Source organism: Dasypus novemcinctus, chromosome 26 (genome assembly GCF_030445035.2).
Source record: "Dasypus novemcinctus isolate mDasNov1 chromosome 26, mDasNov1.1.hap2, whole genome shotgun sequence".
NCBI lineage: Eukaryota > Metazoa > Chordata > Mammalia > Cingulata > Dasypodidae > Dasypus > Dasypus novemcinctus.
This window is the reverse complement of record NC_080698.1, coordinates 62637003-62759752: the sequence shown is the minus strand read 5'-3', so window position 1 is coordinate 62759752 and position 122750 is coordinate 62637003. Positions and strand designations below refer to the sequence as shown.

Sequence of the window (122750 nt, the reverse complement as noted above, 5' to 3'; positions counted from 1 at the left end):
ATTTAGTCTAAAATATAAACCATTATGTAAACCCAAATGAAACCATGTTTGAAAGCTCTCATTTCAATATCTGTACATTAGCTGCAGCAAATATAATATGAACATGTAAAAAGATCACTGTTGAGGAAGGACAAAGGGTTTGACGTTGGATGTGTGGGTGTACCATATATTGTATATGTGAATTACTGTGACCTAAAACTTACATCAAGAGAAAATTAATAATCAGGAAAAAAAAAGGAGGTAGATACTGAGGAAGAAGTGGAGGAAATTGCCTTGCTTCTGTACATACAAGGCAACAGCTATAGCAGTGATGAAAGGCAAAATGTCAAAAACAAAGCTTTTTCATTTTTTTGATGCCCCAATTTATTTTTCCTTTATTTAATTTTTCTAAATTTCTATATATTCTATACCTAACCTTTAAACCCATCACTATATTCCATTTTCTTATTAATGGAGCCTGAAAATATATTGGGCTTCCTTTTTGAATAAGTTTTGGACTACAGAGAGGTTCAACTATGGTGGGAGAGGAGCACTCATGTGGGGTGTCATTGGAAGGCTGCACACGGTTGGGAGTTCTCCAGGGCATGTATACAGGGTACATAGAAAAGTTTGGATATTTTCATAGTGGTTTCAGTTGGAAACTACAGATGACAGAGTGCTGAATTCCTGACCAGGGGAGCTCTACCACACTCCCCAGTGGGAAAAAAAACAATCCCCTAAGTGCAATGGCAAAGACCAATAAAGATGGAAGGTCCAACGATGAGCACTTGATACTAATGGCTCTGATTATGAGCCTGTGTGCCTGAAATATGAACTAGGACTATAGCTGTGGGGTACCTAAGAGTTACCTCCTGAGAGCCTCCATGTTGCTCAGATGTGGCCACTCTCTAAGCCAAACTCAGCATGTAGATGCATTGCCTTCCCCCCAGCATGGGACATGAATCCTGGGGATGAGGCTCCCTGGCACTGAGGGATTACTACCAAGCACCAGCTGATGATGTAACTACCAAAAGACCTTGAACAAAGAGGTCAACTCAGACCGGCAGAATGTCTCAGCCTACATGTAATATCAGGTGTTAAAAACTGCTTTTTTACTTTAGATAAAAAGGGGGGAATGGAAAGGACAAGTGAGTTTATATGGCTAAGAGTCTCCAAAAAAGAGTCAGGAGGTCATCAGGGGGTGATGGTTATGCATGCCTCAGCAGGGTACCAGAGACAGCCAAGGTAGATGAAAACCCAGGTGCTGGTTCTCCTGAGGGCTGCAGCAACTCACAGTTATATGGTCAAGGCAGATGGCTCTGGAGTTCAGGACCATGTTAGTTGGCCTGACTTTGGAGTTTGTGTTCCTGAGTGTGACGGAGTTGGACTCAGATATAACCTTTCTACACATGGCTCTTCTGTTACTTTTACCAGACCTGTGGTTGGCACTTGGGTTGGTGTATACTCAGGAGACCTAAAACTTTGAACTGTCCATGTGGTCCACGTGGTCCATGTGGTGGCCAGGCCCTGGGCCTCAGCAGACTTGCAGCTCCTACCCTAGCCAGCTGACAGGGAGGTGAAGAGGGTGAACCACCACACCAGGGAGCCAAGAGTGCCTACAGCTGCAAGTAGGAGAATTGCATCCATCATCTACGTGGAATCTAAACCCCCTCTTGAGGTAGAGGGGACTGGACATACCCATCCCAGGTCCACAAGACACAGGAACAGAGTATGGATTAGAGTGGACTTAATGGTGTTCTGCTGAGGAACTATTGTGATAAGTAAGGGAAAAAACTGTAGTAGTGATGTGGAGAGGGTGGCCACGGTGGCTGCTGATGGTTGGGAGAGGGAAGAAGAAATATGATGTGGAGGCATTTTCAGGATTTGGAGTTGTCCTAGGTGGTGCTGCAGGGATGAATGTTGGACATTGTGTGTCCTGTCGTGCCCCACTGGGTGGACTGGGGAAGAGTGTGGACTACAATGCAGACCACTGTCCATGTACTGCAGCGGTTCTCCAGAATGTATTCGCCAAGTGCAGTGGATGTGCCACAGTGAGTTCATTGATATGGGAGGGGTGGATTGGGTGGGGTGGTGGGTATATGGGGACCTCATATTTTTTTAATGCAAAATTTAAAAGAAAATAAGAAAAAAAATTTTTTAAGTGCAAAAATTCACTTTCAATTGAGGCTATGGCTCCTATGCCTTGGGGTTTTTTGACTTCACAACTGAAAAATACTACTAACATTTCACTTCCTTAAGACAAAATTTCATTGCTTGTTCAATAAGTTGCTCAGTCAAAAAATGGCTATATGGAAGTAAAAAACCAAGCCCAACCAAAACATACAAACAAACAAACCAGCCAATTCAGTACAATTTCTCTCTACAATTTGAACAGGAAATTTGTAGAAGTCATTGCTAACTAGATTAGAAAATCTGTGGTGCTTTCCAATTTTTCTCTCCTACCTTACTGTCCATGTTTATATTTCAAACTGTACCAACAGAGTCCACATTTCAGGGGTCGGCCACTTGGCAGTCTTAGCTGCCTTTGTGACAGGCTTGTGACACAGGCCCTTTCTCTTACTAAAGTGTTACTGGAAGCTTTCTATAAAGGGGGAGGGTTGCAAGAGAGCAAGGAAAGATGTTGGAGACTCAAACCATGAAATATGGGTCTCCGGTTGGATTGAAAGGCCATTATAAATTTCTGTCCCACAGTTATGATATGAATAATGGCCAATGGAAGCTGAAAATCTGGATGCAAACAATGTTCCCTACACATATGATCCTCCCATCTGGTGTGAAAGATTCAGAGATGTTTTTGGAAAGGCTTTCATTATCAAGGAATTCCTGAGCTTTTCCTCTCCCTTTGAAGAGGAGGAAGTAGTGGAGGCAGAAGATGCATGCATGCTTCCTGGAGGAAAATCAAAGTTTTCAGAAGAACTAGGGTCTGCATGGGTTGATTTCAAATCAATGCTACAACTGATGCACTGGAAGAGTCAGGCCTCAATTTGTTTCTTTTGTGCCTTTTCTTTGGCAATTTTCAGTACATCCTGAGTTTTTTATGATCCAGTTCTTAACTCTGAAGCACATTTTTTGTACTTAACTGAGTGTTTGATGTACTTACTTGAGCAACTTGGCACTACTCTGTCTCTGTCATGAGCAAAATTTGAAACCTTAACCACAGAATAATCCATGACTGTGCTTGGAGAGATGAGGGTGGACTTGGACTGACTGGGGGGCTTGTTGTCCTGGGCAGGAGCATGTGGCATTGGAGATGAGCTGGGCAGTCAAATGTCTACAACTGTTGTGCCAGCTTCCAGGGATGCTGAAGGTCTCTCCTCCTGAGTTCCATGCAAGGCCTGCCAGGGCCATCAGGCAGCACCCAAGCTCATGCCCCGTTTGGGAACAGGCCTGTGCTGTCAGGCGAGTGATGTGAGGGCCCAGACTCCTCATGGTTTGGGGTGGCTGCTGACCTCCAGCAAGCTTCACATTCACCTGTGCCCTTCTGGTTAGACAGGGGCTGTGTGCCACTTGCAGGTTCAGAGCTTCTCCTGGTGGCTAGAGCTCACCCTCAGGTGTTGTGGGGTCAGTTTGTTATCAGGGAATGAGAATGATGCAGCTGAGGCTGACAAGAGATTGGGCTTTGAGGCTCCTATGTGGCCAAGTATTGGCCAGGTGGGGCTGTGGCAGCCACTCTGTGGTTAGAGGTTAATGTGCAGCCAGGGCCGGGAGTCAGGTGGAGAAAGGGCCATCATGTGGTCAGAGGTAGGGAGCTGGTGAACCATGTGTCCTAGTTTCAGGGTGTCCAGGATTCATAATTCTGGTTGTTGGTTAAGACTGAAGAGAGACCAAGCAGTAAAGGACAGTGGACTGAAGCAGTGGCAATGCCCTTTTCCAACCAGCGGATGCTCTTCCCTGCTCAGATGACCTAACTCTGCCAGGGAAAAGAGGCAGGGCCGTGGAGCTTCTAGTCTCCTCTCCTGACTCTGCCCCGCTTTCAGCAGGAAGTCAAGGAACTGACCCTCTGCGGTCCCCAAAGGCCACTCAAGGACTGTGGGAACCACTGGCCCTAATCCTGGAATTTCCTGGAGATGAGCACCTTTCAAAGCCACTGGAGCCCAGGTCCTGTCATCTCCATGGCTAATGTGACCAATCAGCAGTTTAGCCCCAGCTCTGCTCTCAGGGCAAAAGAGTGGGGCTTGGAGAGGGTGGTCCTTGGAGGCTGAGAGCAGAGACAGCTGTCCCGGGATGGAAGGAGCCCCCGTGGTCGCAGGTGGGGGCAGCTTCCTTCTGGCAGCAGGAGAGGCAGACTTAGAAGTATAATGTGCTGCTGTCACCTTCATCTCTTTGTAGTATTTTGAGTTTTCAAATGTCATTGGGTTGCTTAAACCAACCCCTTCTGAGTCCCTTCTCTGCCCCAGGTGCTGTTCTAAGCACTGCCCCTGCCTCTCTGCTCCTCCTCTCAAGAGTTCACAGCCCCTGGAGCTGTAAAGACGCTGCTGGTGCCCATGTGGCTGGCTGGGGCAGGGCTGGGGCCCAAGCCAGGGCTGAGGCCCATCCTGGCCTGCCCTTGACCCTGAGCGCATCTGTCCCTCCTTGTCCTTTAAATGATCAGACATCTAATCTCTCATGGCTCCCAGCTGTTCACTTCCAGGCCTGGCCCCACCTTGCTGTGTGACCCTGAGCAGGTTCTCCTGACCTCTCTGTGCCTCAGTTTTCCCATCTGTGAAGTGGGGCTAGTGATAGGATAGTGTTGAGTTGCTGCAGAGATTATCTGGGGTTAACCAAAGGCTTGGAGCTCAGTCTGAGAGACACTGAAAGTATGATGAATATTAATTTGTAAATTACTAGTTACTGCTGCCTGGTGTTCCTTTAATGCACCATTATTTGATATGGGAAGCCATGATCCACTCTGAGGCCCTTGCTCAGCCTTTTCAGTTTTCAGTCTTATACCCGTGCTCCATTGCAGCCACTGTAAACACAACTGCTAATGAGTTGCAATTAGGTGTCCCTGGGGCCAGCCCCTCAGGCCCAGCCTCTAGCCCCCTCATCTCACATGTGCAGGAGGACAGGGGAGTCCAGTGTGACTCGTGTGTGGGTCCCACAGGTGGTCAGGGATGAGCCCAGATGGGAACCCAGATTCCCAAAGTCACTGGAGTCCTTTCCCAGGCCCCTGCCTGCAGGAGCCTCTGCCCACTGAGGGGTGGTGTTTGCTTGTCCTTCAAGTCTCTTCAGGGCACCAATATGTTGGTGGAGGGTTCTGGCCTCCATGCTGCCTCCTGGACCCCCGACTGGCCTGGGCCTGGCAGTTGGCAGTAATCTGGTGGACCCACACTGGCCACATCAGGATCATGGCTTATGTCCTGGTGTCATCCATGAAAGTGGGCAGCTGGTCCCCACTCAGGAGCTGGAATTCATGATGTCCCATCTGGATCCATCTGGATGCCAAAGCAGCTGTGTCCATCATTGCCTTGGACAATCCCAGCCCTACAGGTGGGTCTCATCTTGACAGGATGATTAGTTCTGTACCAGATGCCATGACCTCCTCACCTCTTTGTTGAGGGGGCAGAAGGATGGAAGGGCCAGGATGTTTACTTTCCCCCATTGTCATCTGATTAGACCCAGAACCTGTGCCACTGAAACAGACACTCTTCCCACAGTTATTACCAATAGATTTTAGTTTATTTTGGACAGAAAATATGCACATTGCTAAAGAGTAAGGCAGTGTAGAAAGAACTAAAATGAAAGGAAAGAGCTGCTGCCTCTCTACTTCCCCCTCCAGGGCCATCTGGCCTCACCTGTTACCACCTGCCAGGGACCAGCAAATGTGAGGAGGGATTTCCCTGGTAAACCACTAGCTTTCTTGTTCTTCCAATATTATTTTTTCCAGGTTTATAGAATTCCCTGCCCAGGCATTCCTGCTGACTGCCCAAGCACTGGGATAAATAAGGACCCTTGGGCAACGGCTGTTTCCTGGCTGCCAAACTGGCTTGAACAGTGGGAATTTATTTACTCATATTTGTTTTCAAGGAGAATACCAAAATCAAGAGTGTCATGAGAGTGACACTTTCTCCCAGAAGCTGAAGCACCCTGGAGCTGGCAGCCAAGGACCCTTGGTCCTAGCTCTTCTGTCATATCCCAGTGCACATGGTGACCTCTGATGGATTCTATTATTCCAGGTTTTGTTGACTTTCACCTTTGGCTGCTCCTTCTGGCTTTCTCTTTCCATGTGATCTCCCCTATAAGACCTTCAGCAACAGGATTGAGACCCATCCTGCTTTAGTTGGGCCAGACCTCGGCTGGTGTAACCTCGTCAGTAGACCCACATGATGGATTAGGTTTAAGAACATGCTTTTCTGGTGAATGTATCTCCAAACCACAAAAGCCAGTAACCCCGCTCTTGTCCCACCCTATCCCCTGCCCTGTCCTGAAGCTCTATCTCAGATGTCCATTGGCAATGGCCCTTACACTTGCTTCCTGAGTCTACAGAACTGCGGACATCTCCCACCTGCTGCTCACCTCACACCTCACCTCTCAGTTGTGGGTTCATGGCTGTGTGCTTGCCTTTCTCTTGGAAGGAATAGATACAATACATTTTCCTATGTTTGAACCAGAATTGGGAACTAAGCTCAAGAGTCTTCTCTTCCCTGCAATCACCCTGAACCCCCCAAGCCTCTATCTGGCATTTTCTTTACACCAGATAAATTGCTCCCAGGGTTCCTAAGCAGCATGACCTCCTTATTTTACATTCCCATTTGTAGTTTGAGAGGCTCTGAAGGGTCTTGCACATTCCAAGTGACAGTTTGTTGTTGATGGTGTAGGAAATGGAGAGGAGATAACCAAAGATCCCAGGGCTGGGGTTCATGGCAGGAGGCAGGAGAGACAGAGGAGAGGGCACCGAGGGCTGAGAGTGCCAAGGGGCTCTGCTGGGGACCTTGCCCCATCTCCCAAACCACAGTGGATACCACATCCTATGGTCACATCAGGTGCCAGCAGGACCAGGTCCCCCAGGAGCAGGGTCTCCCTAATGTGGAGCCAAAGACCCCTCTGCTGGGCACTGCCCTGGGAGGGCAGGATGATGGGACATGAGAGGGAGAGGGTGGGCCCCAAATCACAAGCTCTTGATAAGAGCAACCATTTGTGGGATCAGCAGGACCCTGTGGCCTGCACTCCCCTCACTTGTCCCCATCAGCCTCTCTGGGCCCCATGTCCTGTGGACAATTCCTGCGTTTGCTCTGTACCCACTCTTACCTTCTCTTGCTCCTCAGAGCCTCTAGCTTCCTCCCCCCACTCTGACCTGATGACCTTGTTTCTTTCTGTTAAAAACTCCTCCTTTGAACACTGGTATGGGATGTTATTGACAGGGGACACATGGTTGGCAGGGAGTTCTACAGGGCATATATCCAGGGTACATAAAAATGTTTGGATATTTTCATAGTGGCTACAATTAAAAACAACTGAGGGAGTGCTGAGTTCCTAGACAGAGGAGCTCTATCACAGTCCCTAAAGGAACAGCAACAATCCCCCAAGTGAAGAGCAAAGACCAAAAAGGAAGGAAGGTCCAACAATGAGCCCTTGATACTAATGACTATGCTTGTGAGCCTGTGCACCTGAAATAAGAACAAGGCGTAGAGCTGCAGGGTGCCTAAGAGTTACCTCCTAAGAGCCAGTCTCAAAGCCAAATTCAGCGTGTATATGTGTTGCCTTCCCCCCAGCATGGGACATGACTCCCAGGAATGAGCCTTCCTGGTGCCAAGGGATTACTACCAAGTACCAGCTGATGATGTAACTAGAAAATAACCTTGAATAAAAGGGTCAACTTGGACCAGCAGAATATCTCAGTCTACATATAATACCAGGAGTTAAAAATGCTTTTTGACCTGAATAAAAGGGGAAAATGGAAAGGTCAAATGAGTTTATATGGGCTATGAGTCTCCAAAAAGAGACAGGAGGTTATCAGAGGGGTTGCCCTTATGCACACCTCAGCAGAGTCCCAGAGACAGATAAAGTAGATACAACCCCAGGTATAGGTTCTTCTGAGGGCTACAGAGACCCACAGGTTCTATGGTCATGGCAGATGGAATTCAGTGCCATGTCAGTTGGCCCTGCTTTGGAGTTTGTGTTTCTGTGTGATGGAGCTGGACTCAGATCTGATCTTTGTCCACAAGCCTCTCCTGTTACTTTTACCGGAACTGTAGTTGGTGCTGGGGCTTAATGTATACCCAGGGGACCCGAATCTCTGGACTGACCATGTGATAGCCAGGCCCTGAGCCTCAACAGACTTGCAACTTATACACTCTGGTTTATTGGACTTACCCCATTCAGCTAACATGGAAGTGAAGAAGGTCAACCACCACACCAGGGAACCAAGTGTGCCTACAACTGAAAGCAGGAGCATTGCATCCAGCATCCATGTGGAATCTAAACCCCCTCTTGATATAGATGTGGAGTGGACACAACCATTCCAAGGTCCACAGGATGGAGGAATAGAGTATGGATTAGAGTGGACTTACTGATATTCTATTTATGAACTATTGTGATTAGTAATCGAAGAAAATGTGGCATTGGTGTGGAGAAAGTGGCCATGGTGGCTGCTGGGGGTAGGGAGTGGGAGGAAAAGATGTGAGGTGGGGGCATTTTTGGGACTTGGAGTTGTCCTGAGTAGTGCTGCAGGGACAGTTACTGGATATTGTATGTCCTCCCATGGCCCGCTGGGTGGACTGTGGGAGGGTGTGGGCTATGATGTGGACCATTGACCATGAGGTGCGGCGGTGCTCAGAGATGTATTTGCCAAATGCAATGAATGTCTCATGATGATGGAGAAGGTTGTTGTTATGGGGGGAGGAGTGGGGAAAGGGGGGTGGGGGGATATGGGACCTCATTTTTTTAATGTAACATTAAAAAAAAAGACAAAAAAACTCTCCTCCTTTGGGGGCATATTGACCTACTTAAACTGCAAGTCTAGAGGCCACAGCTGTTATGGTTTGTGTTGACACATGTCCACCTATGAAGCCAAGACTAACATAATGAACATGTCCACCCCTGGAGTCCCCACTTGCCCGTTCTCCACCCTCATTCCCTGCCCCCTATCCAGGGATCACTGCTGTGCTTCCTTTCACAATGGAGTCCCCTGCACCTTCTAGAATCACATGGGAGGGATTTGCACAGCACTGCTCTCTCTCTCTTCTCTCCCTGCCCCCTTGGTCTGCCTTCATTAACCCAGCATAATTATTTGGAGATCCATCATGGGGTGTGTATCCTTATTGCTAAGTAGGATTCCACAGTGTGGATAGGCCACATGTGGCTCATGCTATACCCTGTCAGGCCTCTGAGTTGGCTCCAACTTTGGGCTTTTGCAAATAAAGCTGCTATGACCCAGGGACACATTAGTGGTGGCAGCACATTTGATCTCATTTCTCTCAGGTAAAAACCTTGGGGTGGAATGCAGGGGTTATGTGTCAGCCATTGGACCTGGACACGTGGCTGCACCTGGTTCCTCCCTTCCCTCCCAACAAGCCCCCTGAATTGGTCCTCAGGGCCTCTTCTCTCCTGTTGCACCCCAAAGAGGCTGCTATGCAGAACCCCCACCTCTTTTCCACTTCTGTACACAGGACCCCTTCCCCATTAGACCTCTCTGACATCCTATTTAAAACTGCTCTGTGCACCCCAATGTGTCAGATCCCCCCATTCTGTGGTGTGACACTTAGAAGGTCTGACATCCTTGTTGTCATCATCACTCTCCCTCCAGCACCTCTCAGGGTACAGAGCTCTGCTCCTGATCCACACCAGCCATCCTGAGGCTCACTGATGGTAGGAAGCACTCCCTGGGGCTGTTGATTTCTAGGGTTCCTTTTGCAGCTCTCCAGACCTGGTACATGCCTCCACCTCCTTCCCAGCCCCCTGTCTGCTGTGGGTTGAGGCAGCACCTGCCTCTGGTCAGGGAGCCCTTCCTACAGGGCCCCATTTGTGTCCCTTCTCCTGCCTGTGTGCTCTGGGGAGGACGGAGGAAGAGAGTCTTAACTTTCCTGAGCTGGCAGCAGTAGCTTTTGGGTGTGTTAATTCAGAGAGAGCAGAGTGGAGGAGCTTCCTGTCCTGGGTGGGGTTGGCAGCTCCCTCTGCTGCTCCTGCTGCTCGCTGGGTGCCTGAAAGGCCACTGCTGTTCCCTCCAGGCTTGGGGCCTCCCTCCCACTTTGCCCCACCTGGTGAGACCAGGTCAGCTCCTCCTCTGGCTCATCAGGCTTTTGTGACAGTGCTGCCAGCTCCCCTCAGGCAGGAGCATCCCTGGAGGCTCCCCCAGAGGCCCTTGGGGTTCAGAGGGCAGAGGTGCCTCCTGGGGGGCAGGTTGCAGCTCTCCTCCTGCTCCACAGAGTTTCTTTCTCCTCTAGGGAAGCATCTTCAAGAGCAGATGCTCTTTCCATCCTTATTAAAAATCACTCCCTGCTGAGATTGACAATTCAAGACATGTTTCACTAGCAGATTTTTAAAAAAAGAGACAACCTTGTGACTTTGAGCCCATTATGGGTTTTCAACCAGGTTTTATCAAGGAGAAAATGTGGGCTCCTTCCCTTGCTCTTTTGTTTTTACTGTATATGGAGGGGAGGAGACCTGTGAAATGTCAGGTGAATGCCCCTCTGGTGCATCCTGCCAGCTGTGGACCAGAATGTTTCACTTTATTAAAGAGTGTGTGTAGAGTTGCTGGTTTACTCACAGTATTGTCTCCGGGGGGTGTTAGTTTATTTCATTGCTTTTTTTGTGATTTCCTTCATTTCAGGCTTTTTCTCTTCCTTTCCATCCTGCCTCCCATCTTTGCCCCCCTCTGCTGAATGCCACTGTGCATGCATTTGCCTGCATGTGCATGTATGCAAAGTGCCACTGTGCACACAGGGCCCTAGCTTTGTGCAAACTAAGTTTCTCTGTTTCTGAGAAGCCCTAAGTGTCTTCCTCTGTAGCACAGGCAAATACTAATGCTGCCTTTAACTTCCAAAAGATAGCCCGCTCGCACATGTTCAGCAGGCAGGTTCACATCTGTCATCAGGTCTGTCCACAGGTCACCATCAGCCATAAGCTGGAGGGAGCAGTGGGGGAGGCTGCAGACCTTTCCTTAGTTCAGGACAGCCCATGTGCCCACCCACAGAGCACCAGGGCACCTGGCCTGCTGGGCCCCCCATCCCAGGAGCTTGTGGTGGTCTGAGCAGAAGTGCCCAGTGCCAGCAGAGCAGTCCCCAGATGGGGCAGGAGGCCAGCTCTTGTGGTGACTCGCTGCAGGAGGATGGTGAGTGAGGAGCAGTGTCTATTCTTTAACTGATGGCTGAGGAGATTACCCACCTGTGGTTCTTTAAAAGACACCTCTTGGCTCTAGGAGTTGCCACATTCCATGGCTCAGTGCTGCAGCCCTGGCTGTGGTTTGATTCTTGGGTGCCTGGGATGGGGAGATCATGAAAATCACCCTCTACAGACAGGCACTATCAAGATGATTTGTTTCCCTTTACACAGTCAGCCCTTACCTGGCAGGTGTGGGTGAAGCCAGGGAAGGGGCAGGCATGGGCCATGTCTGAACTGAACCCCAGTTTTGGGAAGCATCTTCCTCTCCAGCTGCACATCCTCCCTGATCTTATTTTGTAATACATATTCACCAACGAATCCATCCAATAGTGGGACCCGCCTGCAGACATTTCAAACATGCAACTTTTACATGAAAGAAAAATTTCATTGCTTTTAATTGCCTCAACCAAGATCCCAGGTCTTTGGTGTTCACTAGTGTAAGCCCTAGCCACATTTGGCTATTAAATTTCAATTAATTAAATTTTTTTTTCTTTCAGAGAAGAAGCTGTAAATGTTTTGTAGCTGCCAGCAACTGTTTCCTGTGGAAACCTGGGGTGCCGGCTTGCACAGATCCTGTTCTTTGGGGCTGCATAGCTCCCTTGCTTTGTGTTATTGGGGGCTTCCTCTTTGTGCCCTGCATGCACCCCTCTCCAGTTTAGGGCTCTCTAGGTGCAGTGGCCATGATCTCCCCCTGGGGGTCCCTGTGCCCCCAGGTCCTGGGGACTCCGTGATAGGGAATGCTGTTATATCTTTCAAATTTTTGCAGTTTCTCTCCATCTTATTTTATGAATCATTTGTATGCAGGCCCATTAGCCCCTTATAGATAAATTTTCATTTTTTAGGATGTTGTGCTTTCATTTATACATTTGTTGAAAATTTGTGAAATTCATTCTACTCTTTTTGAGAAAGTATAAGAACTGCCCTTGTCAAAATAACTAGGAGATACAAGCACAACAGATGATAAGTAAGTTTACTAGGCCTGATACGGAGACTTTCATGCTAAGTCCATATCAGAAACCAAAGCCTAATTAAGTTCCTGTCTCTTGTAAAGGGTCCTTCTCCCTGAACCTGAAATTGGGGCGCAACCAATCATAACTCACCAGCTTCCTTTTTTGTTCTGTAGCCTAGTTCCTCTAAGTCAAGGCTAAGCCAAGTAAGGCACTCTGTAAGACTGTATTTTTTTTAAGATATATTTATTTATTTCTCTCCCTCCCCCCCACCCCAGTTGTCTGCTCTCTGTGTCTATTTGCTGCATCTTTGTCCACTTCTGTCATTGTCAGCAGCAAGGGAATCTGTGTTTCTTTTTGTTGCATCATCTTGTGTCAGTTCTCCATGTGTGTGGCAGCATTCCTGGGCAGGCTGCACTTTCTTTCACGCTGGGCGGCTCTCCTCATGGGGTGCACTCCTTGCGCATGGGGCTTCCCTATGCGGGGGACACCCCTGTGTGGCACGGCACTCCTTGTGCAGATCAACACTGTGTGTGAGCCAGCTCCACATGGGTCAAGGAGGCCTGGGGTTTGAACCATAGACCTCCCATGTGGTAGACAGATGCCCTAACCACTGGGCCAAGTCCACTTCCTGACTGTATTTTCTTTAAGACTACCTTGTTCTGCCTATATGAGCCTTGCTCTTGGGTTGAATGCTGCCTAATTCATGAATCATTTAATAAAGGTGTGAAATCCAAAATGTTAATTACCTGGGTATTTTTTTTTGCACAGGTTCAGTGATGAGAACAGAATCTGAATGCCACTGTTAAGGGCTCTGGAGATAAGACAGAAGAAGGTTCCTGCTGAAACCTTTGAGCATGCTCTCCTCTCCACCATCTCTAAGGTTCATGAGTGAGTTCCTCTTGGATCCGAGCTCCACTCATTTGTGTCTGTGCTCTCCAGTCTCACTAGCTTTCAGTCCAAAGGTCAGTGGGTCAATCTTTTTAATGAGAAAATTTAAGTTTTGATCCTGAGTCTCTAGCCTTATGGTTCAGTCCACAGTTTCATGTTTGCTATGGCTGGTTTCTTTGACCTGTGCACAAGTTAAGAAGCAAAATGATAAAGATGGATCCTCATTCTCTTAAAATTTTAATTCTCTATTCTATGGAACACTGGCATATTATACATATTAAAATATTATGGAGTTGGAAGCTGTACATATCGAACAAATTGGCAATATCTAACAAAGGCAACCTAGAATTTTAATGTTAATTATGAGAAACATTCCAAGTAGACAAAATTATTCATCTCAGAGATGTACTCCCAAATGTGATATCCCAGCCAGTCAAATGAAGATGCCTATTTCAACGGATGCTTAGAGTATGTTAGCAATATTTTTAAAGTTTCATTAAATGATTCTTTGAAAAAGGCAAATGAGAAATTAAAAGCTCATGAGATGTCTATGTTTTCTGTATTTCTGTTTTTTATGTTTGATTAGTAGCTTAAATTGAAAGTATAAACTCTGTAAGTGTGTCTGTCTTTATGTTTGATGCATGATATTTTCCTACATCTGAATATTATTTCCAAATTAACTTATAAAACTCCTGCAAAGAGCTCTATTCAAATTGACTTAGAGATAAGTAAGCATTTACATATAAATTAACACTATAATGTTACAGGGAGCCCCATGTGCAAGAGTGTACCTGCTAAGGAGAGCCACCCAGTGCAAAAGAAAGTGTAGCCTGCCCAGAAATGGCACCACACACATGGAGAGCTGACACAGCAAGATGACTCAACAAAGAGACACAGATTCCCGGTGCTGCTGATAAGGATAGAAGCAGTCACAGAAGAACACACAGCAAATGGACACAGACAGCAGATAACGGGGAAGGAGGGGAGAGAAATAAATAAATCTTAAAAAAAATAAGTACAACCCGGGGATGAGCCTCCCTGGCAACGAGGGACCACTATCAACTACCAACTGATGATGCAACTGGAAAATGACCTTATACGGAAGGTTCAATGCGGATCAGCAGAATATCCATGTCTACATAAAATACCATGACTTTAAAATGCTGTTTGACCTAAAGTAAGGGGGAAATGGAAAGGAGAAATGAGTTTATACGGCTACGAGTTTCTAAAAAAGAGTCTGGAGGCTGGCAGAAGGTTTGCCCTCATGCACAACTGAGCAGAGTCAGAGAGACAGATAAAGCAGATACAACCCCCAGATATTGGTTCCTTTGAGGGCTAAAGAGACCCATGGGAGTTATGGTCATGGCCGATGGGGTTAACTACCAGGGCAGATGGCCCCTCTTTGGAAATGGTGTTTATGTGTGATGAATCTGGACTCAGATGGGATGTCCCTTCATAAGACTTTCATGCTAATGTGCTGGAGGTGCAGTTAATGTTGGGGTTTAAGATATATTTAGGGGATTTGAATCTCTGGACTGACAATGTGATAGCCAGGTCCTGAGCCTCAACAGACTCCAGCACCTACAATCTGATATATTGGACTTACCACACTCAGCTAAGATGGAGTTGAAGAAGGACAACCACCACACCATGGAGCCTAGAGTGATTACAACTGAAAATGGGAGGATTGCATCCAGCATCCAGGTGGAATCTGAGCCTACTCTTGACATAGAGGTGCAATGGACACAACCAATCCAATGTCCACATAGAAGAGGTGGCATTGGATTGGGAAAAGTGGACATAATGGACAAAGGGTATGGGGAAAGGCAGGAAGAGATGAGAGGTGGAGGTGTCTTCGGGACATGGAGCTGCCCTGGATGGTGCTTCAGAGGTAATCACCGGACATTGTAAATCCTCACAGGGCCCACTTGATGGAATAGAGGAGAGTATGGGCCATGATGTGAACCAATGTATATGAGGTGCAGAGGTGCCCAAAGATGTACTTACCAAATCCAATGGATGTGTCATGATGATGGGAACGAGTGTTGTTGGGGGGGGAGAGGGAGGGTGGGGGGGTGGGGTTGAATGGGACCTCACATATATATTTTTAATGTAATATTATTACTAAGTCAATAAAAAATAAAAAAATTAAAAAAAATAAGTACAATATAAGCATATAATTTCATTCTACATGGGTGTGTTCTTCCCAACTCTATGTAACTACTGATCAAATAAACTAGAACTATATCTATTAGAGCTTAAGTTGATTTTATTATTTTTATTAATTTTTGTCTTTATTTTTTGTCTATCATTTTTAAAATATTACATTAAAAAATATGAGGTCCCCATATTCCCCCCATCCCCCTCATCCCACTCCACCCCCATAACAACAATCTCCTCCATCATCACGAGACATTCATTGCATTTGGCAAATACATCTCTGAGCACCGCTGCACCTCATAGTCAATGGTCCACATCATAGCCCACACTCTCCCACAGTCCACCCAGCAGCCATGGGAGGACATACAATGTCCAGTAACTGTCCCTGCAGCACCACCCAGGACAACTCCAAGTCCCAAAAACACCCCCACATCTCATCTCTTCCTCCCACTCCCTACTCCCATCAGCCACCATGGCCACTTTCTCCACACCTATGCCACATTTTCTTCAATTACTAATCACAATAGTTCATGAATAGAATATCAGTAAATCCACTCTAATCCATACTCTATTCCTCCATCCTGTGGACCTTGGAATGGTTGTGTCCACTCCACATTTATATCAAGAGGGGGCTTAGATTCCACATGGATGCTGGATGCAATGCTTCTGCTTTCAGTTGTAGGCACTCTTGGCTCCCTGGCATAGTGGTTGACCTTCTTCACCTCCATGATTATATTGAAAAAAAATTATGTTTTCAAGATTGTTACCTTAAAGAGAGTTTCCAAGATCTTTTTGATCATTTAAATATGTTTGCAAGATATGTTTTGTTAAAGGAAAATAAAGTTTTGTCTTAAATTTTAAAGTAAAAAAACTGGTTGTTGTAGAAAGAAATGGGAATATGTAGGACAATCATGAGTTGATATAGAAAGTTGAAGGTTTGCAGAAAATGGATTTTATTTGTCATGGCACAGGTTGGCTATGATTTTATAGGTTTATAAGATTTTTAAGAGTTTTCCCATCAGACAATATCTTCATACAGTGCTTCATACAAAATCACTTCATACCGTAGTTTTCTGTCTGTTCAGTTAAAGTTTTCTTGCATTATTTGCCTGTTCTTAATAAGAAGTTATAAAAGGTTTTCCTTAACTGAATGTCTTGTTTAGAAGGCAAACTTTCTGTATCACCTGTGCTGTATATTTACTTTATCATCCTTTCTTGTTGTAGAGAATGAGCCTCACTTTTGAAATAATTATTTTTATTTTACAATCGTGCTACCTCCTATCTTTACTTTTACAACCTTTTATTTTGTTTTTTAAGTTTTTACTGAAGATTATCATTCATATGTGAATATCCATAAATAATAAGTGTATAGTGTAAGTTGTGAACTTACAAAACAAACATGAATATCATCATACAGGGCTCCTATATATTACCCCAACAGCAGTACCTTGCACTGTTATGGAACAATGGTTACAAACTATGAAAAAGCATTGTAAACATATTATTACTAAATAGAGCCAATATCTTACATTTGGTGTACTTTTCCCCCAACTCACCCAGTTAATGACACCCTGAATTAGTATTATGTACTTATTATAGTTCATGAGAGAACATTTTCATATTCTGTTAGCCACAGTCCATCTTCTACCACAGGATTCATTGTGTTATACAGTCTCCTGTTTTGTACAATCCACTCAAAGTGTTTACTCAGTGGCTCTCACGTCCATCACAAAGTTGTGCTATCATCACCTCAGTCAACTTTAGAACATTTTCATTACTTGAGAAGGAAAAATCCCCCTTATACCCCCTATTATTGTCCCTTAGAATTGATATAATATCTTTGCCATTGCTACAAATATTACAATATTATTGTTAACTCTACTCTGTTATATGCAGATGGTCTCTTCTTGCACATGGCACTTTTTATAATACTTTTTGCACAGGGAGCCCATTTGCCATCTTTGGCAGCCCTAGGTGGGCTGCTCTTGTGGTTACTGGCAACCTACCCTTAGTTCTTGAAAATAAGCATAGCTCAAACAAAAGGACAGGTGAAATTTTCCATGTGTAATCATCCAGGGGGCATGCCATCCTTGTAGCAGTTCCCCCTCTGTTTATATCCTCTCCTTACTCCTGAGGAGGTTTAGCTTCTGGAGCTGCTTCCTGCTGACTGTGGATGTTGTGACAGTTCCAGTGAAGGAGCAGAATCTTGCCCTAGCTATGTTAAGGTATAGACTGTCAGCATACTGACAACAGAATCGTTCATAGCTCTGGGCTATGATCACTTGCAGTTTAATAGCTTCTAAACTTTTACTCATGAAGTACACCAAGCAGTTAAGAAGGCAGGTTAAGAGCATGATACCAATTATTAGGGGGCATATTATGGGTAAGAACCATGATAATTTAGGCATAGAATTTTTTATGGATTCTCATATCGATTATGCAGGAGGATTGGTAATGTTATGAAACTAAATGGCTTGGGTGTTTAACCCTAGCTTCATTGATGTATTTACCCATGTGCAGCAGGAGATATTGGCTACTGCACATACCCCTCTTTGTTCTGCCTGAAGATGATCTAAGGCCATCTCATTATGCATGACATTTGCTGTGTCTATAGAAACTCAAATTGTTTTGAGAATTGCATCAGTGATATTGACACGTTCTACTGTGGCTGTTAGGTTGCCTCATGATGGGCAAATCTTCCATAGGGAGCTGATAGTCTTATGGTTAACCCTAGCCCGGCTACTTCATATCTAGGGCATGTTTATTTCTGGTATGGCTAGTGGGCTGGTAAATAGAGATACCATGACTCAGATATCCTATTGTATATTGGTTCCTTATCCAAACATTGTTTACACATTCAGACTTGGGGATCAAGCAGTCCTCCTTCTAAGCCTTCAAAAGGCAGTTGAAAATATATCTTTTTGGTGCACACAGGACTTTCTAATTGGTTCTTTATAAAATTTGGATTTTTAAAAAACACTCTGCAGCTGCCTATTTTAATTAGGTCACAGCAGACATTAGATAGGGGACCCAGTTTGTAGGGTAACATGATTCACAAGGCAAGTGGGAGCAAGAATTTTTCTAAGCAGGCCACATCCTTGAGTTTTTATATATTAGCTCCCACCTTGGATTTAAATAAGTATAGGATAGGTAAATAAAGGCTCCAACTTTTTTGTTCCCCTTTTAGATATTGACTGTAGCAGTTTGATATTATTGATGAATTCCAATTCTAGGCATATTAGATGATACTGGATTCATAGTTTTACTTAATTAAGGAATTACATAAACCTCTTGTGCCAGTAGGGCATTGAGTCCCCACCCACCAAAGAATGATATTTAATCAATTACCTAACTTCATATCTTGAGGAAAGAGAAAACTAAACCTAACATTAGTAGGAGGAAGGAAATAATAAAGATCAGAAAGGAGACAAGGGAGATAAAGCACAGAAAAACAACTGAGAGGATCAATGAAACCAAAATTTGGTTCCTTAAAAAGATTAATAAAATTGACAAACTTTTATCCAGACAAACAAAGAGAAATGAGAGAAGATGCAAATAATTATTTAAGGAATGAAAGTGGGAACACTAACACTCATTTGGCAGAAATTAAAAGGATTATAAGAGAATACTATGAACATTCATATGTCAATAAACTAGATAATCGAGAAGACATGAACAAATTCCTAAAACATAAAAATAACCTGCTCTGACTCAAGAAGATATAAAAGATCTTAACAGATCTATAAAAGAAAAGAGATTGAATAATAATCAAAAACGTCCCATCAAGGAAGGGTCAAAGTCCAGATGGCTTCAGGGAGAAGTGTACCAAACATTCAAACAAGAATTAACACCAATCCTTCCCAAACTCTTCCAAAAAACTAAAGTGGTAGGAATTCTTCCTAACTCATTATTCCATAAGGCTACTATTGTTCTTATACCCAAACCAGATAGACACATCAAAAGAAAACAAAGAACAACTTTCTATATGAATATAGAAGCAAAAACTCCCAACAAAACACTGACAAATCAAATCAAGCTACATATATTATAAGGATTATACCCCATGATGAAGGGTGACATCCCCAGAATGCAGTGGTGGGCCAACCTAAGAAAATCACTCACTGTAGTAACACCACATTAAAACAATGGAGGGAACAATCTATGATCACTTCAATAGCACTGAGAAGGCTTCTGATGAAATCTACCATGATTTCATAATAAAATTGCTCAGAAAAATAGGAATGGAAGGTAACAACCACAAGTAAATACAAAAAACTCACAGCTAACATCATAGTCAATGTGAGAAACAATGAAAGTTTGCAATGAAAGAATGAAACCTAAGGTCAGGAACAAGACAAGGATGCCCACTGTTACCACTTCTATTCAAAATTAAAGTGGAAGTTCTAGCCAGGGTTATTAGGCAAAAAAAGAGAAAGGCATTCAAATCAGAAATCAAAAACTACCACTATTCACAGATGGTATGATTGTTCATATTGAAAATCCCAAAAAATCCACAAGAAATCTACTAGAAGAAATAAATTCAGAAAAGTTGCAGGGTATAAGATAAACACTAAAAAAAATCAGTTTTGTTTTTCCATACCAGGAAAAAACACTGTTATATGGGCATTAAACATCAATTGCAGTAGCTGCAACACCTACTCTGCAGTTCATTGGCATCACCCAGGATAGCTAACAAGGAGGTGGGGAAGGACAACCACCATACCAAGGAACAGAGAGAGTCTACAACTGCAAGCAAGAGAGTCCCATCCATCAGCCATAAGGGATTGAAGCCTCCTCTCAATTAGAGGTGGAGTATGTATCCCCATCCCAGAATCCTCAGGATTGGGGAATAAAATATGGATGAGAGTGGACTTACTAATATTCTACTATGAACTTACTGGTATTCCAGCAATGGAAGAAATTATATCATTGATGTGGAGACAGTGGCTGCTGGAGGTGCTGAAGGCACAGAAAGGGGAAAAGAGGCATAATATGGGGGCATTTTTGAAACATGGAATTGTCTTTACTGACACTGCAAAAACAGATACAGGCCACTATATATCCTAAAGAATTGAGTGAGAGTGAGTAGGAAGAATGTAAACTATAATCCATGCTTCCTGGCAATGTTCCAAATGTGTTCATGTTGCAATGAATGCACCACATTAATGAAAGAAGTTGTTAATGTGGGGAAGGGTGGGAGGTGTGTGGAATGGGGCATTTGGGAATCCCTTATACTTTTTGTGTAACATTTTCTGTAACCTAAGTTCATTTGAAAAAATAAAAAAATCTTTAAAACATTCCATTCACTATAGCCTCTAAAAGAACAAAATACCTGATAATGAATTTAAATAAAGAGATGAATGACCTGTACACTGAAAACTGCAAGGCACTTAATTAAATTTGACCTAAATTATGACCTAATTAATTTTAATTAATTAAAGATGATCTAAATAAATGGCGAGACATTGTGTCCTTGTTTCAGATTTAATATTGTTACATATCAGTACTATCTGAAGCAATCTGCAGATTAAATGCAATACCCAAAATGGGGAGAAGGCAATACATTTACATGCTAAATTTGGCTTTGAGACTGGCCACATTTGAGCAACACAGAGGCTCTCAGGAGGTAACTCTTAGGCACCCTGCAGCTCTAGGCCTTGTTCTTATTTCAGGTGCACAGGCTCACAAGCATAGTCATTAGTATCAAGGGCTCATTGTTGGATCTTCCTTCTTTTTTGGTCTTTGCTGTTGCACTTGGGGGGATTGCTGTTCCTTTAGGGACTGTGATAGAGCCCCCCTGGCTAGGAACTCAGCACTCCCTCAGTTGTTTTTAATTGTAACAACTATGAAAATATCCAAACATCTTTATGTACCCTGGATATATGGATATATGCCCTGTAGAACTCCCTGCCAACCATGTCTCCCCCGTCAATAACATCCCATACCAGTGTTCCACCCGACATTGTTGAACCTCTCTGTGATCCAAAACTTCTTCAAAAATGAAGCCTTATATTGCCAGGTTCCATTAGTAGTAAAATGAAATATAGTGATGAGTTTAAAGGTTAGATATAGAATACATATTAATTTAGAAAAATTAAGGTAAAAATAAATTGGGGTACCAAACAATTTTAAAATGCAAAAGCTTTATTTTTGATGTTTTGCCTTCCATCACTGCAATAAGTGTTGCCCTGTATGCAAACTGGCAAGGCAACTTCTTCCGCCAAGGGATTACTACCAAGTACCAGCTGATGATGTAACTAGAAAATGACCTTGAATAAAAGGGTCAACTCAGACCAGCAGAATATCTGTCCACATATAATACCAGGAGTTAAAAATGCTTTTTGACCTTGAATAAAAGGAGGAAAGGAAAGGACAATTGAGTTTATGTGGCTATGAGTCTCCAAAAAGAGCCGGGAGGTCATCAGAGTGGTAGCCCTTATGCACACCTCAGCAGAGTCCCAGAGACAGATAAAGAAGATACAATCCCAGGTACTGGTTTTTCTGAGGGCTACAGGGACCAACAGTTTCTATGGTCATGGCAGATGGAGTTCAGTGCCATGTCAGTTGGCCCTACTTTGGAGTTTGTGTTTCTGTGCAATGGAGCTGGACTCAGATCTGATCTTTGTCCACAGGCCTCCCCTGTTACTTTTACTGGATCTGTAGTTGGTGCTTGGGTTTAGTGTATAGCCTGGGGACCTGAATCTCTGGACTGACCATGTGATAGCCAGGCCCTGAGCCTCAACAGACTTGCAACTTCTACACTCTGGTTTATTGGACTTACCCCACTCAGCTAACATGGAGGTGAAGAAGGTCAACCACCACACCAGGGAGCCAAGAGTGCCTACAATTGAAAGCAGAATTGCATCCAGCATCCATGTGGAATCTAGGCCCCCTCTTGATATAGATGTGGACTGGGCACAACCATTCTAAGGTCCACAGGATGGAGGAATAGAGTATGGATTAGAGTGGACTTACTGATTCATGAACGATTGTGATTAGTAATTGAAGAAAATGTGACATTGGTGTGGAGAAAGTGGTCATGATGGCTGCTGGGGGCAGGGAGTGGGAGGAAGAGATGTGATGTGGGGGCATTTTCAGGGGTTGGGGTTGTCCTGGGTGGTGCTGCAGGGACAGTTACCAGTCATTGTATGTCCTCCCATGGCCCACTGGGTGGACTGTGGGAGAGTGTAGGCTATGGTGTGGGCTATTGACCATGAGGTGCAATGGTGCTCAGAGATGTAGTCACCAAGTGCAATGAATGTCTCATGATGATGGAGGAGGTTGTTATGGGGGGAAAAGTGGGGTGAGGGGGATGGGGGTTTATAGGGACCTTGTATTTTTTTAATGTAACATTAAAAAAATGTAAAAAGACCAAAAAAAAAAAAAAAAGAAAAAAATAATAAATGCAATACCTACCAAAACCTCTGCAACCTTTTTTTAGGAATGGAAAAAGGTGATCCTCAAATTCATATGGAATAGCAAGGCACCAACTAGCCAAAACAATCTTTCAGAAATCTGACTATATAATAAACACACACAATCAAGATATCATCCCAAATTATACAACATAACATAAAAAGAACTGGAAAAATCTCATCTATTCTCCAGGGGGAAAAGTCAGCCAATACAGTCCCAAATAAACCAGAAAAGAAATTAGGTGTCAAAGCAGACTCTGCTCAATAGGAAAGGTAAATCCTCTTGGAATGAAAGAAAAAATAGTTCTCAGCAAAGAAACATAAACAACAACAAAAATGTAAAAGGAAACTTTAGACCTATATATAAAATATCCAAAATTCAAGGACAACTAACAAGATGTGGCAAAGTAAGGAGCTCCTAGAGTCAGCTCCTGCTACAGGGCAGTTAGTAATCACAAGGTGCTATCTAAAGCATCCGTTTGGGTGCTCCAGGAAGCCAGAAGAGCATCCTGTAACATCCTTGAAAGAATGGAAGGAAGGAGACTGCCCATCTGCAGAGAAGATTCAGAAGTAGAGCACCCCATGCCCTGGAAGCTGGTGCCCATCATCCAATGGAGGCACAAGCCACCTTGGGAGCTATTCTGCAGCAGGAATAGGAAGCTCCACTTCCCAAAAATGGGGAAGGAAAAGGTAGTTGGGCACTAACTTCAGCTACTGATGAGTAAATTGAGAGGGCAACAGTATATAATCCTAAGAACAGCTAAAGTTTGAACCTGACCAAGTCAGAAAGAGGCTGGGAGTTGCCATCTTAACTCCATGCCAGGCACAAGGGGAAGTAGGACAGAATAAAAATCCCAGTGCTGCTAGGGACCAGTACCTTTCCATCCAGATCAGATTGCAGCTCTAGCATAGGACCCAGCCTCACCTCCAGCAGGGAGGAAGCTGAGGGACCTGAATTAGCCTCTTTGGGAAATCACCAGCCAAGTTGAGATGCCAGTGAATATCCTACTATAGCAGCACAAGCTTCCCCAAGAGCTATCCTCTAGCTAGAAATGGAAGCTCCTTTTTCACAAAAACAGGGGAGGAAGAGAGTTGGCCACTGATTTCAGCTACTGATTAATAAATTCAGTTTGCTAGAGTCTAACCCTAAGAACAGCTAAAGGATGAACCTGTCCAAGTCAGAAAGAGGTTGGTGGCTACCATTTTAACTCCACCCCCAGCAGAAGGGGAAGCCAAGTTGACCAAAAATCATGATGAACATAGGGACCAGTTTCTTTCACCCAGATCAGCCTGCAGTCCTATCCTAGACTTCAGCCCCACCTCTGGCAGGGAGGAACCTAGTGGGCCCTGCACCAGCCTATCCAGGTAACTGCAGGAACCTTTAGCTGACATGGACTGAATAATCGGAAGTCTACCAGGACAACTGCAGTCATCTTGGACCTGCAATGTGTAGATAGCTGCCCACACCTGCAGCTCTATCCCTGCCCCAGGCAGGGATGAAAGGGGCATGAAGCTTCACCAGTCTCACTGGGCAGCCAGTCTAGGCCTGCATGACTTGAATTATTCCACACAGCTGTGATTCTGTCCCTACCCCTGGCAAAGGAGAAAGTTGAGAGAAGCTTCATAGGTCCCTGGGTAATGAGGGCAGCTTAAGCCTCCACAGCTTAGAGTGCCAACTACATCCTTGGCTCCTACTGCACAACCAGCAAAGGAGAAAGGGCAGAAAGCCATAAACTAAAGACAAAAAACTACACCCAGAATAAATACTCTACTAAACCAGATGCCAAGACAACAAAAAACTATAATCCACACCAAGGAACAGGAAGATATGGTCCAGTTAAAGGAACAAGATAATGTTCCAAGTAACAGAATGGACTTGAGACAACTAATCATAGAAGTTCAAACAAATCTCCTTAATAAAATCAATGAGATGGCTAAAGAGATTAAGGATATTAAGAAGACACTGGAGGAGCACAAAGAACTTGAAAGCATACATAGCAAATTAGCAGATCTCAGAATGAAAGGTGCAATAAATGAAATTTAAAAATATTGAAATCATATTAAGCAGATTTGAGAAGGCAGCAAAAAGGATTGGTAAGCTGAAAGAAATGGCCTCTGAAAGTGAACATACAAAAGAACAAATGAGGACTGGAAAAAATTGAACAAGGAAACAGGGAAATAAATGACAGCAAAAGATGTACAAACATACATGTCATGGGTGACCCAGAGAATAAGAAAAGGGAAAAGGGGCAGAAGGAATATTTGAAGAAACAATGGTAGAAAATTTCCCAACCCTATTGAAGGACATAGATATCCATGTCCAAGAAGCACAATGTACTCCCATCCAAAAAAATCCAAATCAACCAACTCTGAGACACATACTAACCAGAATATCTGATGCCAAAGACAAAGAGAACTCTGAGACCAACAAGAGAAAAGCAAAGCATGACATAAGGGATACCCAATAAGATTAAGTGCTGATTTCTCTTCAGAAACCAGGGAGGCAATAAAACAGTGGCCTGATATATTTAAGATGCTACAAGAGAAAAACTTCCAGCTAAGGATCTTATATCCAGCAAGACTGTCTTTCAAAACTGAGGGTGAGATTAGAATATTCACAGATAAACAGAAACTGAGAGAATTTCTAACCAAGAGGCAAGACATACAAAGGTTATGCTAGACCCTGACAAGAAAAGACAGGAGAGAGAGAGCTGGAAGAGAGTCTAGAAATGAAGATTATATCAATAAAATTAAAAGAGGAAAAGAAGGGTGAAAATAAAATAATGGCAGATAAAACTCAAAAAGTCAAGAAAAAAACTTAACCAATGATGTAAGGCAGTTGTATTCATAAAACTGCAACTCAATGTTTAAAAAAATCAAAAAAGTTCTAAATAACTGGAAGAATATTCCATGCTCATGAATTGGAAGACTAAATATCATTAAGATGTCAATTCTACTCAAATTGATATACAGATTCAATATAAGCCTGATGAAAATTCCACCAGAATTTTTTAAAATTGAAAACACAATTATCAAACATATTTGGAAGGGTAAGGGATCCTGAATAGCCAGAAACATCTTTAAAAGGAAAAGTGAACTCTCACCTCCAGACTTTAAATCATATTTCCTGGCTATAGTGGTTTAAAAAAAGCATGGTACTGCCATAAAGACAGACACATAGACCAATGGAATCAATTTGATGGTCCAGAAACAGACCCTCACATGTATGGTCAAGCCATTTTTGACTAGCCTGTCAATCCCACACAGCTTAGGTAGGATAGTCCATTCAACAAATGGTGCTGAAAGAACTTGATATCCATAGCCAAAAGAAGGAGATAGGACCCCTATCTCACACCTTATCCAAAAAATAACTCAAAATGGACCAAAAACCTAAAAATAAAAGCAAGAACCATAAAACTTCTAGAAAAAATGGTAGGAAAGTGTCTTCAAGACGTGGTGGTACATGGTGGATTCTTAAAGGAGATAAGAGGAGGACTGAGATGGATTACTAATGGTTAATGCACATAAGTTTTAATTAGCTTTGCTGTGAAAGTGTGGAAATGTATAGAGTGGATGGTAACACATAGTGAGTAAAAGTTAGTTTATAAATGGGGATGTGGCTGAAAATGGTAATCTAGATATGAAATGCCAATTGACAGAATGCTAAAGAATAATCTAGGAACTGAAAAGGACAGTAAACCAAGAAGTAGATGAGAATTGTGTTTAATGGTACAGATGCAAGAGTGTCCTTTGTTAACTAAAGCAAATGTATATCACTACTGTAAGGTGGTGGGAATGTGGAGAAGTATGGGAAAAATACAACTGGAGTGACCTATGAACTCTGGTTAGCAGTAATAATATAATATTTTTGCATCTATGCCAAAGATGTACTGTGTTGAGAATGGGGCAGTATGGAAAATGTGTACCAAATGTACACTATGGTCATGGTAACAATCAGATGATATTATCTTATCTGTAACAAATGTTCAGATAGAGGGGTGTTGTTTGGGACTTCTGTACATGTGCATGATTGTTTTATAAGTTTACAACTTCTGCCATAAAAATATACTTAAAAAATAATAATAGGGTAGGTTGGGGGGAAAATACACCAAATGTAAGATAAGGACAATAAGATTTTGACAAAAATCTTTCATAATTTGTAAGAAACATCTCACAAAAATGCAAGGTGTCGGTGGAGGGTTGATGTATGGGACCCCTGAATCATGTTACACATGTTTGCTTTCTAACTTCACAATTTTTATCATACTTATTATTTATGAATGATCATATATAAATGATATAAAGATAATAATAGGGTGGGTTGGGGGAAAATACTTTGGTTAGTAGTAATATTGTGACAATGCTCTTTAATCATTAGTTTAAAATGTTTAACAATTCAAGGTATTGGTGATAGGGTGAGGTATGAGAGTCCTGTATGATGTTATATATATTTGTTTCATAAATTCACAACTATTATTATACACTTAATGTTTATATATGCTTATGTATGAGTGGTATACTTTAATAATTTTTTTTTTTAATTTAAAAAGCATGGGACCCACTGAGTCCATCACTCTCCTTTCTGGGGAACAGGATTGGAAGGAGACTATCTGGAGAGTCAGGCAAGCTAAAATTAGATTCAATTATAAAACAAAGTTGAAAAATTAGGTATTTTTTTAATCACCATTTTACAGATGAGGAATAGGTACAAAGATCTCAAAGTACTTTTCCTGAAGTGACCCACCAAGTACATGTCAGGATCTAAGTACAGGGAAGTCTGACTTAAGGTAAACCACTGTGGAAATGACTTCACAAGAGTCACAATTCCATCCAAGTTGGGCCACCCTCAAAGCCCACGGTGAGCCTCAACTACATTCAAGGGCTGAAATATGATGGTCTGAAACCACCTACCCAACAAGGAGGGTCATCATAGAGATGGTGGAAAGAGCCACCGTCTCCACTCTTTACACTCTATTAAATAAAGTGAGTGCATGGTGACTGTTTAGGTGAACCTGTGCTAGGCACAGGGCAGGTAGAGATGAATGTAAACCTTATGGGAGTGATTTACAATCCAGTGAGAAAGAGATAAAGAATCGGCAAATACAACTTGAAGAAGAGGGGTCAATGGTAGGATAATAGAGCAGGTAAGAAAGATGCTGTGAGTGGATGAGTTCAACCTGCTGCCCACATACGATGTCCCAGGTTTGGTTCCTGGTGCTAAAAACAAACAAGCAAACAAATGAATAAACCAACTCAAGGGAGCCTATGTGGCTCAGTGGTTCAGTGCCAGCTTCCCACATACAAGGTCCCAGGTTCAGGTTCAATGCCCAGTCCTGGTACCTCAAAAAAAAAAGGTTACCTAAGTCAGAGAAGACAAGACTGGAGCTGGGGATCAAAGGAGGAGGAGGAAGCAGGCAAGTGGCGAGGGGCTATTTCCACATCAAGGATATAGCCAGTGACAAGTGGAGAAGGAAGACAGAGCTTGATCACTCAATTACCTCCAAGGGAGTTGGGCATGACAAAAAAAAAAAAACAAACATTAAAAATGTGCAAAGTATTTAAATAGACATTTCTACAAAGAAGATATACAAATGGTAAATAAGCATATGAAAAGATGCTCAAGTCCATTAGCCATTAGGGAAAGGCACATCAAAGCATGATGAGCTATCCTTCACACCCACTCAAAAGGCTATTATTTTTTAAATTGGAAAATAGCAAGTGCTGGTAAGGATGCATATAAATAGGAAACCTTGTACACTGTTGGTAGGAATATAAAATAGTGCATTGGCTGTGGAAAACAGCTTGGCAGTAACTCAAAAATTTAAACTAAAATTACCAAATGAACTGGCAATCCCACTTCTCATATATATCCAAAAGAATTGAAAGCAAGGATTCAGACAGGTATTTGTAAGTCAATGTTCAGAGCACAATAAAGAAAAGGTAGAAGCCAAATAACTACCAGCAGATGAATGGATAAACAAAATGTGGTGAATACATACAATGGAATATTATTCAGCTCTAAGAAAGAATGAAGTCCTGATGGATTCGTCAACATGGATGAACCATCAGGACATTACATTTGGTAAAATAAGCCAGACACAAAAAGACAAATATTGTATGATCTCACTGATATGAACTTAGGACAAGAACCGAACTCACAGATTTAGAATCTAGAATATAAGTTATCAAGGGATACAATGGGTTAGAGAATGGAAAACTGATACTTAAATTGTGCAGAATCTCTATTTAGGTTGATTATAAATATTTGGGAATGGATAGTGGTGATGGCAGGACCTTACTGTGAATTATATGTTTGTGAATGCGGTTGAGAGAATTTAAGGTCATGTACGTTACTAGAAGGAAAGCTAGAAGCCTAAAGATGGGATTGTTTAACTAAGTGAATCTGTTATGGATGATGGACTGAGGTGAACAAATATAAGATTGCTCTTTCACAAATTATAACAAATGGATGACACTATTACACATTGTTAATAATAGGAAGGTAGATGGAAAAAATACACCTAATGTAAACTAAGGATTATAGTTATCAGTAATATCTTATATTCTTTCAGCAATCCCCACAAAGCTGACACACTAATGCAAAGAGTCAACAATAGAGGGATACATGGGAACATTGTATTTTTTACATGAATTTTCTGTAAACATACAACTTCCCTCATTTAAAAAAACTGTAGTAATTTAAGAAAGCATTATGCTAAGTGAAAGAAACTAGATGCAAAGTACCATATATTCTATGATTTCATTAATATAAAATGGAAAGATAAATTTATAGAGATGAAATTTATAGTCGTTATTTAGGGCTGGGGAATGACAGAGGGATTGAGAGGTGACTTCTAAGGAGTATAGGGCTTTCCTTCTAGGAGTAATCAAAATGTCCTGAACTTGATCATGGTGAGGAATGCACACATCTGTAATTATACTAAAGTACACTTAGGATAGCTTATATGGTATGTAACTATATCTCAATAAAACTGCTTTTAAAACTTGGAGCACACATTGTGGAGGTTCTTGTAGTCCAGTGTAATAGCCTTGCATTTTACTGTAAGCTGGGAAGGCATGGGGGTTTCAGTAAAGAAAAACAAGGGCCAAGACTCGCCTGAGGTCTTAACAGGATTGTTCTGGCTGCTAGGTAAGAATGGACCACAGTGGCAAGCAGGTCAAAGGCAGACCAGTTAGGGAGCTACCACAGTAGTCCAGGCAAGTGATATGGTGGATTAGACAGAGCAGCAGCAGTTAGGGAAACCAGGTGGTTGGGTTCCACACTTATTTAAAGTAGCTGTTGCTGGATTACTGTGGTGTAAGAAAGAGACACAATCCCAACTCCAAAAGACAGAGGAATGAACAAACAGGAGGAATGCACCTATGGATTAAATAGACTATTATTATTCTAATAATGGAAGAACATAGCATTGATATAAAGACAGTGGACATGAAGTTCTGAGGGGAGGGAGAGGGAAGAATAGGCATTACATGGGGCATTTTTCAAACACTGGAATAATTTTGCATGATACTACAATAACAGATACATGTCATTATACATTTTCTCAAAATGTATAAAAATGTGCTGTGCAAAGTGTGAAACAATGCAAACTATAGACCATGCTTAACAGCAATGATTCAATATGTGCTCATCCCATGAAACAAATGGACCACACTAATGAAGGATAATGTTCATGAGGAAAAGTGTGTTAGGGGGAGGGAGAAGGGTATATGGGAACCCCCTATATTTTTGATGGAACATCTATGGCTACTAAAGCTTCTTTAAAAATAATGAAAATAAAATTTTTTAAAATTGTGACATTGAAGCAGAAGTATCAATGGAGTTGTGATGTTAGGCAAGAGAAAGACTGGGGTATCATCAAAACTAGTTGATATTTGAAAACATGGAAACAGATTTTGAAGAGAGAGTGCATTGAATGAGATCCATAAAAAATAAAAATGATACACGGCTCTTCACCAAATTTTAAAACTACAGATCTGAAAAAAAGAAACTATAAAGGGAAACTACAGACAGAGAATAATATTTGCAAACTTAACTATGACAAAGAAAGAACACATACCTAGACTATCTGAAACTGCTATCTGGAACAGCTATCTACAATATTGGGAGTGGATGTGGCTCAAACAGTTGAGCGCCTGCTTCCCACAAGAGGTTCTGGGTTCAGATCCAAGTACTTGCTAAAATAAACAAAAACAAAAAACAAGCAAACAAAAAAATTTCAGGGGAGCCCATGTGGCTTGGAGGTAGAGGGGTGGCTTCCCACTAACGAGGTGCTGGGTTCAACCCCTGGGCCAAATACCAAAAAAAAAAAAAAAAAAAAACCGACAAAAACACAGATATCTAGAATAAATCAAAAGAATTTCCAAAATTCTCAAAATTCAACCATGAAAAAACAATCCTGGGAAGCAGCTGTGGCTCAATCACTTGGGCTCCTCTCTACCATATGGGAGGCCCTGGGTTCTCATCCCAGGGCCTCCTTGTGAAGGCAGGCTCACCCACAGGCTGAGGATCGCTGCCCAGCCAACAGGCACTGTGGAGAGCCAACTCAGCCAGGTCATGCAACAAAGGAGGGAGACAAGCAAAAAAACCCACAGAAGAGTGTGCAGAGAATGGACAAAGCAAGCAAGCTGCAAGGGTGGAGGGGAAATTTAAAAATTAAAAAAAAAACCAATCCAATTAGAAAATGGGCACTGTATATGTGCAAACATTTCACCGTAGTAGATGAATCGATGGGAAATAAGTACAGGAAGAGATGGTGGATATAATTAGCCATTAGGGAAATGCAAACTATACCATTATGATATGTAACTACACACAATTAAAACAACTAAAACATAAGGTGACAATACCAAATGCTGGTGAGAATAAAGAAAAACTGAATTACATTGCATAAGGGAATATAAAATGGTACAGTCACTCTGAAAACTAGTTAGCAGTTTCTTATAAAACTAAACATAGGGAAACGGACTTGGCCCAGTGGTTAGGGCGTCCGTCTACCACATGGGAAGTCCGCGGTTCAAACCCCGGGCCTCCTTGACCCGTGTGGAGCTGGCCCATGTGCAGTGCTGATGTGTGCAAGGAGTGCCACCCCAAGCAGGGGTGTCCCCCGCATAGGGGAGCCCCATGCGCAAGGAGTGCACCCGTAAGGAGAGCCGCCCAGTGCGAAAGAAAGTGCAGCCTGCCCAGGAATGGCGCCGCCCACACTTCCCATGCCGCTGACGACAACAGAAGCGGACAAAGAAACAAGACGCAGCAAATAGACACAGAGAACAGACAACCGGGGGCAGGGGGAATTAAATAAAAAAATAAAATAAATCTTTAAAAAAAAAAACTAAACATAAACTTACCATAGAGCCCAGCAAGTGCACTTCTGCACATTAATCACATAGAAATCAAAACATATGCCCAAACTAAAGCCTTAGTTTGTTGTTTGAAACGATCTAATCAAATGGATAAATTTCTAGCTAGGCTAACCAAACATAAAATAGAGAAGATAAAAATTACCAATACCAGGAATGGAAGAGGGGTCATCACTACTGCTTCCACAGACATTAAAAGGATAATCAAACAAGACTATGAACATCCTTAGGTCCAATAATTTTATAACTTAGATGTAATGACTCAAAAGTTCTTGAGAGATGCAAATTATCAAAACTCACACAAGAATAGATCATCAGAATAGCCCTATAGCCATTAAAATTTTGAATCAATAATTAATAACATTCCAAAAAAACAAAGGATCTGGTTCAGACAGTTCAAAAGCAAATTCTACCAAACATTTAAGGAAAAATGAATCCAATTCCCCACAATCTCTTTCAGAAACAATGCAAAGAGAACATTTCCTAACTCATGAGATGAGGCCAACATTACCCCAATGGCAAAACCAGAAAAAGATATTAAAAGAATGGAAAAGCACATACCAATATTTCTCATGAATATAAAAACAAAATTTTGTCCCATTGCCTAGGATTGTCCAGCTGACTAGGGGTCTCCTAGAAGGAAAATTCACATAACAGGACATATTACAAATGCCTATAATGATCCCTTCCCAGAATCTTATTACTGTGTATTTTGTAGGAAAAACACTCATTTTAATAAAAATCAAATGTTGAAAAAGGTACACAATGAAAGGTAAGCCTCCCTCTCATCCAGCCCATTCCCTCTATTCTACCTCTGCCCAGACACCCACTTTCACACCCAATTTCACACACCTCCTTGCTGGATAGGCTATCCAGACACAAGTATAAATGCCTGTGTCTCATTGCACACCCTATGTTTTACAAGTTTTTTTAACTTAAATCATTCAGTCATTAAGTCAAACTTTCTTAAAGAAATGCCCAAAATAGACCTAATAGCTTGACCATGTAACATAAAGTCACATCAGAATACTCTTAGTAAGAGGGGGTGACATGTAAAGGAAGGACAATGGACATAAACCAGAACTGCCCTCAACAAGGGGGAGCACACAGTCATCCTGGAGCTCATCCATCTGTTTAATGACTCTGTGGAAACCCAGTTCATGGACTTTCTTTAATTGACAAATCAGTGATCTGGAGTTCCCCAGGTCCACCCAGATGAAAGCACCACCTCCTGCTCCAGCAGCAGGAGGTCCAGTATTAAAGGATGAGACTCAGCACAGGTCTACACCCTCCCCAGTGCACAGGACTAACACCTCCTGCAAACACTCCCAGGGTACAGAGCTCAAGGATGCCTAGCACCTGAGCAGCCACAGCCATCACCGAAGGCTGGGCTGAAGGAGCCTGGACACCACCTGCCAAGGCCTGCAGCCTGGAGCTGAGCATCATGGGAGGGAGGGCCGGGGCAGCTTTCAGCACTGCCCATGTGCAGGCCCCACCCAGACCTCAGGGCCCACCCAAGGCCTCCAGACTGGGGATGGCCCCACCCACTTCCTGCTTCAGGCACCCAGGGTTCAGCTAGTGGATCATCAGAACCATTCCTCAACTTCTGAGTGTTTTTCTTTAATCTTGAACATTCTCCATTTAATATTTCAGCCCTTTCAGCTTTTCATTTTATCTACTTAAGCATTATCTTGTCACCCTATTTCTTAGAGATTATACTTCAATTTTGAGCTGTATTTCCATTTTTCTTATTTCTTCTCATTCACTTTTTGAGTTTTTTTAAATTTATGATATCTTATCATGTATTATTTCATTTTCTTAATGCCTGTTCTCTACTTTTCAGAAAGTATACTTCAGCACATAATATAGATCACAACAAAGAGCTTTCATTCATTTGTTGTGGATTACTCTGCACCTACTCCTTTTCTCCCTATATTACTCTGATACTTGAAAATAACAATGTTTTTTCTCTTGGTTTTCATATGATTAAAAAAATTTTATAGACAGAAGTGAAAGTGAAAATAGTTATCTAATAATACAGCTCTGTTTCTCTTTCTACATATTTTATGAACTATTTAAAAATATGGAAGCTTTCTTCCTGATATTTTCAGATTCTATACTTCCACCACTCTTCCAAGAAGGGTCTTCACTCAGTTCACTACCTCTAATGCACCTTTTCTTGTCTATTTTCTTTCTCCACCTGACTACTGAATGTTCCTTTTACATGTACTCCTCTCTTGAGAAACATTACCACGTTGCCAAAATCTAGTCATTCTCTATACATCTATAGATTTTCAAAATCAATGATCTATAAAAATCTATATATATTCAAAAGCAATATGTATATGTTATTTCAATAAGTTATACTATATTTCACTTCTGAATTAGTCTTGTTTTTATATATTTAATGTATTGTATTCCTACAATCATTAGATTTTAGTTTCTTATACTTTATGACTACAGTTATTTTCTATTTAGTTTTAAATGAATCTATTTTCATACACATTTGGTGTTAGCAATCATGGTTCATATTCAGCAAATTCTGAAAATTATTGATTGCTTTAGATTCATAATCAAATAGGTTCAGCATCATTTCTATCTGGACTACAATATTACCACTATATGGCTGGATACCTATCATTAGACACACACATGGTCCTCAAGGATTCTGGCTAATACTTGTTCTTACTCCAATTAAAATACTATTTTATACATAACCTGAGGAAAGAAAAATTCATTTAATAGGGTTTATTGAATTTTTAAAATTTAAGAACACATCAAAATATTTCAGGCATAGTCTATCATGATCTTCTTATTAAACCTTGAACATATGGACATTAGCGAGAATTAAGTTCTTCAAAACCACAAAAATGTAGGTATCCTACAACTAATTCACATTCCAGGATTTCAGAAATGCACTCACAGGATGCCTATAATCTTGGGACTTTCTACTGCTCACTACGTGGATGGTCATTTGTGGAAGTCATTCTACTCTGTTCACAGCTGCATTTAAAAAATCCATGGCTAACATTACACTCAATAGTGAAATACTGAAGATCTTTCTCAAGAGTTCATGAACAAGACAAGTTAACACACTTTCATCACTGCTTTTCAACATTGTACTAGCCAGAGCAATTGGGTAAGAAAAAGAAATAAAGTCATCCATATTGGAATGGAAGAAGGAAAGCTATCCCTATAGACGACATACTCCTTTAAATACATAATTCCAAAGAAGCCAAAACAATACTAATGCAACAATAAAGGCATTAAGCAAACTTGCATAGTAGGAGATAAAGGCACAAAAGTCAGTTTCATTTAAATAGCACAGCAAAAAAAAAGTCCATTCAATTAGCTGCTAACAAATAAAATAGCTAAAATGAATTTAATGAAAGGATAAAACACATGAACACTAGCAAACAACTGAATGAAACTAAAGAAGACCTAAACATATGGCAAGACATCCATTGTTCAACGATGATAAGACTGTATTGTTCTAATATCAATACTACCCACAGGGAACTACAGATTCAATATAATAGTTATAAAAATCCCAGCTGCCATTTTTGTTTACAGAAATGGAAAAACGAATTCTCCAATTTAAATGGCTTCAATAAGTATCTTTAATAGAGAAAACAACCACCTTTCTCCCTTGTGAGACTGGGATAGACTAATTTATATAATATGAGGAGGACTTTCATTGAGAGCTGGTTGACTTGGATAGGAATATGTGGGATTTCTCTGAGGGATATTGGGGTTCACAGATATTTGAGTCCTAATTCTCCCTGTTAATGGAGGGAAAAATTTTCCTGTAAATTTCATGGGGACTCACAGGCCAGGATGTGGAATATCTCTGAGTACAGAGCTGTGTCTCCACTGGCATATTTTCATTCATGCTGGGTGCAGTTTTTGGTTCTCAGAAGGAAGTAGAGGTCTCTGAAAACACAATAATTGACCAAGTCCCCTCCTCTTTGTACCCTAAATCACAGGATCTGCAGTGAGTTAAGCATGAGGAAGGGTATGAAAATTCACTCAACATCAGTAGTGACCAGTAAAATTAATAAGAAAACTAGAAGGTCTCACTGCTACATCTTCTGGAGTGCACATGATCTGGGAGAGGAAGGACTGAAATAGGAAGGTGCACACTCCAGGCTGCTGAGGGAATTGTTTAGCTCTTTAGTCAGGGAAACACCTGTTGTTGACCACCTCTAGAGAAGTTCTCACATCATTCTACTTTTCAACTCCAGAATTTCTATTTCCACTACATTTATACTTTCTAGCCCTTTATTGATATTCTCTACTGGGGGAGACATAATTCTCATGTTTTCCTTTCATTCACTGAGCAGATTAAAAATTTGTAGATGCACTAATCTGGAAAATGGTGTCAATGGAAGTGGGTACTGCTCATCTCTTTTGAAAAAAAAATGGCAGAGAGGGGGCAGGAGCCTAACTTGAGTGAGCTGTTTTGGGAATCCAAGGAGCAGGAGGCAGCAGGCATCATTCAGCAGGGAGGTGGACAAAGAGATAAAGAGCTCAAGGGAAAACCGTGAGGTGCTCACCCCTGTGGTTGGAAAAGGTGGTGGGCAAGCCCCACCCTCAAGGCAAATAGCCTCCATGGACCCCCTGGCCCTCAAAGGCCAGCTGAGGGGGAGGGAGCATTCCCTGCGAAGAAGCGGGTCTGCTGCAGGGTGGGGAGTGCTTTCCCTTCTGTGGGTTTGGAAACCCCACCCCCTTTAAATCTCAGAGAGGACATCAGCCAGCATTGAGGTGACCCTGGGGAGAGCGGAGGGGGGAATCTGCTCAGGCAGGCTGTCACACCCAGCCACCCTGGGAGAGAGGAACTTGATCAAGGAGGGGCAGGGATGGGCACCCAACTAGCCCAGCCCCTGAAAGCTGTTAGAAAGTCCAACTCTTAAGGGAAACAGGGCCAAGAAGAGCCAGACAGGTTTCCAAAGCCTGTTTAGCTAGTAGAGCTGCTGCAGCACAAGAGGGAAGCCCCTGCCTTGCATGCAGGTGCCTGGTTGGAGCCCTGGTACCTCCTGAGTGAAGGGATCCAGAGAGAGTAAGCACACAGTGAGCACCTCATGATAGGGGCATAAGGCTGAGATTCTATTGTTTTTTTTAATGGTTTCTTGGATTTTTTTCTTTTTCCCTTATTTTACTTGGTAAAACTAGATGCCTCACCTGTGGAAAGCAGGCTGTAGGTGACTGACTGATGAACACCAGCAGCCTGTGAGGTCTCTGGGGGCCTAAGAAGGAAGGCTGCTCTTCCAGGGTGGCTTCTTTGTTACTCTTTTGTTTTCTTTGCTCTTTGTTCCTTTTTCTAAACTTATTTTTCAACCTATTTTATTTCTCTTCCTTTGTTTTTCTGCCTTCTGACTTCTGTTGCTTTTCTTTCATTCTACCAGTTCTTCTTTGGTCTTCATTTTTTCATTTTCTCTCTTTCCTTCTATGGTCTTCTGATGTGCTTGGCATTTTAATTCATTCTATCTTTTTTCTATTTTCATTTTTGTTTAATTTTTTCTATTCCAACTCTTTTTATTCTTATTCCTTTTTATTTTTAATGGTTTTTTACTTATATTCCTTAGTTTCCTAGCTCTTGTGCAGCTCCTCTTTACATTTTTTGCATTATTATTACTATTATTCTTATCTCTTTCCTTTCCTATGGGTCTAGCATTTTTTCCTCAAGGGAATAGAGACAACTGGGAGGATATTCTAGAGGATGAAACATCAAAAAACAACCTTTTAAAAAAAGATTTATTTTTTTCTCTCCCCTCCCCACCCCCCATTTGTCTGCTGTGTCCATTCACTGTGTGTTCTTCTGTGACCTCTTCTATTCTTAGCAGCAGCACCAGAAATCTCTATCTTTTTATTGCATCATCTTCTTGTGTCAGCTCTCTGTGTGTGCAGGCTGCACTTTCTTTCACACTGGGTGGCTCTCCTTATGGGGTACACTCCCTCCACGTGGGGCTCCCCTACTTAGGGAACACCCCTGCATTGCACAGCACTCCCTACATGCATCAGCACTGTGCATGGGCCAGATCCACATGGGGCAAGGAGGCCTGGGTTTGAACAGTGGACCTCCCATGTGGTAGGTGGATGCCCTATTCATTGGGCCAAGCCCACTTCCCCCAAAAAAACAACCTTGAGGACTGCCAGGAAAAGGGATGAAGAAGGTAGGTAGAGCCTACAAAAAAAAGCACCCAGAAGGCAGGTACCTATCTAAAGACGGGGCTCTGGATATTTATAGAACAGGAAGGTGCTCTGAGTCATCTGGAAGGTACTGGAAAGATAAAGAAGAAAACCAGGAGTTGCTCACCCTTGTGGCTAGAAATCGCACATGTACCCCACAATCCTGGCAAATAGCCACATGGCCCCTGGCTTGCTGCTGCCAAGGGACTGGGAAGAGGTGTTCCCTGGGAGGAAGAGGGGTCTGGCAGATACTGCACGGTGGTTTCTTTCTGGTGAGTTTGGCCAGCTCAGGCCCCTTTGAATCTTGGAAGTGACCCAGACCTGCCTGGGAGAGGGGAGGTGGAATCCCCTCAGACAGGTTGTCACACCCAGATGCCCTCCTGATGATAGAAAGCCATTAGACTAGAGAGGGGCTGGGCACAACCACCTCATCAGCAGGCCTCTAGCAAGTACAGAAGTCTACAAACACCTGGGGAAGGTGGCACCTAGCTCTCTAAAGACCCATTAACCTAAGGAGACAATTTAGCTCAGTGGAGGGAGTCCTGCCTTGCATGTATGAGGCCCCTGGTCTAAGGTATAACCCAAATGGTTATCAGGCATCAGCTAGTAGTTTATAACAAGGAATATTGCGGCGGCTTGCTCGGTCGGTAGAGGTGGGGTCTGGCTGCGGACGAGGGGTCGGTCCAGCTCTGGACGAGGGGTCGGTCCCGCTTGGGACGAGGGGTCGGTCCCACTTGGGACGAGGGGTCGGTCCGGCAGCAGACGAGGGATCGGTCTCACAAGGGGTTGCGCGGTTCGGCTGACGGGGTCGCCCGGCAAAGCCGGCGACGAAGGGGTCGCCCGGAGAAGCAGGCGACGAAGGGGTCGCCCGGAGAAGCAGGCGACGAACTGGGGACAAGGGAGGCCAGGCCCTTGTCGGGGGCTCTCAGGACTGGAGGGCGCACGGCAGAAGAACTACCACGGAGACAAGGTAAACACGCAAGTCCACTTTACTGAGGGAGAGGCAACAGTTTTATAGGGGCTGGGGAAGGCTGATTGGTCGAAGCCACGCCCTGTTCTGATTGGTTGCCGGCGAAAGGTCAGTGGGCGGTACTGGACGGGGGAGGGGTGGTGGTTAGAGATTGGCTGTCGCTGTTGCTGGGGGAAGGGGCAGGGTTTAGGGATTGGTGGCTGCTGTCGCTGGGGTGGAGGGCAGACTTGAGTTTCCCGCCCACGCCTGGCTGTTGCTGCTGTCGGGGGAAGGGAAAAGGGTGGGCTGGATTTTTCTGCCCACACCTGGCTGTTGCTGCTGTCGGGGGAGGGGAAAAGGGCAGACTGGATTTTTCCGCCTATGCCTGGCTGTTGCTGCTGTCGGGGGAGGGGAAAAGGGCAGACTGGAATCTTCCGCCCTGGGCCTGCGCAGGGAGAAAGAAGAAGAAGGGTGCTGCCCCACAAGGCATTGTGTGGCGCTATCCGGGAGGAGGGGCAGCCACGGAAGCATGGCTGCCGAGAAGGGGAGACCCGAGGGCACTCTGCGCCCATGCCGAGCTTCCTTCAGGGGTGGCGGTGAGTCCGACCAGCCACCCTATTATGGGGGCAGCGGCTTGGCCTGCCGCGGCCGCTCCCCTGCCAGGCCAGCAAACCACACTTCAGCCTGAGGGGTGACCGCATTTCCCCCTTCTTTTCAAATAAGCACCAGGATGGCAGCAGCAACAAGTAGCTGAGGCCCAAGAGGCAGTAAGCAATGAGGGAAGCGGGGCTGAAGAGGGAGGTGAGTATGACGGGGATACAAATGTACAATTTGGGGGGCGGTATCTTGCCGTTGCAAGCAAGGGTGGCCAATGTCCAATTCCCGTTGACCTCGGTGGCGATAAGGTCTATCTGTTGTTAAAAGTCCAGGATGATAGCGCATTACAGGTGGTTGATCTCTTCTTGGTGGCGAAGAGCGGCAGAGGCAGACTGTGTGATGGTCTGGAGGATCGCAGTGGTGAGGACAAGTTGCGTCAGGGCACCAGCGACGGTGGTGGCAGCAGCGTCGGGAGTGGTGGAGACGTAGGCGAGGACAAGAAGGCCAAGGTCTCCACAGGCCGAGAGAGGCCGATGTTAATGGGGCGGGCCGACATGGGGCGGCCCAATCTGCAACGCAGTAGGGGTTCAAGCGAAAAAAGGAGGGGGGCGGGGGATGAGAAAGGACGCTTTGGATGGCTGAGAAGAGGAGTGAGGTCGAGACAGGAGGAAGCTCCGCAGAAGTATGGGGAGCTGTTAAAAGCAGAAACGTTATTAGATGCTAGAAAGCAGGCCGCAGGCCGGGGAAAGCAGGTTGCGGGCCGTTTCGCGGGGCTGGAGCTGCTTGAGAGCGATGGCGGCATGGGGGGCCGTGGCCACAATCCTCTGGGGTGGTAGTGGCTAGACAGATGGCGGAAAATATTATCAAGAAGCAAAGGTTATGAGAAAGAAATAGAGTATTAAAGGCTGTGGGGGAAGTGAGAAGATCATTTAGAGGATAGGGTTGAGAATGGTATGTTTAAGACAGAAGCTTTGTGGTTTGTAGGAGACTGCTTTATAAACGAAGGAGAATGAGGGCAGTAAGTATAGTAACGATAGATAGGAAGATGACAGTGAGGAGGAGTCTTTGTTTAAGGTTCCAATCGTCCGGCGCAACAGTGGCTAGGCCGATAGCGAGGGGTGTTGCTAAATAGACAATGGCTGCAAAGACAAAATCATCCTCTGTTTCCTTAAGAATAACTTTTCTTTAAATACTTAGTAGCATGCAATATTAGAAACTGTTTCCTAAAAGCAAGTTGGCAGGGGAGCTTGGTTGCTGTTAATCTTTCCTGTTATAAAATTACCTTTTATTATTATTATCATCAATTTAGTTTTATATATATATATTTAAGAATGACCTTTTGGAATTAGCCATTTAATACCTTAATGTAAACTATTGAAGATAAATTTTATCTTTACAGAACACATTCCCTTACGTAAAGTTATCACAATACCTTTTACACTTGCCGCATGCAAATTAAATTTCAAGAGTTTATGAAAAATTAGCCATCCTACTTTAGGACAAAATACGTCTTTTTGCAAAACTTATTACATTTCCGTTAGCATTTTTACAAACTTTTAACCTTTTTAATATTCATATAAGTTTTACATTCTTTATATTATCCTGTGAAGAAAAATAAGTTATTCATTTTAATCTAGGCAAGAACAACTTTTTATGAAGACGTACAGTTAATTTTGTTAATTAAGACTTACAATTTTTTTTTAAATTGTAGATATCTTATTAACATTTAAACTTATGTATTAATATAATAAACTTAAGTATTAATATAAGCGCTTATTTAATTTTTGGCCATTTGAATAGAGCTCTTTTAAAGATTTCTAGTAATTTATATTTACCATCCGGAGGTATCACAATATACGTTGACATTGAACGAACAGACAGACAAACACAGAACAATTACAACACATTAACAGAAATATATAATTTATTTACAGTTGACTCATAATTCTTACTTTCTTGGTATAGCTGCTTTTAAATCTTTTTTTATATAGCATATCATAGATTATACCCTTCAAGATTTCTTGTGGACTTCATGTTGCCTGTAATAAGCCAGGAGGGAATCTTTTACCTTCCTGCTCCACAGCAAAAGTGACCCTATCTATAAGGCGAGTATAGGTGTCCGGGTCCCAGAGCTGACACGTGGTAAGCCACGGATTAAAGGGGAGAAAAAGGTCCCAATATACTTGAAGCTGTTTGAAAGAGATCTTACACCGGTGAGTGTCTAGGAGACCGGCGAGAGCCCGAACTTGTGGGGCTCACTTAGCAGATAGGATGTTACCCATTGCTAATGGACTTTTGGAGCCGATAAGAAAAGGGGCCCTTACCTTGAGAGCGCGGCGATGGGAGCCGAGGTGCGCGGTGAGACGAGGGGTCGGAGCCGGTGGGGCTCCGACGGTGGTCGCGGGCCAAGAGAAGGCCCTGACGAGGGGAGGGCGGGACGACGAGCAGTGGAGCAAGGCAAAGGGGAGCAAGCGCAGAGGGGAGGAGGCAGAGGTGAAGGCAGGGGTGGAGGTGCTCAGGCACGTGCTCCTGAGAGTTTTATTGGCGCCTCTTAATCATAGCGGGTCGGTATAAGCCCCCGACATGGAAGGAGAAAGCCATCCAGCGATTCTCCCAGACCGCCGTGGATCATATGAGGTCACCAAGGTTCAGGAGCAGCAATGCAGAGCGAAAAGATAGGGGTGAGAAGAGAGGAGAGCGTAGGGCTATGGTAGGATTACTTCAGACATGCAAGCGCGCGCTCCCGAGAAATCCAAGGCTCCTCTTAATCATAGCGGGTCGGTATAAGCCCCCGACATGGAAGGAGAAAGCCATCCAGCGATTATCCCAGACCGCCGTGGATCATATGAGGTAGCCAAGGCTCAGGTAGCAGCAATGTTGCACGAGAGAAGTCCCAAGGTGAGAAGAGAGGAGGGGGTAGGGCTGTGGTAGGATTACTTCAGACGTGCAAGCGCACGCTCCCGAGAAATCCAAGGCTCCTCTTAATCATAGCGGGTCGGTATAAGCCCCCGACATGGAAGGAGAAAGCCATCCAGCGATTCTCCCAGACCGCCGTGGATTGTATGAGGTAGCCAAGGCTCAGGTAGCAGCAATGTTGCACGAGAGAAGTCCCAAGGTGAGAAGAGAGGAGGGCGTAGGGCTGTGGTAGGATTACTTCAGACGTGCAAGCGCGTGCTCCCGAGAAATCCAAGGCTCCTCTTAATCATAGCGGGTCGGTATAAGCCCCCGACATGGAAGGAGAAAGCCATCCAGCGATTCTCCCAGACCGCCGTGGATCGTATGAGGTAGCCAAGGCTCAGGTAGCAGCAATGTTGCACGAGAGAAGTCCCAAGGTGAGAAGAGAGGAGGGGGGGAGGGGCCGCCAGGTTATGGAGTGAGGCTGTGGTGGAGTTGCCTTGCCCCACGTTGGGCGCCAACTGCGGCGGCTTGCTCGGTCGGTAGAGGTGGGGTCTGGCTGCGGACGAGGGGTCGGTCCAGCTCTGGACGAGGGGTCGGTCCCGCTTGGGACGAGGGGTCGGTCCCACTTGGGACGAGGGGTCGGTCCGGCAGCAGACGAGGGATCGGTCTCACAAGGGGTTGCGCGGTTCGGCTGACGGGGTCGCCCGGCGAAGCCGGCGACGAAGGGGTCGCCCGGAGAAGCAGGTGACGAAGGGGTCGCCCGGAGAAGCAGGCGACGAACTGGGGACAAGGGAGGCCAGGCCCTTGTCGGGGGCTCTCAGGACTGGAGGGCGCATGGCAGAAGAACTACCACGGAGACAAGGTAAACACGCAAGTCCACTTTACTGAGGGAGAGGCAACAGTTTTATAGGGGCTGGGGAAGGCTGATTGGTCGAAGCCACGCCCTGTTCTGATTGGTTGCCGGCGAAAGGTCAGTGGGCGGTACTGGACGGGGGAGGGGTGGTGGTTAGAGATTGGCTGTCGCTGTTGCTGGGGGAAGGGGCAGGGTTTAGGGATTGGTGGCTGCTGTCGCTGGGGTGGAGGGCAGACTTGAGTTTCCTGCCCACGCCTGGCTGTTGCTGCTGTCGGGGGAAGGGAAAAGGGTGGGCTGGATTTTTCCGCCCACACCTGGCTGTTGCTGCTGTCGGGGGAGGGGAAAAGGGCAGACTGGATTTTTCCGCCTACGCCTGGCTGTTGCTGCTGTCGGGGGAGGGGAAAAGGGCAGACTGGAATCTTCCGCCCTGGGCCTGCGCAGGGAGAAAGAAGAAGAAGGGTGCTGCCCCACAAGGCATTGTGTGGTGCTATCCGGGAGGAGGGGCGGCCGCGGAAGCATGGCTGCCGAGAAGGGGAGACCCGAGGGCACTCTGCGCCCATGCCGAGCTTCCTTCAGGGGTGGCGGTGAGTCCGACCAGCCACCCTATTATGGGGGCAGCGGCTTGGCCTGCCGCGGCCGCTCCCCTGCCAGGCCAGCAAACCACACTTCAGCCTGAGGGGTGACCGCAGAATATGCTGGCACTCTTTCTGAATTAAGTGCTCTTGGACCTGTTATTTCTTTGCTTTAAAAAAGTCCCCCTTCTTTATTTTAACTTTTTAAATTTTAATCACTAAAACTGGGTACATCACCTGCCTGCAGAAGTAGGCTGCAGGGTGAATGATGAACACCAGCAGCCTGAGAAGCTCCTTAGGGGCGTAAAGAGAAGGCTGTCTTTCCTCAGGTGTTTTGTTGTTGTTGTTGCTGCTGTTTCATTTCTTTTGTGGTGTTCCCCTCTCTTTGTCCCCCCAATTTTACTTTTACTGATTTTTTTCTACCTACATAATTTCTTTTCTTTCCTTCATTTATCTATCTTCCGTTTTTCTGTTCTTTTTCATGCACCTTGCCTATTTTGCTTGGTCTTCAATTTTTAAAAAAATTTTATTTATTTTTCACACTGTTTTTCCGTTTTCTTTCCTTATTTTTTTTTTTAAATTTTGCTTTCCTTTTCACCTCTCTACTCATCATTCCAGGCTTTTAGTTCATTATTTTTCTCTAGTTTTTCTCATTTCATTTTTTTATTCCACTTTTTAAAACTTATTCCACTGCCCTTAAGATTTTTTACTCATGTGGAGTATTTATTTTCCTAGGTCTTGTATGACCCCTATTCTACCTTTTATTATTATTACTGCTATTATTATTATTTTCCTCTTCTTACCTCTTTCCTTTCCTCTGGTCACATTTTTTTCAAGACAACACAGACAAGGAAATACAATAAGAGGAATGAAGTGTCAAAGTGAAAACATACAACATGCAAAAACAATAACAAAATAAAACACTAGAGCAGAAAGAGAAGCTAACCAACTGAATAAACCCATCAAGATAAACAGATGCCTAGACACCAACAAAAAATTATGGCCCATACTAAGAAATAGGAAGACATGGCCCAGTCTAATGAACAAATTGAAAAAAAGGAGGAAATACAGAACATGGAACTAATCAAAGATGTCCAAATATCAAGAGTCAACTTAATGAAGTGAAGGAAGAGATTGAGCACATTAAACAGAAACAGGGGGAAGTAGATTTGGCTCAAAAGATACAGTGTCTGCCTACTACATGGGAGGTCCAAATTTCAAACCCAGGGCCTCCTGACCCATAGGATGAGCTGGCCCATGTGCAGTGCTGATGTGTGCAATGAGTGCCATGCCACACAGGGGTGTCCCCTGCATAGGGGAGCCCCATGCACAAGGAGTGTGCCCCATAAGGAGAGTTGCCCAGTGCGAAAAAGTGCAGCATGCCCAGGATGGCACCACACACACAGGTGATGCAGCAAGATGATGCAACAAAAAGACACAGATTGCCAGTGCCACTGACAAGAATACAAGTGGACATAGAAGAACACACAGCAAATAGACACAGAGAGGAGATAAACTGGGGGGAGGGGAGGAAGGGGAGAAAAATAAATAAAAAATAAATCTTAAAAAAAGATACTGGGAGAACATACTGAAGAAATTGAAAACATACATACATAAAAAGATAATGGATATGATGGTGATTAATGGCACAATGCAGGAAATCAAAAATACACTGAAAGCACAAAACAGCAGATGTGAACAGACAGAGGAAAGAATCAATGATGAGGAAGGCAGTACATCTGAAATCAGATAGCAAAACAGAAGGATGAAAAGACAGAAAAAATCCAGCAGGGACTTAAGGATTTGAATTGCAGAAACATATGCACTGTAGGCAACCCATAGGGAAAAGAGAAGGAAAAGGGGACAGAAGGAATGCTGGAGGAAATGATGGCTGAAAACTTCCCAACCCTACTGAGGGAAAGGGATGTACATGTCCAGGAAGTACAGCACGACCCAAAAAGTATAAATCCCAACACCTCTACCCAAGACATATAATTGTCAAATTGTCCAATGCTCATGACAAAGAGAGAATACTGAAAGTAGCAAGAGAAAAGAGATCCATCACATACAAGGGAAGCTCAAAAAGAGTAAGTGCTGATTTCCCATCTGAAACCATACAGGCAAGAAAGCAGTGGTATGACAGAGTTAAGGTGCTAAAAGAAAAAACTTCCTGCCAAAAATTCTCTATCCAGCAAATCTGGCATTCAAAAAATGAAGGAGACTGCAATATACTAACAGATGAAGAGAAATTAACAGCATTTGTCAATAAGAAACCTGCCATTCAAGAAATACTAAATGGAGAGAAGTGGACTTGGCCTAGGGGATAAGGTGTCCGTCTACCACATGGGAGGTCCAAGGTTCAAACCCCAGGTCTCCTTGACCTGTGTGGAGCTGACCCACATGCAGTGACACTATATATTAAAAAAAGGAGAAATCTATCGAGAAGAAAGAACAATCATAAATATTTATGCACCAAACCAGGGAATCTCAAAATACATGAGACAAACAAGGGAAATAACTAAGTGGGGATATACATGCCTCTATAATTACTCTGGGGAATTTTAATATACCATTATCACCATTAGGCAGAATATCTCAATGAGAATCAATAAAGAAGCAAAGACCCTAAATAATACATTAGAGGACCTGGACCTAATTGACATACACATAACAATACACTCAAATACTGTGCAATATACAATCTTTCTGAGAGCACATGGATCATTCTCCAGGATAGACCATATGCTAGGCCACAGAACAGCTCTCAATGAATTTGGAAAGACTGATCACAGAGGACTGAAGATGGAAATCAGCAAGGGGCAGAGAAGCAGGTTAGGCATAAAAACATAGAAGTTAAATAATATACTCTTAGACAATCAGTGGGTCAAAGAGAAATTTGCAAAGAAATCAGTAACTACCTTGAAATGAATGAAAAAATAATACAACATAGCATAACCTATGGGATGCAGCAAAGCTGTACTGAGAGGAAAATTCACAGCCATAAATGCTGATCTTAAAAAGAAAGTGCTAAAATCAAAGACCTAACTGCACACCTGGAGGAACTAGAAAAAGAACAACAAGCTAACCCCAAAGAAAGTACAATGGAGGAAATAACAAAGATTACTGCAGAACTAAATGAAATTGAAAATTAGAAAGGACTAGAAAAAAATAAAACCAAATGCTGGTTCTTAGAGATCAATAAAATTGACAAACCCTTAGCTACACTAACAAAGAAAAAAAAGGAAGATGCAAATACATAAAATAAGAAATGAGGAAAGGGAAATCACCACTGACCCCACAGAAATAAAGTGTATCATAAGAGAATACTTTGAAAAATTATATGCCAAAAAGAATAATTTAGAGGAAATGAGCAAATTCCTAGAAACACACAGGTAGCCTACACTGGTGAAAGAAGAAAAATGAACTAAATAGACCAATCACAGGTAAAGAAATAGAATCAGTCATCAAAAACCTCCCAACTAAGAAGAGCCCAGGAGCAGACAGTTTCACATGTGAATTCTACCAAACATTCCAGAAAAAACTAACACCAATCTTGCTTAAACTCTTCCAAAAAAATAGAAGTAGAAGGAACATCACCTACCTCAGTCTAGGATGGCAACATTACCCTAATACCAAACCCAAAGATGGTACAAGAAAGGAAAATTACAGACCAATCTCTAATGAACCAGATGCTAAAATCCTTAACAAAATACTTGCTAATCATATTGAACAACACATCAAGCAAATTACACACCATGACTAAATGGGTTTCATCCTGGGTATGCAATGAGCATTAAATATAAGAAAATTAATCAATAAAATATACCATCTAAAGAGATCAAAGGAAAAAAAAAACACATGATCATCTCTACAGATGCAGGAAAAGCATTTGACAAAACACACCCTTTCCTGATTAAAACACTCCAAAAGATAGGAATAGAAGGAAACTTCCTCAACATAATGTAAGGTATTTATGAAAAACCCACAGCTAAATCATAGACAATCATGAACTCCTAAAAGGTTTCCATCTAAGATTGGATATAAGAGAAGGATGTCCACTGTCACTGCTCTTATTTAACATTGTGTTACAAGTACTTGCATGAGCACTGAGGCCAGAAAAAGATTTAAAAGGCATCAACACTACCAAGTACCAGCTGATGGTGTAACTAGAAAATGACCTTGAATTAAAGGTTCAATGCAGACCAGCAGAATATCCCTGTCTACATATAAAAACAGGAGTTAAACACTCAGCTAAGATGGAGTTGAAGAAGGACAACCACCACACCATGGAGCCTAGAGTGATTACAACTGAAAATGGGAGGATTGCATCCAGCATCCATGTGGAATCTGAGCCTCCTCTTGACATAGAGGTGCAATGAACACAACCAATCCAATGTCCACATAGAAGAGGTGGCATTGGATTGGGAAAAGTGGACATGGTGGACGATGGGTATGGGGAAAGGCAGGAAGAGATGAGAGGTGGAGGCGTCTTTGGGACATGGAGCTGCCCTGGATGGTGCTTCAGAGGTAATCACCGGACATTGTAAATCCTCACAGGGCCCACTGGATGGAATGGAGGAGAGTATGGGCCATGATGTGGACCATTGACTATGAGGTGCAGAGGTACCCAAAGATGTACTTACCAAATCCAATGGATGTGTCATGATGATGGGAACGAGTGTTGTTGGGGGGGGAGAGGGGGGTGGGGGGTGGGGCTGAATGGGACCTCACATATATATTTTTAATGTAATATTATTACAAAGTCAATTAAAAAAATAAAAAATAAAAAATAAAAACAGGAGTTAAAAATGCTGTTTGACCTAAAGGGGGAAATGGAAAGGACAAATGAGTTTATATGGCTATGAGTCTCTAAAAAAGAGTCTGGAGGTTGTCAGAAGCATGGTCCTTATGCACACCTGAGCAGAGTCTCAGAGACAGATAAAGTAGATACAACCACAGGTATTGGTTCTTTTGAGGGCTAAAGAGACCCACAGGTTCTATGGTCATGGCAGATGGAGTTCACTGCCATGTCAGTTGGCCCTTCTTTGGAGCTGGTGTTTCTGCGCAATGAAGCTGGACTCAGATGGGATCTCTTTTCACAGCCTTTCATGCTACTTTACTGGAATTGCAGTTGTGCTGGGGTTTAAGATATATCTAGGGGATTTGAATCTCAGGACTGACAATATGATAGCCAGGCCCTGAGCCTCAACAGACTTCAGCTCCTACACTCTGATTTATTGGACTTACCCCACTCAGCTAACATGGAGTTGAAGAATGTCAACCACCACACCATGGAGCCAAGAGTGCCTACAACTGAGAGCAGGAGGATTGCATCCAGTATCGATGTGGAATCTGGGCCCCCTCTTGACATAGATGTGGAATGGACACAACCAAGCCAAGGTCCACAGGAAGGAGGAATACAGTAAGGATTAGAGTGGACTTAATGATACTCTATTCATGAACTATTGTGGTTAATAATCGAGAAAATGTGGCAGTGGTGTAGAAAAAGTTGCCATGGTGGCTGCTGGGTGTGGGGAATTGGAGGAAGAGATGAGATGTGGAGGCATTTTTGGGACTTGGAGTTGTCCTGGGTGGTGCTGCAGGGACAATTGCCAGACATTGTATGTCTTCCCATGGCCCACTGGATGGAACGTGGGAGAGTGTGGGCTATGGTGTGGACCATTGGCCATGGGGTGCAGTGATGCCCAGAGATGTACTCGCCAGATGCAATGGATGTGTCATGATGATGGGGGAAAGTGTTACTGTGGGGGGAGTGGTGGGGTGGGGGCGGTGTGGGTGAATGGGGACCTCATATTTTTTTAATGTAATATTTTTTTAAAAAATGAATAAATAAATTAAACTGAAAAAAAAAAGGCATCAAAATTGGAAAGGAAGAAGTAAAAAGGGGTGGCAGACTTGGCCCAGTGGTTAGGGCATCCATCTACCACATAGGAGGTCCGAAGTTCAAACCCCGGGCCTCCTTGACCAGTGTGGAGCTGGCCCATGCACAGTGCTGATACACGCAAGGAGTGCCATGCCATGCAGGGGTGTCCCAGTGTACGGAAGCCCCACGTGCAAGGAGTACCCCCCATAAGGAGAGCCACCCAGCGTGAAAGAAAGTGCAGCCTGCCCAGGAATGGTGCCACACATATGGAGAGCTGACACAACAAGATGACACAACAAAAAGACACACAGATTCCCATGCCATTGACAACAGAAGCGGACAAAGAAGACGATGCAACAAATAGACACAGAGAACAGACAATTGGGGTCCGGGAAGGGGGGAAGGGGAGAGAAATAAATAAATAAATATTTTTTAAAAAGTAAAAGTTTCACTATGAAAAAAATACATTTCACTGTGTACAGACGACATGATCCTATACATAGAAAGCCCTCAGAAACAAAGCTTCTAGAATTTATAAATGAGTTCAGTAAAGTCAAAGGTTATAAGAACAATGCAAAAAAATAAGTAGCATTCCTCTACACCAATAATGAGCAATCTGATAAGGAAATCAAGAAAAAAATACCATTTACAATAGAAACTTAAAAAAATCAAATATCTAGAAATAATTTAACTAAAGAAGTAATTGACTTATACGTAGACAACTACAAAGAACTGTTAAAGAAAATCAAAGAAGACTTAAATAAATGGAAGAATATTCCCTGCTCATGGATAAGAAGACTAAATATCATTAAGATATCTGTCCTACCCAAACTAATCTACAGATTTAACACAATCCCAATAAAAATCAACACAGTGTTTTTTTAATGAATTGGAAAGACTTACTATGAAATTTATTTGGAAGGGCAAGAGTCCCTAAATATTCAGACATACTGACAAAGTAAAATGAAATTAGAGGAATCACACTACCTGACTTTAAGGCATACTACAAAGCTACAGTGGTCAAAATTGCATGGTACTGGCACAAGAACAGACTTAATAACTAATAGAACTGAACTGAGAGTTCTGATATAGATCATGGCATATACAGTCATTTGATCCTCAGCAAAGCCACCAAGCCCACTCAACTGGGAGAGAATGGCCTCTTCAACAAATGGTGCTTGGACACTGAATATGAATATCCAAAAGAATATCCATCTCACACCTTATACAAAAACTAAAGATGGATCAAAGATCTAATTATAAGAGCCAAGGCCATAAAGACCTTGGAAGGTAAGTAGGGAAGCATCTATAAGACCTTGTAATAGGAAATGTCTTCATGAATTTCAAACCCAAAACATGAGAAGCAAAAGAAAAAAATAGATAAATGGGACCTCCTCAAAATTAAAACCATTTGCACCAGAAAGGAGTTTGTGATGAAAGTGAAAAGACAACCTCAACAATGGTAGAAAGTATTTGGTAACCAAATATCTGATAGGAGCCTAATATCCAGCATATGTAAAGAAATCCTATATCTCAAAAGTAAAAAGACAAACAACCCATTTTAAAAATGGACAAGTGATTTGAACAGACACTTCTCCAAAGAAGCAATACAAAAGGCTAAAAAGCATATGAAAAGATGCTTAACATCACTAGCAATTAGGGAAATGCAAATCGAAACTACAATGAGATACCATCTTACTTCCATCAACTGGTGGATATTAGAGAAATCAGAGGACTAAGGTGTTGGAGAGGATGCAGAGTAATGGATGCCCTCATCTACTGCTGGTGGGAATGTAGAATGGCCCAGCCATTTTGGATGACAGCTTGGGATTTCCTCAAAAAACTAACTGTAGTTCTGTCATGAGACCCATCAATTCCACTGCTGGGTATATATCCAGAAGAACTGAAAACAAAAGACAAGAACTGATTATGCACAACAATGTTCACAGCAGCATTATTCACTATTGCCAAACTGGAATCAACCCAAATGCCCATTAAGAGATGAATGGATAATCAAAATATAGTCTATACATACAATGGAATATTATTCAACTGTAAGAAGGAATACAGTACAACACATGGGATAACATGAATGAATCTGAAGGGCCTTATGTTGAATGAAGCAAGCCAGGCATTGAAGGACAAATATTACATGACCTCTTTGATAAGAATTAAGTTAAGTGAGCCAACTCAGGGAGCTAGAGTCTGGAAGATAGGTTTACAGGAAATAGAAAGGGAGAAGAAGATTGTGACCCAATGCCCATAGGGGTGAAATCTATGATAAGGTGTGAGTAGTTGTGCAGTAAAGGGATATGACAGGGGTGTAGGGATATTATTGGGTTGGGTGATACAAGCTTGACAGGGAGCTAGGGTAAGGAGGATGGGTTGGATGGTCCATGGAAATGGGGGAAGGGTTGGGGAAGGTAGCAGGTAAACACTGGGGATTGGCGCAGGTAAACACTGGGGATTGGCAGGTATGTGGTTGAGACTACAATGCTGAGAAAATTGTTTTGGCAATATGACAAGGAAGGGCTACTGGTTTAGGGTGCTGGACAGAGGTACATTTGGGACAGGGCATACCTGAGTACTCTTCTAGAGAAGGTGTAAGTGATGATTTTGTCATAGTGTGTTGGATCAGTGGAGGGAGACCCACATAATGAGTGGAAAGGAGTTAAACTCCCATACAGGGGAGTCTTGATATGTTCTCAAACACAGTAGAGGGTTTCTCTGGAGAGTATGGGTGGTTCCTAATAGGGGAGGACAGACTACTGTGTCAAGCCATCAGCATTGTTGCAAGAATTATGAATCTTGTCCTTCAAGGAGTGAAGCCTGGTGGTAACAGTGGGTCCTGAGGGGAGGGAGAGGGAGGAAAGGGATCAATGGAAGAGTAGGTATTTAGGGGGCAAAGGAAGTGTTCTGTATGATCTTGCAATGATGGATATAGGCCATGTTAAATTTCATCAAAAATGCATAAAGGTATATGGTCTAAAATGTAAACCATAATAGAAACCACTGACCATAGTTTGCAGCTATGTTTTAATATTTGTACATCAGTTGCAACAAATGTACCATCCATATGTAAAAAAGGTTCTTAAAAAGGAAAGGTGAAAAGGGGGGGGATGTTGGGTATATGGGAGTCCCCTATATTCTGTATGACTTTACTGTAACCTAAAACTTCTTTGAAGACAAAATGAAAAAGGTAAAATGCTGGGGAAGTAATGGAAGAATATGTAACCGTACATATAGGACAACATATATTACAGTGATGAAAGCCAAAACTTAATTTTTAAACTATTTTTTGTTTTTTAAATACCCCTTTTTTAACCCTATTTTAGTTTTTGTTTTCTTAAATTATTATGTATTTTATTTCTGATGTTTAAACCTTTCATTATTATTTCATTTTCCTATTAAGCGAATTTGAAAATATTCTTGGCTTCATTTTTGAAGAAGTTTTAGATCACAAAAAGGTTACAACTATGGTAGGGGAGGACCATTGGTGTGGGGTGTCTGTGATGGGGGATACATGGAAGGAAGTTCATGTGGGGATATATACAAGGTATATAAATATGTTCAAATGTTCATGGGGCATTGCCACAGTGGGTAGAGATTCACACAATAACTGAAAGAATATTGTAGTCCTATCCTTGGGAGCTCTGCCACATTCTCTAATGCTACAGCAACAATCCCCCAAGGAGCAAGGACTAGTGAAAAAGGATGGCCCATTGATATACACTTGAGATTGATGACTATGTTTATGTACTTTTTGCTCTTAAATTTGTAACTTAGCCTAGTGATGTAGGATACCTAAGAGTTATTTCCTGAGAGCCTCCATGTTACTCAAATGTGGCCTCTCCCTAAGCCAAACTCAGCATATAAATGCATTACTTTCTCCCCCAATGTGGGACATGACTCCCAGGAATGAGACTGGACACTGAACTAAAGGGGGGGAAGGTAAAGATACATGAGTTTATATGGCTAAGAGACTTCAAAGTAAGCCAGGAGGCCATCAGAGATTTATGCTTAAAATGTCTCTGCAGGATGTCATAGACTGCCAAAGCAGATGCTACCACAAATAGTGGGACACTTGAAGGATCCAGAGATACCCAGCTCATATGTTCAGGGCAGATAGCTCCAGAGATTGATGCCTGGCCACTGGGTTCTCCTTTGGAGTTTGTGCTCCCGAGTATGACAGAGTTGGACTCAAATGTGACTTCTCTACACATGCCTCTTCTATCTCTTTTATTTGAACCTATAGTTGATGCCTGGAATTGGTAGGTGTACATCCAAAAGACTTCAATCTCTGGATGGTTCATGTGTCAGCTGGGCCCTGAGACTCAGTGGAGGTGTAACACCTACTCTCCAGTTCATTGGCCTCACCCAGGACAACTAACAAGGAGGTGAGGATGGACAACCACCATACCAAGGAACTGAGAAAGTCAACAACTGCTAGCAAGAAAGTCTCATCTATTAGCCAAATAAGTTCAAAGTCACCTCTCAGGTAGAGTAGGCATCACCATTCCAGAATCCTCAGGATTGGGGAATAAAATATAGATTATTGTGGACTTACTGGTGTTCTACTATAGACATACTGTGGTTCTATCAATGAAAAAACTATTCATCGATGTGGAGACAATGGCCACTGGTGGTGCTGAAGTCAGGGAGAGGGAAAAAGAGATATAATATGGGGGCATTTCAGGACTTGGAATAGACCTGAATGACATTGCAATGACAGATACAGGCTGTAGCATTTTGATATTATGGATGAATTCCAAAAAGAAATATTGGATTATGTATGTAAACTGATCTTTTTTGGGGGGCATATTAAATTATGTTGGATTCATAGGTTTACTTGGTTAGGTAATTATGTTAATCACTTGTGCCAGAAGGGCATTACGTCCCCACCCTTTGATGAGCAGGGACACACAGATAAAAGGCAAGGCAAAGGACAGAGTTAAGGGTTCTTAATGTTGTAGTTTTGATGTTGGAGTTTGATGCTGAAGCTAGTGCCCTGGGAAGCGAGGAACCCTGAACCCAGAGAGAAGCAATACCCTGGAAGGGAAGAAACACAGGAAGCCTGAACCCTTGCAGATGTCAGCAGCCATCTTGCTCCAACACGTGAAAATAGACTTTGGTGAGGAAGTAACTTATGCTTTATGGTCTGCTATCTATAAGCTCCTACCCCAAATAAATACCCTTTGTTAAAAAAACAATTTCTGGTATTTTACATCAGTACCCCTTTGCCTGATTAATACACAGGCCATTATATATTCTGCCATAACCTACAGAATTGTGTGTGACAGAGTGTAAACTACAATGTAAACTATAACCCATGCTTAGTTGCAATGCTTCAAAATCTGTTCATCAATTATAATGAATTTAGCACACTAGTGCAAGAAGTTGGTAATGTTGGGAACAGTGGAAGGTGTAGGGAGTAGGGCATATGGGAATCTCTCATATTTTTTAATGTAACATTTTATGTAATCTAAGGATCTTTTAAAAATAAATTTAAAAAGGACACAAAGGCCTCTGAGCTGACACAAAGGGGTATCCAGGGATCTACCATCCCAAGAAAGGGGAGAGAGAGGGGCACTGCCTAAGGCTGATAGCTTCTGACCCACAGTTCTGGTCTGCTGTGTCCCACCAGCCCTTCCAGGCTGAGTGGGGCCACACTGTTGTCTACCTTAGGACACTAAACAGGACTGGAGAAATCCAACATTCTCAATCTCCCTCTCTTATAGCTGGCACTGACTGTTGAGGATGTACCTTCCCAGAAACAGGGAAGAGAGGGACAAGATCTAAAGCTGACTCGGGTTTTGACCCACAAATTTGGTCTGTTGTGTCCAACGGGCCCTTCCAGGCCAGGGAGGCCTTGCCATTGTTTGCCTTAGGAGGCTGCAAGAGTAAAGTAATCTGACCCTCTCATTCTCTTCTATGAATGGGGACTGATTGTTGAAGATGCAGAAGGGAGTGGAATTATTTCTAACCCAGAAAATGGGATGAGGCTGCCAGAGAAGGCTAGAGACTTTTTTATAAGAAAGTTCAAATTACAAGGCTCTTAGGCCCCAGGCAGGACCCTTTCAGATTGATCCAGGCTGTGTTACAGCAAAAACACTCTAAACATGCATTGAACTGAGAGGACTGTCAAAGAGTGCCATCTGTTGGCAGAACTAGTTAGTACATATGAGAAAATGAAAAATAAATGAGGCATTTTCTGACCTTTATAGTTTGCCTCCCAAGGCCCTAGGAAGTAGGTCTGCAACCCATTACTGGGTGCAGAGCACACCTTTGAGCAACTAACAGGGACAACCCTAATGATTCAGGTTGCATCAAGAATCAAAGAGCAACAGTAACACACAGCCTCCTGCCACTAAATCCCAATAAAAGACAAAGAAATTGAGCATCTGAGTAAACTACATACTAATCAGGTGCCTAGACATCAGCAAAAATTTATGAGCCAGAATAAGAAAATGGAAGGCATAGCCCAGGAAAAGGAATATATCAAAGTCCCAGAAGAGATGCAGGATTGGAGAGAACTAATTAATGAGATGTGTATCAATTTCCAAAATTAAATTCATGAGTTGAAAGACAATGTGGCTAAAGGGATGAATGACATCAAGAAGACGTTGAGCAAGCAAAAAACAGAATTTGAAATGTGGAACAGAAAAGCAACAGAGCTCATGGGAATGAAAGACACAAGAGGCAACATCAAAAACACATTAAAGGTCTACAACAATTTCAGGCAGACTTGAAAGGACAGAAGAAAGTATAAGTGATACCAAAGACAAAACAGCTGAAACTGAAGAGAGAAAAGAACAGAGGGAGGAAAAAAATGGAAAAAAAAATTGAGCAGAGGCTCAGGGAGATGAATGACAACAGAAAACACAACAACATACATGTCATGGGAGCTCCAGAAAGAGAAGAGAAGGGAAAAGGGTTAGAAAGAGTATTTAAGGGAATAGTTAAAATTTCCCCATGCTCACTAAAGGAATGACCCTGCATGTCTAAGAAGCCCACCTTATCCTAATCGGAATAAATCCAAATAGACATACTCCAAAAGATATATTATTCAGAATGTCACATGTCAAAGATAAAGAGAAAATTCTGATAGCAGTAAGGGAAGCAAATCATCACATACAAGGGATGCCCAGTAATAGTGTGGATTTCTCATCAGAAACCATGGAGGTGAGAAGACAGTGGTATGATGCAATAATGAGACTGAAAGAGAAAAACTGCCAGCCATGAATTCTGCACCCAGCAAAACTGTCCTCCAAATATGAAGGTGAGTATAAAATATCCACAAACAGAAACTAAAAGAGTTTGTAAAAAAGAACCCAAATTGCAGGAAATAATAAAGAAGCCATAGAGCCTGAAAGAAAAAGAAGAGAAAGGCCTGGAGGAGAGTAGAGAAAAAAAGAAGAGCAGAAAGGATAACCAAGAGAAAAAAGACAGACCAAAATATGACATGACACATGAAAACCAAAGAATAAAATGTAGGAAGTAAACAATGCATTTACAGTCCTATCATTGATTGTTAATGGATTAAACGCACCAAACAAAAGATATAGATTGACAGGATGGATAATAAACACATGAGCCATCCATATGCTGCTTACAAGAGACCCACCTTTGACTCACAGATACAAACCAGCTATAAGTAAAAAGTTGGAAAAAGATACTCCATGCAAATAGTAACCAAAAAAGAGCAGGGACAGCTATACTATTATTGGACAAAGCAGACTTGAAGTGAAAAAAAGTTATGAGTCAGAGAAGGCCATTATATATTAATTAAAAGGACAACCCACCAGGAAGATATATTTATGCACCTAACCATGGTGCCCCAAAATACATAAGACAAACACTGTCAAAACTGAAGGGAGAAACAGGCATCTGTACAATAATCACTGGAGACTCTAATACACCACTCACATTATGAGACAGAACAACTGCACAGAAGATCAACAAGGAAACAGAGAACTTAAAGAACAATAAATGAGTTAGACTAACAGACACACAGAATGCTGCATCCAAACACAGCAGGTTATATATTCTTTCCACGTGCCCATGGATCCTTCACCAGGATACACCACATGTAGGGCACACTGCAGGTCTCAATACATATGAAAAGACTGAAATTACACATAGCACCTTCTTAGATCATAATGGAACTAAATTGGAAATCAAGAATAGACAGGAAAAAGATAACGTTGCAACTGTGTGGAGTCTAAACTACACACTCTTAAATGATCAGTAGATCAAAGAAGAAATTGCAAGTGAAATCAGTAAACATATAGACAAATGAAAATGAGAACACAAATTACCAAAACTTAAGGGATACAGCAAAGCCAGTCTGGAGAGGGAAATTTATAGCCCTAAACACCTATATTAAAAACGAAGAAAGCACTAAACTCAAAGACTTAACTGAACACCTAGAGAAATTGGAAAAAGAACAGCAAACCAATCCTCAAAGCAAACAGAAGGAAAGAAATAATAAAGATTAGAGCAGAAATAAATGAAATTGAGAACAACAACAACAACAAAAAATAGATAAAATCAAAACCAAAAGCTGGTCCTTTGAGAAGATCAGTAAAATTGACAAATTGCTAGCAAGATTAACAAAGGAGAAAAATAGGCAAATAAATACAATCAGAAATGAAAGGAGGGAAGTAATGACTGACCACACAGAAATAAAAAGAATCAAAAGACGATATTATGAGAAACTGTATGCCAACAATGACAACCTAGGAATGGGAAAATTCCTAGAAAGGCACAACCAACCTACACTGACACTACAAGAAATACAAGAATTAACAAACCAACCACATTTAAAGAGACTGAATCCATCATCAAACACCTCCCAACAAGGAAAAGCTCAGGGCCATATGACTTCAGAGATAAATTCAATGAAACATTTCAAAAAGAATTAACAACAATCCTGTTTAAACTCTTCCAACATGATGAAGAGGAGGGAAAATTACCCCACTCTTTTTATGAAGCCAGCATCTCCCTAACACCAAAGCCAGATAAAGACACTACACGGAAAGAAAAGTACAGACCAATCTCTTCAATGAACACAGAGATGCAAAAATTCTCAACAAAATATTGACAAATTGAATACAGCAGCATTATTGAAGACTTACACATCACGACCAAGGGGGATTTGTTCCTGGTTGCTAGGTTAGCTCAACATAAAAAAAAAAACCATCAACATAATACACCACATTAAAAAAAATTGAAGGGAAAAAACACATGGTGATCACAATAGACACAGAAAAGGCATTTGACAGAATCCAGCATTCTTTCTTGGTAAAAAACACTCCAAAAGGTATGAATAGAAGGAAAATGCCACAATATGATAAAAGGCATATATGAAAAACCCACAGCCAACATTGTACTCAGTGGGGAAAGGTTGAAAGCTTTCCATCTAAGATCAGGAACAAGACAAGGATGCCTACTATCACCATTGCTATTTGACATTGTACTACAAGTTATAGTTAAGAGTAATTAGAAAAGAAAAAAAAGTAAAGGCATCCACATAGGAAAAGGGGACATAAAACTTGCACTATCAGCAGATGACATGATCCTATATTTAGAAAATTCTGAAATGTCTACAACAAAGCTACTTGACATAAGAAATGAGTTCAACAAAGTGGCAGAATACAAGATCCACATGCAGAAATCAGTGTTCTTGTACAGTAGTACTGCACAATCTGAGGAGAAATCAGGGGAAAATTCCATTTACAATAGCAACAAAAAGACTCAATATGTAGGCATCAACTTAGTCAAAGAAGTACAGGACCTAGATGCAGAAAACTACAAAACAGTGGTAAAAGAAATTTAAAATGACCTAAACAAATGGAATGACACTCTCTTCATGTACTCTAAGACTAAATATCATGAAGATGTCAGTCCAACCTAAAGTGATTTATAGACTCAATGTAATACCAATCAAAATTCCAAAAAAACAAAAACAAAAAACAAAAAACAAAAAACAAAAAAACCAAAATTCCAACAGCCTACTTGACAGAAATAGAAAAGGCAATTACCAAATTCATTTGGAAGGGAAAATGCACCCAAGTAACCAAAAGCATTCTAAAAAAGAAGAGCAACATGGGAGGAATTTCAATGCCAGACCTTGAAACATATTACAAAGCTACAGTGGCCAAAACAGCATGGCACTGGCATAAAGAGAGACTCATTGATCAGTAAAATAGAATTTAGAGTCCAGAAATAAACCCCCACCTCCACAGTCAACTAGTTTTTCAGACACCTACCAAGTCCATGTTAATGGGGAAAAAGTCCCTTCAATAAATGGTGCTGAGAGACCTGGATATCTATAACCAAAAGAATGGAATGGAACCCCTATCTTACATCCCATACAAGAATCAACTCAAAATTGATCAGAGACCTAGATATAAAAGGACCATAAAACTGCTTGAAGAAAATGTAGGGAAACATCTTAAAGACCCTGTGCTATATGGTGGTTTCTTGGACCTTACATCCAAAGCACACAAAACAAAAGAAAAAATGGATAAATGGGACCTCCTCAAAATTAAACACAGGTACACCTCACAGGACTTTGTCAAAAGGGTGAAAAGGCAGCTGCCTCAGCAGAAGGAAATACTTGGAAATCACATGTCCAATAAGGGATTAATATCCATGATATGTAAAGAGATGTTACAACTCAAAAGTAAAAAAAAACTCAATTAAAAAAAATGGGCAAAAGACATGAATAGACATTTGTCCAAAGAAGAAATACAAATGGCGAGAAAACACGTGAACAAATGTTCAATATGAGTAATGATTAGGGAAATGCAAATCATAACTAAGAGATATCTTTTCACACCTATCAGAATGGCCACAATTAAAAAGTCAGAGAACTACAAATGTTGGAGAGGATGTGGAGAGATAGGAACTCTTACTCACAATTGGTGGGAATGCAGAATGGTACAGCCACTGTGGAGGACTGTTGGGCAGTTCCTAAAGAAGTTGAATATAGGGCAGCAGACTTGGCCCAGTGGTCAGGGCATCCATCTACCACATGGGAGGTCTGTGGCTCAAACCCTGGGCCTCCTTGACCCGTATGGAGCTGGCCCATGCACAGTGCTGATGTGCACAAGGAGTGCCCTGCCATGCAGGGGTGTCCCCCACATAGGGGAGCCCCACGTGCAAGGAGTGCACCCCAGAAGAAGAGCTGCCCAGTGCAAAAGAAAGTGCAGCCTGTCTGAGAATGGTGCTGCACACATGGAGAGCTGACACAACAAGATGATGCAACAAAAAGAAACACAGATTCCCATGCCACTGACAACAACAGAAGCGGACAAAGAAGAAGATGCAGCAAATAGACACAGAGAGCAGACAACTGGGGCAGGGTGAGGATGAGGGGAGAGAAATAAATAAATAAATAAATCTTTAAAAAAAAAAAAGAAGTTGAATATAGATTCACCAGTGACCCAGCACTATCACTATTGGGTCTACACCCAGAATTGAAAGCAGTGATACAAATACACATCTGCACACTCATGTTCATAGCAGTGCTAGTCACGATGTCAAAAGCTGGAAAGAACCCAGGTGTCCATCAACTGACAAATGGATAAACAAACAGTGGTATATTCCCACAATGGAATATTATGCAGTACTTAAGAAGAAATGGGCAAGTGGATTTGGCCAGACAGATAGGGCATCTGCCTACCACATAGGAGGTCCAAGGTTCAAACCCAGGGCCTCCTGATCCATGTGATGAGCTGGCCCATATACAGGGCTGATTTTCCCAAGGAGTGCTGTGGCACACAGGGGTGTCCCCCGCATAGGGGAGCCCCACGTGCAAGGAGTGTGCCCTGTATGGAGAGCCACCCAGCACAAAAGAAAGTGCAGCCTGCCCAGGAGTGGTGCCACATACATGGAGAGCTGACAGAACAAGATGATGCAACAAAATGAGGCACAGATTCTGGGTGTCGCTGACAAGAGTACCAGTGGACACAAGAAGAGCACACAGCAAATGGACACAGAGAGCAGACAACTGGGGGTGGGGTGGGGAAGAGAAGAATAATAAATAAAAAATAAATCTTAAAAAAAAAAGAAGTCCTAAAACATTTGACAACATCAATGAACCTGGAGGACATTATGTTGAGTGAAGCAAACCAGACACAAAAGGACAAATACAATAGAGGATCTCTATGAACTAAATATATTGTATAACATATTGTATGATTCCATTTACATAAAACATAAATGTAAATCAATTTATAGAGGGGAAATAAAACTATCTGTGCAAGAATAGCCAAAAAGGGGAGCTGTGAACAGTAGGGGAAGCACAGATGGAGAAGTGATGGATTTACTTTTTAAATTATTATTCAAATTAGGAAAATGCTCTAGTAATGATGGAGGTGATGAATGCACAACTATGTGATGCTGCCAAACACCACTGATTGTGCAGTGAACTGTATGCTTTGTTGATAAGTATTGATAAAAATGATTTGTTAAAAAAAAACAACAAACAGCACTTAAAAATGGGAATCTATGTAAATAATACTTTCACCAGAGAAGAAACATTCAATTCTTTTCATCACTAGGGAAATACAAATTAAAACCTGCTATGACTTATCATATAGACATAGTAAAATGGCTAAAATCAAGACAGATAATACCAACTGTTAAAGAAGATGTGGAAAACCTGGAGCCCTCATACATTTCTAGTGAGAATGCCAAATGGTGCTGCCACTTTGGGAAACATTTTGCCAGTTTCTTAAAAATATAAACTTACATCATTGTTGCTAGTTCCACTCCGAGCTATCTATCCAACACAAATTGCTGTACCATGATTCCCACAGCAAGTTCATGGCCGCCAAAACTGGGAAAAAAATACAAATGCCTATCAACCCGGGCTTGGATAAGAGAAGGTGGAACATCGTAAATAGCTCTGCAGCTCTAACGAGGTAATTTCATTCAACTAACTTACACAGAATAAACAAGTTATCCGTGTCTGGAAAAATGCCAAAGACTGAAGCAGGCCCCGGGTCCCCCGCCGCCCACGGGCCCCCGCGAAGGCAGCCCCCAACCGCACAGCGGGAGCTTTGGCGGCCGCGCGGCTGGGCGAGTCCTTCCTCAGCGCAGCGCGGGGACGGCCGCTCGCCCGCTTTTCCGCGCTGCCGGCGGCCCCCGCAGCCCCGCGGCCCGGCCCGCCCCGCCGCCCCGGGTGGGGTCCGCACACGTACCGGGCTCCGGGCCAGGAGCAGGCCGGCATCTGAGAAGGGACCGTGCGCTCCGCCTGAGGGTTCCGGGCCAGCGCTCGCTGCCCCGCGCGGAGTCTCGGCCCGGCCCAAGCACCAGGACACCACCGGGACCCGAACACCCAAGCGTCCGAAAGGTGCCGCCGCCGCGCCGCGTGCTGGGCGGGGCCTCAGGGGCGGGGCTGAGCGGCCAGGGGCGGGGCTGAGCGGTGGGGAAAGCGGCTGCGCGGCCAGCAGCGGTGCTGAGCGCCCGCCACGCCCTTGCCAGGAGCCCCACCCCCGCCGCGGCCCGAGGGGGTCCTGCGCACTCAGGGCTCCTGCGCTCCTGTCCCACTAGACTTCGGGGCCCCTACCTATGTCCTCCGGGAGGAGGGTCTCCCCACCCCCGAGATCCGGCCAGCGCCTGGCAGCCACGCAGATCCCCCTGGCCGGGAATGGGGACGCCTCCTGGGAGGAGCTGCCAGCCACCCCCCCCCACCCCCCACCCTCTACCCCCTGTTGTGAGATAAATATTCTTCTACGTCACAGAAGACTGAAGCTCAGGGTGCAGCGCAATAAAGGGCAGCAGGAGGTGCCCTGGGTGGGAGGAGCCGGGAGTCTCATTGTAAACAGATGGTTACTGGCCCCTTTTCAACTAACAGGTCATGATTCTAGGACCCAAGATGATAAAAATAGTTAAAATGAACAGAATTATTGTAGTTGCCCAAGATACACAGGATTTTAAAGTGGAAAATCTTCAAGGGAAATTAAGACCTATGAAATGCTATGGTTATAAGTGAATCAATACTTGGAATATTTTGGAGCCATACTTGGTACAAACTATCAGTAATTCATCTTTTAGGACTTGTGTAATCACTCCAAATAGATTATTCCTGTAATGTCAAAAAACTATCATATAAATGGAAACTTAAAACAATTTTTTTATTTAATTGCCTTTTTTTAAGCTACCTTGAGCACAAATGTTACATTAAAAATATAAGGTTCCCACCCTCCTACCCCCCACTATACTATGCAAATAAAGAGAGACAGAACGAGGATTAGAGGATTAATGGCTGGCAGGGGTTGAGGGGAGTGGGGAAGGTGGAGTAACTCCTTTTGGGTCTATGAGAGTTCCTTCAGTATGGATAAAAATGTTCTGAAATTAGATAAATTTGATGCACAACATAGTAAATGCCACAGAATGTACTGTTAAAATTGTTAATTTTATGTTATGTCACTTTCACCTAACAAAAAATATACAGATAATGTGAAGTGGAGGAAAAAGAAACTCTCATAATTATAATGCTCTTATAGTGCTTGAAAGGAACACTTTCTTTCTACTATATCTCTCACCTGCACAGTTCTGAGTTGTCACCTGCTGATGGTAGAGTTCCATGCCATCCAAAAGGACAAGGTGTGCCTACATTGCAAAGGAGCCACAAAAATCCTGACTGGTTCCTGTTCAAGGAATAGGTTTCTCTAGTTCTAAAAATGGCTAAAAGCTAGGGTATTAAGTTAAACAAGTATTATCAATGCAGACATTCTCAAGATGAATTAGGAGGAAAAAGGAATTTTGCAATTGAGCAAGTCTCTTGCTAGACTTCATTACTAGAACCAATTAAAGCATTTTTCTTTTCTGCTCTAGTACAGAACCTGGTCAGAGGGTTTTTCTCCTAGCTCACTTAAGCTTCCCCTCTTCTATTAGTGCCTTTGCAGGGTCCTCTCTGACCACATGAACCTTCCCTGCCATTCTTTATGTCCCATTTCTCCCCTCCTCCCTCCAGTTCTTCCTCCCCCTCCTCCCACCCCCTCCTCCTGCTTCTTCTCTCTCTTCTCTCAGGCTTTTCTAAACCACAAGAGGCCATGGCCTCATTTCCATTGTCATAGAACCCTCAAATCCCAAAGAACTGCAGAATCATTCATCAAAGTTTGCAAATTTTTTCTTTTACTTGTGTAGAGGACAAGTGATCTATTTTGGTTACTGTTAGCATGGAGTATCTTTTTCAAAGATTTCACTTTCAGGCAGTTTTTATCCCTGGATCTAAAGTGAGTCTCTTGTAGGCAGCACATGGATGACTCATGTTTTTCCATCCATTCTGTCAGCCTGTATCTTTTTTTTAAAAGATTTATTTTATTTATTCCTATCCCCTTCCCCCTCCATTGTCTGCTCTCTGTGGCCATTTGCTGTGTGTTCTTCTGTGTCTGCTTGCATTATCTGGCAGCACTGGGAAACTGTCTCTTTTTTTTGTTCCATCATCTTGCTGTGTCAGCTCTACATGTGCAGTGCCACTCCTGGGCAAGTTGTACTTTTTTTCACATGGGGGAGCTCTCCTTGTGGGGTGCACTCCTTACACATAAGGCACCGCTATGCAGGGGCACCCCTGCATGGCAGAGCACTCCTTGAGTGCAGCAACACTGCACGTAGGCCAGCTTACCACACAGGTCAGGAGGCCCTGGGGATTGAACCCTGGGCCCTCCATGTGGTAGATGGATTCTCTAGCAGGTGAGCCATGTCTGCTTCCCAGCCTATATCTTTTGATTGGGGAGTTTAATCCATTCACATTCAATGTTATTACGGTAAATGCATTATTTACTTCTATTTATTCTCTGGTTTTCATATGTCATTTCATATTTCTGTCTGTATTTTCACTCTCTTTCTGCTATTCTTTCTTCTATAATCTCTTTAAAACCTCTGTCTCCTGTCTTTTTCTGTCAGGTGGTAAGGCCTCCTTTAATATTTCCTACAAAATGGAATCATTTTTATGAATTCTCTTAATTTCTTTGTATTTTAAATGCACCTTCATATTTGAAGGCTAATTTTGGTGGATAAAGATTTCTCAGCTGGCAGTTTTTCTCTTTTAGTATCCTAATTATGTCATGCCATTGTCTTCTCTTCTCCAAGTTCTGATGAGAAATCCACAAAAAATCTTTCTGGACATCCATTGTATGTGATAGTTTGCTTCTCCATTGCTGCTGTCAGAATTTTCTCTTTATCTTTGACATTTGGCAATTGGAGTAGTCCTTTTAGACCTACTATGAATCTGAGTAGACCTTTTGGAGTAGGTCTATTCACATTTATTCTGATTGGGGTACACTGTGCTTCCTGGACATGCAAGGTCATTTCTTTCATAACGGTTGGGAAATTTTCAGGTCTTATTACCTCAGATACTCTTTCTACTCCTTTCCCTTCTCTTCCCCTTCTGGAACTGACATGACATGCATGTGGTTGTGTTTTCTGTTATCACTCAACTCCCTGAGCCCTTGCTCAATTTTTCACATTCTTTTCTCTTTCTGTTCTCTTCTCTCTTCCATTTCTACTGTTCTGTCTTCTGCATCACTTACTGTTTCTTTTGTCATTTCAAACTTGCTGTTGTATGCCTCTAATGTTTTGTTGTTGTTGTTGTTTTGTTTGTTTCCTCTTTAGGAGGTACTGACAATTGAACCCAGGGCCTTGTGCATTGTAAGCAGATGCCCAACCACTGAGCTACATCTGCTCTGCAGTGAGAGTTCATTTTTTCATTTGTTGTTTTTAGAAGGTGCCAGGGATCAAACCTGGGGCCTTGTACATGAAAAGTAGATCCTCAACTGCATGAGCTACAACTGCTGCCCTCTAATTTGTTTTTTATCCCACTATTGTGTCTTTCATTACCATGAGTTCTGTTACTTTTCTATTCAGGTTTCCAAATTCTTCTTTGTGCTCACTTGTCTTCTTGATATCTTTTATCTTTTTATCCATATCATCTTTCAATTCAATAACTTGATTTTGGAAGTTTGTGTGCATCTCCTTGGTTAGTTGTCTGAAATCCTGTGTCTCTTCTGGGGACTTTGATAGATTCCTTTTCTTGGGTCATTTCTTCTCTTTTCTCAGAATGACTTGTAACTTTTTCCTGATGTCTAGGCATCTGGTTTGAATGGTGAGTTTACTCAGATGCCACTTTCCTTTCATAGGGATTTAGTGGCAGGAGGCTGTGTGTTACTGGTGCCCTTGATTCTTGGTTCAACTTATTCTGAGTCTTAGGATTGTCCCTGTTAGTTGCTCAGATCTGGGCCCTGAGCAGAGTAATGTGTTGCAGACCTGCTGCCTAGGGCCTTGGGGAGGGAGACTGTAAAGACCAGACAATGCCTCTCTTGCTTATTTGTGTTCCTTATATGCTTTTCCTTGGTCTTTGTCAGCCTTCTCAATTCAAAGCCTGGTCAGAGTGTGTTTGCATCCATCAGACCAGATCACAGTGATAGAGGATCCTACCTGGAGGCTAAGAGCCCCCTAATTCAAACAGTCAGTCCTCCTCAATAGAGAGGGCAATTAGTCCCCTGCTGGCTCCCAGGCAAACAATAGCAGGGCACCACCCAGGCTGCAGGAGCTCAAGGGCACAGCAGACCCAAGTTGTGGGTCAAAAGCAGCCAGCCTTAGGCTTTGTTGCTCTCTCCTCACTTCTGGGAGGTGGGTCTCCCTTTGTAGCCAGTGGCCCTGAGGCCTGAGAATTCAAAGTGTCTATATGGTGGGGGTGGATACTGGCAGCTGCAGCAGGTACTCACAGTTTTGCCACCATGGTTCTTTTCCATTGCCCCTCTCTCTGCTGGGTGGCGTCCAGCCTTCCCCTGGGGTCCTTGTTGTAGAATTTGAGAGAGGTTCAATTATTTGCGCATAGAGAGACCAGGACTCAGGAATAATTTTGAGAAGGAAAAATGGTTTATTGACAGCCAGCCGGACTCGGGAGCTTTCATTTGAATCCCGAGCCCCGAACAAGATTTTCAAATTTCTTTTATACAGAGAGGAAAGGCCAAATGGTTCCTTTGTTTCATTGAATTAGCATATATATCTTCCACATCTTAGGTAAGCTTTTAGCATGGACTCCAGACGTTCTAGATAAGCTTTTAACATATTTGGTTTGCATTTCCCCTAAATACTTAAAGTTTATAGACCTTGCATTGTTAAACTGTTTCCTGGGACTGGAGTCCATTGCCATTGTCACTAAGGGCAGGACTGCAGCCTCTTACCGTTCTACACCCACAAGTCAAACAGCTTAGGTTATCTCTGAAGAGACAAAGAGCCTCCCACCCATAACCCACATCATCCTGACCCCTAGAAGTTTCTTTCCAGGCCATTTCTGCCTGTCCTCTAGCTGTTTTTCTGGAAGAGAAGAGAGTCCTCTGTCTTGCTAATCTGCCATCTTCCCAGAAGAATCATTGTAAAGTAATGGAAGCCATTTGAGTTCACAAGATTTCAATAAAGATAATAATAATGAATATGTATTCAGACTATTTGTACCCCATCTTTCCATAATGGTTTTTTAGTATATGCAAAAATACATATTTATAGAAATAATTATGAAATTCTCTTGAAACTAAAGCACTAAAGAAGTTAAAGCCATAAGGAAGGCAAAAGTAAACATTCTCACAAAGAGAGTTAATACAAATTGCATCAAATTTGACTGAATTATTGTTCAGAGCAAAGTGAGAATTGTGGACATTTGAAATACTGATTTCCAAAGTGATTTTTCACTTAATGATTTTTTTTATTGCTTTCTGGGTCCCATTGGAAAGGTGAGTTGTCAGAGGGTATTTTTGGTGTTGGGGATTGCATAATGTCCCCAACAAAAGGTATGTTCAGGTTCCAACCCCTGGTCTGTGGGTGGGAACACTTCTGTAAATAGGACCTTTGAATATATGGGCCTTAAATCCAGTGTTGCTGAAGTCCTTATAGGCAAAGCAAATGGATGTGGAAAGGAAGCTCTGGAAGCAGCCTGAAGCTGGAAGTCAACAGAGCCCAGAAGAGAAAGGAGAAGATGCAGCCATATGCATCAGCACAAGACAGAAAAGCCAAGGAGCACCAACATGGCTGGTGAGTTCTAAGTACTGACTCTGGGAGTAAGCAAGCCTTCTAGCCTCTGAAACCTTGAGTCTGTAAATCCCTGTTTGTAAACCAACCCATTATATGGAATCTGTTACAGCAGTGAGGAAATTAATGCAAGAGTCATGGAGGAAACTGAGAGTACACAGTTCTGACCCTCAGCCCCTTCCATCAGGGCAGCCATGCTTTTATAATTTTTGTTAAATAGTTTCTCAGGCTAAAAAGCAATTACATATTTGTTTTTCACAGAGAAGAAAACATACCATTCTTAAGAAAAAGTTTTCCTGATGCAAGAATGCTGAAAGTGGTAGCTTTTACAGGGATAATTAAATAACATATAACTGTTATTAGAGACAATTAATAAAAAAGAACAATAATAAAAAAGATAATTTTTTTTTAGCAAATAAGAACCCTTTCTTGGTAAATAAAAAACAAAACTATAATTTAAAGACATTGTGGCAGGAAGTTAAACTGTGGTCCAGGTATATAATATTTTAGTGGTCAGTGGAAAATGAAGAAGCCAATGTATATGACTTATGTCAGGGATTCTGAACCTTTCAATTATTGAATTCAGTACAGTCTCCCAACAGAAAGGTTTGATCTTTATTGTACATGAAAATCTTGTAGGAAACATATTTAAAATACTATTTTCTATACCTTATACTCATATTTTTATCTGTGATTTGGTGTGGAGAACCAGAAATCTGCATTTTATTTAAAATATATTAGTTTTCTTGATTAGATACATGAACATAATGAAAAATATCTATCTAGAATAATCTCACGATCACTTCTGTCCCATCAGCCTAATTTACTCTGCCACTCTTTCAAATTATTATTATTATGAATTTCTTAACTCCATCCAGAAAGTTTGTCCTAAGGTAACAATTCATTTTAAACACAACCCTTTTTTCCTACTATTATATGTACTGGATGTTTTGAATTGTACCACATTGATTGCCTTCCTTTTCCTATATGGATATATTGTCATTTCCTTTTCCTGTGTTTTCCATGGGGTTAAAATGCAACATCCTGAATATATAAAATCATATTTCATTTGATATCAACTTAACTTTCATGACATGTACATATAATTTACCTATACCTCTACAAACAGAGAGGGAGATTTCATAACAATAAAAGGATCAACATAAAGGAAAGATATTGATGTGGGCTATGGGTGGGAGGCTCTTTGTCTCTTCAGAGATAACCTAAGCTGTTTGACTTGTGGGTGTGGATGGTAAGAGCCTGCAGTCCTGCCCTTAGTGACAATGGCAAGGATTCCAGCCCCAGGAAACAGTTTAACAGTGCAAGGTCTATAAACTTTATTTAGGGGAAATGCAAACAAAATATGTTAAAAGTTTATCTAGAATGTCTGGAGTCCATGCTAAAAGCTTACCTAAGATGTGGAAGATATATATATACTAATTCAAACCTATTGAGAACTGAAACAAAGGAACCATTTGGCCTTTCCTCTCTGTATAAAAGAAATTTGAAAATCTTGTTCGGGGCTCGGGATTGAAACAGAAAGGTCCCGAGTCCGGCTGGCCATCAATAAACCATTTTTCCTTCTCAAAATCATTCCTGAGTCCTGGCCTCTCTATACACAAATAATTGAACCTCTCTCAAATTCTAAAATATTTTTGGCAACTCTGGTGGGACAGCAAACAAAGGCCAGAGACAGTAGCATTTTACTGCCCCTTCCAAATCCCCGAGGAAGCCAGGAGGACTCAGGTGAACCACAAATCTGGGTGCCCCTGGATTAAATTTAATCCAGAAAAGATGTGGGCTCCACCAGAATCTTCCCGACAAAAATCGAGGGCAATGGAAGGTCTGAAGAGAAAGATTCTGGGAACGAAAAAGAATTCTGAACATGGAAGAAGGTAAGACTCCCTGGGTGAGCACAGTCTGGAAAGCCCTAGCTTTAATTGCTAGGAAGGGGAGGCTGATCACCTCCCAAGAGAACCCTAGTAGGCCCAGAAAATTGGGGGAAGCCATTCTCTCTAGGCCTGGAAAAGGAGAAAAACCGGGGAAAAGCCCTGGTGTTTTGGGTTTGTCTAACTGCATGTTAAAAGCTGGTACTGGTCTCACATCCACTGAAGGAGTGGAGTCTTGATTTTCATAGGAAGGGTTGTTTATAGGTTCAAGTCCTAACATCCTGGAAATTAGTCTAGATTAAAAGAACAAAAACAAAAAAACAAAACTTGGTTACAGGAAAATGGATTGGCTTTTCTAGTGGAGCTTGGTCTGGGTGTAAAGTTTAAACAGTGGAAAAAGTCTAGCTGAAATCTTTTGTTATGGTGCTAAATTGTGAATGAATTCACTTTTTACCAAATGTTAAGTGTTCTGAGGTTTGTGATGGCTGTGGGGGCAGCCATGGTGAAAAAATATATATATAAAGTTGTGGTTCAGATTAGTGACCTTTGTGCTTCTGTCTGTGTCAGGTCAATGCTAGTGTTGGAGTTGTGTGGTTATGTAAAGTAGAATTCAGTGGAGCTGAAGCCCTCCCTTGCCATTGGCAAGGGGGTGAAATGATTATGGGGCAAAACTGTGAGGAGTCTGGGTGTTTGCGGAGTCTAGATGTTTGTGCATGCTCTGCTGTCTTGTCTCTGGTCTGCCCCTTTGCCGGGGCTTGGAGGCCGTCTGTGTCTGCACCATGCACCCAAGTTCATTGGGGCTGCTCCAGTCAGGGTGGCTGGGTCCCTGGGAGAGTTGCCAAATTTGAGTAGGTTCTGTCTGCTCATTTTGGCTTAAAGCTGAAAAGGGGGGAGCAGCTTGCCCCTTTCCAGTGAGTCCACACCTTCTATTCATAAGCCGCATTCCTGTTTGATTGTTGTGCACCTGACTGCCTGGAAGGGGGGGAAGTGAATGGGGTGAAAAGCAGAATCAGAATAAATGCAGTAAAGTTCCCTCCTTAGGATGTCAAAGCCAAAATACGTTTGCATTCTGCCCAGGTTCTTAGAAGGTATTGTAGTAATTTTAAGTAAGAGAATGTGTTCTGTGAAGGTAAAATTTGTTTCAAAGGTATAAATAATTATAAAAGCTTTACAAAGCATTGTTTAAATTAAGGTATTTAAATGGCTAATTGCACAAAGTCATTATTAAACAAAAACTGAATTGATAATAATAATAAAAGGTAATTTTGTAACAAACTTATTCAGCAGCCAGCCTCCCCTGCCAACTTGCTTCCAAAGAAACTGTTTCTGGTATTACATGCTACTAAGTATTTAAAGTGAAGAAAAGTTCATTATTTTAACAAGCTTGTTTAGTATTAAAGGCAATTATATGTTGTAAGAAGTTTGCCTGGTAACTTAGTATGTGGGATATATGGAATGTGTTTTTATTGTTAAGGAAACAGAAGATGATTTTGTCCTAAGATAAAATGATTGATTATTGGAAAGAGTAGAGTGTGGAACAAAACCTGAATGAATACTGAAAGTGTAGAAGGTTTGTGGAAGGAAAATTTTTATGATTAAAATTGAGTAAGATCAATATACAAAGAAAATCTGTTCTATCGAAATAGCTTCTTGTGCTTTAACCTCATCATTTCCTCAGTATTTGAAAAAGGGTCTTATCTCTTTTAAAAGAACATTATGTTCTAGAAATCAAATCCTGAAAAGGACCTTTTTATGTCAAACTAACTGCAAGAGATTTATTCTTTTTACCTTAAAAGAAAAATTAAAGCAATGGTTAAGTTCATTTAATATGTTATAAGTTGAATGAAAGGTGTTTAAAAGTGTTATAAAATTAACAGGTTTTAAAAAATTAATAAAAACTATAACTAAGAGTTAAATTAATTTATAAATGCATTTATATTATAAAACAGTGAAAAGATAATAACTGAAATTATAGCTGAGTGAATTTAGCCTGAAACTATTATTTAAGTGTAAATTCTAAACTAACCTTTCCTTTGCTTATGGTTACTTCAAGCCTAACCTCATCCCTTGCCTTTGCCTATGGTTATTTCATAATAGCTTCTGCCTCTACAGACCAGAGAAGAGCTGGGACATCACTGTCTCCTCTCCCTTTCTCTCATGAATTCAAGTGTAAACTAAATAAATTGCTGCCTGATAGAATAAGGTTAAATGACCACTGGAGTTTTATCTCCAAAATCATAAAGGGGGGTGAAGGGGGAGAAGTCTCCTGCCTTGACGGTCGGTGTTCCTAAGAGTGGCAATTCATGAGAGAAACCAGTCTATCTCCCTGAGGCTTCAAATAGCCTCAGTAAATATATATAAAATTAATCTTGTTGCTTATCCAAAATTCTGCTAATTTCAAAGTAAAATATAAAGTTCTAAAACAAAATGGTGCTAAAGCATTGAGAACATTTTACTTACAATCCATTCATTAAGAAAGAAAATTCTTGTGTAAAACTACATAGTCATAGTATAAAACTGCACAGTCATAGTGCAAATTAAGAAGAGTGTCAGGAGTCTTTGAAATGTTTTGCAGTCACACTTGTTTTATAAGAATTAGAAGTTTAAAGTAACTAAAGTTATGTTTTTGTGTCAAACTATTCATGTCTGCCTATTTGCTCAAATTGTTGAGGTTAAATATGCAGTTATATAAGTAATATATATTTCTGGACCCCAAATTAAGCTAAATAGTATATAAAATAATGGAAATTATAAGTAATATCAATGAGTTGTGTTTCTGTGTCTAACTCTTTGTCTGCCCATTTGCTCAGTTTATGTCTTCATACATCGGGATAACAATATCAAATTAACAAATGAAAATTCTTAAAAGAGCTCTATTCAAATTGTTAGAAATTAAATAATGCAGTTTTATATGTAAATAAATATTCTTAAAGCCCAAATTAAACTAAGCAGGATGAAAAAGTCATATAGAAATCTGATTATAGAAACAATTGGGAAAGGGCCTCCTCTTTGCAAGAGCTTTAAGGCAAGACTAGGTGTGGCAGATTAAACCTATCTACTAGGCTAGGGAATTAAGAATCAGTTTGCCTGGTAATTTCCCAGTTTAAACCTTTTGTCAGCCATAAAATGTAATAAAAAAAAAACAAAAACAAAGATTATGTTAGTTTTCACATAAAAGAAAAAAATGATGATTGGTATAACCTGGTGGCCTGCTGCCTCAGTCTCCCACTCCCGGGTTGGACAGCAGTGGAGGAGACCAGCTTAGGCCAGTCCTATGGGCAGTGAAAGGTTGCCCAAGAAGGAGCTAGGTCAGTGCCACTTCAGCACTAAATTCTATTCCTTATTTAACAAAGGGGAACAGGTAAAAACTAAAATGGTTAGAATGTAATAGAGGAAGCAGTTAAATCACAACCTTTTGAGTGGGAAATTTAGATCTTCTCAGATAAGCTGTAACTGCTGAAGTATCCAATCTATGGAGAAACAGAGGAAGAGCTTGTGTGCTAGGCTTAGGGATATAAATTGTGTCATTTTTCTTTGTTCGGGGCACCAGCCATATCTGGCTCTGCGCCCCTTCTTGCAAGATTGAGAATAAATTATTTTCTTCTTCGCCACAATCTGGTGAGCCTTATTGTCTTCCAGAAGATTTCTTTCCAACAAAATTAAGGTAATTAGTGGCTCTATTAACAAATTTCAGTAAGTAAAGAAAAGTCCATAAAAACTATGGAGAGATCTTTCCTGGATTATAATTAAACAAATTAAGTAATTATGTAATATGTTTTAAAACCTGATAGTCAGTATGCTTTTAAATTGTTCATTTTCATAACTTAAACAAAGAAAAGAAGTTTTTAGCTTCCTGTAAGGGAAAAAGAGAACATTCCTTGCATAAACTATAATGGTTTCAATTTTATTTAACTTGAGTGTAATCTCCCATAGTTAATTTATAAACTAAATTAACATTATAGGTATGAAATCCTTAGAGTAATAAAATTATAAGTTCACATTGGTGAAATTAGGCTAAAAGAAAAAATTGTAGATATGCTCTCTTAAATAAATAGAGTAAATATCTTTGGTTGGTAATTGTAATTTAATAAGTTTATTTAAACATGAGGTGTCTAGTCAATGTGGTTCTAGTCAATTATAAAGAGTTTGTAAAACATCTTCCAAACTAAAAATGTTTAAATAGTTCTAGTTCTAAAAGTCATTGTTAACTAAAACTTAGATTGGTATTGGTAGCAGAAATAATTTCATGATAATAAAATCTGTCTGAAGGCCACTGCAAAGTACACATTTAAGTAAATGGTAATAAAAAGTTATCTTGATTCTATTGGAAATATTCTGTTTTCATTTTAACAATGAAAAATAATTTTCCCCCCTCTATTTCTAAAGTAAATTACCTACTGTTATCTTCATGGTAAAGTTGTGTAAGTAAACAGTCATTTGATATACGATGTGTTGCATTAAATTGTTTAAAATATATATATATATATAAACAAGGAATAAACTTTAACATTGTCAAACTCTTGTGCATTCAAACCAGGCCTTGAATACATTACAGGTGGCCTCTCCATGTGAGTTATTGGCTAGGCTGGTCACTGACCCCTCAATTAAAAATATTTGCTATATCAGCCTCTGGTTCTGCTCCTGAAGTTGATGGAAACTACATTGCAGTTTCAAGCTCCTGCAGCAGCCAATGATGACTCGGTACAGCCAAGTGTACAATGGATATCGCCTCCAGACTGGCACTGTTCCATAGTGCCAGAGAGCACTATGCACCAAGCTAGTAGAATACTGAAAAATATCTCTAAGATCAAGGATGCTGTGACTTGCTCACTGTACTGAAGAACATGCTAAGTGGAGCCATGATACCAGGATACTGTAAGTGAAACTTAAACACAATTGGCATTATGGCCTGCTCTCATGGAGAGATAACATGTAAAGTATTACAAACCTGAAACTTAAAACTATTAACTGCAACTCTAAATCCTTTGCATTAAGTAATAATACATTAATTAATATTAAGTGCTGTACTCTTATCCTGTGCTAAATGTATGCCTAATAATTATAACATTATCTTTTCTGTTTTGGATCAAGTGCGAAAGTATATTGAACATGTTAAATTCTTAGTGAATTCATTTTCTAAACAGTTAATAAACATGTCTGTAGAATGGGGTGGCAGTCTCAGCCAGGCTCAGTAAACTTACTGTATTCTACTGTACTCTACTGTGTAGCAAGGGTGAGGCTTGCTTGCTGATGGTGAGTCACCTATTGAACAAGTCAAAATCGCTAGAAATTGTACAATTAAAACCAACGTGTAAAAACCTTTATTCTGTAGTTCTGATCACTCCCACAGCTGAAAACTAAGGGAATTTCCAACTTGGTGTTCTAATCCTGAATGAAGCCCATTGCCCAGGGAGTGCCAGTTCACCAGGAGCATCTAATGGAGCGAATGGGTGCCAATCATTGAACAGGTTGGAATGTGTCTTCAGACAAAGCTAAGTGTCTGTTGCAATTTCTCTCTAAAGATAAATAACTTAAGAATATATATGCTGTTCCCTTCAGCTTTTAAGAAGGAGTGTTATCTTTCTAATCACCTGACCTTGTTGGCCTCTGTGGTCCAGTGTCCACTCTTTTAGAAACGGGTATTCCAAATTTTTGTTTAAGTTTGTTTCTTTCAGAATGAACATCTTATTAATCATATGAAGACTTCATCCAACTTCCTACAGAATGCCAGATCCATCTTCCTCCAGTTAAAATAACAGTTTTACACCTTATTAGGCAATGACTACAGCCCATGGCCAGCAGGAAGCAGTTACAGAAAAGAGATCATCTCCCTTCAGCATCCCTTTTAAATTAAAGGTGTAAACTCTTTAAGGGTAAAATAAAAGTAATAGATGGATCTGGAACCTGACTGGAAATCCATGTGAGTGCTGGTGGCAGCAGGATAACTGCAGGAGGCCCCTGTCCCAAGATTCTGCTGTCCAGAATGAAAAGTTCTAAACTTCTAAAAACAGTCCTGGATGCTGCACTAAAGACTGATGAATATCATTCAAAACAACAAACAGCCATCCACCTCATAGCTCCAACAATAATTATGCCAAAGCTTGGCAAGTTAAACTTTGGCAAAGGGGGAAATGATGTGGGCTATGGGTGGGAAGCTCTTTGTCTCTTCAGAGATAACCTAAGCTGTTTGACTTGTGGGTGTGGATGGTAAGAGCCTGCAGTCCTGCCCTTAGTGACAATGGCAAGGACTCCAGTCCCAGGAAACAGTTTAACAATGCAAGGTCTATAAACTTTAAGTATTTAGGGGAAATGCAAACAAAATATGTTAAAAGCTTATCTAGAATGTCTGGAGTCCATGCTAAAAGCTTACCTAAGATGTGGAAGATATATATGCTAATTCAAGCCTATTGAGAACTGAAACAAAGGGACCATTTGGCCTTTCCTCTCTGTATAAAAGAAATTTGAAAATCTTGTTCGGGGCTCGGGATTGAAACAGAAAGGTCCCAAGTCTGGCCGGCCATCAATAAACCATTTTTCCTTCTCAAAATCATTCCTGAGTCCTGGCCTCCCTATATGCAAATAATTGAACCTCTCTCAAATTCTACAACAATATGACACCTGTAAATATATGCTCATTTAACACCTAAGATTCAATTTAATACCTAAAGTAAAAAAAAAAAAAAAAAATTGACTCCTATCTGAGGGATATCCCTGTCAAGGAGGAGGAGGAAAGCTTGTTGTCAATTGATCTCCTGAACTCAGATCCTTACACTATGCTACAAAATTCAGAGCACTTATCCTGACTGTTTTAATCGTATGTTTACAAAGTTTGGCTCACCAAAAGCATGTTCTCCCCCTGAATGTAAAGCATATACTAGTTGATATCCAATGATTGTTTTGGAGTGTATGAACAAATGAATGACTGAATGAATGGATGGCTCACCAGGCAGAGGTGAAGAAATAGGAGAGTAGAACATATTGTCAGAAATTTAGGTTTTCCCAAACGTTTTCAATATCATTTCCCAAACTAAATGCCTTCAGATGTTAGTAGCTATTCAGTGAAAAACAGGAGTTCAGTACTCAAACTTTATCTTCTCTGTTCCTTATTTGGATATCCTCAATGCCCATTACTGTGTTTATTATTTTAAATATACTTTTAAATTTTAAAAAAAGATACTTAGACTACATAAATGTTACAAAAAATATAGAGGGAATTCTGATATGTCCCACTCCCAACCCTTTCCACATTTTCCCACATTAACAACATCCTCCATTAGTGTGGTATATTTATTACAACTGATGAACACATTTTAGATCATTGCCACTAAAGTATATTACAGTTTACATTATACTTTACACTCTCTGCCAATCACTGTGTTTAAGTCCATTTCCCCATGTTCACAAACTTATTAGACCAGAATTTTATTAATATCTGAAAGAAGTGTTCCTTGGAACACTGTTTAGAATATGCTGACCATTAGTGTAAGTTAATTCTGTTGGGGGATTCACAGATGAGTCATAGAGGTGGATCATGGCCAGTTTGGAGATTTCTGTTCTAAAATGCTGGAAGGATTTGAATTTTATTATGCAAACTATATAAATAATTGAATGGTTTTAGATAAGAAATATTTTGAATTTTATACTTGTCCTATCTGCAGTGTAGAAGATAAATTTGAAAAAGGCTGGACCAGAAGTGGAGAAAATATTTGGAAGCTTGTGACAATAATCCAGGCTATCAGTGATGAAATAATGGACTAAGTCTACAGTGAGAAATGGGGAGGTGGTGTGGAATTGAGAAGATATATTTAGGAAGTAGTATTGACACATCTTCAGACTGATTTTATTTCAGAATGATAGAGTGGGAAATATAAAGGAAATCATCTGGTTTCTGGCTTAGAGAATTGGGCAGGGGTGGTGACATTCATACTGAAAAAGAAAAGGGTGAAGAACTGTGGGGTAACAGCCTTAGTTTGAGGGATCTATGAAAGACAAGTGAGAAGTTCACATCTGGGACTCGGGAGAGAGATCTGGACTAACTACGAAAAGTTAAGAGTCCTTGGCATCCTGCTTGAAACAACAGGTTTGGATGTGGTCACTTGAAATAGACTATGGTGAATGAGAAGGAAAGTGAGAAGATTGAACCTTGTGGAGCATCAACATGTAAATGGTTAACAGAGGAAGAGGACACTGAGATTATGAAAGAAAATTAGCAGGGAGCCCCAAGAGGGAAATACGGTGAAGCCAAGATAGCAGAAGGGGAAGAACATAATCAAATCTGTAAAACTGCTGAAAAATCAGGAAGGAAAGTTCAAGAATGATAAAGAAAGTGGCCTTTGCATGTGAGAATTTGAATATAATTGGAATACCCATAGGAGAGTTGTTCCACTGGAGTGGTTGGATAGGATTCAGCAAGTTCAAAAACACAGAGGGCTGAAATAGAGATGAATAGGTGTGTAGAGGGACTGCATGGGACTGTTTCTAAGGAGCTTAACTCTGAAAGGAGAGCCAGAGGAGGCTCTGTTGGGGTCTTCAGGGAAGCTATCCTGATGTCACCAGGGAAGACTTTCATTGGGCTGTTGTGGGGGAGACCAGCAAGGCTCTATAAACAGGGCTCTCTAGCTTTGCTCTTTGTATAAATAGAAAGTGCTAATTGTCCTGTGCATTAATGAAAGGGATGTGGCGGATGTAAGTCAAAGGAGACCAGCCTCTGTGCTCTGGCCTCTCTGAGCCCCACCTGGGCCTACAGCAAGCCCAGAGGATCAAGTGGTGCCCTGACCTCACCCCTCCCCTGCACAGGAGCATGTCAGGGCACAATGATGGGCATCATGCCAATAGAGGGCTCCTGTACCCACAGCCTGGTGGGCTCATTCTCCTAATTGTTTCTTTCTGCCCTTGGGAAGCAGGATTCTGCCATAGGCATCACAGGAAACCTCCCCGCCCCCATGGATTCCCCTTTCCTCAAGGCAAGCAGGGGAACTGGACTTCTGCAGCATCTCACCAAATTGACCTGCATGACAGTCAGAGGATCTTGGGAGAAATCTGTTGGGAATGGAAGTGTCTGAAATTTTCATGGATCTGTGGAGACATTGGTCCCCCTCTAATCCAAGTCTTCCTGGATGGGGGGTCTCTCCTGAGGTGACTGATGACTGAGTCTCCTTCCCCATGTGGCCCTGCCCTCTCAGCACTTGCTTCCTGGGTCTGCTGTCAGAAGGGGGCCTCCATGGAGCGTCCTTCTTACTGCTGAATTGGCCACCTCTTATTTTATTAAACCACATGGAAAGTACAAGTGTTGGAGGGATGTGGAAGAAAAGGAACCCTCATTCACTGCTGGTAGCAATGCAAAGTGGTGTAGCCACCATGGACGACAGATTGATGGCTCCTCTGAAAGCAAAGTATAGAATTATCATATGATCCAGTAACTGGACTGCTAAGTATATAGCCCAAAGAATTGAAAGCAGCATCTCAAAAAGATATTTGGACACTAATGTTCATAGCAGCACTATTCACAATTGCCAAATGATGGAAGCAACACAAGTTTCCCTCAAAAGATGAATGGATAAATAAAATGTATAACAGTATGGACATACAATGGAATATTATTCAGCTGTACAAAGGAATGAATTCATGATACATGTGACAATATGGATGAATTTGGAAGACATCCTATCGAAATAAACCAGACACAAAGGACAAGTATTAAGTATTGTAGTATCACTTTTTTGAAATATATAGAATAAATAATCTCATAGCATCAGAATGTAGAGTATTCATTCCTGTGGTGTGTATACAGAATGAGAAACAAAGGCTTAAAATCTACAGCATTCCTATTTGGAATGATGGAAACATTTTGGCAAGTTGTGGTGCTCCATCAAGGTGACAGACCCTCATTAATAAAAAGAACCCCTACCAAGTTCATCTAACTTCTGGTACTATAACTAAAGTAGAGGATGTTGAACTATGGGCCCACATTTCTCAACTAAAAAAGGTCCAGCCAGAGTCTTGAAATTGTTCTAACTTGTGAAGCTTGAAGAAACTCAAAATAGTTGCCACAGTGTTTTTTTTGTATTTCTTTATCTTGCAATAATGTAAGGGACAAGATGGCAAGAATATTTCTGTTTTTTCAACTATTTACCTCTCTAGCAGCTGGGCCAGTGCCTAACTCATTTTGTGATGCTGAGATTTGAGAGTAATTACTTTTTTTGTCTTTATTTCTTTTTTTAAAATTACATTAAAAAAATATGAGGTCCCCATATACTTCCCACCCCCCTCACCCCACTCCCCCCCCCCATAACAAAAATCTTCTCCATCATCATGAGACATTCATTGCATTTGGTGAATACATCTTAGAGCACCACTGCACCTCATGGTCAATGGTCCACATCATAGCCACACTCTACCACGTTCCACCCAGTGGGCCATGGGAGGACATAAAATGTCTAGTAACTGTCCCTACAGCATCACCCAGGACAACTCCAACTCCCAAAATTGCCTTCACATCTCATCTCTTCCTCCCATTCCCTACCCCCAGTAGCCACCATGGCCACTTTCTCCACACCAATGCTACATTTTCTAGACAGATAAAGTAGATGCAACCCTGGGTATTGGTTCTTCTGAGGGCTACAGAGACCCACAGGTTCTATAGTCATGGCAGATGGAGTTCAGTGCCATGTTCGTTGGCCCTACTTTGGAGTTTGTGTTTCTGTGTGATGGAGCTGGACTCAGATCTGATCTTTGTTCACAAGCCTCTCCTGTTACTTCTACTGGAACTGTAGTTGGTGCTGGGGTTTAATGTATACCCAGGGGACCTGAATCTCTGGACTGACCATGTGATAGCCAGGCCCGGAGCCTCAACAGACTTCAGCTCCTACACTCTGGTTTATTGGACTTACCCCACTCAGCTAACATGGAGCTGAAGAAGGTCAACCACCATACCATGGAGCCAAGAGTGCCTACAACTGAAAGCAGGAGGATTGCATCTAGCATCCATGTGGAATCTAAGCTCCCTCTTGTTATGGATGTGGAGTGGACACAAGCATTCCAAGGCCCACAGGATGGAGGAATAGAGTATGGATTAGAGTGGACTTACTGATAATCTATTCATGAACTATTGTGATTAGTAATTGAGAATAACTACTTAATATAATCTCTTTTCCCCACTGCAATTCAGATCTTAAAGGAAGATAAAATGACAGTTCAACAGATATCTGAATTTTTTAATTTGACAGGTTTTGGAGCACATAGTTTTGTTGTGTGCAAAGAGTTCCTTAACATCATACCCCATCAACAAGCAGACATGACCTTATCATGCATTATGTAGCCCTAACTGAGCAGCCTCTTTCTCTTAACAATATGAATTTGTGATGCATCCATGTCTTTCTGTGGCAGGATAACACTTTCCTTTTTATTGCTGAGTAACTATATTGGCATAGTTGTACCACAGTTTGGTTATCCATTCACCTAGTGAAGGACATCTTGGTTTCTCCTAGCTTGGGGGTTATTATAACTAAAAGTTGCTTTAAATATATCAGTGCTGGATTTTTTTGTGTGTGTGGACACTAGTTGTCAAACAATCTTGGGTACATGCCTAGGAGTGTGATTAATGAGTCACGTGCTTAGATATGTTTACCTTAGTAAACCATGCTAAAGTGCCTTCCAAAGTGGCTGTACCGTTTGCATTCCCTCCAGCAAGGAATGAGTTGCTGTTGTCCCACATCATTGCTAGCAGTTGGATTGTCTGTTCTTTGGATGTTAGCCATTCCAGTGGGTGGGTATTATCTCTCATTGTTGTTTTAAGTTACTTTTCAATAATGACAAATGATAAGTATCTTTATCTGTGCTTATTTGTCAATTGTATAACTAATTTAGTGAGGGGTCTGTTCAATCATTTTCCAGTTTCTTAGTTGTGTGGTTTGTTTTCTTGTTATTGAACTCTATAGGCCTTTTGTATATTTTGGTACAAAGTATATGTGTCTTACAAAACTTTCTCCCAGTGCAGGATTGAGGCCTTTCATTCAATTAACAGTGTCTTTTACATAGAACTTTTAATTTTTCAAATGAAGTCCCATTACCATTTTTTCTTTTCATGACTCTTTCTTTAGGTGTTGCATTTAAAAACTCATCAGCAAGCACAAGGTAATTCTTCTGTTGCAACCTCCTTTTTTTTTTTATCATTTTGCTTCTTAGACATTCACATATAAACTAGTTTAGGTGAATTTGTGTGTAAGCTGTAAAGTTTATGTCTTCCTTTATTTTCGATATGGCCATCCAGTTGTTCCATTTCCATATTTTGAAAGGATTATGTTCACTTGAACATATTTTAATGGGTCTACATATGAACTCTATTTTTTCCCCCATTTTTCTGTGTACCAAAGTCAAACTCTATCAATTATTGTAGGTTTATAGTAAGAATTGGAACCAGGCAGAATGGGCTGCTCAGTTTTGTCCTTTTTAAGCATTTTGCATGCTCTTCTAGGAGTAGAAAAGGTTTATAAATATATACAAAATATCTTTCTATGATTTTCTATAAGATCTTAAAAATATTGACTCTACCCACTATGAAACAGGAATATTTCTCCATTTATTTAACTTTTTACTACTTGCAAGTTTTTCATAGATTATGAGAGAAAAATATATACTTATTTTCTTAGGTTTGAGCAAAGGAATTTATTATGTGTTTTTACAACTATAAATGCATTTGGTTTTTTTTATTTCATTTTTCACTGCAGGGAAGGAGAAATCAATTGATTTTTGTATACTTAACTTGTACTTTGCTTCTTGTTATTTCCATGCAGTCTCATCAAGGCAATGGATACTTAGCTCCATTTCCTTCTTTCAAATTTATAGCAGTGAATAATATAAAAATTTAATTTCTGTGATTCTGTTGGTAGCCTGAAGGGGGTGCATGTGCACAGCTGAACAGTGAGCTCAACCAGTTCCTCTCCTGCACCCTGGCTGCCAGGAGAGGTGCCTGAGGATCATTTTTTAAAATTATCTTATTTTAAAGTTAAGAGACCACACAAACCATTACATTAAAAAACATAAGAGGTTCCCATATACCCCACTCCCCACTCCCCGACCCCACCAATGTTTTAATTGTTTTTTGAAGATACTTAGATCATAAAAAAGTTATGTTTAAAAAAATATGAGGTTCCCCTATACCCCCATCCCCCCTTACCCCATTCCTCCCACCTCGACAATCTCTTTCATCATTGTGACACACTCATTGCATTTGGTGAATACAGTTTGGAGCACTGCTGCACTAAATGGATCATGGTTTACATTGTAGTTTACACTCTCCCCCAGTCCATTCAGTGGGTTATGGCAGGATATATAATGTCCAGCATCTGTCCCTGCAATACCATTTAGGACAACTGAGCCATCATTTTGACCCAACTGAACCTCAGACCCAGTGGAGAAGACCTCCCTGTGGGCCCTGAGACCTGGTTGCCCTGTCCCATGTGGACAAGTGCTTCATTCTGCAGGACTGTCTTGGGAAGCTCCAGTGGCCATGGGACAACTCTTTCCCTGTCCATAGTGAGTCAAAACCTTCATTCATAAGTTTTCATTCATGTCAATTCCTAAAATGGCTTCCCAGGTCCCCCTCATTGAATGTGTCTCATCAATGGTTTGTCGTTTTCAGGTAACAAATCTTGCACCTCCTTGGTTAAATTTCTTCCTAAGTATTTTATTCTTTCTGATACTGTTGTAAAAGAAATTGCATTATAGTGTCCTTTTCAGATTGTTTGCTTCTATGTTATAGAAATACAACAGACTTTTGTGCAACTTTCTGGCATTATTAGCTGTAACAGTATTTTGTGAGTCCTAGAGGGATTTTTATATATAAATCCTGTCCTTTCTAAATAGAGATAGTTTTATTCTCCCTTTCCAATTTGGATGCCTTCATCTCCTTTTTCTTGCTTAATGCTCTGGCTACAACATCCTGGACAGCAAGGAATAGCAGTGGCAAAAGCAGTATCATGGATTGGGCCTTGATATTATTGGCAAAACTCAGTCTTTCACCATTGAGAATGACACTAGTTATATAGTTTTTATTTGGCTGGCTTGTTTCTTTGTATTTCATTATGGAAAGGTATTGGATTTTGTCAAATGATTTACTGCAGCAAATGGCATGGCCACAGTATTCTTTTTTTAAATTTTCCTTCCCCCTCCCCCAACCCTGCTGTTTTTTGCAGTCTGTGTCCCTTTGCTGTGTGATCTTCTGTATCTATTTCTCTTTTTGTCTTCTCTTCTCTTTTTTCTCCTCTAGGATTCCCATCCTGGGGACCTCTGCTGTGGAGAGAGGTTCCCTGTCATTTGCATGACCTCAGTTCCTGGTTTTTGTTGCATCTTGCCTTGTCTCTCCCCTTGTTTCTCTTTTGTTGTGTCATCATCTTGCTTCATGTCTTCCTTGCATAGAAATTGGCTTGCTGCCTGGGGACTTGATTTGCCACACCGGCACTCAGCTCAGCGTGTGGTTACTTGGCTCACCTCATGGACACTGGCTCGCCACACAGGCATGCTTTTTTTCTTTGACCTGGAGGCCCCAGGGATGGAACCCAGGCCCTCCCATATGGTAGGTGGAAGCCCAATCACTTGAGCCACATCCACTTCCCCACAGTATTCATTGCTTGTTGAATTAAGGTTGCTTATTACTTTGTATCTTAATTCCATTTATTTTTAAAAACATTTTATTAGAGACGTTTAAGGTTTCCAGGAAAATCACACTTAATTACAGAGTTCCATATAACCTTCTCACAGGCAGTTTTCTGTATTATTCTTTGCTTTATGCTGTATTTTTGTTATAACTGATGAAACAATATTACTAGAATTATCCTGTTATGTGTAGTCCATAGTTTGCTTTAGGGTTCTGTTTGTGTTGTACAGGTCTATGTTTGAAATTTTTATTGTGGTAAGATACATACAACCTAAAATTTCCCATTTATTTTTTTTCAAATATGCAATTCAGTGATGATCATTTGCATACACAGTATTGTCACTGTCATCCACTACCAGATTTTTCTATCACCCCATAGAAACTGCACCCATTAGACCAGGACATGCATTCCCTGCACCCCCAGTCAAATGCCAGTTCACAGGAGCAGTGATGCTCATGAAAGGAGGCCCAGCTGGAGCCATGAGGGTGCCCCAAATGTCTGCTCTGGGTCCACCCAACCAGGTCAACATTTGGAGGCCAGGGGCCAGGATCCAGGAGGAGGCAGCCTAAGGACTCCTCATGCCAGAGGGAGCTGAGTGTGTGCAGTCCTGCTCACGCAGCCCATGTGCCAGCAATCAGGTTTCCCCGTTCTGTCCCTCCATGTGGGAAGTCTTGGTCATTGTACATTTCCTCCGTGTAGTGCTGATGGACTCCAGAGTCCACCATGAAGACTGCGGGTTCCTAAGTGGAGGTGAAGAGAGACCTCAGCACGAGAAGCAGAAGATTTCCTCTTTCTCCAAACAGAAAGAAGGCACTGCCATGCGTCAGGATGTGGTCCTTGCACATGGGGTTTTTGAGACATCCACTTTTCAGAGGTGGTTGCTGTGCCCAGTGAATGTCCTTCACCCTTCACCCCGGGGGTTCTGATGGGCTGTCTTGCTCCTCGTCCAATTTGATGGTAGTGAAATGCACATCGTTCTGCTGCAGAGGGACTTGTGTGTGTCGTTCAGCACCAGAGAAGGATGGATGCCCTTGAACTTGCCACACGGAAAAAAACTGATGACCCTCAGACTTGATTGAAGGAGGAAAGAATGAGTCTGTATCTCACTTTAATTAACACAGGAAATGAAGAACCAAACTGCAACTCCAGGCTGTCCTAGAAACAGAAATTTAAGGTAATATTCTGGTCAAGAATTTGCTATTTAAAAAACTCATCATGTCCCTGCCCACGTGGTTAGCATTTCTTTTGACTTTTATACAGAAATCAGTTGCCCTCCCACTTCTCCCCCAAATCTTCCATCCCCACTAGTTCCTGTGTCTTCTCTCCTAAATCCCAGGAAGAAGTGTCCTTGGTACTTGAAGGGCCTGAGCTTATCGATAGGTCTGTGCTGGGCCCTGCTCCCTCACTGGAAGAGGATCTCCCTCTCGTCTCTCCAGGGAGGGCTTGGTTTAGAGGGGGGCAACCCCCTCAGTCTTGAGCTCTTGAACAGCTGCTGGAGCTGCCTCTGAAATTTGAGGGACCTTCAACCCAGAAGCTGCACCTGGGATGGAACTGGTGGCAGAGGTGGTGCTGCAGGGAAGTCCGGCTGCAGGTCTGGCTGTAGGTCTGGCTCTGGACCTGGTGCTGGAGCTGGAAGAGGAGAAACATTCATCCCCATGACTGCCATCCCTCTGCCTTTCAAAGTACAGAACACCCCACAGCCTTGAGCAGCCCAAACACCCCCAGGAACCACCCCAGGTTGCAGCCCCTGGAGGCGTGGTCTGAGCTTCCTCTTCCTTAGCTTCTGGACAACAGCAGCTTCTGAGGCTCTTCCTGGGTCCTAGCCCCCAGTCTCCCCATCACCTGCCCAGCTCCCTGGTACTGTTATTCTGACAACCATATGTGGGTGTCCCCACCCACTGATGATAATCTCCCCATAGGTGGGGAGAAAGCCCTGCTCAGCCCTAATGCAGCTGAGTCCCCTGCCTGGATTGGTGAGTGAGCCGCTCACCACACCTCCCTTTTGGGACCATGATTGTGGGGTGGAGAGGACTGGGTGGGCAAACAGAGCTGGGAATGGGCTTTGGGGGGGATAGGCTCTCAAGGGCTGGCCCTGAAACCCCTTTCTCCCCTTCTCCCCAGGGTGCCAGGGCCCCACCCAGAGCTATCTTCCACACCTGTCCTGCAGGGGGAAGGCCCAGAGCCCCACCCTGGAGGGAGGGGTTTTCCCAGCCCTCCTGAGCACATCCCCCAGTGCACCCCAACTTCCTTTCATGCTGTTGTGGAGATTGCTGTGTACAAGGCCTTTACATTTATAAGCTTACTGGTGGCCACTTGATTCTTTTAAGTTGTTATTGTAAGTGGATTTTTCTTGACTGGTACCTCAGATTGCACATTTTTAGTGTACAAAATCTACTGATTTTTATGTTTTGATCTTCTATCCTGCCACTTTACTAAACTTGTTTACAAGCTCTTAATAGCTTTGTTGCAGTTTATTTTTTTCAGCTTTGTACATGCAGTATCATGTCATCAGCAAATAGGGAAAGCTTTATTTCTTTTCCAATTTGGATGACTTTTATTTCTTTTTCTTGGCTAAATGCTTGCAAGTACTTCTAATAAAAATGTTAAATTAAAGCAGTGACAGTGGGTGTCCTAGTTTTGTTCCAGATCTTAGAGGAAAAGTCTTTTTCATTTCACCTTTGAGTATGATGTTAATTGTGGGTTTTTCATATACAGCCTTCATCATGTCTAAGAAGTTTCCTTCTATTCCTATAATTCCAAGTGTTTTTTATCCAAAAAGGATGCTGTACCTTGTCAAATGCTTTTTCTGTGACAGTAGAGATGATCACATAGTTTTTTCTATGGATCTGTTCTTATGGTCTATTAATTTGATTAGTTTTCTTACATTAAACCACCCTTGCATATTAGGGATGAATTCAACTTGATCATGGGAAGTGGATGTGGCTCAAGTGATAGAGCTTCCACATACTATATGGGAGGACCTGAGGTAGATCCCTGGAGCCTCCTGGTGAAAAAGAAGAAGAGAAAGCATGTGCTCAGGGCAAGCCAGTGCCAGAGCAAGTGCCTGCATGGTGAGCCAGTGCCCACACGAGTGCCCACACAAGTGCCCATGTGGTGAGCCAGTGCCCTGCACAAGTGAGTCATGCAGCAAGATGATGATGCATCAAGAGAGAGACAAGGGGAGAGTCAGGGAGAAATGAAACACAAACCAGGAACTGAGGTGGTGCAATTGGCAGGGAACCCCTCTACCCATCAGAGGTCTCCAGGATAGAATCCTAGAGGAGAAAGATGAGAAGACAACAGAGACAACAACAAAAACAACAAAAAAGAAACAAAACAAAACAAACAACAACAACAACAAAAAACTCCAGCAGGGTGAGAGGAGGAGAAGAGGGAAAATAAGTACATAAATAAATCTTTTTTAAAAATCCACTTGACAATGGTGTGTAGTTTGCTTGATGTGTTGTTGAATAGGATTATTAATGTCTTTTTGAGGATTTTAGTTCATTAGAGGGATTGATCTGTAGTTGTCTTCTCTTGTGGTGTCTTTATGTTGCTTTGGTATTAGGGTGATTTTGGCATCAAAGAACAAGCTTGGTAATGTAACTCCACTTCAAGTTTTGGGAAGGGTTTAAGCAGAAGAGGTTTTAGATTTTCCTGCAATGATGGTAGAATTCACCCATGATGTCACTGGTGCTGAGCTTTTCTGATTTGGGGTGATTTTTTATGACTAATTCAGTTTTGGCCTCTTCATTTCTTCTATTTATTCTTTCATTAGTGTAGGATGCTTATGTGTTTCTAGAAATTTAGCCATTTCATCTAAGTTATCCATCTTATTTGCATACAGGTTTTCAAAATATCCTCTTTAATGATACTGTTTCATTGGTGGGTTCAGTGGTGGTAGTCCCTCTCTTGGTTTTTATTTTATTTATTTGCATCCCCTCTCATTTTTCTTTGGTTCATCTAGAAGATCAATTTTATTAATTTTCTAAAAGAACCAGCTTTGGCTAATTTTCCTAGTGGTTTTTTATTTGCTATTAATTCTCAATTTCATTTTGTTCTGCTCTAATCTTTGTTATTTCCTACTTTCTTCTTCCTTTGGGATAAGTGTGTGCTTTTTCTAGTTCATATAAATACTTTAAGATGTAAATATGCAATTGGTTCCTATAAAGGAAAACCTATCACTAAAACAAGAATCCAGAAGCTTTAATGTGGACCAGTTCCCAGTGAAATAGCAACATTGTCTGCATGCTGTAGGACAGCATCTGTGCCTGGAACACTGTACAGACTCATGCACATCGTAACCCGAGGGGGGTCTTGCTGCTTGCTGAGGCAGCTTGTGGTAGTGGTGCACAGCTGCAATTGCTCATATTATTAATGATCTAAGGCTGATTATCATATTTTGGCTACTTTTTAAAATTAATTACTTGGAAAGCGGACTTGGCCCGGTGGATGGGGCAGCCGCCTACCACATGGGAGGTCCGCAGTTCAAACCCCGGGCCTCCTTGACCCGTGTGGAGCTGGCCCATGTGCAGTGCTGATGCGTGCAAGGACAGCTGTGCCACACAGGTGTCCCCTGTGTAGGGGAGCCCCACACGCAAGGAGTGCACCCTGTAAGGAGAGCCACCTAGCACAAAAGAAAGTGCAGCCTGCCCAGGAATGGTGCCACACACATGGAGAACTGACACAAGATGATGCAATGAAAAGAAACAAAGATTCCCATGCCGCTGACAACAACAGAAACGGACAAAAAGAACATGTAGCAAATGGACACAGAACAGATAACTGGAGAAGGGGGGGAAGGGGAGAGAAAGAAATAAATATAAATAAATCTAAAAGAAATTAATTACTTGATTTTGCATGAATTTTCTTTCTTCTATCTCATATCAATACCATTTTTTTACTTTATTAGAGAAAGTGTGTGTTTACAGACCAATATAGCCCATGGTTTACCTTAAGCTCCACTTTCTGTGTAGTGCAGTTCCATGTTTGTTTTTTAAATTTGTTACCACAGATACAATCTAACAATTCTCCTTTAGCCATATTTAGATATATATACTTCAGTGCTTTTGATTATGACCACAAGGTAGTGCTCCAATCAGCACCATATCTTACCAAATATTTCTACCATTCCAATTAGGAACTCTGTACATTTTTCATCTTGACTTCCCATTCCCTATCACTGCCCTATCTGCTATTCTAGATTCTGACTTTATAAGTTTGCTTGTTCTGATGATTTCACATCAGTGAGAACCTACAATATTTGTCCATTTGTGTCTGGCTATTTCACTTAACAAGATGTGTTCAAGTTTTATCCATGCGATTGCATGTGTCAGAACTTCATTTATTCTTACAACTTAAATCTATTCCATCGTAGGGAAGTTGATGTGGCTCAAGTGATTAGGCTCCCATCTACCATATGGGAGGTCCTGGGTTCAGTTCTCAGGGCCTCCTGGTGAAGGTGAGTTGCCCTGCATGGCGGAGCTGGTCCGTGTGGAGAGATGACACAACAAGATGACACAACAACAACAACAGCAAAAAAAGGAGACAGAGAGGAAAAGACAATGAGAGACAAAACCAAGAAGCTGGGGTGGCTCAAGCAATTGAATGCCTCTCCCCCACATCAGAGGTCCTGGGATTGGTTCCCGGTACCTTCTGAAGAAAAGATGAGTCAAGAGAAGACAAGCTGAGAAGACAGACATAGAAGAAAGTGTGGCAAATGGACACAGAGAGCTGACAGCAAGTGCAAGTGGTAAGGGGGATATAAAAATAATGATATTAAATCTTGAAAAAATATTCCACTGTATGTATATATTTTGTTTTTCCATTCATTCATCAGTTGATGGGCACTTTTGGCAATTGGGAATAATGCTGTTATGAATAGCAGTGTGTAAATACATCTTCAGGTCCATACTTTCAAATATTTTGGGTATTTCCTTAGTGAGTGCCATGACCTGCACAGTGCAGTTGTAGCTGAACAGGGTCTGCACAGTTGCAAGGAGGGGATGAGAGGGTGAAGAAATGAAAGACACAAAGTAGCAGGGAACAGGTGGACTGTGAGGAGACTGCAGGAGCTTACAGCTGCCTCAGGCACCCAGTTTAATCAGGCATGTTATTTTATACCTTAAGTGACATCAGCACATTCAGCAGTTCTCATGGGAAGCTCTTGTTTCTAGGTCACTACAAATACAATAGTTATTCTTCTTTTCAATAGCCCTCTGATAACTGTTCTCCTAGAATTCTTATCCACATGCAGCATATTTTGTTCAGCACATAATCTTGCCCAGGGGCACCTCCTTCTTTATCTACACCCTTCCTGTGAACTTTGGAGCCTGCTTTGCAGGGCTCCCCGCAAGGGAGGTTGAGGGGTCATATGGTAATTCTATACTTAACTTTATGAGGAACTGTCAGACTGTCTCCCACAGTGGCTGAACCATTTTATAATCCCATCAGCATTGAATGAGTATTCCTAATGCTCTGCAACCTCCCAAACATGGGTAATTTTGTTTTTAATAGCAGTCACTCTAATAGGAGTGAGATGATGTATGTCACTGTAGTTTTGATTTGCATTTCCCTATATTTAATGACAGTGAGCATCTTTTTATGTGCATTGTAACCATTTTTTTTTTTAAAGATTTATTTATTTATTTAATTTCCCCCCCTCCCCTGGTTGTCTGTTCTTGGTGTCTATTTGCTGCATCTTGTTTCTTTGTCGCTTCTGTTGTCGTCAGCGGCACGGGAAGTGTGGGCGGCGCCATTCCTGGGCAGGCTGCTCCCTCCTTTCACGCTGGGTGGCTTTCCTCACGGGCGCACTCCTTGCGCGTGGGGCTCCCCCACGCGGGGGACACCCTTGCGTGGCACGGCACTCCTTGCGCGCATCAGCACTGCGCATGGCCAGCTCCACACGGCTCAAGGAGGCCCGAGGTTTGAACCGCGGACCTCCCATATGGTAGAGGACGCCCTAACCACTGGGCCAAAGTCTGTTTCCCCATTGTAACCATTTTTATATGTTCTTAAGAAAGATGTCAATTCTTTTCCTTGTTTTATAATTTTGTTGGTGTCCTTTGTTGTTAAGTCAAAAGTTTGTTTATAAATTCTAAATATTAAACTTTATCAAATATGCATGTTGGAGAAAGATGGCATTCACAGGGACACAGAGACTGATTGACCACAGGCAGGAAAAAAATTTATTGAGAAGCTCTCCCAGCAGAGGGGGTCTGAAGAAAGACTTCAGTCCCCCCACCAGCATGGTGGGGATCTGAAGAGAGACTTCAGCCCACTCCTGGAAGAGGAGACTTGAATTTATACAGAACTTTCCTAGGTGGGGAAGTGATAGTTAGTGGGAGGGGGTTGAGGGTCTGAGCAAAGTGCAGGGACCAATAGGGAGCTTTAGAGGTGAAAATTTTCCTGATAATGAGTAGGGAGTTCAGGGTCTCTTGGAATGCTGCAGGAGCACATGTTTCTTTTGATCTGTAGGGTTTTCAAGGGTTTCTTGGTTTCCCTCTGGTTTGTAAATAGTGAAGGTTTCCGTCTCCCTCTGACATGCTGGTAGAGTAGTAAAGATCTCCATCTCCCTCTGACAGGCAGATGGCGAGAGTCTCTATCTCCCTCTACTCCTGACTCTATGAGGTTCCTTTGTTTAACCTGTGGGGAAGTGCCCTCAGACATGGGGGAGGGGGTTGCCTTTTTCCCAGTGCATGTCAGGGGAAACTGAGCTACAGTTTGTTAATATTGCAAACCTCTAACAATGTGGTTTCCAAATATTATTTCCCCATTGTGTAAGTTGTCATTTCATTTCCATGATAAAATCCTTTACGTGCTAAAACTTTAAATTTTTATGAGACTCCATTTATCTATTTTTTCCTTTGTTGCTTGTGCTTTCCATGAAAAGTCTAAGAAACCATCACTTAACAGAAGGTCTTGAAGATGCTTCTCTATATTTCCTTGCAGGAGTTTGATATATTTGAGTCTTTCATCCATTTTGAGTTGATTTTTGTATAAGGTGTGAGGTAGCAGTCATCCTATTTTTTTTTGCAAATGGAGATCCAATTTTCCCTGCACCATCTATTGAAGAAATTATTCTTTTATAATTGAGTCATTGAGTGGTCTTTGCCCTCTTGTCAAATAGGTTGGCCATAAATGGGAGGGTTTGTTTTTGGCATCTCAATTTGAGTCTTTTGATCTGTATGTCAGTCTTTGGGAATATCATGCTCTTTTCTGCTTGTTTATTTTTAAACAAATCCATTTTATTGACACATATTAATAAAGCATATAATTCACTGAAAGTGTATAATTAGTGGTATTTGGTATAAGTGCATAGTTGTTCATTCATCACCTCAATCATCATTAGAACATTTTCATTATTTCAATGATAATAATAACAAAGAAAAACCAGACAAAGGAGAAAATTCTTCACCTCTCAATCTCTCTATGCTTCCTCTGCTGTACATAGCTGCTGTTTCTGGCTATTCTTGCACAATTCTTCACCAAGCAGTTTTACAGAGATATATTCATATATCATATGCTCTATCCAAAGTGTATATTCAATGACTTTTAGTATAATCAGAAGGTTGTGTATTCATCACCACAGAAATTTTTAGAAATGTTTCATTACTCCAAAAAGAAAAACTTCCCAATTTTAAAAGAAGGTTGTTGAGGTTGATTGGGATTGTAGATTCTATAAATTGCTCTGGGTATGACTGACATCTTAACAATATTTTGTCTTCTAATACATGACCACAGAATGTTTATCTATTTATTTAGGCCTTCTTTGATTTCTTTTTAGCAATGTTTTATATTTTTCTGTGTACAAGTCCTTTATTCCTTGGTTAAATATATTCTTAGATATTTCTTCAGTGAGTAAAAGTTTTCCTGTTTGCCTATGTCCTGAGAAGGGGGCTTTGCCATGTGTTCTCTGAGAAAATTGTTCTTAGGGAGCACAAACATTTCACTTTCTGCACTGTTCCCCTGGGGTTTATTCTAAACTTTCTCATGGAATGTTTAAGGAAGACTTAAGCAACTTTCCAATCGAGACATGCTGTAGTTTCTTTTCTGATTCAGGGCTGTTTTCATGTAAAATTCTGATAGCTTCAGAGAGAGTGGGAAAGCATATACAATTGGGACTGAATATACAAAAGGTTGGGATTTTCCAGTTGGTTAAGTTGGGGACAGGCTGATGCCAGATGAGCCATAATGAAGTCCAAGGAGAAAAGGACCATGGGTGTCCCCGTTTACATGTTTTCATCAATTTTTTATGTGCAATAATTCCTCCAACATTACTGTAGTGAAAAGTATTTAAAATTGAGAAGTATGTGGAATTTAAAATAAAACAATATTTTAAGTATGAAATTTTATATGTAACCAATCCAGGATTTATTTTAATATTTATTTCTTGAATTTAGGAAAATGGACATTTCAAAAGTATTTTCTAATTTTACTGTATGTTCATCTCATTTTCAATTGGCATAATTGCAGCATTTAACAATTTCTCATGAACCAGTAATGGTGTTAAATAAGATTTTTTGTTTGTTTTTTTTTACTTCTAACACATATTTATGTATTAATAATTTTTCATTCATGTTACCTTCTGTGATTGTTAGGGTATTATGTCAACTCAGGTGTTTGTACCCAGTTGTTTGGTCAAGCAAGCACTGGGCTAACTGAAATACAAGGGCATTTATGGACTTTAGTCACCATTGACTTTACTGCAGTGGTAAGTCATAGCTGGTTATAATTACATCAATCAGGGAGATTGCCATCAGCAACGAGTGACACTTAAGTCAATCAATTGAATGCCTTAAAGGGGGAGTGATTCCAGTATTGAGAGAAAATTTCCCAGCTTGTCTTTGGACAGCCAGCCTCTCCCAGAACTCAAGAACCTTCACTGCAGCCCCTGGTTGTAGCCTGTCTGTGGAACCTGGACTTGTGCCTCCCCATGCCTGCATGATAGACTCATAAAATCACATACTATTGACAGATATCTCTTGCTGATTCTGTTTCCCTAAAGAACCCTGACTAATACACCTTCCTAAAATGTCTTCCCCAGCTTCCCCTTCTTTAATATATTTCAGCAATGGTTTGTTATTTTCAAGTTACAAATCTTCCATTTCCTTGGTTAAATTTCTTCCTATGTATTTTGTTCTTTTGATGCTGTTGTTAAATTAATGGCTTTTTAAATTTCCTTTTCTGACCTGGCCCGCAGGTCAAATGAACCGGCACCTGAAAGAGGTAGTGGGAATTGGGGGACAAGAGGCGAGAGAAATGGAGACAAGACAGGATTCTGATCAAGTCTCTGTTTATTGAGGGTAGAGCGTCAGAATATATACTAAGGGGAGGGTATTAGCAGGGGGTGATAGGCTGATGAAGTGGTTCTTCTATATAAGGCAATAAAATGCTGTTACACCACTTGCTATAGGTTGCTAGTCTTCAGTGCTGGTCATGGCTTCAACATCTTGTTGCACAGGCGTGACACTTTTTGCCCGGGAAACTGGGGAAAGGGGAAGAAGAAGGCGAAAGCACAGGGGTGGAGTAGGCGTACTTATGAAAACCGCCATGTTGCTGGAGACCGCAAATGCACGTAGCTCCAGGCGGCTCCCCACACTTTTCAAACTATTTGTTGCTGTGGTATAGAAAGAAATACAAGAAACTTTTGTGAAACTTTGCTGAAAATACTTATTAGCTGTAAAAGTGTTTTTGTGATTCTAGAGCATTTTTTATGTATAAATCATATCATCTGCAAGTAGCAGTAGTTTTACTTCTTCCTTTTCTGTTTGGATGCCTATTCTATTTTTCTTGCCTAATTGCCGTGGCTGTTATATCCAGGACAATGATCAATAGCAGTAATGCAAATATCATCTTTGGTTTGTTTCTTATTCTATTGGGAAAACTTTTAGTCTTTCCCAATGACTAGAAAGCTAAATATGTATTCCTGATTTTGTTTGCTTATTTGTTTGTTTTTAAGCACAAATGCATATTGGATTTTGTCAAATAGTTTCTCTGTGGTGACAGACATGATCAAATTTTTTGTTTTGTTTTCTTTGAATTAATGGTATGTGTTATTTTGTATTTTAATAGAATTCAATTATTTTGTGAGAAATTTTTTTACAGAGAAATCATGCATAAAGTACAGAATTCCCATGTCCCTCTCACAGACACACAGATTTCCCTATACTTAACATTGCATTAATGTGGTAATTTAGTTAAAATTGATGAAACCCTATGACAAGATTTATATGTTTAATTGTAATTCATAGTTTATGTTAGGATTCACTGTTTTTGTTGTACAGTTCTATGATTTTTTAATCCTTTTCTTCTGGTAGCATATATACAACCTAACCATGTTCCATTTTAACCACTTTCCAATATATAATTCAATGCTGTTATTTACATTCACAATATTGTCACTACATCTGCCTCCCAAATTTTCCCATCACCCCAAACAGAAAATTTATACCAATTTAGAATGACCCCAATCCCTATACCCACCATGACACAGGTAACCTGGATTTTAATTTCCTACAATAAAATTCATTTTTCAGAGCACTTTTAGGTCTCTGGAAAAAGTATGCAGAAGGTATAGTTACTTCCAATACCCCCCTCTTCATCCTCTGCCCAGAGTTGTCTTTTGTTTTCACATCTTGCAGGAGCATGGTACATTTTTTACAGTTGATGAATCAATATTGATCCATTTTTGTCAATGAAAGTCCATAGGTTAGGTTAGAGTTTACTCTGGATTGTGTAGTTCTATGGGTTTTGACAAATGTGTAAGGTCATGTGTTCATTATAGCACCATATGGAACAGTTCACTCACCTAAAAATGTCAGTGCTCCACCAACTCACCCTTCACTCCCTCCCCCAGAAACCCTGGCTACCTTGAACATTTTATTGATTCTATAGTATTGCCTTTTCCAGAATATCATATAGTTGGAATTAGATGATATGTAGGTTTTTCTAGACTGGCTTCTTTCACATAGTCATATGCATTCAAGATTTCTCTATGCTTTTTCATGCCTTGATAACTAATTTGTTTTTGTTATTGTTGTTTTGAAAGATCTATTTAATCACCCCATTGTTTGTACCCACTGTCTGCCTTCTCTTACCATTTGCTGTGTGTTCTTCTGTTTCTGCTTCTCTTCTCTTTAGGCAGCACTGGGAACTGATCCTGGGACCTTCCTGAGTGGGAGAAAGGTGATCATTCTCTTGCACACCTCAGCTCCCTGGTCTTCTCTGTCTCTTATTGTCTCTCCTGTGTGTCTCTTTTTATTTTGTCATCTTGCTGTGCTAGCACTCCACGCAGGCCAGCACTCCATATCTGCCAGCACTCCATGTGGGCCAGCACTCTGTGTGAACCAGTACTATTGCACGGGCCAGCACTCTATGTAATCTAGTACACCATGTGGGCCAGCACTCCATGTGGGCCAGCACTATTGCTTGGGCCAGCACTCCATGTGGGCCAGCACTCCACATGAGTTGGCACTCCTCATGGGCCAGCACTACTGCACAGGCCAGCACTACTGCACAGGCCGGCACTCCGCATGGGTCGGCACTCTGCATGGGCCAGCACTACTGTACAGGCCAGGACTCCATGCAGGCCAGGCTGCCATGTGAGCCAGTACTCTGCATGGGCCAGCTTTCCACTCAAGCCAGCATCCCTTCACCAGGAGTCTCTGAGATCAAACCCTGGACCTCCTATATTGTAGATGGTAGCCCAATCACCTGAGCCACATTAGCCTCCTGCTAATTTGTTTTGAACACTGGAAAATACTCATTCTATGGATGTATCACACATTATTTATCCATGTACCTATTGAATGGCACATTGATTATGTCCAATTTTTGGCAATTATGAACACACTGCTATAAACAATTTGTGCAGGTTTTTGTGTGGATGTACATTTTCAAGTAATTTGTATCAATAGCCATTTTAGTGCTGGATTGTGTGGCAAGCCTATGTTTAGCTTTTTACAAAACTGGCAGACTCCCTTTGAAAATGACTGCTCTGTTTTGCTTTATCACAAGCAATGAATTAGAATTACTGTTGCTCCACATCCTCACCAGCATTTGTAGTTGTCAGCTTTTGGGTTTCTAACCATTCAAATAGTTGTGTAGTGGTATCTAACTTTTAAAATTTTGTATTTCCCTAAATACCCACATCCTAAAGACAATGCAAATCCTTTCATATGCTTCTATGCCATCTGTATATCTTTTTTGGTGAGGTGTTTGTGCAGATCTTTTGTCCATTTTAATTGGGTTGTTTTTTTATTGTTGAGTTTTAAGTGTTCCTTGTATATTTTGGATATAAATACTTTATCAGACATGTGGATTGCATATGCTTCCTTCCACTCTGTAGTTTATTTTTTCATTTTCTTAATAGTCTTTTGCAGAATACAGGTTTTAAATTTTTTAATGAAGTCCAACCTAACATTTTTTCTTTCAATATATAATGCTTTTAGGATTCTGCATAAAAAGTCATTGCTAAACCCAATGCCACCTATAATTATTCTTTTAAAAATTGCATATTTTTTGATTCTTTGATTAATGATGCATTTTGAGTTTGTTTTAGAGAAATTTATGTAGTTTATGTCCATATTTTTTTTGCATTTGGTTGTCCAGTTTTTCCAGCACCATTTCTTGGAAACTCTGTCCTTAAATCTTTGAATTGCCATTGTTCTTTTGTCATAGATTATTTGACTGTTCACTATATATATGTGGAGGATATACCTCTTTTCTCTCTATTCTGTTCCAATTATCTGCCTATTATTTCACCGTGACCACACTGTTGTAATCACAATAGCTTTATAGTTTTGTTTTGTTTTGTTTGGAATGCAGTATATTTTTAAACACAGTGAAAACCACCTGGCAGTTAACTCGACAAGTTAACAGAGCTTAAGATTTATCAGGTCATGTCAACATTCATGATCTTTTTACCCTCTTGAGAGCTATATGTGATAGTGTTTACCCAGAATGTGTATACATTTATAGAGGCAAGAAACCTTTGTAAATTCAGATTTAAGAAACTGAAAACAGAAACTGCATTGCCCAAGGGTGGTGTAGCTGTGATTTGGGGAAACTCTACTTCCTCCAAAGTTTGTGCACTTCCTGAAAGTTGAGCTGTTAGGAATCCAGCAAGCAGCTCTGGCACTTGTAAGAGCTTGGCTGCTAATCTTGCAGGCTTTCTGAAGCTCCAAAAGAGGAATATGAACTCTCTACTCTTGCCAAAGTATGAAACCCTTAATGTGCCTACTGTGGGTGTCAGAAGAAGACTGGCATCTGGATGGAAAAGTCATCTGGGAGGTTCCATGGCTTAAATGTCTTTGCAAAGGAGGGCAGCTGGGGTAGTGAGGGAAGGTGGAAGGGAGAGAGAGGGTGGGAAAGAAGATAAAATGAATACTATGTGCTTACAGAGAGAATCACTCACTGTCAGCATGTTTTTTCCACCCATTTTCCTTACATAAAGAATCTGGATGATTCTATGAGGAAGAAAGATTGCACACGGGACATCAGCATGACAGCAAGTTCACATGAGCAAAACCTTCCATCACAATCTCTAGAACTCATGAGGCAGTCCTTGGGCAGGCAACTTGGCTCAATCTGACATATTGAAACTCGTGTCCCTCAGGAAATTAGCATGAGGTTTGTAGAGCGGTTAGTTACTTTTTTTTTTAAAGATTTATTTATTTATTTCTCTCCCCTTCCCCTCCCCACCGTGGTTGTCTGTTCTCTGTGTCTATTTTGCTGCATCTTCTTTGTATGCTTCTGTTGTTGTCAGCAGCATGGGAATCTGTTTCTTTTTGTTGCATCATCTTGTTGTGTCAGCTCTCAGTGTGTGTGGCACCATTCCTGGGAAGGCTGCACTTTCTTTCATGCTGGGTGGCTCTCTTTTAAGGGGTGCACTGCTTGCACGTGGGCCTCTCCTACATGGGGACACCCCAGTGTGGCATGGCACTCCTTGCACGCATCAGCACTGCACATAGGCCAGCTCCACATGGGTCAAGGAGGCCCGGGGTTTGAACTGCAGACCTCCCATGTGGTAGATGGACACCCTAACCACTGGGCCAAGTCTGCCACTGAGTTACTTTTTTATTATTGAATTATATTGTAAACACTTCAGTAGTATGTCTACAATTTAATCAAGAAAAAGTTTTGCATTTACATCAAGGACACATTTACTGTAGTGGCATAAAAGAGACACAGACAAAAGACCAAGTATGTGTTTTTAAAAATAAAGACTACATGTTTTACCTGGTCCCACTTTTGCTATTTTGGACCACACTTTTCTTCCTAGAGAACTAACACATTCATGTTAAATCTGATTTATCTTCCCACATTTAAAAAATTAAATACAGCTTCTCATAATTTCTAAGTTATAAACAAAAGGGAAATGGTTTAAAAACAAAGTAAATCTGCTTTTATCTTGTAGTGGAAAGGTTGAGTAAAACATGGCCCCTCTGTGGTTCATCTCAAGGAAACACATTTACTCAGAGGCAAGCATTTGTAATCTGGGAGTAAGTTTCCCACTTCCTCTGCAGGATCAGATCTTCAACTGTTTCTGGTCTCAATTGCAAAGTAAGTGAAAATGTCTGCAAAACATGTATAAGTCAAAAATCAGAACAGGGCTAATTAAAATCAAAATTCTATGCCAGTCTAAATATATATCTTCAGCTTTTTCCTTTTTTATTGCAGATGGTACTTAAAAATAACTTACCTTTTTTTAGTGTATTATGCTAAGTTTGACACTCAAATGAATAAGTTTAAAATTTTATATTTCACTTGATTCTATTGAAATTTCAATTACCTACCACTTTACTTAACTGACTCATACATGAGGTAAGTTTCGGCTAAAAAAAAAATTCCACCACAAAGATAAAACTAACTGGTTCAAGCACATGCAAAATCATAATGCCCTACTCATGTTTTGAGTTTACAACTTTTACTATTGTGTATCCAAGAAAAATCCAAATGGAACCTAAGAACAGTGTTTAAAGTTTCTAACTTCTTAAACACACACTTATCTATCTAAAAAATATTTTGGTGTCAAATTGTATGGAATTAATGTTTTACTGTAAATAATGAGGACACATTTCCAATATTGCTTGAAAGGCAGCTGTCAGTTTTCTAAAACACTATATTTTGCAGTAAAATATCTATGCTAGAAATCAACTGTATTTAAATAGATCTTAACAGAAGTAAGATGTTCATGATACTAATTCAATAGGGCTACAATAACATTGACATGAATAAAAATTACAGGATAGATTACTGCTGTACTTTCCCCCATAACCACTATCAAACTTTGTTTAAATTGTGCAACCCCAAATTATTCATGTTTCCTCTTGCTGAATTTCATTATGTTTCACAGAGAAGGAGTACTAAGATCTGTTCTGTAAGAATTCAAGATTTTGAAATGCATAGGTTGGCATTATACTATGTTTCACCCTTCTTGTTTCCCAAATACACAGAAACAGTATAGTTTTTCTCAAAAAATGAAATAAGATGTCCACGTGAAAACAAATAAACCTACAAAAAGTTCCACAGCTAAAAAAGTTTATTCATATGGCCACAAAGTGACCTCTAGTTTAAAGTCCAAAACATTTAAATGAAGTCCATTTAAGTTTTGTTTTCTTTTCAAAGGAATACTGTAAAATAATCACATTATTTTAGTTCTTGAGCCAACAAGTGTACACAAATGTTTTTATACAGTTAAAATTAGGAGACCAAGTTCAGTGTGCCAAAGATATAGCATTCAGTTGATTTTGCAGAGTTCATGGAAAGAAATTTAGAGATTTCTTAGAGAAGTGACCAAGTTCTGGGTTGTTCCTACAAGAGGGGCAGGATCCACTCCCTATTTCAGAGTTGCTCTGTGACAGCTGGATCATCTTCATCTTCTCACCTGGGTTCATCAGTTTTCTTTGTGGCTTTTCTGGCAAGGCTTTTCCACTTAGTCCCGCAGTGGCTGCCCCAGCCAGGCCGGGATGGGCTCTCAGTGTTGCTGCTGCTGGCGCCAGCTGGAGCGCGGCCAGGTGTGCACGGACGCTTCAGGTGGAGCTCACCTGCACCTGTTTGCGCTGCTCCCGGGGAGGTTCACCTTGGGGCTCAGCTCACTCCTCGACTTCTCTTTCACGGGCACCAGGGTCTCCAGTAACCTGGGTCCCCGCAGGAAGCCCCTCTCTCGCAGCCCACCCGCAGCTCCCACATCTTGCTCTACTGCACCTGTGCTGCCAGGCTCCTCTGCAGGTCCTGCCTCATGTTCCCGGGGGGGGGCAGCAGAGCGTCCTGGGGTGGCAGGGCTGAGCACCCCCAGCCCTGGCATGCCCATGACCCCCGATTTGGCCAGCTCTACCCTGCACCCCCAGCCGCTGGTGGGCCGAGCTGAAGGGCCCAAAGTGCTGTTCAGTGCTTTATCTTCCTGCGTGGACCCTGCTGAGCTCCTGGGTGACTCCTGCCCCTCCTGCTCACGACCCTGCAGACAAGCTGCGGGGGTTGCTGTGCCGGCAGGTTCAGGAGTTTGCAGAGGAATTAAAGTACTGACTGGCCTGTAGGGTCCTGTGGAATCTTCAATATCAGAATGATAATGCCTCATGCAACAAGCTAGGAAATTTCTCACCTCTTTTTATATTTGGAAGAGTTTGAAAACTATTAGTGTTAGTTATTCTGTATATTTTTAGCAAAATTGACCAAGGAAGCCATCTGGTCCTGGACTCTTCTGGGTGGGGAAATTTTTGATGATTGTTCCATCTCTTGTTAGAGCTCTGATCTTATTTTCTATTTATTCTTCAGTCCGTTTTGTTACTTTGTATGCTTGTAGGAAGTTGTTTGTTCTATCTAAGTTATGTAGTTTGTTGTACTATTGTTCATGATATTCTTTTACTGACCTTTTATTCCTCTAAAGTCTGTAGCTTGAGTGTGGTTCAAAATTTTCACTTCATTGTGAATTTTCCAGGGTCCTTTTCTTCGGCAGGAAGTCCGAGCTCAGCGTGCGCGCCCTGCGGGGCTGGGCTCGGCTGGGCTCGGCTTGGCGAGTCTTTCTCGGCTCAGCTCGGCTCAGTCGGGTTCGGCTCAGTCGAGCTCTGCTCAGCTCGGCAGGCTTCAGCTTGGCGAGTCTTGGCTCCGCTCGGCTTGGCTTGGGTGGGCCAGGCTCTTCGGGCTGGGCTGGGCTGGCCTCTGATGGGCTCTGCCCTATTGGTCTTGGCCCTATTGGTATCTTCTCTGCTGGGTTCGTCTCCACTGGACTCGGCTGGGCTGGATTCGGCAGGACTCAGCTCGGCTGCACTCGGCAGGGTTCGGCTTGGCTGGGCTCGGATCCACTGAGCGGGACCTGGCTCGGTTGTGTTCGGCTGGGCCCGACTTGGCTCAGTTGGGCTCGGCTCGGCTGGGCTCGACTTGGCTCGACTTGGCTCGGTTGGGCTGGGCTGGGCTGGGCTGGCCACAGCTTGTTTGGACTCAGCCGGGCTCGTGTGTGCTCGGCTCCTTTGGGCTCATCTGGCTCAGTTGAGCTGGTCTTGGCTCAGCGGGGCTGGGCTCACCCGGGCTGGGCTCGGCTTGGCTTGGCTGTTGGGCTCATGCTTGGCTGGACTCGGCAGGACTCAGTTCAGCTGCACTGGGCAGGGTTCGGCTGGCCACGGCTCGTTTGAACTCGGCTGGGGCTCCGGTGTGCTGGGCTCGGGTGTGCTGGGCTCGGTTGGGCTCGTCTGGCTTGATTGAGCTGGTCTCTGCTTGGCGGGGCTGGGCTCAGCTGCGCTCAGTGGGCTGAACTCGGCGGTGCTAGACTCCACCAGGCTCGCCTCGGCTGGATGGGTTGGGCTGGGCTGGGCCCCGTATTCGGCTAGGCTCGGATGGCCTCGGCTTGGCGAGTCTGGGTTCGGCTGTGCTTGGCTTGGGTGGGCCAGGCTCCTCGGGCTGGGCGGGCCTCGGCTCTGCTCCGCTGGGCTGGGGTAGGCTCTACTGGGCTGGGCTCTGCCCTATTGGTCTCGGCCCTGCTGGTAACGACTTGGCTGGGCTCAACTGGACTGGACTCGACTCAGCTGGATTCGGCAGGACTCTGCTCGGCTGCGCTCGCCTCGGCTCAGCTCAGCTGGGCTCGTTTCGGGCTCCCCCCGCACCTGGCGCCAGGCAGTGGGCGGGGCCCTGGAGCCCAGACACACGAGCCTGGTCCCACCCCCTGGCTCCGGGCTCCGCGGGTCCGGGCTCCAGCTGGGCCCCAGGCGTTTCCCAGTGCCCCGACCATGGGGGCTGCGACCGCAACGGGATCGGCTCCCATGGACCTTCCCCTCTCGCCCACAGCACCCCTCCCCCGTTAACCTCATGCAGGTTTTGAAGGATAAACCAAGTTGATGCTTAGAGAGCGCTTTGAACTAAGCTTGGCAAACTGTTGATTTCATTTTATTACTATATTGTCTTCAGGTCAAGAAGTTTTTCTAAGTCCCGGATGTGAAAATTCTTGCCCCCAGTATGAGAAATAGGAAGATTCAGTATTCGATACAATAGAAAAGTCCATATAAAAATTGATCAGGGATGTATTACTTTAAATAGTGATAAAATTTTGTGAAACACAGATATGGCACAATCCTGGAAAGACTGAGGAGAATTACTGAAAATATTTAAATTTTCTAAAGAGAGCCAAAGTTTTGCAAGTTAATTATTACCAGAAAGAAAAATTCTAATAAGAGCAATTAAGAGCAATAGCCTAACAAGATAAGGAATTGCTAATAATTAATTGATAAATTTCAATCTTCAAAAATCTGAATGTCATTAAAATATTTAGAAGATAATTCTCAAAAGAATAGATGCCATCCTTTAAGATAGATGCTCCATGAAGTGTTTTCATGATTTAGATTTAAAGCATGAAAATAATTTTGATAAAATGTAAAAAGGAATACTCAAAATTAATGTAATGACCCACAAATGAGCATGGAAAAAAAATAGAATATAGGCACTTCTCTAGAGAAAATGCCCTCTTGATGAGAACTCCCTGTGATTGGTGTTTGTTAAGTTCTTTTATGAGAGGTATTTGACCTGAGAAAAGAAACCTCTCAGTATTCACAGATTTGGGCTTCGTGGTCAGCTTTTCCCTCTCACTGTCCAGTACTCAGCAGTCTTTGCTCAGTGATCTTTGAAATGGTTTGGCTCAGTCAGCCTGGATGGCTGTGAGTGTGTTGGCTTTGAAACTGACTCATTAAGCTAAATCTGCATCCAAGTAACTGCCCAGCAGTGCCTGGTTTAACACGGACTCTTATTTTTTTCCAGCACTGACTGCTTTATGACTTCTTTAGCACAGAGCACCCAAAGGGCCCAGGAAGAGAGGCCCTCCTCACCAGTCCCCCAAGGAGGTCCACGGCTCAGTTCAGGCTGTTGGATACAGCTCTCCACACACAGCTTTGCTTTGGAGAGGCAGGACATCCAGTGGGAGCAGGCCTTGCCCCTGAGGAGGAAGCAGGTACCACACAACCTCTGTGCAGTTCCCACCCTGAGAAGCAGTCCTGGGACTTCTGTTCCCTGTTTGGGTCACAAGGTGTGCTCAGGCTGTTCCACTAGACCTACACCCTCCCAGGGTTCTAGAATGGAGACTTGAAGCCTCTGCACACCAAGGTGAGGAGGGGAGGCAAGGCTGAGAAATGGCCTGAGCACATCGTGACTTGCCCACACAGCTAGAAACTACAACAGCTGTTTATTCTCTTCTTCCCTGGAATTCATTAACAGTCTCATTCACCATATTATAATGAACTTGCTAATTATGGGAAAGAAAAGTCTTAAGTCAGTGAGTTTTTGGCCAAATTGGTGCTGATGCAAAATACCAGAAATTACTTGGTTTCTATACAGGCTATTTATTTGGGGTAGGAGCTTACAGATACCAGGCCATAAAGCATAAGCTACATCCCTCACCAGTCTATTTTCACATGTTGGAGCAAGATGGCTGCTGACAGCTGTGAGGATTCAGGCTTCCTGGGTTCCTCCCTTCCAGGGTCTTGCTTCTTCCTGGGGTCAGGGTTCCTCTCTTCCTGGGGCTTGCTTCTCTTTCCTCTGTCAGCTTACTTCCCAGGGCTCCAGCCTAAGGCTTCAGCATCAAACTCCAACATCAACAATCCAACTTCAGAAACCGTCAACTCTGTCCTTTGCCATGCCTTTTATCTGTGAGTCCCCACCCACCAGGTGGTGGGGACTCAGTGCCCTAATGACATGGCCAATAAAATCTCTAATCATAACTTAATCGTGCCCTTGTTCAGACCAGACTATAAACATAATCCAATATCTATTTTTGGAATTCATAACCATATCAAACTGGTACAGTCAGTATGTGGCTGTTTAAGGTTATTTATAAATCCCCAAAAGGGAAAGATTATGTTTGTAAACTAATCTATTTCTCTGGGTGTGATACCTTTTGATTTTCTTCAATTCAGCTGAGATGTCTTTTGATTAAATTATTGGTTAAGATTAGGGTTTTTTTTAACAAATCAATTTTATTAATAATAAAGCATAAATCCATTCAAAGTTTATTATCAGTGGTAGTCAGGGTAATCACATTGTTGTCCATTTATCACTTCAATCATTAAATAGCATTTTCATTACTCCAATAATAACCCAAAAAATAAACAAACAAAAAACACCTCCTAATATCTATGTTTCCCTGAACACACATAGCTGCTATTCTGTTTATGTCACTCTATTTGTATTTATATTGTGTTAGTTTAAAATATGCAATATCCCCCATTTTCATATTTCACATAAGGTTTCACTATGTTATACAGTCCCATGTTACACTTTTTAGCTTTCCTTCTAGTAATATACATGACCTTGGACTTATCCTTTCAACCAGTGTGATGCCTATATAATAGCTTTGCTACTTACAAACCCTATGATGTGCTTTCACAATTTCTATTCACTTCTAAAGACTTACAACCTTTATACCAATTCTTCACAGCTTAACCCTTAACTTTTATTTCCTCTACCCTCTTTCTATTTTCTGGTGACCTATATTCTAACTGTTAACTCCAAGACTTTACAAAACTTATCCAGTTCCTTTGTGTATGTGTCTTTCCTTTTTTTTTTTTTTTTTACCTTTTAAAAGATACTTAGACTACATAAATGTTACAGAGAATATATAGGGGATTCTCATATGCCCTGCTCCCCACACCTCCCACATTTTCCCACATTAGCAACATCTTTGATTAGTGTGGTACATTCATTGCATTGAAAACACATTTTGGAGCATTGCCACTCATTATGGTTTATAGTTTGAATTGCAGTTTACACTTTCTCGCACTCAATTCTGTAACTTATGGCAGTATATATATTGACCTGTGTCTGTTGTTGTAATGTCATTCAGGCTGATTCCCAAGTCTCGAAGATGCCATCATATTACACCTCTTTCTCCCTCTCCCTACCCTCAGAACCTCCAGTGGCCTCTGCCTGCACATCAATATTTCCTCTGTTGCTAGAATTTACAAAAGGTCTAGAGTAGAATACTAGTAAGTGTACTGTAGTCCATAGTACATTCCCCAACCCTGAGGATTCTGGGATGGTGATGCCCATTCCACCTTTATTTAAGGGGGGTGCTTCAATCCCATACAGCCAATTGATGGAACTCTCTTGCTAGCAGTTGTAAGCACTCTCGATTCCTTGGTAAGTTGGTTCTCCTTCATCTCCTCCTTGTTACTTGTCCTGGGTCAGTCCAATGAACTGGAGAGGAGGTGTCACAACTCCTTTAAGATTAAGGGCTAGACTGGCACAAGGACAGCCCAGAGATTTATGTCTCTTAGAGGTATACCTACCAACTTCAGTACTAATTATAAGTACAAACAGAAGGACGGAGGAGCCATGTGTAGGGAAACCACAAGGGAGTCTGACTGTCACACTGGGGAGCATAAATCCCAAAGTAGGGCCCACTGGCAAGGGACCAAACTCCTGAGTTATCTGCCCTGACTATAGTGTCTGGATGTCTCCAGAGCCCTCAGGAGCCCCACTATTTGGGTTGTATCTACTTTGGCAATCTATGTGATCATGCTGAGATGTGCATAAAGGTTACCTCTGGAATTCCCTCCCAATTCACTTTGAAGTCTCTTAACCATGTAAACTCATTTGTCTCCACCTTTTTCCCCATTTGGTCAAGGCCTTTTTTTTTCCCAGTTGCATTGTTTGTTGGTACTTGGTAGCAATCCCTTGGTGCCAGGGAGTCTCATCCCTGGGAGTCACTTTCCTTGGGGGAATTTATTGCATTTATATGCTGAGTTTTGGCTTAGAAGAGGCCTCATTTGAGCAACAAGGAGGCTTCCAGTAGGTAACTCTTGGGCATCCTGCAATATTATGCTGTTTCAATTTTAAGAGCAAAGGTTCATAATCATAGTCATCAGTATCAATGACCTATCAATGAACCATTCTCCTCCACTAATCATTGCCTCTGTATTTGGGGCTCCAGTAGAGAATGTGGCAGAGATTCCCAGGATGGGCATTTGATATTCGTTTGGTTATTGTGTGAATCTCCAGCCACTGTGGCCATGCCCCATGAACATTTGAACACATTTATATGCCTTTTATTTATTCCCAGTGAACCTCCTCGCATGTATCCCCCATCACTGACACCCTGCCCCACTGATCCTCCCCTGCCACAGTTGTAACCCTTCTGTGATCCAAAACTTCTCCAAAATGAACCCAATAAAGTAGCCAAATACAATTAATAAGAAAATGAAATAATAATGATACTTTTAAACATAATAAAATTCAGAAAATGTTTTAAAAATTAAAAACATGATAAATTTTGGGATTTAAAAAATGGAAAATATTTAAGAAAAAAGTTTTTAACATATTTTTCCTTTCATCACTGTAAGATCTGTTGTCCTATATGTACACTGACATTTTCTTCCATTTGTTCCCATGGTGTTTTACTTTTTTTCATTTTGTCTTCAAAGAAGCTTTAGGTCACAGTCAAGTCACACAAAAAATACAGGGGATCCCATTTACCCAACGTCTTGCCCTTTTTCCCCCTTCCCATATAAATACCTTTTTAAATGTGGATGATACATTTCTTACAACTGATGTACATAGCTACTAACCATGGGCAATAGTTTACATTATGGTTTACATTTTTGAGTGTACACTTTTATAAATTTTGATGAAGTTTAACATAGCCTGTATCCATCATTGTAAGGTCATTTAGAAAACTTCTATTGCCCCTAAAATATCCCCTGTTTCATCTATTCTATTCCTGCCTCCCCCTCCCCTGTGGCACACAGCAACCACCAGGCTTCACTCCTTAAAGAACAAGATTCATAATTATTTGCAGCAACACTGAGGGCTTGACACGCTGTCTGTCCTTCCCTATTAGATATTGCCCATGCTCTTGAGACTCCTGTCCCTCTATTTGAGAACATAATGGGCCTCCCCAGGATGGGAGTCCAACTCCTTCCTGCTCTTTATGTGAGTTTCCACCCAATTATATAAAACACTATGGCAAAATGATCACTCATACACTCCCTAGAAGCCTGCCCCAGGTGCACCCTGACCCAAATGCCTCTCCATCAAAGACCTTAAACCAGTAATCCTTCCTTGTCATGTCACCAAAAGAGCTTTCCCAACATGGTAGTTTCAACTAGGTACCCACAGATCCCCAGTGTTCACCTGCTCCCTCCCCCAACCCGCTCCCTAGTTCCATGGACCATTCAACACACCCACTCCACTCTACCCCCTGTCAAACCTGCACCATCCAACCCATTGGTATCACTACGCACCTGTCATATCCCTTCACTGCACAAGTACACATTTCCATCTTATAGATTTTACCCTTATGGGCATTGGTTAACAACCTTCTTCTCCCTTTCTATTTCTGGTAAACCTATCTTACAAACTCTAGCTCTGTGAGTTTGCTCAATTTGCTTAATTCTTATCAGTGAACTCCTTCAATACCTGGCTTGCTTCAAGCAACATAGGCAGCCTACCCAATGGGAGAAAATATTTGGTAACCATATATCTGAAAGGAGTCTAATATCAAGCATATGTAAAGAAGTCCTACACCTTGAAAATAAAAAGACAAACAACCCATTTAATAAATGGGCAAGTGATTTGTATAGACACTTCTCCAAGGAAGAAATACAAATGGCTAAAAAGCACATGAAAAGATGCTCAACATCACTAGCTATTAGGAAAATGCAAATCAAAACTGCAATGAGATATCATCTTACACCCATTAGACTGGAAGCTGTTAAAAAACAGGAGACTACCAGTGGTAGAGTAGGTGGGGAAGAATGGGAAACCTGGGGCACTGCTGATGGGAATGTAGAATGGTGCAGTGATTGTGGAGGACAGTTTGGCATTTGCTTGAAAAACTAACTATAGATCTGGAATATGATCCAGCAATTCCACAGTGGTTATATACCCAGAAGAATTGAAAGCAAGGACATGAACAGATAAATGCACACCAATGTACATAGCAGCATTGCTCACGATCACCAAAAGCTGGAATCAACCCAAATACCCATCAACAGATGAATAGATAAACAAATTCTTGAATATGTGTTGCTGCCTCCCTTCACCCCTCCTCCTAGCCTTTGTTATCTCCCTTTTCCAGCCATTGCTATCCTTCACCACCTACCTCATAGCTGCCTGCACAGCTCCGCCTATCCACTACCGCCCCGTAGTCCATCTGCCCCCGTTCCTACCCCTCCCTTGACCCGACCTTATATAATCAAGTGTATTTCCGCAATAAAGTGGACTAGCTCACTCTCACAGGCTGTCTCCATGGTTTTTACCGCGCGTCCCCCACACCTGGAGAACCTAGGCCCACGCGCTGGCCTAGGGGCTCACCGCTGAGCCGTGGAAGCCTGCCCGGTCCTCGTGGGTTGCTAACTCAAAGTAGCAAGCTCAAAATAACAAACCCACAGTTGGGGGCCCGTCTGGGATCCTTTCCTTCCACCGCCCTCTGGCCCCTCTCTGCTGCTGCTGCTGCTGTCTACAGGCGACCATTTCAGCTCTCCAGGTAGGGACCCCATCGCCGTCTTTTCTTCTCCCACTATGGGCACCTCTCTCTCCTCACACCATACCCCTCAGGTTCGGCTTTTAGCCGCCCTGCTTGATACCAATGGAGTCCACTTTTCCCTGAAACAGCTCCAAAAATACTGGGACCTGCTACTCCCTTTTAATCCGTGGCTCGCCACCTGCCAGCTCTGGAGCCCAGACACATACTCTCAACTCATAGATCGAGTCACCTCCGCCATAGAGCATGAAAAGCGGTCTTTTCCGCCCAGCCTGCTGCCTGCTCTAGTAGCCATACGCGCCTGTCTCCTTGGTGCGCCGTCAGAAGCCATCCAAGACAAATCGGTTAAGCAACCCAATGACTATGAGCCCGATGATCCTGGCGACACAAATTCTCTGTCTGACCAGCTCGCCGCCGCTCTCGAGCGCGAACCTCCCCGCCCGCGCTCCCCACGACCCGCAGAAGCCGCTTCAGTAGCTCCTCAAAATAGCGGACTTTCTCCCTCTTCTTCCACCTCTGCCCAAAATGGCGCACTTCCGGCTTCTTCTTCACCTATATCCGAGCCCGCCGGCAGGAACAAAGGTGCTTCCTCTCACCTTTACCCACCCCTCCCTGTCCCGTCATCTTCCGGCCCTGCCCCGGAAATAATGCAGCCGCCATCTTGGCCGGCGCCCGGAAATGATGCGACTTCGCCGCCATCTTGGCCGGCACCCAGAAATGACGCGACTTCGCCGCCATCTTGGCCGGCGCCCGGAAATGACGCGACTTCGCCGCCATCTTGGCCGGCGCCTGGAAATGACATGATTTCGCCGCCATCTTGGCCGGCGCCCGGAAATGACGTAACTACACCGCCATCTTGGCAGGCGCCCGGAAGTGATGTAGCCGCTCCGCCATCTTGTCCAGCGCCCAAAAATATCCCGCCGCCAGTTTGTTGCCGCCTTGACGCTGCTAAGCCATCATTCTCTCATCTGTTTCCCGCTACCGTTCATCCCTCGCCACCACCGTATGGCAGCAGCCCCCCACCTGCTTCTAGCGAAGCACATTCTCCCGCCCCCCAGCTATACCCGCTCAACCCGCTGCCCACGCAGCAACGCCCTCAGACTTGGCTTCCCTTCACAGCAGAAGAAGTTAAAACTCTTCGCAAAGCCGTTAAAGAAGATGGCATTGATAGCCCATATGCTCAACAACTAATAGAAGAGTTAGGGGTTCAGCTTGTTCTTCCTTATGATTGGATTTCTCTAGCCCATTCCATCCTTCAGCCAGGACAGTTCCTTGAATGGCGCGCTCACTATCAAGTGGCTGTTGATCAACAAGTAGTGGAAAATGTTCGAGCAGGTGTCCAAGATCCAGCTGATGCCTACACAGGGGTTAACAACTATGCTGACCCTCATTCCTATGTGGACATAGACCCAGGGTTTTGGCACCGAGTAAAAGTTCTCGTTCAGCGGTCATTCTCTTTAATTTCCACCAAACAATCCACCAAGTTCGCGCAAATGCTTCAGGACTCACAAGAAACCTTTCCGGCATTTGTTGCCCGTGTTATCGAAGCATGCCAACGTAAAATTACTAACGAAGATGCTCAGTTTGCATTAGCAAAAGAACTCATTCTCAATGGGTGCCTCGCACCCTTCCGAGCTGTCATCCTTCCTATCCGTGACAAGCCAATGCACGAATGGGTCCTAGCTTGTCGAGACATTGACCCACAGACTAAAGCACTTACTGCTGCCTTCGCTTCCGCCATGGCTGTCTCATCTGCCTCCACTTCTGCCTGCTTTCGATGCGGTCAGCCCGGTCATTTTGTTCGCGAGTGCCCTCAACCGGCAGCTCCCCGCCCTGCCGTAGCACTGCACAGACCAAGAGGCCCCCCCACGCCATGCCCGCGCTGTGGTAAAGGGTATCACTGGGCCCGCGACTGCCGCTCAGCGCAACGTTTTTCTCAGCCTTTAAACTTCCAGCGGGGCAAGCCTCAGCCCCTCCCCCAAGAGGCCCTCCACAAAGCTCCAAAACCCTAATGTGGACCATGCCTATCAAACATCACCGAAAACCTTCACTAGAACTTAAAATAGAGGGACAATGGCTTGACGGACTCTTAGACTCAGGTGCCGAAATCTCTTGTATTCCCTTCAAAATCGCCGCTTTTAATCACTGGCCCCTCGAAACTGGCCCTCAAGTCATCGGCGCCACAGGAGCTGCTACTTCTTGGAAAACATCTCAGCCTCTGCATTGGAGCGACCGAGAGGGTAACGAAGGTCAAATTTGTCCACTCGTCCTCTCTTCAGTCCAAACCATCCTGTGGGGAAGAGATGTACTCAGCCAGCTAAAAGCTCGAATCACCACAGAAGCCTTCTTAGCTGCGCCGCCCCCCCCCCCTTATAGGGGCCACTGCTCCTGTTTCAAAACCTGACCCTATCCCTCTGGAATGGGACACAGAGGAGCCCATCTGGGTCGAGCAGTGGCCCTTGCCAACTCACAAACTACAAGCTCTCTCTGCCCTCGTTGAAGAGCAACTACAGGCAGGGCATATTGAGCCGTCTACCAGTCCCTATAACTCGCCAGTTTTTGTCATCAACAAAAAGAACACAAGTAAGTTTCGCCTCCTCCACGACCTTCGAGAAATTAACAAGCATATTAAGCCAATGGGGTCACCTCAGCCTGGTTGCCCGCATCCCACTGCAGTCCCCCAGCATTTTTATGCAGCCACTATTGACATCAAAGATTGCTTTTTCTCCATTCCTCTTCACCCGCGAGACTGTCCACGGTTTGCGTTTACAGTCCCGCATACCAACAATCAAGGAGCAGCACTCCGATTCCAATGGCGAGTACTACCACAAGGCATGCGGAACAGTCCAACTATATGTCAGCTCTATGTCAATCATGCCATTGAGCCGCTACACTCTAAGTTCCATCCAGAGCACACATACATCATCCACTATATGGATGACCTTCTTTTAGCAGCAAGTTCTAACACACTTCTCAATGATCTACTCTCTGCAGTTATGACGAACCTCTCAAGTCTTGGATTAACAGTGCAACCTGACAAAGTTAACCCCCAGCCACCTTTCCAGTTCTTAGGCTTTCATTTTCATCAATATATTCGGCTCACCAGCCCGCAAATCCATGTTTCTGATCACATGACGCTGACTGAGCTCCAACGGCTTTGTGGACAAATCAATTGGCTTCGATCAGCACTCCCTATCACAACAGCGCAAATGCAACCCCTTTTCGAGGTCCTGCAGACTAAGTGCAGTCCATCCGCTGCAGTCGTTCGCCCCATCACCATCACCCCAGCTGCCAAAGAAGCCATCCAACAAGTAAATGCTGCACTCCAGCAATGCCGCCTAGAGCGATTCTCTCCCGATCTCCCAATCCTTGTCTTAGTTTTGCCAACACCAGTCACCCCAACGGGTCTCCTATGGCAAGATGGTCCTCTTCTCTTTCTACACACGTCAAAAAGTAAACTCCCAAAAATCTGCCCATTTACAAGGGCTTGGATCACATTAGCCACTGACTTAGTACTTCTCTCCATACAAACGTACGGCGTCCCGCCACACACCATTGTTTGGCCCTTTGATGCAAAAGAAGTTACTTCCCTTATCATGAATAATGCTCAAATGCAGAGCCTGATAGAGTTCTTTCGTGGCTCCTTCGACAACCACTATCCTCATCATCCACTGCTGCAAGGTGTATCTCAATTAGCATTTTTCAACCTGTTCCGTCCACTGCCCGCAAGAAAGCCAATCCCCTTTGCCATCACTGCTTTCACTGATGCCTCAAAAAGGGGCTTCGCTGCTGTCATATATGTGCCAGGAAAGCTTGAGCCACGACAGTTGATGTTTGCCAATCACCTTTCTGTTCAAGTGGGTGAACTCTTAGCTGTCGCTGCAGTCCTCAATCTTTACCCAGACCAGCCTCTCAACATCTTTACAGACAGCTTGTACACCTTACAGGTATGTCGCAGCCTCCCACTTGCTACCTTTCTACCCAGCGACTCATCTATAGACCAAGCACTCGCCTTTGTACAGCGACTGCTTGAAGAAAGGCAACAACCCTGGTTCATCGCTCATATCAGAAGTCACTCTGGCCTGCCAGGACCACTAACTCAAGGAAATGCCCTTGCTGACGCCTTAGCATCCGGCCGCCATGTATACCCAGCTGCCATTCGAGAAGATTCCATTGACTAAACAAGACTAGGAGACTTCGTCAACCAAGCCAAACTTTTACACTCTCAATTCCACTTCTCTGCACGATCTATCCAGAAGCTCTTTCCAGACCTCCCCATCGAAACATGCAAACATCTTGTGCGTTCCTGCCGAACATGCGCACCTTTGCTACCCCTTGGACCCTTGCAGCCCCGCGGAGCTAATCCCCACGGCCTGCGGCCTAACTCCCGCTGACAGCTAGACGTCACCCATGTTAGTGCTTTTAGGCGCCTTAAATATCTTCATGTTGCAGTTGATACCTTCTCGCACCTATGCTATGCCGTGCCCCTCACAGGAAAGAGTGCCAAATATTGCATCAAAGCGCTTCGGCAAGCCATTCTATTCATGGGAATTCCCTGGGATCTCAAAACCGACAATGGACCAGCCTATCGCAGTGCCACCTTTGCCAGCTTTGTGCAGATGTACCACATCACACATCATTTTGGCATCCCCTACAACCCGCAAGGGCAAGGAATTATTGAGCGTACTCACCAGCAGCTCAAGCTACTCATTCAAAAGGAAAAAGCTTCCTCTCCCCACAAGGCCCCTGCCGACATCATTACTGCCTGCCTTATCCATCACAATCTCCTGACCTTCGATGACAAAGGACTCTCCCCAACCCATAAACATTGGGGACCCATGTGGCAACCTTCGCAAGTTCCCCTTGTTCATTGGAAAGACCCTGCCACAAACCTTTGGCAAGATCCAGCTCCCTTGCTAGCACAGGGGAGAGGTTTTGCTTGTGTCTTCCCAGACTCCGAGCCACAACCACTCTGGGTTCCTGGGCGCTACATCAGGCCTGCCACCGACCCCAAAGTTCCACTGAATGATGAACACACTATGCCCTCCGTAAGAGACAACATTGACTGCGGAGGCCCAGATGTCGCCCCATTCGCTCAAATCCAGCACCAACCAGCCCCTCCCTGAAATGTTTATATTAGATAAGTGCTCTCTCCGAGTTTCCTTCTGCTGATTGTCCCTCACCTATGAGGGCTCTCTTCTCCTTTCTTTGTCTTTATAGATTCCCCAAAAGGACTCACCTCTGCACAGTCTACAAGAAGAGCCTTATTGCCGCCTCTACAACCTGCTGCTGACAAGTGCCTAACCTCCACCGAAACGTGCCTTACAACTTATCAGAGAAGAACTCTCAGTGCAGATGCTCTTCCCACTCCCCTCGCACCCTCACTTACTTTTATACTTCTTTTTTATAGTCTTCATTTTTTTAACAATCTTTTCAGCTGTCTGTCTCGCGGCTACAGCCCCAGCAGATTGGAACCTCCGCCAACGCTTTCTCCTTGCTGTCGCCTTTCTACTTCTAATTGGCGTTTTCACCTCCCTCGTCGCCCTCCTCCCATGACCACCATGCGCCCCCAAGTAAATTCACTCGAGCCTACCTCTCCAACACCACCGTCCGTGAGAACCACACCAGCTCCTTCTCGCCGCGAACGATGTCGACAACGCTTCCTTGCCCGCCGCTTAAGCCATCTTTCCCTTGAAGATGATGACCCCATCGAGCGCCAAGTTCTCCAGCTCCTCCGACAGGCCCGCTCTGTTCACACCCCCGCCTCCTGTTCCCCTACCCTTCCCTACCTCATCCATCTCCTCATTCTCATGTTGTCTCTAGCCTCCTCTGCCCAAAGCTCCTCATCCCATCAGCCATTCAACTGGACCTTGCAGACATTCCCGGAAAAACGCATTCTCGCTTATAATGTTACTAGTGTCGCTCCCTCCTTTCTCACACACGTCTGCCCTCTTGCTGGAATTTCCTTCCGTCCCAAATGCCAAGTAAGCAACATCAGAAAAGCGAAAGTAGGCCACCACTCCTCCTCATCCTGTCGAGGCGGGAATACAGCATGCCTGCTTTCTCGAAACAACCGTCTCCTTGGCCCTCAATTCAACCCTGTGTCTGGTTTTTACATCTGTCCTGCTAGTGCTCGAGGTTGTCATGACCCATCACACTTCTACTGCCCCTCTTGGGGATGTGTAACCATGGCCCATGGATGGTCCGGCGCCCCCAACAGAGACCCGTATCTCTCTCTCCAAGTAGCCAACAATTCCCGTTGGGACTTCATTTCGCTGACAGTAAAAAACCCAAACGACGATACATGGCTGGCCGCTCGCCCCTATGGACTCCGGTTGTATATGAGCAACTATGATCGTGGCGCTTTTTTTGAAATCCAAAAGCGTGTTGTCTCCACCCCACCCTCTGCTATTGGTCCCAACCACATCCTTAACCCTCCTCCCTCACCCACTGTTCACCTTCTTCCGTCCTCATCTACCCCCCTCAAAATCTCTTCCACCTCCGCCGCCGTCGTCCCTTCTACAAGCCCCACTCCCCCCCCCCCCGCTTCAGGTATACAACCACATCCTCTCATCCCCTCTAGTCCCTACTTCAAACTCCTAAACGCCTCCTATTCCTCTCTCAACGCTCTTGCTGGTTGTGTCTTTCACCCAGCCTCCCCCTCTATGATCCACTTGCTATCCCTTCACCACTCTTTACTTCCTCCACCGACGATTCCCCCTCTTCCTGCAATTGGAATCAATCTACTCATGTCCCACTCACTTTTATGCACATCTCTTCCAAAGGTTTATGCATTCACCCCCGTTCTTCCCACACTCCTAGCCTTACTGCCTGTACCAACTATACCTCCCCAAACATCTCTGCCAAATACTTAGTTCCCCTAAACACCACCCAATGGCTCTGCTCTTCCACCGGACTTACCCCATGCTTATCTGTTGCCACACTTAACAAGACCAAAGAAACGTGTGCTCTCATCCTCCTCACGCCTCGAGTCATCTATCACACTCCTCTACATTTCTTTGAAGCCTTTGACCACACTCAAGAAGCTATTTACCTCCACAAACGCGAACCTATTACTGCTGTACTCACTGTCACTTCCCTCCTAGCTACAGCTGGAGCTGCCACTGGTGTTGCAGCCCTAGCCACACAAGCCTCCACCCTCCAAAACCTCAGACAAGCAGTAGACTCTGATATCATCTACCTCCGAGATGCAGTCAAATATCTTAAAGACTCCCTCAATTCCCTTTCAGAAGTTGTCCTGCAAAACCGCCAAGGCCTTGACCTCCTCCTCCTCAAAGAAGGTGGCCTATGTGCAGCTCTGGGAGAAGAATGCTGTGTCTATGCCAACTATACTGGTTTAGTAGACTCCAGCTTAAAAGAACTTGAAAAAGGTCTCAACCAACGCCGACTTGAACGAGCCCAAACTGCTGGTTCCTGGGGCTTCCTGCAGCCCCTCCTCCCCTATCTCCTCCCGCTAATAACCCCAGTTCTGCTCATCATCCTAGGTCTCACCGTTGGTCCTTGGGCCATTTGACGAATCATCCGCCTTGCCAAAGATCACGCTGACAGTGTGTTTTCCTCATTTGTTCAAATCCATTACCACCGTCTTGCTACCTCTGATCTTGCTCCCCAATCCCGCCCTTGTCCTCGCCCCCCTTCCCACCGTACTTCCCGCCTGTAAAGCTGCTTGCTGTGAAACTCCCTGACCTTAGCCACAGGCACGGGTTTGTTTCCCTCGGCGTAAAGGGCTTGGGTGCACCCTCTGCCCCCCTTTATTGCTATACGTCTGAGAGTCCTTCGCGGTTAAGCCAGCCACAGCGCTATCCACCCCAAAAAAAGCGTGCGCAACATCATGTTAGATATTTCGTCTAGCACCGGCACGCACCAACCCTAAGGGCTATGCATACATTCTGGCCAAATGATATGTCATTTGCCCATCGCCAGTCAATTCTACCCCCTTTTTCTCTCACCCTCCACAGCCCATCCCCCTACTCTCTCACGCCTTTTTTTTATAAAACAAAAGGAGCAATTGTTGCTGCCTCCCTTCACCCCTCCTCCTAGCCTTTGTTATCTCCCTTTTCCAGCCATTGCTATCCTTCACCGCCTACCTCATAGCTGCCTGCACAGCTCCGCCTATCCACTACCGCCCCGTAGTCTATCCGCCCCGTTCCTACCCCTCCCTTGACCCGACCTTATATAATCAAGTGTATTTCCGCAATAAAGTGGACTAGCTCACTCTCACAGGCTGTCTCCATGGTTTTTACCGCGCGTCCCCCACACCTGGAGAACCTAGGCCCACGCACTGGCCTAGGGGCTCACCGCCGAGCCGTGGAAGCCCGCCCGGTCCTCGTGGGTTGCTAACTCAAAGTAGCAAGCTCAAAATAACAAACCCACAAATATGCATACAATGGAATATCACTCGTTTGTAAGAAGGAACACCGTACTAACACATGGGATAACATAGATGAATCTTGAGGACCTTATATTTAGTTCTTAACAGCACAATCATACACTATTTGTCCTTTTGAGTCTGGCTTGCTTCACTCAAATTAATGATTTATACACAGAGAACAGACAACTGGGGAGAGGGGAGAGAAATAAATAAAAAATAAATCTTAAAAAAAATGTCTTATAGGTTCATCCATGTTGTCACATGCTTCATGACTTCATTTTTTCTTACCGCTGTAAAATATTCCATCATGTATATATACCACAGTTTGTCCATTCATCAGTTGATTGACAGATTGTTTCCAGCTTTTGGCAATCATGAATAAAGCCACTAAAAACATCAGCAGGTTGATGTCTCTGTGTCACTGCTCTCAGTTCTTCTGAGTACATAGCAAGTAATGGTATTACCAGGTCACAAGGCAAGTCTATGTTCAACTTCCTTAGGAACTGACAGGCAGTCCCACACAGTTGTAGTACCATTCTACACTCCACCAACAGTGAATAAGGTTCCTGTCTCTCCACATCCTCTCCAATACTTAGAGATTTCTGACTTTTTAATAGTATCCATTCTAATAGGTGTGAAATGATATCTCATTGTAGTTTTTTTTAACAAATCAACTTTATTGATGCATATTACTAAAGCATAAATCAATCCAAAGTATTCATCAGTGGTACTTGTAGAAACATATAATTGTGCATTCATCAATTCAGTCATTTTTAGAGCAGTTTCATTATTCTAATAATAATAATAATAATAAAAAGAAAACAAAAAATCTCAGCATCTCTCAACCTCTCTATGCTTCCTTCCCCTACTGTATGTAGCTCCTATTCTTTTTCATTTGTTCTAGGTTATTTTTATTTATATTTTGTAAAAACAGTTTTATATATGCAGTATCACCCATATTTGTGTTTTACACAGCCCCAGATTACAGTTTTTAGCTTTCCTTCTTGTAATGTACATCACCTTGGTCTTACCCTTTTCAACCATATAATAGCTCTGCTAGTTACAAACACTATGATGTGCTCTCACTGTTTCTATTTATTTCCTAAGATCTACAAATAACCTTTTTACCAATTCTTCAGAGATTAACCCTCAGCTTTCCATTCTCTATCTTCATTCTATTTTCTTGTGACCTGTTTTCCAATAATTAACTCCTTGAGTTTACACAATATATTTAGTTCATATTAGCATAATCATACAGTATTTTTCCTTTTATGGCTGGCATGCTTTACTCAAAATAATATCCTTCATGTTCATCCATGTTGTCATATGCTTCATGACTTCATTTCTTCTTACAGCTGCATAATATTCCTTCATGTGCACATGCCACAATTGTTTATCCATTCATTAGCTGATGGACACTTGGGTTGTTTCCTACTTCTGGCATTCATGAATAATCTCAATGTGAACACTGGTGTGCAGACCTCTGTGTCTCTGCCCTCAGTTCTTCTGGGTATATAGCTAGCAATGATGTAGTCAGGTCACATGGCAAGTCTGTATTCTCTTCCTTAGGAATCGCCAAACAGTCCTCTGCAGTGGCTGTACCATTCTACATTCACATCAACATTGAAAAAGCATCACTGTCTCTCCACATCTTCTCCAACGTTTACAGTTTTTTGACTTTTTATGACGGCCAATCTAATAAGTGTGAAATGATACCTCATTTAAGTTCTAATTTACATTTCCCTAATTGCTAGTGATGTTGAACATTTATTCATGTGTTTCTTTGCCATTCATATTTCTTCTTCAGACAGTGTTCTTTTCAAGTCACTTGCCCATTTTTTAATTGTTTAGTTAGTTTTTTTTTTGTAGCACATATTGAATAACAGTGGTGACAATAGGCCTCCTAGTCTTGTTCTAGATCTCAGTGGGGAAGCTTTGTCCTTCCCATTGAATTCAATGGTAGCTGCAGGTTTTTCATATATACACAGTACCATATTGAGAAAGTTTCCTTCTTCCTATCTTTGGAGTGTTTTTATCAAGAAAAGGTACTGTATTTTATGAAATACCTGTTCTGCATCAATCAGGAAGATCATGTGATTTTTCTTCTTCAACTTATCAATATGGCTTATTACACCAATTGATTTTATTCTGTTGAAACACCCTCCATACCTGGGATAAAACCCACTGGATTGAGGGTCATAATTCTTTGAATATACTTTTTGGACTCTGTTTGCAAGTATTTTGTTGAGGATTTTTTCATTTCTATTCATTAGAGAAATTGGTCTGGAATTTTAAAAAATTTTAGTATCTTTATCTAGTTTTGCTGTTAGGGCGATGTGGGTTTCATGGAATGAGCCTGGTAGTATTCTTCCCTTCTCAAGTGTGTGGGAGGAGCTTGAGCAAGATTGGTATTAGATCATCTTTGAATGATTGGTAGATTTCACCTGTGAAAGCATCTGGTCCTGGGCTTTTCATCCTTTGGAGGATTTTGATGACTGTTTCAATCCCTTACAATATGTTGTGCTTTTCTACTTCTTCCAGGGTCAGTATAGGTGGTTCATGTGTTTCTAGGAAATTATCCATCTCCTCAACATTGTCTGTTTTTTTTCATATACAGTTGTTCATAGTATCCTCTTATGATCTCTCTTATTTCTTCAGGATCAGTAGTAATGTCCCCTCTCTCATTTCTGATTATATTTATTTGTGTCTTCTCTCTTATTTCTTTGTCAGTCTAAGCTAAGGATTTGTTCCTTTTGTTGATCTTCTAAAAAAAACAACTT

General features: G+C 42.5%; 1 long non-coding RNA gene across 1 annotated transcript; it reads right to left on the bottom strand.

Annotated features, from left to right (window-relative positions):
* Window positions 1-12528: 12528 nt before the first annotated feature.
* Window positions 12529-63392, bottom strand: LOC131276185 (uncharacterized). Its single transcript, XR_009183690.2, has 3 exons — window positions 63246-63392; window positions 62795-62881; window positions 12529-13317 (listed from the first exon to the last, which is right to left on the bottom strand). It is a non-coding gene; the product is annotated as an uncharacterized lncRNA (long non-coding RNA).
* Between the last annotated feature and the right edge of the window lie 59358 nt (window positions 63393-122750).